General features: G+C 43.9%; 1 protein-coding gene across 5 annotated transcripts; it reads left to right on the forward strand.

The window, feature by feature from the left end:
* The first annotated feature begins 7,566 nt into the window (after positions 1 to 7,566).
* LOC120917435 (nuclear receptor coactivator 5-like) lies at positions 7,567 to 91,730 on the forward strand. 5 transcript variants are annotated; one of them, XM_040328721.1, is made up of 14 exons: positions 7,567 to 7,668; positions 29,272 to 29,341; positions 44,090 to 44,119; positions 45,628 to 45,702; positions 49,479 to 49,561; positions 52,905 to 53,031; positions 66,689 to 66,888; positions 67,020 to 67,121; positions 71,243 to 71,281; positions 73,113 to 73,388; positions 75,688 to 75,879; positions 77,296 to 77,481; positions 82,432 to 82,569; positions 91,377 to 91,730. In XM_040328721.1, the coding sequence occupies exons 2-14, from the start codon at positions 29,283 to 29,285 to the stop codon at positions 91,436 to 91,438; spliced, it is 1,569 nt and encodes a 522-aa protein (XP_040184655.1). In that variant the 5' UTR covers positions 7,567 to 7,668; positions 29,272 to 29,282; the 3' UTR covers positions 91,439 to 91,730. The 5 variants fall into 5 exon arrangements, with proteins under 5 accessions (XP_040184655.1, XP_040184657.1, XP_040184658.1 ...); XM_040328723.1 differs by lacking the exon at positions 71,243 to 71,281 and having other exon boundaries at positions 91,377 to 91,727; XM_040328724.1 differs by lacking the exon at positions 67,020 to 67,121 and having other exon boundaries at positions 91,377 to 91,727.
* Positions 91,731 to 144,179: the final 52,449 nt, after the last annotated feature.

The following is a 144,179-nucleotide window of genomic DNA, read 5'->3' on the forward strand; positions in this document are numbered from 1 at the left end:
TCCATGCTGCACAAATTGCAAATATTCCCAAATATCACACGAAAAAGGGAAATCCCACTTTGGGTAACGATTGAATCAATTGACAGTGACCCAATATCCATACCTAACCTAATATGGTCCACATCCTCTGATCAAAAAATTTATTTTTGCCATATATACATGATATTAATAAGATAAGTGATTAGGGGTGCAACGGATCACAGTTGATCCGTGATCCGAACGGGTCACCCCCTTCGGATCGGAACACACTGTGATCCGCGGATTCCCGCCTTTCCGGAGCTAGGCCGAAGCCGCAGCCTTTCCTAATGTTATGTCCGCGGCTCCGGAGCTAGGCCGAAGCCGCGGTCTTTCCTAACGTTATGGCCGCGGCTTCGGCCTAACAAAGCGGTCTTTAGCTGAAATCATAAATGGGATGTATATCTGCAGCCCCTCAGTCCAATCCTTCTCCGTCAAGTCCGGGATATCCTGTTGATACAAGAGATGCTCAGGGACTGCAGTCTTGATACAAGAGATAAAGAGATGCTCAGGAACTGAAGACATGATACAAGAGATGCTCAGGGACTCCGGGCATGATACAAGAGATGGTCAGGGACTGAACACGTGATACAAAAGATGACCAGGGACTGCAGACATGATACAAGAGATAATCAGAGACGAAGGGCAAGAGAGTCTTTTGGAGATTACCACAGACTGTGAACATGATATAGGAGTGGTTGCAGACTGGGGACATGATATAGGAGCGGTTGCAGACTGGGGATGTGATATAGGAGTGGTTGCAGACTGGGGACATGATATAGGAGTGGTTGCAGACTGGGGACATGATATAGGGGTGGTTGCAGACTGGGGACATGATATAGGGGTGGTTGCAAACTGGGGACATGATATAGGGGTGGTTGCAGACTGGGGACATGATATAAGCGTCGGAACAGGACAGGCAAAGCAAGCAACTGCTTGGGGCCCTAAGCTGGCCTGGGGCCCCAGCAGAACGCCGCGCTGTCGCTTCCTATAAATCAGCCATCACTAAATGCCGCTTCTGCCTGGACCACCAGTATAACCATTAATGTCTGCAGCTGTTTGTTTGCTGGGACCGCGGGTTTCCCTCAGTGACGCTGCGTGTGTACGTGCGCCCGCTCGCTCCCTGCTTCTCACCGCAGATGTAGGGGCGTGAAATCACCTGTGCGACCCGCCCCCCTGCTGCTTGAGATTTCCGGTGTTCTGACGAGAAGACACCTGGTCCTGACTCAGTTCTTGCTAGTAGGGGCGTGACATCACGTGTGCGCCCCGCCCCCTGCTTCTCATGGTTTCCAGGTCCTGGCTCTCCTTATCTTGCAGATTCTGCCCCTTTTGTTGTGCCCTCATTCAAGGTATGTGGCAAGGTAAAAGCTCAGCAGGCCCACGTCAGACAGAGACATAATTGGAGCCTTGGCGTGGCGTTGCTGCTCCCAAGTCCTGCATGGTGGACTTGGGCTAATCCAATGTAATGTGGATGTGGTGTGTGTGAGCTAGGGACCACAGTGGTGTGCATGCGTGCATTCTCCTTGTGCCATGATGAATGTGTGTGTTTAACGTGCAAAGATGCCTACTGTGAGGCATCTCCTGACTGCTGTTCCCTCAGCAGACGGGATAGCCTCGGTTAGGGGGGACTGTGCAGCTCGGGGGTCAGGTCATCATGTATGTCAATCTCCAGGCCCTTTCTCACGGCGAAGTTGTGCAGCATGCAACATGCACCGATGATCTGGCACACAAAATTTGGGGAATACAACAGGGTCCCCCCGGACTTATGCAGGCCAAATGTGCGCTCCACCACTGCACGGGTACGTATGTGTGCAGCATTGTATCTTCTCTCTCGTCTGGTTTCTGGATTCCGGAATGGAGTCATGAGATGGGGCCCAAGTGCATATGCAGAGTCACCTGGAAGGGAAAAGACAGGAGGATGTTAGTCATGCATGTGCCCCTTGTGATGTCTGCATCATGGGGTCGGACAGTCATGCCTGACTCCCATGTCACTCACCAACCAGCCAGCTGTTCCTGTACACGTTCTGTTGAAATTCTGTTGGGATGTTGCTTTGACGGTATATGTAGCTGTCGTGGCTGGCCCCTGGGTGTTTGGCACGGAAGTGCCATATGAGGCATTGGGCATCGGCTATCACCTGTACGTTGATGGAATGCCAATGCTTACGATTAAGGTATATGTGCTCTGTGTCACGGGGGGGGCCGTAGTACCACATGTGTGCAATCAATGGCCCCCACGGTGCGTGGGAATCCGGCAATTCTGAAGAAATCCGCCATTGCCTTCAGCCGCAGATGCTACTGGGTGGGTCTGATGATGTGGTGGGACATGCGTCTGAGGATTGCGGGGACAACCTGGTGCACACATCTGCTCATGGAGGATTGTGCCATCCCAGACACAACTCCACTTGTACGCTGGAACGAGCCACTGGCAAGGAAATGGAGTGTTGCCAGTACCTTGACCAGTTGCTCCACTGCTTGTGAGCGTTCTGTCTGGCTGGTGATGTCATCATGCAGGGTTGTGGCTATTTCCAGGATGGCAGCAGGGCTGAATCTGAAGATGCGATACACCTCCAAATCACCCATGCCAAAGACGTTTATGCGCGGTCAGTATATCCTCTCCCGTGCCCTCCTCCTACGCGCCTGTGAAGCCAGTAGTATAGCTATGACCATGGATGCCCCTGGCATGTTGGCATACAGATTGTTGTCCTGCAAGTGTGGATGCTCAGCTCGTCCGTAACGGTGCTGCTGCAGCTGCTCTCCGGCTGACCTGTGCATGTCTGCTGCTGACTTACCCCTGCTTTATGAGGGGTAACTTTAGGCCGGATGTACAACTTACGAGCGGCGCGCATAGCCGATCGCCGTATCTCCCTCATTTGCATATTTGAATAGGAAATCAATGGGAGCGCCAGATGCGTCCAGCGTATATATGCGCCCATGCTGCGCCGGTGTAGGAAAGTTACGTCGGTCGGAAGAAGCCTATTTTCAGGCGTATCTAGTTCTGTGGATACGGCACATAGTTACGCCGGACATATATACACTTACGCCGCGCATCTCGAGATACGCCGGCGTAAGTGCTTTGTGGATCCGGGCCCTGATCTATGTGTACACTAAACGTACTACTTGTAGGAGGTCTAGAGGTGATGAAGGAAGACCTCTTCATCAGTGGCAGTCATTGGACTTAAATGTAATGGTATTGACTAGGAGAAATTAATTGCAGAGTATCTTATTGGAATGGCAGAAAAATACAGAGAACTGGGCAATTTTTTAAAGATATACAAATTCCTGTCCTGTCTTCAGTCCAGTGCCTCTTCCAATTTGGCACTAAGATTGTACAGGAAAATAACAACCAGCAAAACATTAACACGCATGTTTGGAGAGCCCGAGCACGGAGTCTTGTGACCAGTGGACGGATTTTTGTAGATTAGGTGGATGAACATAAATCAGCTTTGTGAGGAGATCACACAATTTCTAACAAACGCACAATAGCAGCTGCAGGCGAGCAGCCTTTGCATGGGATCACGGTTCATTTAAATGGAACACGCCCACTTCCTTCCTACTTTGAATTACGCCTGTGAATTTACGTTGCACCGGCGCAAGATTGGAAGCAAATGCTCTGAGGATACGGTGCTTGCCTCTCTGAGTTGAGCCGGTGTAGCGGAAATGAGATGCGCTACGCCGGCCTATATATGCGCCGATGTACGTGGATCTGGCCCCAGGAGTTTTTTACAACACATATTCAATTGTTAGTTCTATTAAGCACGGAAGCAAAGGATGTTCTCTTAGAAAATAAGAAATGGCCGTGGGTAGTAAGCCCAGTGTAACTTAAGGGTTGGCTACATGGGATTTTAATGTTAAAAAGAGAAAGTACCTATGGATTGGCCAGGTGCTAAGTTTAGAATGATAAAGGATGAGTGAAACTGGGAGTTTTTACGTCACCAAAATTTCAGTGAAATTTCACTATTCCATGAAATGCATTCAGTCAGTGCAGACAGGCCCGTCGCTACAAGTCAGGCAAACCAAGCAATTGATTGGGACCCCCGAGCTGGCCTTGGGCCCCAAGCAGGGCCCTTGCCGCACTAAGCTTCCTATATGCTGCAGCCGTCTGAGCTCTCTAGAGAGCCTGCAGCACTGCTGCCTCGAGTCGTCACTTCCCCTTCTCTGTAGCGTGGCCGAGCTCCTCTTCCTTCCTCCTGTCAGTTCATACTCCGGCGGGGTACTGCACGGTACAGGAGATTCCGCTTCCTGTTCCCGGCCAGACTGACAGGAAGTGCACACTGAGTGCTCACTTCCTGTCAGTCTGGCCGGGAACAGGAAACAAAGTTAAAAGAATATAGAGAGGGGGAGTAAAAAAAACATGGGGAGGGGGGCTTTGCGTGTGTGCGTGATATTATTGTCCTAAAAAGGGTTTGGGGACCCGGGTCCTGCCCCAGGGTACATGTATCAATGCAAAAAAAGTTTAAAAAACGAACGTTTTTGCAGGAGCAGTGATTTTAATGATGCTTAAAGTGAAAAAATAAAAGTGAAATATTCCTTTAAATATCGTTACTGGGGGGTGTCTATAGTATGCCTGTAAAGTGGCACGTGTTTCCCATGTTTAGAACTGTCCCTGCACAAAATTACATTTCTAAAAGAGGTAAAAGTCATTTAAAACTGCTTGCGGCTTTAATGTAATGTGTGGTCCCTGCAATATGGATGAAAATCATTGAGAAAAAGGGCATGGGTACCCCCCCCCCCCCAGCCCATTACCAGCCCATTTGGGTCTTGTATGGATATTAAGGGGAACCCCGCACACAAATAAAAAAAAGGAAAGGCGTGGGGTCCCCAGGCCATATATACTCTGAACGCTTTTTGAAAAAACATAGGGAAGGGTTATCACCCCTGTAACATTTGTTTTGCTGTCTGTGCACCTGTTCAGAAGATTTAACCTCACTTTCTGTCCCAATGACAATTGGATTTTGTAAATATGGGTTTTTTAGGGAAACAAGGATTGGTGATAAAGCATCAGTGGAGAGGAGACACCTTTTTCCCATATTAACTCTTAGGCCCCGTACTCACGACCAAACATGTCTGCTGAAACTGGTCCGCAGACCAGTTTCAGCAGACATGTTTGGCCGTGTGTTGGCCCGAGCGGACCATTTTGGGACGGATCGGACAGGTTTCCAGCGGACAACTGTTTCCCGGACTTGTTTTAAAACAGTCCGCTGGAAACCTGTCCGCCCGGACATGTACGGTCGTCTGTACAGACCTACCGTACATGTCCTGCCGCCCGCATCCCTCGCATGCGTCGAATGACTTCGACGCATGCGTGGAAGCATTTTTAAGGCGGCCCGCCCACGTCGCCGCGTCATTGTCGCGGCGACACCGCGTCATCGACGCGGCGACACCGCGGACACGCCCCGCGTAATGTTTACGCGCGGGCTTCTGTTCGATGGTGTGTATAGCCATCGAACAGAAGTCCCCGGGCAGTCCCCGGCCAGACATGTCCGATGGAAACGGTCTGCAGACCGTTTTCATCGGACATGTCCTGCCGTGAGTACTCGGCCTTACAGGAGAGAATTTCCCTTCCTAGGGGTAGATTTCCTCTCACTTCCTGTTGTCTCCCTCCGTTTGTAAGTAGGAGTCATTTGAACGTTGGGTGTTTGAAAGTAGGGGCCTGCCCTATTTACTCCGCAGAAATTTGGGCCTTAGGTGTTGGTGTTGCCACAACACTGTAAGCCCTCATGCTTGGTGGGCGCTGGAACACCCTGCTGTGAGCTGTGAACTGTGAGCTTACATCCTGTAAGCCCGGGTACCTGCCCAAAAACCGCTACACCACCAATTTAAGGACGTGATCCAAACAGGGCAGATGGGTCAGCAGATGCGATCTGCTGCACACGTCTGAAAAAAGGCCCACATCAAAGAACTTTTGGAAAAACGTGCAGCAGCGCCCTACAAACGCGCAGCAGCGCCTAGCAAATGCGGAGCTCTGCGGTATAATGCAGTCGGTTTGCTGCCCTTAAGCTGGCCCCTGGAGGGCATTTTGCCTCGTTGGAGATGTGCCTCCTCCTCCTCTCTCCTATCAGACACCCACGTAGAGTCAGTGACCTCATCAACCCCTCCCTCCTCGTCACTGGAGCAAACCTGACAGTATGCTGCAGCTGGGGGAACATGACTGCCAGTCTGTTGTCCTTCTTGGGCACCCCCTCTGTCTGGGCTCACGTTACTGCCTTCCTCAAGCTGGGTACCATCATCGGAGCCTTTAAAATGCTGCGCATCCTCCTGCAGCATGTACCCAACACTGTGGTTGAACAGTTTGGCGAAATCCTCCTTGCATGATGGTGGGGCTAGGGAAGGAGTAACTGATGACCTTGAGCCAATGGAATAGGCCACTTTGCCACCTGCATTGGCAGCCAAGGTAGCCTGGGTGACAGAGGATGAGGACGGCTTGGTCATCCACTCTACCAACTCTTCTGCATGTTGCGGCTCAACACGGCCAGCTGCCGAAAAAATTGACAGTCGTGCCCCGTGGCCATGTGCTGATGAGGATGCACCGTGTCCACGACCAGCGCTGTTGTCTCTAGACACAGAGCCTACTTGCCCTCTTTTATTGGCCTGTGAGTGTCTGCCTTTGTTGGCCTTTCAGACATACTGTATTTGATGTATTGGAATAGGTACACAAGGAATGGCCTGCAGTCAACTTTACCTGCACACTGTGCCCAGTATACAGTCCACTGACTTAAAGCGGAGGTTCACCCAAAAAACAAGTATATAACATTACATTCAGTATACCTCAAACATGTACAGTATGCCATTTTTTTTTTTTTTTTGGGGGGTGTACATACGGTATTATCAGTATTTTCCTCCCGGCTTCCGGGTACTCGCTTTTGCGGGAGTGGGAGTTCCTGTGCAGTGCCGCAATGTCATCTGTGACTTGGCCCATATGATTGACGTGCCTGAGAAAAACTCCCCCCGGCGGATAAGGCAATTCACGACTTTCCGAAAGTAGCCGAACCGCGAGTTGGCTCTACACAACTCCTAGTCGGTGCGCAGGTGCCGTATAGAGCCGCCTCGCGGTTTGGCTACTTTCGGAAAGTCATGACGCACCTTATCCGCCGGGGGGAGTTTTTCTCAGGCACGTCAATCATATGGGCACGAAAGCCCCATAGTGTTCGAAATTCGGCGAACGATCGAACAGCCGATGTTTGAGTCAAACTCATGCTCGACTCGAACTCGAAGCTCATCCTTATCATGCATTATATTAGCCATCTCTTCCTATGGACTGTGATGAAACAAATACCACTACCACTACAGCTCCACTTTTTCTGTTCTAGCATACATACATAAAATGACAGGATCTCTTATAACATTTATCATAAATATTTTTCAATAAAAAAAACATATATAAATAAACATTTACATAATTTTATAAATATTTACATTTAGTTACAACAGTAACATTTTAAGCACCGCGAACCTGTTTTGTGACAAAAGCATAAATTCCAATGGCTCGTCTAATGGCCATGTTTCCTCCCAGCCACCAGGGGTCAGTGTGTTATTTTCGCCAGCTTTCGTTTCTCTCTCCTATCTCCCGGAGATAATTGTGCTGTTGCTCTTGTTTGTTGCTGTGTGTCCGGCTCGTTGTGTTTGTCGGTGCGGTGGAATAGGAGGACTCGTCAGGTAGGTGATTTGTGGTGTACACGTTCAGGCGGTACACTGTTCCCATTTATATGACCTAGGTGTGTGTATCATATTATTGTCTAAGTGGCGCATTTAGAGGTGATATGCCGGTGATGTAGAGCTCGGTGTTGTGACCCTCCATTGTACGACATACTCGGTACACCCCGCCAGTGTAAGGATACAAGCCGTGCTCTGATGTATACAGCGACACACTGACCGTCCTAATAACGTACCTTGTCCCAGCATTAATTAATATTAATATCACGTCTCGTGTCGAGTGATTATTAGTTTGGGAAAGAGATAAATATACCTTTTAAAAAAAAAAATACGTGTTGACCTTTTCTCATCCTTTGTTGCTGATCTCCTGTAGTCTCTTTCCTCCTCCTTCCTGTCCTCATCTCTTCCAGTGATGGGTCACAGCATTTCCATGGAGACTCTTCTGATGAGGACAACAGTGGACCATGTCTGTGTACAACTGTGTGCCAAAGAAGGATCCAATCTCTTCCAGTTCAGCTGAGATTTCATCCATCTGATCGATCTCAATACAGCCAGTCTGTTTGACTTTTTTTTAAAGTGGAGGTCCACCCCAAAAAAAAAAAAATCGATTTTTTTTTTTTTTTTTTATTTACCAGAAATTGTGGGTGCTAGGCGCATCTTCCTAGTCCGTGGCTGGTCTTCATCCTCGCGTTGTCTTCTGGGGAATGGTGCGCGCTGCCTTCTGGGATCTATGTGTATCACAGAGCGCAGCCGCCCATTTATACAGCCCTGCAGTAGGAAACGAGCAGTAAATCCGCAAGGCTCCACTGCCTGTTTCCCTTAGTGAGGATGGCGGCACCTAGGACAGGTAAGTGTTAATAAAAGTCAGAAGCTACAGTGTTTTGTAGCTGCTGACTTTAAAAAGAAAATAAAAAAAATAAGGTGGAACCCTGCTTTAACGTGATTTCTGCCAGCGACTACCATTGTGTTCTCTAGTGCTGGGAACACAATAGCTCTGCGGGAGAGACTTTTTGGAGTTACTCGCTGATACCAATTACAATACCTATCTCATGGGTAAAGTGTGGTTTGGGGGGGGGGGGGGTAGAGCAGTAAGTGAGGGCAGGGTAGTTGGGGGTTGGGTGAAATAAGGATTGAGGGAGAGTTGATCTGTGATCTTTTAGGGGAAGAAAATAGGGATGGTAGGGTCATTGGGAGACATGGGGGGCAGAGGTGATAGCTGGTAGGGGAAGGAGGAGGCAACACAGGGTGGGCACAGTACAGGGCATTAGGAGGGTGTTGGGTACAGACCAGTCTGTAAACTGACACTTTTCGTTATTTAGAGACGTGTGTGTCAATGCTGTATCCTGGCCTAGGGCAGCACTTTGCAGGGGGGCAGCACGGACAGTCTCCCCGCCGGCTTGTGCTACACTGTTAGGCAAATTAGTTTAGCGCCCCCATAAATCGCCTGCACTGCTTCCAGTATGTGGGCGGTTGGCATTCTGCAACTGGGGGGGGGAGACGGCGCTTACATTTTTTTACCATCCCTGTCCCATTGCAGAGATTTCCCTTCATTTCCTGTCCCATATCCAAACAGGAAGTGAGAGGAAATCTATGCAAATTAAGGGAATCCATTGCCCCCTCCCCCCAGGCCATCAGAACTAGTGTCCCCACTTGAAAATTTCATGGTGGGTCTTAAACCGCAAGGGGTGTGGCCTTGACAGGAAGAGGTGGGTCATATTTAAATTAGGGGGTACACGAGTTAGTCAGGCCTAGGGCAGCACAAAACCTAATCACACCCCTGGTGTGTGTGTATAATATGTAAAGACTGGTCTGTGTATAAGCTAGGACTTGCTCCCCTCAATACTAAGTTCTGCTTCCACAGCTGCCTCACACTAGACACACACATGCTGATGCTGTCTTGCCCTTGGCAACCCACCCACTCTGTCGTTGGATAGCAGCCAGCTCGCTGTACACCACCCATCCTCTTCTGGTTTACAGAGGCAGGATAGGATCGCGGCAGTGCTGCATAATGTAAAAAGACAGCCGGGAGCAGGAGTGTCAGTGTGGCCAGCTGTCAGACTCTTCCCACTGTGCTGAGGATTTTCCCGTACCCCCCCTGTCCTGGCGCTGTGATGCGCGTACTGCTTCGATCCCCACTGCTGGAGGAGATGTCCCACCCCCCAGCTGACGTCACTTCCGATATCTGAGCATTTTCACGAGTATCGTTATCCGTATCGTTGCATCGCTAATTGTGTTGGTTCTTATAACAGTGATCATCACTGTTCTAAGCAATAATAGTGTTAACCCCTTGATCTCACCAGGGTGGATCCAGCAAACTTCTTTCCTGGAAGGAATGAAAATTTCATAAACTATGGGCTTCTTAAAGCGTTTGTTACCATATAGAAAAAAAAATGGATCCTGTTCCTTTAAAGCATGAATAACAGCTTGGTGCTGTGCAATTTGGCCCCCTGTATCGCCTGAAATACCTGGCTGATCCTGCCTGGTTCTGCCTTACCCATTGTAAACTGACCATGATTTATCATGGCTGCTGAGCCCTGATATCGTGGTCAGTTTACGTGCCTCCATCATCCGCTGTTTCTCCTGTCCTCCCATCCCGTCAGTTCCGTGTCCGTGCCCAGCCCTTCCCCCTCCTGCTGCTAAAATGACAGTTCGCAATTCGCACTATCCTCTCTGTTTAATAATGTTATCTGCCCCTGTGTCTATGCTTCATTTAAAATAAAAAATAAAAAATACAGCTTTACCCTGATTCCATAGTGGTGCTCATATGACAGTTTGAGAACCACAAGCTGTCAGCGGATCTGTGCCAATACCAGGCATTTGCACAAGTATCGGTACTCGGGCAAATGCTCCGATGCCTAATCCTATACCTCTTGTATCGGACCTGGTGTCCTCAAGCCCAGCAGAGGAGCCAGTCAGCCTCACAGGTGACCGTGGGGGCAGTTGAAAGCACTGATCTCCCTGTAGTTTTTCTGACGGCCGCTTTTCCTCCTTCCGCCTCCGGCTGTCAGTTGCTTTATTAGGTTCTACAGAGAGATTGGTGAATTTGACTATTATGGGTCAGACGGGGGTCGGTCCTATTGGTGGGTGAAATGGGAGAGAGGGCTATGGCAGGTGATAAGAAATTTCACATGTTACAAGCATCCATTGGAAATGGTACTATTTGTAGTAAAAAAAATATGTAACATACGTGCAAAACGTGACAATGAATTTAAGTGTTTGTTCACCAATGCCAGAAGTCTGCCAAGCAAAATGGATGAGTTTGAAGCTCTGGTGCACGAGGAGAACTATGATTTGCTTGGCATTACTGAATCTTGGCTTCATCCTTTATCCTTCACATGACTGGGCTATTTTTATTCCTGGATATGCTTTCTTTCAGAAAGACAGGGTAAAACGGAGGGGTGGTGGTGTCTGTCTCTATGGGAGAAGTGATCCCAAAGCGAGTGTGGAGTGTGTGATGGGTCGGAAGCATTATGGATGGAACTGTATATGGGTGTGTGTACTACAAAGGTTATCATTGGAGTTTGTTATAGACCTCTCAGTGTTAATGAGGAGGTGGAGACTCGGCTCCTTGCACAGATAGAAAGGGCTGGGACAGTGATAATAATGGGGGATTTTAACTACCCGGAAATTGACTGGAGTAATGGCACTGCTGACTGTTAGAGGGCAAAAAATGTTAAACCTTTTAAAAGTAAATTTTATGGTACAGTTTGAGGCCCGACTATAAATGATGCTCTGCTGGACCTGGTCATTTCAAACCATGTAGAGCTTATTACCAATATTCATATAAAAGAACATCTGGTTAGCAGTGACCATAACATAGAGCTGCATGATTCTGGGGAAAATGAGAATTGCAGTTCTTTTGCTTAGAACAAAGATCACTATTCTCTCACGATTCTTTAACCACTTCCCGACCGCTGCATGTATATGTACGTCCACAGAATGGCACGTACAGGCAAATGGGCGTACAGGTACGTCCTTGTCTTGTCGGGGGTCCGATCGGAACCCCCCCCCCCCCCCACTACATGCGGCGGTCGGATTCCCGCGGGGAGCGATCCGGGACGACGGCGCGGCTATTCATTTATAGCCGCTCCGTCGCGATCGCTCCCCGGAGCTGAAGAACTGGGAGAGCCGTATGTAAACACGGCTTCCCCGTGCATCACTGTGGCGGCGCATCGATTGAGTGATCCCTTTTTATAGGGAGACTCGATCGATGACGTCAGTCCTACAGCCACACCCCCCTACAGTTTTAAACGCACACTAGGTGAACCCTAACTCCTACAGCGCCCCCTGTGGTTAACTCCCAAACTGCAACTGTCATTTTAACAATAAACAATGCAATTTAAATGCATTTTTTGCTGTGAAAATGACAATGGTCCCAAAAATGTGTCAAAATTGTCCGAAGTGTCCGCCATAATGCCGCAGTCACGAAAAAAATCGCGGATCGCCGCCATTAATGGTAAAAAAAAAAAAAAAAAAAAAAAACTATCCCCTATTTTGTAAACGCTATAAATTTTGCGCAAACCAATCGATAAACGCTTATTGCGATTTTTTTTTTTTTTTTTTATTTACCAAAAATAGGTATAAGAATACGTATCGGCCTAAACTGAGGGGAAAAAAAAAAATTATATGTTTTTGGGGGATATTTATTAAAGCAAAAAGTATTGCATTTTTTTCAAAATTGTCGCTCTATTTTTGTTTATAGCGCAAAAAATAAAAACCGCAGAGGTGATCAAATACCACCAAAAGAAAGCTCTATTTGTGGGGAAAAAAGGACGCCAATTTTGTTTGGGAGCCACGTCGCCAGAGCGCGCAATTGTCTGTTAAAGCGACGCAGTGCCGAATTGTAAAAACGCCTTTGGGCATTTAGCAGCATATTGGTCCGGGGCTTAAGTGGTTAAAATGGTAAACCTTTATTTATTTATTTATTTATTTTACCTAACTTTATTGCTATCACACAGGAGAAAACAATTTCCTGTGTAATAGCAATTGGATTAGACAGGTTCTCTTTATTGACCCTGTCGCCTCCAAAAACAGGAGTCCTAGCACTGTGCTAGAACTCCTGTCACAGCTGAGATGGGAACAGCATAGCTCACCTCTATCACTGTGAACATAGGCAGCAGGGACAGGAGACAGACTCGGCGGCTGGGGGGGGGTAGGACGGACGGAGACCCGAAGACAGAGCCAAACAGAGAGAAGTATGTGGGGGAGGACGGATGGCTGCACACCTTAACTGTATGTTCCGGCCACTAAAACGGTCTCCGCTATGCTCGCACTCATAGCCCTGCCTCCTCCTAACCCCCACGCTAGACAGAACACATCCCAGCATTGGACCCGCATTCCGTCAATCACAGCGCAGAGGGTAAGGAGGAGGTGGGGCTGTGAGCGCGAACAGAGCGGAGACAGTTTCAATGCGTGTTTTACCGCTCTGACAATCCGTTGCATCACTTGTTACGTGAAACCGGTGGGGGGACACGAAAATCGCGGGTCATCCAGCCTAGAGATCGTGGGGGGTTAATCGAGATAGCGATTTTTATCTTGATTAATCATGCAGCTCTACCATAACATGATTTTATTTAATGTTGACTGTAAGCAACAAACGCATACTGGAAATATAAATCGATTCACTTTGAGAGCAAATGTTCTAAGGATGAGGGGTGCTCTCCAAGACTTATGCTGTGTACACACAAGACCGTTTTTCGGGATGTAAAAAATGACGTTTTTTTGAATGTCATTAAAAACTATCGTGTGTGGGCTCCAGAGCATTTTTCACGACGTAAAAAATGGGCATTAAAAATTTGGAACACGCTCTAATTTTCACATTGTTTTTAACGTCATAAAAAATGGCCGTGTGTGGGCTTTAACGACGTTAAAAAAACGCGCATGGTTAGAAGCAAGTTATGAGACGGGAACGCCCGTTCTGGTAAAACTAGCGTTCGTAAGGGAGATGGCACATTCGTCACGCTGTAACAGACTGAAAAGCACGAAGACTGAAAAGTGCGAATCGTCTCTCATCAAACTTTTACTAACACAAAATCAGCCCCAAGGGTGGTGCCGTCCGAACGGAACTTCCCCTTTATAGTCCCGTCGAACGTGTTGTACATCGCCGCGCTTTGCTAAAGCATTTGTTTTTCACGATCGTGTGTAGGCAAGGGCGGCTTAACAATAATCGGGTTGAAAAAAAACGTCATTTTTTCTAGACCTTTAAAAATGGTCGTGTGAATGCGGCATTAGGCTCCATTCACACTAATGCATTTTTTTAATGCATTTTGCAGAAATGCAGGGAAATACCCCGTCCACCTTTTTAGGCGATCCCTGGAAACGAATTTATTCAGGGAAGCCTATCCTGCAACCAACTGACTGTTCCCGAGCCACCCCCCCATCAAATCATTCTCTGCAGAAATTCCCTTTTGTACCACCACCCCCTCCCTTTAGTATGTAAGCTCTACGAGCAGGGTGCCTGTACCTTCTGTATTGTATTGTAATTGTGTTGTCCCCCCTATACATTGTGAAGCGCTGTGTAAATTGTTGGCGCTATATAAATCGTGTATAATAATCATAGGCTCAATAGTAGTATGCATGCAATACCAAGCTGCGGTTTCCAAAGCGAGCAAAGTTCTTTGAGAGATCATTTTGCCCCTGTACAAATAATTAGTAACACTGCATCTGGAATATGCAGTTGAGTTTTGGGAACCAGTTCTCAAAAAGGATATCTGGGAACTAGAGAGAGTGCAGAGATGGGCAACCAAACTGGCTATGAGGCATGGCGGAACTCGGCTATGAGGAAATATTCAAGGAATTTAATTTTTCTCTTGAGAAGAGGAGTTTAAGGGGGGATATGATCAACATGTATAAATACATAAGTAGTCCATATTTGAGGTCGACCGATATGGGTTTTTCTCTGGCCGATATTTAGAAATCTGGGCGGCCGATGGCCGATATATGATGCCGATTTTTGCGGCCAATATTTTAGGCCGTTTTTTTATTTTATTTTATGGCACTGGCAGGTGGCACTTATTGGCACTGGCAGGTTGCACTGGATGGCACTGATTGGCAGATGGCACTGGTTGACTCTAACGGGTGACTGGCAAGTGGCACTGACTGGCAGGTGGCACTAATTGGCACTGGCAGATGACACTGGGTGGCAATAGTTGGCACTGGTTGGCATTGGCAGGTGGCACTGATGGCTTTAGTTGGCACTGGTAGGTGGCACTGGATCGCACTGGCAGGTGGCACTGGATGGAAGGTGGCACTGGCAGGTGGCATTGGCAGATGGCACTGGGTGGAAGGTGGCACTAATTGGCACTGGATGGTGGCACTGGTATTGCCACTGGCAGATGGCACTGGAATTCTGTACTATACATATGCAAGACAAAAGGTCAATATGGGTTTGCTAAAGAGTGCACAGCAGAAGTCTTTGTTGGTGTGCGAAATTGAAACCTTAGATGGAGCATATGGAGGGGAAGAGAGAGAGAGAGGAGATGGGTCACTGCTGTGGTGCTGTGGCCAATTAGCTTTTGTGTAAATGTCAGCTTGAGCCACATCTGTAAATGTGCGTTTTTATTTTTTTTCCATGTCAAAATTATCTTTATTTGGTGATTGTAAAGTTACATTGTACATGTAGCAAACTTTTGGTATAGTGAACAAAAGGTTGGCATTCCATATTCTCAACAAATTATATCATCTTTAGAATTAAATGCAAAATAAAACAAAGAAGAGTATAACCAAATACTTCTGGCGACAACTGGAGAAGCTTGAGTATTTAGATGTGGAATGCTTACAGTCTGTCCCAGTTGCCTCGTTTCCAAATTAGCCGTACATTAAAGGCTACAAGTTTCTGTTTAACACAACCTTAAACATATTAATTATGAGTTACAAAAGTATGCTACCATCTCTGCGTCGATTGTAGAAAATAAGAGGATATAATCACATACAATAACTAACCGGGGGAAGGGAAAAAGGGGATAGAATTATAGGGTCTGCAGGGATGGGCTTGGCTCTGTTGTCAATATATACCTTATATAACAAATGTGTTTATTGAGCAAGCTACCATGGCATCATTACTCCTTCATTAAAGCGGATGTGCCACTAAAAAAATATATTAAAAGCCAGCAGCTACAAATACTGCAGCTGCTGACTTTTAATATTAGGACACTTACCTGTCCTGGAGTCCAGCGGTGATCGCAGCAGATGACGAGCCGATCGCTCGTCACCCTGCTGCTCCCCCCTCCATCCACGGTGAGGGAACCAGGAAGTGAAGCGCTCCGGCTTCACTGCCCGGTTCCCTACGGCGCATTCGCGCGAGTCGTGCTGCGCCCGCCGATTGGCTCCCGCTGTGTGCTGGGAGCAGAGTGTTCCCAGCATACAACGGGGGACGGACGGGAAACGAGGAAAAAACCCGTCTTTTGCCCGTATCGTAGGGCCGGAAGTGGGTGCAGATACCTGTCTGTAGACAGGTATCTGCACCCCCCTCCCCCCTGAAAGGTGTCAAATGTGACACCGGAGGGGGGAGGGTGCCGATCAGCGGGACTCCACTTTAGAGTGGAGATCCGCTTTAAAGTTTCCTGGTGCTGTGTATTGCGTCCACGGGTACCATATATTTTCAAACCTGGCGGCGTTTTTTTTTTTTTTTTTTTTAAACAAGAATTGAAAAACTCATGCAGTAGATGAATATACAGAATATCATTTAAAGCGGAGTTCCACCCTATTTTTCAACCTGTTTGCATTGTAATTAACACTGCCCCCTTAAATAGAACTGGCATGTTTTTTTTTTTTGTTTGACAAACTCACGGTTTTATTCCTGTGAGTTTGTCTTCCCTTTGCGGCGGATGGCTTCTCCGCCGCATCCAGCGCTGCTATGCCTCCTGGGTGATGTGTGTCATCAATCCCAGGAGGCTGGGCTGAACGAGCGCCGCGCCGTACAGTAGTTGAATCTCGGGGGGGCGGGAGGGAGGACAGTGCCGCCCATAGAGGTGGTGTCCTCTTCCTCCTCTCCAACTCCCCCCTGCTAGCACCGCCCCCCGCCTCCACCACCCGCCCGCCGTCTGTCTCCGGTTTGCGGAGATACAGATCATCAGGATGATAGAGCGCATCTCTGATAGATCTGTGTGTGAGAACACCCGCTCGTAGTACTGCCCCGCCTCCCTGTACATAGAAACAGCGCGCTCTGCACTGTGTGTTACAATTCTAGTGCAGGGAGGCGGGGCAGTACTACGAGCGGGTGTTCTCACATACAGATCTATCAGAGATGCGCTCCTCTGTCATCCTGATGATCTGTAACTCTCCCCACTCTGCACTGGTGTCACAGAGTTAGTGGGAGAGCGAGCTTGCCATCCACTGTGCCCCTCGCTGTGCCCAACGGTGCCCTCACTGTGCCCCTCGCTGTGCCCAACGGTGCCCTCACTGTGCCCAACGCTGCCCTCACTGTGCCCAACACTGTGCCCAACACTGTGCCCGTAACTGTGCCCTAACTGTGCCCAACACTGCCCTGACTGTGCCCTGACTGTGCCCGTAACTGTGCCCAAAGCTGCCTCACTGTGCCCATAACTGTGCCCTCATTGTGCCCGTAACTGTGCCCTCACTGTGCCCAACACTGTGCCCAACGCTGCCTCACTGTGCCCTCACTGTGCCCTAACTGTGCCCAACGCTGTCGTAACTGTGCCCTCACTGCACCCGTAACTGTGCCCGTAACTGTGCCCTCACTGTACCGATGCGGGGTGCTATGCCGGGGCCGATGCGGGGTGCTGGGCCAGGGCCAATGCGGGGTGCCGAGGCCAATGCGGGGTGCCGGGGCCGATGCGGGGTGCCGGGGCCGATGCGGGGTGCCGGGGCCGATGCGGGGTGCCGGGGCCGATGCGGGGTGCCGGGGCCGATGCGGGGTGCCGGGGCCGATGCGGGGTGCCGGGGCCGATGCGGGGTGCCGGGGCCGATGCGGGAGGCCGATGCGGGGTACCGGGGCCGATGCGGGGTGCCGAGGCCGATGTGGGAGGCCGATGCGGGGTGCCGGGGTTGATGCGGGGTGCCGAGGCCGATGCGGGGTGCCGGGGTCGATGCGGGGTGCCGAGGCCGATGCAGGGTGCCGAGGCCGATGCGGGGTGCTGTGCCGGAGACGATGCGGTGGGCAATGTTATGGTGGCAATGTGCTGTGCTGGGGGAAGAAGGAAGCAGGAGGAACTCGGCACAGGGATGGTGGGAACTCCTCATAATGGGGCACAGTGGGTGTACAGACCCGGGAACTCAGCACAGGGATGGTGGGAACTCCTCATAATGGGGCACAGTGGGTGTACAGACCCAGGAACTCAGCACAGGGATGGTGGGAACTCCTCATAATGGGCACAGCAGGGGGTACAGACCTGGGAACTCAGCACAGGGATGGTGGGAACACCTCATAATGGGGCACAGCGGGGGGTACAGACCTGGGAACTCAGCACAAGGATGGTGGGAACCCCTCATAATGGGGCACAGCGGGTGTACAGACCCGGGAACTCAGCACAGGGATGGTGGGAACTCCTCATAATGGGGCACAGCGGGGGGTACAGACCCGGGAACTCAGCACAGGGATGGTGGTAACCCCTCATAATGGGGCACATCGGGTGTACAGACCCGGGAACTCAGCACAGGGGTGGTGGGAAACCCTCATAATGGGGCACAGCAGGGGGTACAGACCCGGGAACTCAGCATAGGGATGATGGTGGGAACCCCTCATAATGGGGCACAGCGGGGGTACAGACCCGGGAACTCAGCACAGGGATGGTGGTAACCCCTCATAATGGGGCACAGCAGGTGTACAGACCCAGGAACTCAGCACAGGGATGGTGGTAACCCCTCATAATGGGGCTCATCGGGTGTACAGACCCGGGAACTCAGCACAGGGATGGTGGGAACCCCTCATAATGGGGCACAGCGGGTGTACAGACCCGGGAACTCAGCAGAGGGATGGTGGAAACCCCTCATAATGGGGCACAGCGGGTGTACAGACCCGGGAACTCAGTGCAGGGATGGTGGAACCCCTCATAATGGGGCACAGCGGGTGTACAGACCCGGGAACTCAGCAGAGGGATGGTGGGAACCCCTCATAATGGGCACAGCGGGGGTACAGACCCGGGAAGTCAGTGCAGGGATGGTGGGAACCTCTCATGAAGGGTTCCCACCATCCCTGTTCTGTGCTGACTTCCTGTGCCTGTACTCCTGCTGTGCCCATTATGAGCGTACGAATCCGAATTGAGTTTCGGGCACAAAATACGAAATAACGGCTAATGCGAAACGGAACTAAACAAAATGAATTTATTGACAGTGCACATGTCTGGTATATGTATACACACCACATATATAACAAGATATATATATATATCATCTTGTTATGTAGATATATCTGCACAGGAACAAATGATTTCTTATATTTACTGGTTCCTGGAAGGAGAAGGGGAGGGGAGGAGAGGTTTGCTTTGCATAGATATGGGGCGGTAACTTCCTCTGGCACTCCCATTGCTATTGAAACCTGATCTGAAACCATTACACTGCTTGTACAGCACTGAGCATGTGCGAGGCTGAAATCCAGAAAGTCATACAGTCTGGCTTCATGATGCCCACACTTAAGATGGCCCCAGTCAATTTCTGTTTTATAAAGTGTCTAAATGCTGTAACAACCTAACAAAACGGACCTTAGTTTACAGACTAACTGTAGTAGAATACATTAAGTTTGTGTATTACAGGGGTTTTCATATTTAAAAAGTTTATATTTTTAATATTGTGGCCGGAACTCCGCTTTAATATTAACCTAACCAAAAGCCTACTTTTAGCAAACAGGTGCTGGATTGTAGGTTAGATCAAACTATTTAACAGAATCAGAAATAGCTGTGCAGAGGGAATATAACTGGGACACAGAGAATTTGGTTGTGTGTGTTTTTTTTTTTATTTTATATCTCAATCTTGCCTACCTGGTCCAAAACAATCTAATTTCACGAGCGCGGGCCCCTCCCCCTCTGTGGGCGTAAACAGAGAGGAGGACCGCCGCGCTGGGTGTACCAAGATAGCCACGGCTCCAGGGCTAGGCCGAAGCCGCGGTCTTTCCTGATGCTGTGACCGCGGCGGCAATCCGCTCCAAAATGGCCAAATATCGGCCGATATATCGGTCGACCTCTAGTCCATATAGTGAATTTAGTGTAGAGTTATTTACATTAACGTCATCAAAGAGGACAAGGGGGTACTATTTACGTCTCGAGGAAACAGGATTTCATCTCTAAATAGGGAAAGGTTTCTTCTCAGTAAGCTGTGGAATAGACCCCCCCCCCCTCCAGAGGTGTTTCTGGCCAGCTCAGTAGTAAAAAAAAAAAAAAAAAATGATTCTTTCCTAAATGTACATAATATAACTGGGTACTGACATTTATAGGTGAAGATGATCGAGGAAAAATCTGATTATCTCTCAGGGGTTCCCCTGCTGTAGCGAATTGGATCATGCTGAGGCCGGCTTCTAGACGCTTGCTACGGGGGCACTTGTACCAGCTCACTCCTGAGTCTGCTGTGTGTTCACTGACACACAGAGCGTGGCTCGGCCCGCCCCTGCTCCCTCCTCTCTGGCTGTGATTGGCAAAGCATGACTTTTGCATTAAAATTCCTACCTGTTTGCCAATTTTTTTATTTATTTTTGAGGTAAAGTTCCTCTTTAAAATCTTTGCTGTGAATACTAAAAATTCATGAGTCATCAATATTGAAAGTTCTAAAGTGATGGGATAAGAATTTTGTCAATTTACTTGGGAGGGTTGGTTTTATTGTGCTCAATGTATAGAACAGAAAAGCGCTGATGGTTTAATACTGCTTTTATTAAAAGCAAATAAAAATGATTGTGTGTTTCCATTGACACGGACAGCGGGACTCGGCCCCACCCGCTCCTGTGTCACACTGCATTTGATTGACAGCAGTGGGAACCAATGGCTCCTTCTCCTATCAATCTATTTAATGAGGACAGAGACAGCCGCTGGATCTACTGGGCTTGTGCACATCGCTGGAACCAACAGGTTCGGGTAAAAAAAAAAAGGGGTGAAAGGTTAAGGTGAAAAACCTGGAGCCTTTACAATACCTATAACAAAGATTGAAAATGTACTTTTAAAATTACATTAACATGTTAAAAGCTTCTATGAAATTTTAGTGATTGGTTTTCCATTAAATTGGAAGTAAATTCCACAAATACTTCTGCCAAAAATCCAATGTCCTTAAGGTCTCTCGGTTTCACCTGCCATCTGCTATTTCTCTACTATGTCCTGTAGTGATGAAGCAGCCAGCAGGCAGAACCACAGCACTCTGTGCATAAAATTATTTTGGTTATTGTCTTATCTTCTATACAGCACTTGATAGAAACAATCTTAGATGTTGTTTTGTGTGCACTAAAACAAATTGTAATTGTTGTTGAAGTAGAAATTTAAGCAAGAAAAAAACATTTTGGGAAATGGGCAGGATTTTAATACAGAAGATGCATACTATGGGGGGAGGTTTGCTAAAACTGGAACGTGAAAAATCTGGCTAAAGGGGTCGTAAAGGTTAGTTTTTTTTTTTTTTCCCCTAAATAGGTTCCTTTTAAAGTGGTTGTAAACCCTTACAGACCACGTTTACCTACAGGTAAGCCTAGATTAAGGCTTACCTGTAGGTACCAGAAATATCTCCTAAACCTACACAGTTTAGGAGATATTTGCAGAAAAGACTGCACTGATGTCTACGGGCGCGTGCGTCCATATGTAACGGTGCAGGCACACTGAGCATGCTGTTGGCGAAGGCAATCAGGTCATCACTGACGGCTCCCGTGCGCATGCGCGGGAGTGACATCATCGAGGCTCCGGCCAATCGCAGTACCTCATAATGAGCTAGTATGCTATGCATACTAGCTCATTATGCCTTTGTCTTGCAGGATTTATTTTTTATTTTTTCAAGAGGCTTTACTTTCTCTTTTTAAGCTAGTGCATTGTTGGTTCACATACCTTTTTCCTTCGATTTCCCTTCTAAATGTTTTTTTTTCTTTTGAATTTCTCACTTCCTGTACCTCCTCACTAAGCTGTTCTGGCTGACTAACCCCCAGCCAGAACAGCTCTGATGGGGGCAAGCTTCCTGAGGAGAAACAGGAAGTGAGAAATTCAGACAAAGGAAAAAAACATTTAGAAGGGAAATCGAATGAAAAGGTAAGTGAACCAACAATGCACTAGCTTAAAGGAACCTATTTAGAAAATAAAAAACAAACCTTAAAACCCCTTTAAGGTTTGCAAAGAAATCAGTCAGCTTCCAGGTTTTATTATCAAAGTGGTAGTAAACCACTGGGTGATTATTATTTATTTTTGACCTGCAAGGTAAAGCCATAATGTGCTGGAATTGCATACTAGCACACTATGTGAAACTTGCCTGTAAACAAAGCCTTCCAGCGATGCACTCTCACCATTGGAGGCCGCTTCCATCTTCATCCATCTTCCTTCCGGGTCCACAGACTCTGGCCAAAGCTGCGATGTCATGACATCTCACGCATGAACGGGGAGCCTCAGTTTATGGCACAGGACTCTGAAGAAATGGCCACGGTGTCCGTTCCTCTAGAGCGAATGCGCTAATGTCATCGACTGCATATGCAGTGAATATCTCCTAAAACAGTGCACTTTTTGGGGGTATTTACAGTACTTATAGGGTTACCTGTAAGCCTATGTTACAACCACTTTAACCCCTTGGCGCCAGCTTTCGTCGCGCCCCCCCCCTTTAAGGGCTTTAGAATGTTGGGAGATAGGGTGGGTTATTTGGCGGTCACATGATCGTAGAACTCCTGATCGCAAGCAGCGATCGGGATGTTTCCGTTAGCCGCCAGGAGTGTGCCCGCTCGGCACAGCTCTATTGGCACTATTGCAAAAATTAATGGGCATTGCCTTCCATTGTGCTGTGACATGCATCCCCTTTTTTTTCCCCTCATACATCATGGGACACAGTGAGGCTAATCATTACCTGCTGGGTTATACTTCCTCATCAGGTGAATGGACACTGGTAGACCAAAGGTTGTTAGACAGGAAGTGATCCCCTATATAACCCCTCCCATACAGGAAACGCATCAGGTTTTTTTATTTTATTTTTACCAATGTCTGCAAGGTGGATGACACAGTAGTTTGAGCTCTCTGAGCTCCAGGTCTCTAGTCCCACAAACGGTTCTTCAATGAATCAAGTGATTGACCTATCGGATCCATTTGACACAGGCTCTATATGCTTAGATAAATGTTACCAAAGCCTTGCAAAGAAGACTCAAGGTCCTGCAAGGTTTTGCCTGTAATGCGGCCTCCAATCGCTGGACCCTGTGGAGTTTTAATCCTGGACACTACAACGCTAAGGCATTTCCTTCAGGGTGCTGTACAGGTCCAAGGGAGTGGCCCCTAAACATGAAAAGGGTACTCAGTCCTTGAAGGTCCAAGTGACAGAAACCCGCCGTGAAGATTTGACTCTTGGTTTCTAAGCTGCCCTGCGCCTGGCCGGGTAAGTGAAACCCCCTTATTTACTTATTGTGGGGTGTTCCAGTGATGGTAATAATCAACCTAGAGGCTGGGCACCTGTGTGCGGTGACCATACAGGGGAGTATTGGGCTAGCTGTGGGTGTTTGCAAAATGTACTTGTACCTGTATGATGCCGCAGAACGGTGCGCCATTTCACCTTTGTTCACCATGCCGCTGTGCACAGCAGTTTGGCGGCCATGGCGCAGCAGTCTTCAGGATTGTCCAGTGGATAATGCACAGGGCCGAGGGACCCTGCTGAAGGGAAACTGGAGTCATTATTAAAGTTAAGTTCTTGTTTAAAGAAGACTGCTGCATCTATGGCTGGCATGCTCCATTTTTTTGTGAACTTTTCATCCATGGGATTTACCTAAAACCTATTAGGAGGAACAAAAATCCTGAAGGGTGGCAAGAAGCGTGACGGATGTCCCTCCCCGGAGCTTCCTGGTCTAGAGCAGGAATGGGTTGAGGATGGGGAAGAGCTAAAAGCTCAGGATTCAGTGGAGTGCCCGGCAGATGAGTCTGCTTCTGAGCTCTTCAGGCCACACAGGCTTTCTCCTTACACCCTCTGTTGGAACAGGCGGTGTATGCTGATTGGGAACAACCCATAACAGGATTTTTGTTCCTCCTAATAGGTTTTAGGTAAATCCCATGGATGAAAAGTTCACAAAAAAATGGAGCATGCCAGCCATAGATGCAGCAGTCTTCTTTAAAAAAGAACTTAACTTGTCCAGTGGATAATGCACAGGGCCTGAAGGACCCTGCTGAAAGGAAACTGGAGTCATTATTTAAGTAATTTTCTTTGGCTAGTTCAGCTATTCAGCCAGCTGTTGCAGCAATTGGTATTTGCCAGTCTGTAAAAGATCAGGCCAAACAACCTAGCCAGGAGGATAATCTGCCTGAAAATAAGGCAGATATTCCTTGAGTGCTGTGTTTTGCTGTTAACGCCTTAAAGGATTCAATACAGCAGGTTTCTCATTTGTGCATATGTACAGACATGAGAGCCAGACTTTTGTGGTTTAAAAACTGGTCAGTCGAGCTTCCTTGTATGAAGTTATTGGCAGGTTTCCCCTTTCATGGGGAACGCTTATTTGGTGATCATCTGGACGAATATATCCCAAAGATTTCTGGAGGGAAGAGTTCTGTACTTCCTGTGAAGAAAAGCACCAGGCGTCCCTCGTTTAAAACTTCCGGGACTGTTTCCTCATATGTCTCAGCGCCAAGGCAGTTCCGCTGCAAACAGGGTGCTAGAGCCAGAGGCAAGGCCAGGACAAGAAAAAGCCCTGGGCCCAAAACTCTTCTAAATCTTTCACCAAGCCCTCCTTTTGAGGAGACCCCCCCCCCCTCACTCTATCGGGTGGGGGGAAAGCTTTCTGCACTTATGGGCATTTGGAGAACAATAGTTCAGGATGAAAGTGAAAAAAATATTGCGCATACCATTTAGACAAAGTGAAACTTAAGGCTCATACACACGGTAGGACATCCAACAAAATTTCCCTTGGATTTTTGTCCTAATTGATTTGTCCGATCACACCCATAGCATACACACGCTCGGACTTTTCTGCAAACTTTTCTAACACTTTCCCAACATCACGTGGTTTTACTTGCTCTTTACCGCCACCCTTTGGTTAACTTCTGCTATTGTTGGTTGAGTTTAACATTGGTTCTGAGCATGCGCATTTGTACTTTGTCCAAAAGTCCGATGGTTTGCTGTACACACGGTCGCACTTTGCACAATCGGACTTTTCGGAACAGAAAGTTGGTCCGTTCACAGACCCAACTTTTTGTCCGATTGAAGCCAAAAAAGTTGGTCCGATGGAACGTACACACGGTCGGACAAATACGAAAAGTGCCGGATTTTGAAGTTGGTTGGGCAAAAGTCCGACCGTGTGTACGGGGCTTTAGAAGCTGCGACTCAAATGTTATACAACATAGAAAAACATAAAGGAGAAAAGGGAGTCGCGCTATGAGTGTACTGTAAGGTATATTGTGAAAATAAAATTATACAGTGATACAGTGAATAAATTGACACTGGATGAGTATCATAAACATATATACAATATATGGTGAACAAAATTGATAAAATTAAGTCCAAGGTAAGCAGAGATAATAGTGTTGCCCAGTTGGTCCACAAAACGGTGCAGTGACAATGACGACAAAGAACCTCCACCATCAAACACTGACCCTTACCAGAGCCTGAGATCTCAAAGAGATCAAACACAGCGAGGATACAAGGAAACATCCATCAGTCAGGATAATAAAACAAATCTTCACCAATGTCTCAATTCTCAGGGAGTGTCAACACTCGGAGATATGCAGAAAGGAAGCAAGGGAGACTCGCATAGTGTAAAAACCTTTGAGGCATTAAATATAAATATAAAAAGATGTGCACTTACATCAATCAGGTTGAGTTAAAGCATAAAATCATAAACCGGCCGGCTGGCAGAGCGTGTACTCATCTCTTCCGGTCCTTAACACGTGATGCGGTGATGTCGGAACGCCGCCTCCCAACGTTTTGTCTCTATTTGGACTTGGTCACGGGATAAGGCAGCGCTCTGCGTCACCGCATATGAGTATAATGGGGGTGGATCCAGCCTTGATGTGAGTCTCGCAGGGCTGTACACACACGCCATCTTAAGTCAGGGAAAACAAAAGGGAAGCTGGAAAATCGCTGACCAAACTTCCTATATACAAAACAGCACAGATTGCAAATGGGCAAAATCATAAGCTAAACTCGGGGATCACAGACAGTGGGCATCTCTATCCCTCATAAGGCTATAAATGCACATTAACCATAACGGAACAATTCACACATACCTCATCGTTTGCAAATGTGTATGAACCATAATACAAAATTATACTAAACAATGTTCAGGAAAGGTAAAAAATCTGAACCACATCTATTAAATATATATAAATAAGGAAATTAATAGAACACGGGCAAAGGGGCAGCCGAGTGGGACTCACCTCAAGTTCACATGTTAAACTATATACCCATGCATATATATATATATTACCTCCCCATGTTTGTGGGTAACATGGGATAAGCCCACAGGGGTGAAACTATAGCTGTCAGAACATGAATTACATATAAAGGCAACCGTGCATTTAAAATTGATAGCATAATTCATTAGAAAATGTCCAAAATTTAATTGGGGATTTATAAAGAATTACAAACAAAAACAGATATAATAAAAAAGAAAAAAGAGGGAAAAGAGGCATAGTTGCACCACTAAGAGTTGTCTATGAAACAGTTGACAACATCTATGTTTAAGCCATAGGGTGTGTAACATTTCAATTTGTGCACCCGCAACATTTCCGATCTGGAAATGCTACGTACTAGATCACTCCCCCTCCAATGTGCATTGAACTTGTCAATGCCCAAAAATATCGTATGATTGGGGTCCTTGCTGTGGGTAGACAGGTAATGTCTAGACACTGAGTGTTTAGTATATCCACTACGTATATTACTAATATTCTCATTTAAGCGAACCTGCAAAGGATGTTTGGTCCTGCCCACATATTGCAGGCCGCACGGGCACTGGAGCATATAAACCACCTCAATGGTGGAACATGTAATAAAGGACTCAATGCTATAATTCCTAGAGGTACAGCTCGAACTGAACGTAGTGGTCCTTTTTAGTTTTGCACCCATTAAGTGAACACACTTGGCATCTGCCACACTTATAAAACCCTGTCAAACGTGCAAGAAACATTGACTCCATTTTTGGAGGATTTAAAATATTGGGTGCTAATTTATCCTTCAATGAGGTTACTCCCCTAAATAGTTCAGGATGAGTGGGTCACCTACTATATCCCACGGTTACAGGCTGGAGTTGCGATGGGTTCCTGAGATCCAGCGTTGTAGAGGTTCCTGTAGGTGATTGTAGAGGTTCCTGTATCCAGAAAAAAAGCACAGGGTTTTACTCCAAACCTGTTTACGGTTCAAAAACCAAACTGGGACACCATGCCAATTTTGGGTACCAAGGTCCATGAACCAGTATCTACTCATCCATTCCTTTTCGGATGGAGTCTGTCCGCTCAGTAGTAGCCTCCATCAAGACTTTCTAGCCTCCATTGATTATAAAAGGATGCATATTTACACATACCTATCTTTCAACCTCATTAGTGGCTCCTGCGATTCGCAATAGAGAAACGTTATTTTCAGTTTGTGGCTCTACCCTTTGGGCTTGCTACAGCTTCCTGGGTGTTCACAGATGCCAGTCTCTCAGGCTGGGGAGCGACCCTAGAGGGGCTCATAGCTTGGGGGAAATGGTCAAGGACAGAATAGGCCCTGCCCATCAACGTTCTGGAATTACGGGCGGTACGACTGGCCCCCTATGGTCATGGACGGTGGATCTTCAGGACTGCCCTATCGGGGATCAGTCCGACAATGCCACTGCAGTGGCCTGTATAAACCACCATGGCTGTACCAGGAGTAGTTCAGCTCTGAAGGAGATAAACCACATACTAGCCTGGGCAGAGGGACATGTGTCAATTCTCTTTTCTACAGGCAGCTGTAGAAATTTGGCTTTCAGTACAAATGGAGGTCAAGTTTCGGCCCTATCAGTATTCTTCCAAACCTTTATGCAGGGGGCAACTCCTTTGCTTCCCGCCCCATTGGGTCACCTATGTGTCCCTGGGACTTGAACTTGGTGCTGTCTGTGTTACAGAAACAAATTTGAACCTATTAAGGAAATTCCATTAGACTTGCTGTCACGCAAGATGGCCTTTCTGATGGCTATCACCTCAGCTAGGAGGGTTTCAGAGTTGGCGGCCCTTTCATGCAGGGAACCGTACTTGATCCTTCACCACGACAGTCGCGTTACGACCTGTTCCATCGTTTTTTTCAAAAGTGGTGTCAGCCTTTCTTTTAAATCAGGACTTTATTTTTGCATTCTTTTTCTCTCTCAGCCTTGTTCAGTGGAAAAGAGAGCCGACGGAGCAGCCTAGAATTCGGCTTTTGGCCGCAGTGTACTGTGAGCTGCTGTATAAAGTTCTGATGGCTACCGTTTAGCAGGGTGTCTCTCCCCCCCCCCCCAAGACTTTTGCTTTGGGATGTCCCAGCAGGTAATGAATATTAGCCTGACTCTGTGTCCCATGATGTACTCAATATGATTTTGCAGGTAAGTATGATGTAAAAATACCAATTTCTTTTTTTTTTGCCTGTTTGTGGAGAGAAGGTGTGAGAGAGACTAATGCATTTTATTGTGTCATAACAGCCGTTAAATGGCGTGTAAACCCTGTTATTGAGACACCTCACTAGCCAGCTTTCCGCTATACACTCTCTACTTCCCATCTAAAATGGCTGCTGTATGGGTCCTTGTAGGGGACAAAATAATAAAAAGCATCTTTTTTCCTCCAAAGACTTGCATTTTGACATGCATTAATGCGTAGCATTTCAATGCAACGCTAGCACTGTAGATGACAACCAGCATTGTGGTGTGAACAGGTCACACAGAAAACAATTTTTGTTTGTGTGTCCATGTATTATCTATTTCTTTAGCTGCCCAAAGATATTTGAGGGGCAGATAGATATGTGTTTACAATCTGACCTGGCTGAAGTAGAAGGATCAGGTGCACAAACATAATTGCTTGGCTTGACTGAGTGTCATGTATGTTGGTGTGCAAGAGGGGTGGGGGGAGAGATGAGCAATGTTGGCAGACATTTAATAGGGGAACAATAACTGTTACAAAAGATTTTCTAAGCCTTATTGACTGTTCCTGCAGATAGTGGCTGGCTATCATTTATGAGGGCTCCTGAAGGCATGAGGGTACTGCCTGATCTGGTTGGAAATGGCTGGATCAGACATCTGATATGTATAAGATTACACTTTGCTTGCAGTTTTTCTTTAGTTTGTTCTAGATAATTAACTTTTTAAGTAGAAAAATAAATAAAATTATTGTATAATTAAATTAATACAATAAATATTGAGTAAAAATAAATGCTAAAACTGTATGGAAAACTATCTGTGTCAAAGATTATCTGGATTTTGTTTAATTCTGCTCAGTTGCCTTTCTTTTTCTAAACAAGTACATTTAAAACATTTTTTTCATACAAATTTAATATGTGCTGTGAATGTATTAACAATGTATTTTTTTTTCCTCTCAGGTGCTTTTACTATGTCATCTTGGGTGAAGGTAACCCGGGGTCAACCACAGAAACCTGTTGTTAATAAGAAGTAAGTACAATGTTTCCCCTTTTTCAATGAGGGAATTTTCTTTGATCACTGTTGCAAACTCTAGAATTGGAACAACCAAGTATAGTTTGGTTAGTGTGCAGGTCAGTGCGTTTTATTTTATAAGTGTACTGTACTGCCTAAAGTACGGTATGTTTCTTTCTCTCTCACCCCCCCCCCCCACAATGTAAATGGATCAATGAATTCTATTGCTTTGTGTTTATTTTTTAAGTAACATCATGTTGGTTATACAATGTAATAGACAAAGCTTGTTCGCATGGGTGCTCAGTCCTATTTGTTTACATTGCTGAGCTGTATGCGGGCAGCCTATAGAAAGTGAATGGGAGTGCATTGAATTTATGGACTTGCCTGCACAGCCAAGTTTTACAGGTATGCAGAGATAGTTTCACCTACCTTGAAGCAACTGCTCTGCGCACCTATCGGAGTTGGCTGTGTAGGTGAGATCATACAGCCAATGTACTTCCATTCACTTTCTGTGGGCTGCCTGCACACAGTTCAGCGGTGGGAGAAAAAGTAAACCACTCTGGCCACAGCATCTGTGTGAATGAGCCCTTACAGTAATCAGTCTTGTTGTTGAAAGCAATGCCCAGTAAGAATTATAGCTGCTTCACACAATGTGTGGTACACCATTAGAAGAAGTATGGCTAAAGTTTATTTTGTCCATGTTGGTACCCACCAAGCTGACAGCTGGCTTTAGGTCTTTGCATGCGGCTGAGAGCTGATACCAGTTACTCCTGCCCCCTCTCCAGTGAGCGCTAGAGGGGCAGAGCCGAGAGTGGCAACTGGCAGTCACTGCACTCCTCTCTTGGCAGTGATCAGTGGCCGTTCGATCGCTTAATTGTTGCTATTAGAACTAGGGGACAGGGCCCAAATTAGTTCCTCTTGCTGGCCCCAATGTCAATACTGTGTCCTGTAAACTATAAATGGGGAAAAAGCAATCTAACAAACCTGTAACTTTCAAATAGCAGTGATGCCAAACTTTTGTCAGGAAAAAATAAGTAAAAATGTAAAGCAGCTATATAATCAATACAAAGACCACCTTCATACACTCCGTATTTGAAACCGTCATTTATGAGAACTAAGAATGTTTCAAGCAATCATACTGTCCTGTGAACATTATGATGATTTGTTTCTCCCCCTCTTGAAAGAGGATTTATTGATAAATGGCCCCTCCGTTATTATGACTTTCCAGTTTACCACCACTCAGGTTAATGACATTTCTACTACTACCCACTGATAGACAGTTGAAGTCCCTTTTAAGGCTTCCGTTTGATGTGATTGGAACAATGCCCGTCCTCTGTTTGCGTTAACCTTGACTTGTGAAACCATGTCACAGTGGATCATATCCTTTAAAGCACCTCTTCAACACAAGGCAAAACGTGTGTGTTCCAGAACTGGTGGATCAAATTGGGGCACGGTCCTTGAGTTATGACCTCTTAGTAGCTTTTAAGTTTGTCTGTATAATATAATATATATATATATATATATATATATATATATATATATATATATATATATATATATATATATATATATATATAAATATTTTGGGGCTGTGGCAATGTAATTTCTTGATTAAATTTTTTTGATGGATCAAAATTTCTTTGATCGGTACTAGTGGTGCAATGGATCGTAAGTGATCCGAACGGGTCACCATATGCGGATCGGCACACCACGTGATCCGTGGAGCTCCGCTGCTGCCTTGGCCATAGGAAATATAGTATATATATATATTCCTGATGCTGTTGCGTTTTGAATGTAAAATACCCTCATGTCTGGAAACCATTTTGAGTACTCCACCTGTAGCTGACTGATGTCTGCCGTCTTACTATGGACATGGTTTGGTTATGTCATTGGTGAAACAGTGATTAATTGCCCTGGTGGTCCTCATGGGACTTATTTGTGTCCTATCTTTTTTTTTTTTTCTCAGACTAATTGTTTAGAAAAGCGGTCATTTATTATAGATATTCGGACAGGTTGAATAGTGCTCATCACACCTCCTGAATCTATAGGTGTGAGTATAAAGGTCTCCTTTTCATACCTGGAATAAAATTCTGCTGCTTTAGCGGGGACTGGCTGAATTTTGATCCTTGTATGGGTGGGCTTGTTGTACAAAAGTCAATCAAAAACTTCAGTTCAATCAGCCAAATTTCCACACGATCAGTGCTTCTGACTATAGTCTTATTTGTGTACTGTATTCTGCCATCGGAGTACATTAGCTCAGTGGCAGTGATTCAACACCCCCCCCCATGACTTTAGATTGCTGCTGAGAGGGGTGTGTTATAGATCTCAAATTTTCCCTGAGGGCTAGGGTTATGGTGGTTGTACTGCAACCTCTAGCTCCTGCTGTTATCAATCTATCCAATGAGGACAGAGGCTGGAGCTGGTGGGCTCGTGCTCGTCGCTGGAACGGACGGGTTCAGGTAAGCAAAAGGAGGGCTCTGGGGGCAGCTGCAGCAAAGAAGATATTTTTTTTTCACTTTTAATGCATTGAGGTGAGAATCCTTGAGACTTTACAACCCCTTTTTAACACTTTCTTAGCGATCTAGTAGAGCAGGGATCCTCAAACTACGGCCCTCCAGCTGTGAAACTACACATCCCATGAGGCATTGTAAAACTCTGACATTCAGACATGACTAGGCATGATGGGAATTGTAGTTACTGAACAACTGGAGGGCCATCGTTTGAAGACCACTGAAGTAGAGCCTGGGGAGAGGCATCTAGAAATGCAAAGACAGCAGAATCCTGGAGTTCTTTAAAGCTAAGTCTGTAAGACAGCTCAGTTGCATATGTTGACATCAAAGGAAACACGGCTCCTCCTTACAGATCAGGGAGCTATCCAGACAGCAGTATGAAAAAGAAACAAAGTATACAAGTGTGCAAGGATTAGATGGATTCACTGAGCTCTGTAAGCCAGGACAGAGAAAGAAAGGGAAAATAAAGAAGAACTCTGTGCTATGAGTGAAAAATTTAATTTTGAAGCTGCTATCTGTTAATACAAAAGTGCAATGTGCATCAATAAAAATTGAAATTCAGGCAGGAGGAGGAGGAGTGACGTTCGATACAGCTAAAGGAGGCAAGTTACAAATGGACAGTGGGGTTACTGGAGTTCTTCTTTAACTTCACTAAGAAGCCACATGCTTGTTAAGCAGAAGTTTTATGCCAGGGTTTGGAAAACCTTTTTTTTCTGCTGATCTTGCTAATTGGAAGTAAATTGATTAGAGTAGTAAAATTCAAAAAAAAAATTGGCTGTGTGTGGAGGTTCCTTATCTCCCCCCTTGACAAAAATTATTTGAGCAAGACTGTTTCATAACCATGAAATAGTTTTTGACGTTTTCTAAGAAACTGGATGCTCGGTGTTGTATGGTAGAGGTTCTCAACCTCCGTCCTCGATTTCCCCCCCCCCCCCCCCCAACAGGCCATGTTTGCAGGTTTTCCTTTTATCTTGCACATGTTTTTATTAACAAATCGGCATGACAATATAGTTCACAATCGACATTCATGTTCTGTAATTACAGTGTCAGTCTGAGATCTATATTTCCAGCTTGCAATATTTCACAAATTCATAAAGCCTTGTTCCTAACATTTTCTCAGTCAGTGAATTTCAAGCATCTTCCTGTCTAATGCCCACCCTCAAGTTCGGAGGAGTATACAAATCGCTATCTTCAAGGGGAACCCCAAGGTACACAAAAATAATGCGCAAGTAAACTCAGTCCTCATCTGGCAGGATCAGGTGGCTCTCAGCGTAGAGATAGGGGGCCACTGACCCCCGGGCCGAGCAAGGGGGAAATTCATCACTCTGTCCCCCCCACCCTGGCCTCACACCCGCTTGCGTCCACCCAAGCCGACCAGACCCTGACGAATTTAGCAGGGCATTGTCTACTCTCGTAAGTTTGTAAAGGGGTAGCACTGAATTCACTGCTTTTTTCCAGGAGTTAAGGGTGGGGGGGGATCAACCGATTTCCAATGCAGCATTATCTCCCTCCTAGCATAAAACAGGGAATAAGTAATGCAGAGCTTACTGTATCTGTCCCCCTCCACCTCTCCCAGGTGGCTGAGAAGGTGGCCCCCTATGTCACTGAGCATATCCGCCACCCCCTCCAAGTATGTTCGGAGTCTTGGGCAGTCCCAAACCATATGCCAAACCTGGGATAGTTCGGGTCTAGATGCGAATTTGAGCTGAATGAACCTATCCTTGGCTGCAATCATGGATGGAATATATGTGGCCACATATTCCTCCCACTCTTCCTCCCCCCAAATTAGGGATGTCCTCTTTCCATTTGTCCATTGAACGGGTGGGTTTAACATCGTGGGTTACAGTTGGGTCTAGGTACAGGGTGGAAAGGGGTTTCCCCATTGCGCTAGAAGTCAGCAGTCATTCTATGGATCCCCTGTTTGGCCCACTGTGAGGGGTCTGGTAGCTCACCAAGGTGGGGCAGAGTGGGATTACCCCATAACGGGGTGTGTGGGGAGATGCAGTTCAGTGTAGCATAAACAACTCGTCAAGGGATGGGGGGCTTTGGGACCCCTATACACTAGATTGGTCAAGGCTGCGTACGATCCCAAGATGGCCGCTTCAAGTCTCACTGCCGGGTTCTGTCTGGGCTGAGAGAACCACCAGCGTACCGTAACCAAGACAGCCGCCCAGTAGTACAACAAAGTTTGGGAGAGCCAAACCTCCACTCCCCAAGGGGTGGCACAGTATCGGTCTCGCCACCCTAGGCGGCTTCCCGGCTCAGATAAATGAGGTTATCACTCCCTCCAGTCGCCTAAAGAAGAGCCTAGGTATATGGGAAGGGGTATTCCGGAAGAAATATAGAAATTTAGGGAGGAACACCATTTTGAGCAGGTTGACCCTGCCAACCGGAGTAAGCGGGAGAGCGCGCCATGCCGTACATTTGACTGCAAGATGGGAGAGGAGAGGTTGCACGTTCTTTTCTATATATTCGTGAGTAGTGCTGCTAATCTTGATGCCTAGATAGGTAAATTCACCCACCCACTGGAGTGGGGTTCCAGTGTCCACCCTTGGGAGCGAGGGGTGAAAAGGAAACAAGACCGACTTGCCCCAGTTTATGCGGAATGCCAGAGAATCGACCAAAGTCTTCAAATAGTTCCAGGGCCTGCTGCAACGACTGTGTGGCATCCGCAAGATAAAGTAGGGTGTCGTCGGCTTATAGGGACACCTTTTCTTCTATTGCACCGACTACTATGCCCCTCACCCCTACCTCCGCCCTCAGCATAATAGCAAGGGGCTCCACCACCAAAGCAAACAGTCCCGGCGATAGAGGGCAACCCTGACTAGTGCCCCTGCACAAGGGAAAGGATTCGGCGAGTGCGCCATTTGTGCACACTCTTGCTCTCGGGCTGGCATAGAGCATCCTCAACCATGTCGTGAATTTAAGCCCAAATCCGAATTTCAAGAGGACCCCCCACAGAAACTCCCGCTCTACCGAATCAAAAGCTTTTTCGGCGTCAAGTGACGCCACAACTCCGGCCATGCCCTGTCCATGTGTGTAAAAAGCCTTCTAATGTTGTCAGTTCCCCTCCCTGGCATGAACCCTGTTTTGGTCTGGATGTACTAAAGCAGTTATGACCGTATTAAGTCTAGTAGCTAACACTTTGGCTAGAAGTTTTGCATCAACATTTATCAGTGAAATGGGGCGATACAAGGAGCACAGGGATGGGTCTTTGCCCAGCTTGGGGATCACTACCACCACTGCCTCACTCAGGGAGCTGGGGAGCTCCTGCAATCTCTGCACCTCAGTGAACATGCTATGTAATTTGTCCGTCAGTTCTTCTTCTGCATATTGTTTGTAAAATTCCACTGGTATGCCGTCAGGGCCCAGAGATTTACCCGATTGGAGAGTTTTAAGAGTTCATCCACAGTTATGGGGGCATCAAGCAACTTGCGGTATTTTGTAGTCAGGACTGGGATGTCAATGGGGTCATCATTGGTGTAGGTAGCCCTGGAACTATATAGGCTTTTGTAAAAGGAGACAAGGCAGTCATTTATCTCGTCTGGGGCGTAGACCAGGTCCCCATCAGATCCCTGTATGCAGGACACCCCCCCCCCCCCCCCCCCCTGCGGATTGTTCCCGTGACAACCAGGCCAACAACTTCACAGATCTTTCCCCCTGTTTGGGCGAGTAGGCGTGTCTGAGTGAGAGAGGTGCGAATGCGAACAACCTCTCCAGTCAGAGACTGAAGCGCGTTCTAGTCTCTAGGGTTTTTTGTTTGAACGAATTGTTCCTCCTGCAGGTCAGCCCTCCCCTCTGCACCGGCCAAGTCAGCCCTTCTCTCCCTACGAACTCCGGCTATAACAGTCTGGTACCACCCCCTAGTGTATGCTTTAAAAGCATCCCACACCGTTGATACGCCGGCTGAGCGGGGATTAACTTCCCAGTATTCCTGCAACGCTCCCCTGAAGTGACCATCCACCGCCCTCTCTGGAGGGCGGTGGAGTCGAGGAGAGTTCCATCGTCAGAAGCGGCGCGTGGTCAGATATGCACCATGGGAGTATTCTTATGTCCGTTACCTTGGGCAGCGCCAGGCCACCCAAATATGCCAAATCGATTCTAGAAAAGGATCTGTGAGATGCAGAGTGACAGGTATATGCCCTGGAGTGAGAGTTCCTCCAGCGCCACACATCAGTCAGTTCATACAGCTCTGCCCACTCCACCAGTCCCGAGCTGGGGTGCCCACTGGCAGACGTCCTATCCATGACTGGGTCGTTGACCATGTTAAAGTCCCCCAGTATGGCCACGTTGTCATTGGCAAATTCTGCTATTTTGGAGGTGATTTGGTTTAGAAGAGAGATTGATGCTGGAGGAGGCACATACACCCCTGCTACAACTGAGGAACTGAACAAAAATGAAAGCGGAGAGACTGAAAATTGGATGTAAAACTGGATGTCCCGTCAGTGAGGAAAGAGGAGAAAAATTAACCTTCGGATAGGATAGTAAATGTAGCAGACAACGTTCTCTGGGCCCCTTAACGTGTGCTGTATCGGCCTTGGTTTACCCAACCAGGGGCACTTTCTTATGTTCCTGGGCTCAACAGGTGCAACGTAAGCTGTCAATTTGAAAAGGAAGAGGGGGGGGGGGGGGTGCACACAATAGTAAGTCTGATCCCAGGACCCAGAGTATGTCAATCGCTGTCAGTAGATACTTGCATATCAAGCTCTGTTGCCAATCTTGGGGCAGCGAGTCAGCCAGGCAGAGGCGAAGGTGAAGAAGCGAGTTGTCTCTCCATCCTGAACCCTCAGGCGGGCCAGAAACGGGACACTGTAGCGAATGCCGCGAGCCCTCAGCGCTGCCTTGATATGGTCAAACTATTTCCTGAGCTTCTGCGTTTCCACTGAATAATCAGGAAAAATCATTTATTTGTTGTTCTGATGCCTCAGACCCCCCCGCTGTTCTGGAAGCACGGAGGATCTCATCCCTATCCCGGAAGTTGAGGAGTCGTAGAATAAATGTTCGAGGGGGGGCCCGGCTTGGGTGGCATCCTGTGCGCCCTCTCCACCGCATAGTGGGGGGACAGGCGGGCGTCGGGGAGAAGGTTGCGCAGCATGTCTTCCACATAACACGTGGGGTTGTTGCCCTCAGCCCCCTCCACCGGACAAACCATACAGAGGTTGTTGCGTCTATTTCTGTTTTTGGCGTCCTCGGCTCTATACTCCAGGGCTTTGACCTTAGTTTGAAGTGAGTGAAGTGCCGCACTGTGTTCCGTAACTGTATCCTCTGTGTTGCTGATCCTCTGCTCCGTTTCTGCCACCCTAGATCTGAGCTTATCCATATCCTGTCTTATAAGGCCCACATCCATTGGTACAGCTTCTGTTTTAGCAGTGAGTGTTGATTGGCATGTGGCTATGGCCGCTATGACCTCCGCCAGCCATGGGGGGGTCTTGTGTCTCCAGCCTCCATTGGGCCTGTCTGCGATGCCCTGTTCTTGCTGCGAGTGGCGCGGGGGTGGATGGGGGATCTCTGGGAGGGTAGGGAATTTAAGATGTTTCCCCTTACCGGCCGCTGCTCCCGACCGGCGGCGCCTCATTCACTTTCCTCCGCTACCACGCTGGAGGCTTCCCACGCCCTCGGGCTCCGCGCCTCCTGAGGGGGGGCAAAGCAGGAGAAGAGAAGGTGACCTGCGGCTGCGAAAGTCCAGGCAAATCCTTGGGCAGTCGGGGCTCCCCCCGCTGGTGCTGAAATGGAGGCTGCGGCTCCGCTTGAGGCCCAGTTAACCCCCACGCAAAAGAAAAAAAAAAGGGAGGAGTTGGCTGGCATCTGCTGTGGGCAAAACAAAACCTGCCTGGTGAATCCCCGTACCCAGGGCTCTCTGCAACGGCTGCAGCCCCCCCCCCCCCCAAGGGCCTAACGCAGTCCTCCCAATGGTTCCTCCATCTGTCCGGGTCTCCCCGCCCTAGTGATGTGGCCGTGGTCCCAGCTCCGCTGGAGGCCGCGTGGGGCACCGGGTGGGAGGATTGCCGCCGCCGTGGGGCGAGACGGATGTCACCGGCTGGGTCCCTGGGCTGTCTGCACTCTGGGCAGTGTCCACCCGCAGATGGGAAGGATAGACGACACAGAGGGTTGGATTTCTGCAGGGATTCCGGCGGAGCTCAGAATAAAGCGTCCGCTCACAGCGCCATCCTGAACACGCCCCCTTGCACAGGTGCTTTAAATCAATGGCTTGGTATGTTGTACAGCTATTTTTTTTTATCTAAGAGAAATTCACAAAACTTGATTTGTTGGGGGGGTACTTGAGGACTGAGGTTGAGAGACCGTTGTAGGGTTCCTAATAGCCATCCTTGCAGCTCTCATTGCCACAATACACTGTACCAGTCTTGGATTACATCAAATTACTTTATTATTCGAAGATATATAAAAAAAAAAATCTTGTTACCCAGGTGGAATCATGTTCAAGCTTACTTACATAATCTTTGGGTAAGCCAAAAGCAAAGGATGGTCCGAGTGCAATCCACTAGGTCCATACCTTCATTGTGAGTGAAGTAAGAATCACAATAGAGTAGATCTGTTAAGAAGCCGCCTTGTGTAGTATGCTCCCCCATCATGTGGATTTGTTTCTAGATCGAGACTTTTTTTATTTATTTATTTTTTATGAAAAGCCATTTGGGTTGTTAAGGAGAGTGAGAGACGAGATCTTGTCTGGAAAAGGGGGGGGAATCACACTCGGACCCCTTTCACATGGGGGCGTTTTTCAGGCTCTTTAGCGTTTAAAAAAAAAAGTGCCTGTAAAGCACCTGAAAGAAGCCTCATCTGCAATCCCAATGTGAAAGCCCGAGTGGTTTTAGGAGCGGTGTATACACCGCTTCTAACGCGCCCTTTCCCATTGAAATCAATGGGAAGCACCTTGGCGGCATCGCTTTTAACCCTTTATTTGGTCACTAGCGGGGGTTAAAAGGGCCCCGCTAGTGCACGAAAAACGCCGGTAAAGCACCTAGTTTAAGTGGCCCTTTTAATAGATAGATATATTTTTTTTTTTTTTTACGCTAAAGCGTTTGAAAAACACCCGAGTGTGAAAGGGATCTCATGCAAAGATCTATTTTATACTTTATTTTCAAGGGTGTAAAAAATAAAATGCATAAAAAGAGAAATATTTTTATGCTAGTTTTGCTTGTTCCTGTGTAATCTAATGCTAAAGCTGGTCATACACGCATCATAGTTCAGCAGGAATTAGCCAAATTTTGATCCATCAATTTCCCATGAAAAGTTCTGCTGGAAAATTTCAGTTTGATCCATACTTGCAGCCAATCGACTGCAGCACTGATAAGTGTATTCTGATGGTAGGCGGTGTCTCTCTTCTGAGTGCCCTATAGCAATGGGTGCATTAATTCATGCTCTCTCCCTCTGTGTGTCTGTTCCCTCCACACTGGCTGTAAATGACAGCTGTGGGAGCCAATGGTTGTGTCTCAGCCAATGAGGGAGAGACACACTTGCTCATCTGGATCGAGATGGGGATCTGAAAGGGGATACTACACACAGGGGTTGTGTGTGTGTGTGTGTGTGTGTGTGTGTGTATGTATGTATATATGTATATATCATTTTCTTTTAGGTAATGTATATTGTCCTACCTAGTTGATTAAAGTACATTTACTATAGTTCTGATATCTTATTGTTAGAATGAAACCTCCCTTTGTAAATAGGCTGATGTTTGTTTATACTGGTATAAGCATTCTCCTAAAAGGGCAATAATATGCAAGTGTTAAAGATTTCACCTAAACCAATCCCCGCTACTGCGTATTTTGACATGTTTCCCCTTACTATTTCATGAAGTGTTCTAAAGGGGTATGACATTTCTAAAACAAAGGTTTACTGCCTGTTTTGGGACAGGTCCTTGCCAAGTCATTAAAGCGGAGCTCAACCCAAAAATTGAGCTTCAGCTTTTTAGAACCCTCGCCCCCTCCAGTGTCCATATTTGGCACCTTTCAGGGGGGGAGGGGGATGCAGATACCTGTCTAATGCTGACCATACACACGAACGAACTTTCGAATAACGAACGTTCGGTCGTGAGTGCAAACAATAGTGCCCTCATGTAATGACCGATAAATCGTTCAGTGGACATAAACCTAGTGCAGAAAGTTCGGACGGGAAACACATTAACCTTCCGATTTATCGTTCGTTTGGCAGAAAATTTCCAAACTTGTCCTTCGTTTTTTTTCGGTTCAAAAACGTCCCAACGATTATCAATTTTGTGCCCATTAACTGTTCGAAAAACGAACGAACTGTCTGAACGACCGATTTTTCGCCCGATATTTCGCTTTGTATACGGCCAGCATAAGACAGGTATTTGCACCCACTTCAGGGAATACTGCGACAGACACTCCGCTACCCACAGCCCCTGCTGTCTTCTGGGAAACACATTATTCCCAGGAGAGAGCAGGGACCAGTGACGGCGCGGCGTGCTACTCTCACATGTGCAGTAGGGAACCGTGCACTAAAGCCGCAACGCTTCACTTCCCGATTCTCTAACCGAGGATGGCGGTGAGTGCAGCCGAGGGATGAGCGATTGCTCGTCCTCGGCTGACTACATCGCGGGTGCGCTGGACAGGTAAGTGTTCGTTTTTTTTTTTTTTTTTTTTTGTAAAGTCAGCAGCTGCAGTAGTTGTTAGCTGCTGGCTTTTTAAACAAAAATGGGCGTAACCTCCGCTTTAAATGCTTATTATTTGCAAACATGAACTAAGCTGTACAGAACAACCTATAACTAATAATTTGTTAGTATAACCATTTTCCTTTGGGATTTGGCTGTTATGGTGGATTTCCACCATGCCAAGTATTTAAGTTGGCGATTCCCATATGGAATGCTTTAATGCTGGCAGTTTCTTATCCAGTGCTTTATATTCTTATTCAAGAAGCTTTGATTATATTTCTTACATTGTATACACATCGGTTTTTATAGGTCTCACATTACGAGTCTTTATCGCTATCTTTGAATTCCTCCCCCCCCCCCATAAGCAGAGAACATATTTGTGCAGGGGGGGGGGACCATTTGCACGGCTCCAGTAGGAAGTCGTTTTGAATAGAAGTTCCCCAGAGATGTTGTCATAGTAACCACAATGCCTACGGCTTCACACACTTCAGGCACCATGGAAACGTACCCTCCGACATATCCAGTTTACCCCGTTACAGTGTGGTTGTCGGACTGTCACAAGTTATGTTCGCTCATAGCCTAGCACATATAATCAACTAGATTTAATTTCTAATCCATAGCCATTACTTTTTTTTTTTTTTTCATCAGAGGCTAGGGTATCTGCTGCTTACGTGTGTCTGTAACATCTGGATACATGTGAAAAATGACCTTGTCAGCCATGTAGGGACACTGCAGGTTCCTTTGCCAAAAAATTATACATTTAAAATGGCTACTATACAAATACCTTTTTACACGGCTCTCTCAGAATCACACGGTCTCTGATCACCACATCCACAGTATTACAGGTTTACAACATAACCTGTCTGATTATAGCTGGGAGTGTTCCTATCCTCCCCCCCTTTTTTTTTTTTCCCCCCCAGTGAAGTTTTTTTTTGTTCCTGTTTCAGACCTACTTATCTATGGTGTGATATCAAGCTGATGTTGACTAGTTACTATGTAAAGGCCATCATTTAACCACTTGCCTACTGGGCACTTTAACCCCCTTTTTCAGCTTTCAGCGCTGTCACACTTTGACAACTTCACGGCATGCAACACTGTACCCATATGACATTTTTTAAATAATTTTCCTTTCTTCACAAATGCAGCTTTCTTTTGTGGTGGTATTTAACCAATTCCATGCTAGGCCTATTCTGGCACTCTACATTTAAAAATCATAATTTGTTTGCTAGAAAATGTATCCAGAACCCCCAAACGTGTGTGTGTGTGTGTGTGTGTGTGTGTGTGTGTGTGTTTTTTTTTTCTTTTTTCCTCTTTTGCACAGACCCTAGGGAATACAATTGCAACTTCTTATGTCACACAAATAACCGTAACATGCTAAATTGCAAGGACTTTAACGGTACCCCCTTCCTGACCAGGCCATCTTTTGCGATACGGCACTGCGTCGCTTTAACTGGCAATTGCGCAGTCGTGTGACGCTGTACCCAAAACAATTTACGTCCTTTTTTTTTTTCTTTCACAAATAGAGCTGTCTTTTCGTGGAATTTGATCACCTCTTGTTTAAAAGCGCAAAAAAAAAACCCCGCTAAAGAGCAACATTTTTGAAAAAAACACTATGCTTTACTTTTTGCTATAATATTTAAATGTTATTTTTAAACATATATTTTTTTCCCTCAGTTTAGGCAGATATGTGTTCTACCATAAATTAGATACACACATTTTTGTTACATTACGTGTTCTACAAATGTTTGGTAAAACGAAATCGCAATAAGCGTATATTTAATGATTTGCGCAAAAGTTATAGCGTCTCTTCCTGGCAAAGAGGTTGATATCCTTTTGTCATACAGTATTTGTGCAGACATTTTTCAAATGCAAAAAAAAAACCCCCACTAAAGTTAGCCCAATTTTTTCGTATAATATGAAAGATATTAAATAGTTACCTAACATGTCACGCTTTAAAGTTGCGCACACTCTTGGCATGGTATTAAACTTTGGTACTAAAAAATATAGACTTGCCTGTTTAGAGTTACATAGGAGGTCTTGGACTAAAATTGTTGCTCTCGCTCTAACGATCGTGGTGATACCTTGCATGTGTGGTTTGAATGTTTTTTACAAATGTGGGTGCGATGTACGTATGCGTCCACTTCAGCATGTTTAGCTGTCGGCGTGAGGAACATAAAAGCCGATTAACTGTCTTGTGTTTACATCTTGTAATCGGCTGTCATTGGCGGGCCGCTGTGATTACCAATCACAGATCACGGGAGAACAACAAAGAAAGCCTGCGCTGTAGGCGTCATTTTAGCTATAGCGTGGGCATGAAGTGGTTCAAATATTATGGCTATATGGTGTTTATGTGGCAGTTATGTAAGTGAGTGACATTTTTAAATGATTTTGTCAGTTATATGTAGAAAGAATAAAACGTATAATTCTGCAGCATGGCTCGGACTCCTGTTCCTTTAGTCCCCATTCACATCTAGGCGTTTTGTCGCCTGTAGTGCGACGCCGCTGCCGCCAGAGGGATGAAAAGACATTGCCCTCTATGGAGATGGTTCACATCTCCACGCCGAACGCCTGCCGCCTGAAAAAAGGTCCCGGACCTTTTTTCAGGCGGCTTTCGGCGTTCGGGAACCATCTCCATAGAGGGGCACATCTAGGCGGACAATCGCTGCGTTTTGTCGCCGCAAATTGTGGTACAAAACGCCGCTATTTGCCGCCGCAATTCGCGGGACAAAACGCCGCGAATTTGTCTGCCTAGATGTGAATGGAGCCTAAGGCCTCATTCTCACTAAATGATTTCACTTGCAGAGACACAAGTTTACATCAGTTTTCATGTACCTATTAGTGAGTTTAAGGCCCCTTTCACACCAGGCGGATCCGTTGCAGCGGAGTCCGCCAGCTCAGTGGGAGATCTCTCCGTGGATCTCCACTGAGTCGGCAGATGACAGGCCTCTCTGCTCACTGAGCAGGGAGGGGCTTATCCAGCGCCGATGTCTCCTATGGAGAGATCTGATAAAAACAGCATGTCCGTTTTCATCAGATCTCACCCGATCTGATCCGCCATGGATGGATGGCGACGTACCACCATCTGTCTGATTTTTATTGGGTCGGATGTCGGCAGACATGTCACCGCTGACATCCGACGCTCCATAGAGAAGATTGGAGCGGTTTTTCAGGTCCGCCAAAAAAACTGACAGGCGTACCTGAACGGTCTGAAAGTGTGAAAGGGGCCTTATACACGTTGCAGATTCGTGCACAGAAAAAAAATCTGCAGGCCCCATTCACACGTCACAAAGAACAGGAATGTGCGTTTTGCTTATGAGTGTTTTGTAGTGCGTTTCTGCATGTTTGCGAATAGGGCAGCCTATTCATTCGTTTGTCTATACACGACAAACCCACCAAAACCGTTCCTGCACTTTTTCAGGTGTGGAGCATGACCTGTTTTGCTTTAATACAAGTGTGGCAAAATCGCATTGCGTTTGGGGTGTCATTAAGAAATAATGGAACCGCAAGTACATTTTGACACACTTCTAAAACGTGTTTTCAGAGGGGTGAAGTGTGAATGGGGGCCTTTTATAATAGGCTTATGTAATGTTGTTTGTTTTTAGCTGATGTGTATTTTATTTTCTTTTTCAGGAAACCAAGTGGAATTCCTCGCCTTCTGGAGTAAGTGTTTTTTTTTGTTTTCATTTTGTAATATATTGGCTTTTTTTATTTTTTTAACCCTGTGATAAAGTATCTAGAAGTCGGATTCTGAAACCTTTTGTTACAGAATTTTGAGAATCTTAAAGCGGGAGTTCCCCCAAAAATAAACTTTCTGCAGTTAGATCCAGCATACTGCTGACATCTGCAGTATGCTGGTCTTTTTTTTCTTTTTCTTTTGGTACTTATCGTTTTAGCAGTATTTCTTCTATGGCTCTGAGCGGGGAATCCTGCGGGGAATGGGCATTCCCGAAGGCAAGCAAGTTGATTGACGGACTTCGATAGCGCGTCACGGCTTCCGAGAATAGCCGAGGTGACACTTGGCTGTTTACGGCGCCTGCCGTGTAGAGCTGACTGCGCAGGCGCCGTAAATTGCCGAGTGTCACTCGTGTGTATTTTCGGAAGCCGTGACGCGCTATCGAAGGCTGTCAATCAACTTGCTTGTCTTCGGGAACGCCTATACCAGGAAGTAATCCCCGCTCGGAGCCATAGAAGAGATACTGCTATAACGATAAGTACCAAAATAAAATAAAAAAAGACCAGCATACTGCAGATGTCAGTAGTATGCTGGATCTAACTGCAGAAAGTTGATTTTTGGGTGAACTCCCTCTTTAAGTGTGTGTGTGTGTGTGTGTGTGTGTGTGTGTGTGTGTTTTTTTTGATCAATGGAACATGTGCTTTTACCAAGTTAAAAATAAATCCGTTATTCTAGGGGTGCTCTAAAGCTCCTCCTTGGCTGTCTTTCTGATACACTGGTTTCATTGCTTTACTTCACTCGGCTGAAATAAGGAAGGTTCCCAAGTCATTATTTTCATATTTATTCTGGGTCAGTCACCCTATTGAAACCAGTGGATTAGCATGACATCTACTCATCTAGCGTACTCGGAGGGTTTATTTTATAAAGGAGGAGTTGGCTTCTGAAATGGACAGATTGACTCGTGTATTGTGTTTTTATTTGTGCCTAACCTCTGGTTTTGATATTGTAAATCAACTATGAAGATTTTTGAACCAAAGGAAAATCAAGGCTTGCTCTACCATTTTGGGGAATTTAAGGGTAAATGGTAAAGACTTGCTTTGCCACACCACAACTTAGATGTTTTTATAGTGAGGTCAAAAACTACACTTTACACCTACCGATTGGCAGTAAAAAACACAAACACATGAGATAATGCTCACCAAAGCTTTGAATTTTTGGGCACTAGCATTGCTACTTTAGTGTAAACGCAGGCACAGCTCGATGACAAGGTATGTTTACCTGTTAGATTTGTCTTTTGTGCCTCCTTGAGGCCCCCCAATCTTGGGAGCACAGTAAAGGGGTTCTCCAGCTTGGAGCTCTGCCACGGATACCCCCATCAGCTGCCAGTAATGGTCTTTGATTTTGTAAGCAGGATGGTGGAGTGTCAAAGTTTCACTATTGTTTGCAGGCAGCCTTGTTGGATTAAGTAAACCAACATTTTGTTTTTCTTTCCCAGCATTAATCCATACAAACCCAGCCAAAAAATCTCTTTCTCTGAGTTGTATCCCCGAGATGTGGAAGACCAAAACAGGTAAGGCTTTTCAGTTTTAAGAGCTGCCTTTTTTAGCAAAAAAATTAATAAAACTCTGGAATCGCCATTTTCACCTAAAAACAAACTGCTTTAGGGCAATTCGTTGCGCCTCACAGGTAAGTGAAATAAAAACAAGGCACACATTCATGCACAGAGATTCCATTGTTGACTTGTTTTGAAAGCTGTCTGCTCCAGGGCCATTACTTATTCTTTCTTTGCTTCCCCAGAGAGACACTGGCCTAGAACAAGCATGCATCCAGTGAATTCTGATGTTTGAACTAGAGCTGCCACCTCAATCTCTTGGAACCAAACACATTACACAGGTTTTGAGGCTAATTTATTGCAGATAAGACACTGAGTTTAAACACCACCTTAATTAGCCACAAAACCTGTGTAATTTTTGGTTTTAATGGGAATGAGGGTGGCAACCCTAGTTTGAACTCCAAACTCGCATGCAGTTCCAATATTTCTAACCCCACAGTTTCATTGTAAGGTGTTTTGTTTCTGTTGACATTTCTTTATACCAAAACAATCTGTGCATGCCCAGGTGAAGGCATTTGTGAACCCCCTGAAATGTGTTGGCTGTACCTTACTTGCGTGTTATCAAGATTATTAAAATTTTCACTGGACCGTTTATAATCGGATCTTGTGCTAAACAACTGCTAAGCCTCTTGTTTTGTGTTTAAGTTGCAGCCATTATTTGCCATTTGGTTTAAAGAGACCCTGTCACAACACAATTTCACCACTTCACATTCCGCCTATTGTAATATGACAGCCACAAGGTGGCTCTGCTATCCTGGCTGGCCACCATATGACGTCCTCGGGCCTCCCAGCCAGCGGCCGCGTCACTTGTGTGCCAATGCGTGTGCCTGTCGGCTGCGATTTCCGCCAGGTACCTGCAATCGGCAGTTACAGAGCCAGGGAGGGGAGACCGATGGTGTGTTCCTTGTACATGGGGAAAACGCTGGGTCACCTCCCCCAGTCAGTCCCCTGCCCTACAGTTAGAATCACTCCCTAGGGAACACATTTAACCCCTTGATCTCCCCTTAGTGTTAACCTCTTCCCTGCCAGTCACATTTATACAGTAATCGGTGCATATTTATAGCACTGCTCGCTGTATAAATGTGAATGGTCCCAAAATAGCGACAAAAGTCTCTGATTTGTCCGCCGCAATATCTGAGTCCTGACAAAAATCAGATGACCGCCATTACTAGTAAAAAAAAAATGACATAAATCTGTCCCCTATTTTGTAGGCGCTATAACTTTTGCGCAAACCAATCACTATACACTCATTGTGTTTTTTTTTTTTTTCAAAAAATATGTAGAAGAATGCATATCGGCCTAAACGGAGAAGATTTATTTTTTATTTTTCTCTATTGTGATTTTTATTACAGCAAAAAAAATAAATAAATATATATATATATATATATATATATATATATATATATATATATATATATATATATATATATATATATATATATATATATATATATATATATATATATATATATATATATTTTATTTATTTATTTTTTTGCTGTAATAAAAATCACAATAGAAAAAAATAAATCTTCTCCGTTTAGGCCGATATGCATTCTTCTTCTACATATTTTTTGGAAAAAAAAAAGATGATCAAATACCACCAAAAGAAAACTCTATTTGCCCGGTATTGAAGTTGTTAAAAAAAAAAAAAAAAAAAAAAAACTTCCCATGGGATTATATGTGCATTTACTTATTTCAGGAATAGTGTTTACACGTAAAAGCATTTTTTTTGTAGTCGTTCAAACCCTGACACTTCTACTGGATGCCGTCATCTTGAACGTGTTGTCAGCAGACTCTGAGCTCTATAGTATACCCTGCAGCTATATTAATGGTTGTGTAGAAAGGTGAATGAAAGTGCAAGGCCTGTACAGGCAATAATTGGATAATGCCAGAAGAGAGGAGGGATATGGCATGCAGGGAGGGAGGGGCTGTGCAAGGGAACTGACTAGTTCAAAGGCATACTGCAAGTTAATGAAAAATCTTTTATGGAAAGGAAAATGCTGCAAGTAAGCATTTAAAGTGGTGGTAAACTGCGGCATTGAAAAAAATATCCCCTGCAAAGGAAATTGCATAATGTGCTAGTATTGAATACTAGCACATTCTAAAATACTTGCCTTGAAATGAAGCACACCAGCGGTGTGCTTGACAGGGCTTCCATCTCCACCAGTCTTTCTTCCTGGTTTGTGGGCTCTGACAGCTTGAATGGCTGAGCAGCAATTGTATCACTTCTGTGCATGCGAGCGGGAGTCACGGGCACAGCACAGTGCTCTGAAGGAGGGGGAGGGGTATGCTGTTCCTTCAGAGCGCATGTGTCGTGACGTCACCGGCTGCCAAAAGAGCGAATCTCCCTAAACGTGCATGTTTAGGAGATATTAATTTTACCTACAGCTAAAAATCACAAAACAGACTTTACTACCGCTTTAACCACTTCCATGCCGGGCCTTTTTTGGCACTTCTCTCCTACATGCACAAATCATAATTTTTTTGCTAGAAAATTACTCAGAACCCCCAAAAACTATGTTTTTTTTAGCAGACACTCTAGGGAATAAAATGCCGGTCATTGTAACTTTTTATCTCGCACGGTATTTGCCCAATAATTTTTCAAACGCCTTTTTTTTGGGAGAAAAAGGGTTTCATGAATTAAAAAATAACAAAACATTAAAGTTTGTCCAATTTTTTTGTATAATGTGAAAGATGAAGTTACGCCAAGTAAATAGATACCGAACATGTCACGCTTTAAAATTGTGCACACTCATGGAATGGCGCCAAACTTCAGTACTTAAAAATCTCCATAGGCGTCGCTTATGTTTTTTTTACAAGTTACGAATTTAGAGTTACAGAGGAGGTCTAGTGCTAGAATTGTTGCTGGCGCTCTAACGCACGCGGCGATACCTCGCGTGTGGTTTTAACGGCGTTTACATATGTGGGCGGGACTTGCCGCTATGATCGTTCTTATGGTACACAGGATCGCCGGCTGAAGAGATGGATATCTGAATGATGCCTGTAGCTGCAGGCATCTTTCAGATATCCCCACTGAAAGTCCAGGACGTCCTATGACGTCCTTGGGCGGGAAGTGGTTAAAATACTGTTAATTTTTTTTTTGCTTTTTTTTTATTTATTTTTTTAGTTGGTGACAGTATCCTTATCGAGCACGCAGATCTAGTAGACTGTATGGTTAATATTAACATAAAGCATATTTTTCATGGATAAAGAAAAGATAAAATATGATTGGCTACTATAATACACGGTAGGGCAGTATAGTGACAGGTTAGGACGGTATGCTTGAACAATGTGCTTAGTCACTTGCAGCATTGCTGGATAAGAACACTCCTGGGGCTGCTGTTGTCTCTCCTCAGCTTGAGTAAATGAGTCTTTGGGAGGAGTGGAGGAGGCAGCCACACTCTATGCTCCGCCCACCAACTTCAGCTGCCTCGGGAGATATTTAAGATCCCAGAGGGACAGACTAACTTGGTTGGAGGACAGGGGAGTTGCAGGCAACCTCCCCGCACTGCTGAGCCACCTGATGGACTTTGGCCAAGATGTAAGGGAACAGAGAAAGTGCAGAGGCCCCCCCATGCAGCTGAGGCCCCTGGGCGGTGCCCAGTCCCTCCATCGATGTGGCCCCACACTCCCCCCTCAGCTTATTTATTTTTCTAATGTGAGCAGACTACTCCTGACGAGTACTGTACCTTAATTGCTCTATGAATAAACACTATACATTCTTTTAACAGCTTTGAAGAACTCTTTGGGAAAAAACATAATTATTCCACTGGTCCTGAGGAATACTGTGAGAGATACCAATTCTCTGAAAACAGTAAGTGAAAAATTCATATTACATTGTGTGTGTGTGTTTGTTTTTCTTTTGTATTCACAAGAGGATGAGCCTTTGCTCCAGTCTGAGGTCCAGAGCGTCCCGGAGCAGGTTTACATCAAGGATGTCTCTGTACATTGCTGCATTCATCTTTCCCTCGATCCTGACTTGTTTCCCAGTCCCTTGCCACTGAAACATCCCCACAGCATAATGCTGCCAACACCATGCTTCACTGTAGGGATTGTATTGGTCAGGTGATGAAGCGGTGCCTGGTTTCTTCTACATATGACGCTTGTCATTCAGGCCAAAGAGTTCAATCTTTGTTTCATCAGACCATAAGATTTGGCTTCTCATGGTGTGAGAGGCCTTCAGGTTCCTTTTGGAAAACTCCAGGTGGGCTGTCATGTGCCTTTTACTGAGGAGTGGCGACTCTACCATACAGACCTGATTGGTGGAGAGCTGCAGAGATGGTTGTTCTTCTGGAAGGTTCTCCTTTTCACAGAGAAATGCTGAAGCTCTGTCAGAGTGACCATCGGGTTCTTGGTCGCCTCCCTGACTAAGACCTTTCTCCCCCGATTGCTCAGCCTGGCCTGGCGACCCGCTCTAGGAAAGGTACTGGTGCTTCCAAACTTGACGGATGATGGAAGCATCTGTGCCTCTGGGACCTTTAATGCTACAGACAATTTTCTGTGCCCTTCCCCAGATCTGTGTCTCGATACAATCCTGTCTTGGAGATCTAAAGACAATTCCTTGGACATCATGGCTTGGTTTGTGCTCCGACATGCACTGTTAACTGTGTGACCTTAGGTATTTTGCCTTTCCAAGTCGTGTCCAACCAAGTTGTAGAAACATCAAGGATGATCAGTGGAAACAGGATGCACCTGAGCTCAATTTTGAGTGTAATGGCGAAGGCTGTGAATACTTATGTACATGTGATTTTTTTTTTTCCGTTTTAATAAATTTGAAAAGATTTTAAACTTTCACAATGTCAATATGGGGTATTGTTTGTAGAATTTTGAGGAAAATAATGAATTGAATCTATTTTGTAATAAGGCTGTAACATAACAAAATGTGGAAAAAGTGAAGCGCTGTGAATACTTCCGGTCGCCCTGTATATAAGTTACTTGACTGAACTTCAGTTTCTTTACATGTTCCTAAATGCTTATTGCACCCTTCAATCTCTCCTCTCTGGTAGATGGAAGCTTGCATGTTATACTTGAACTGAATGTTGTGCTCACGGTTCTCATTCACAGGGCACTGGAGCTCAGTGTTTTTGTGCTTGGGGCTCCAAATACATAGACGTTTTACGCTGGAGCTTTCTGTTACCATATACATTTTCATTTTAAGAGCCTTCAGGGTGCTGAATCTTTAACAAGGAACTGCCATAGTATGGTAATGTGCCAGTCAATTTTAAGGTCTTCTCTCAAGTCTGTGCTCTCTTGCATTTCTACCACTTTTTCACACAAAATGAGCCAAAGTGCATAACCTAACTTTTTGGCAAGTGGATATGTTATTTGCCACCTATCCTCCATTTTATTTACTACATTTACGCAGATTATTGTTAAAGCCCAGCGCACAACTCTCCTGTTATTAAAAGATGTACCTGGCAGGGCTGTTTTTTTCCCTGTTTTTTTTTTATCTGCTCTTGCTAATAAAATTGTTGGGTTCTGTAAAGGACCTACAAATTATTAATTGGGGACCTGCACATTTCTAGCTGCCTAAAATTACCAAACTGATCCTGTTTTCAATGAGCTTTTTCCATTCATTGTTCTGTCTTGAAACACCAACTCCAGTTCCATTGGTTTCACTCTGGTTTTCTTTGATGGTGAACACATCTGAGAGGTCTCAACTAAAGCTGGTGTAGAGCTATCCCCATAGGAGCTGCTGTAATTTTTACTTTTTCCCCCCAATATTAGTGCTAGGGCAGACAGGCAACCGTTTTTTCATCCCAGCTCATTGATCAGTCAATTGTTATTGCTGAACAACATGGAGAGGGTGTGGGGTTATATGAGACACTTTACTATGCCTTCCTGGACAGTATTTATGCAGAAACAAAGGACGATGGCCAGAACTGAGTCCTTCTAAAAGCAATCGTTTAGTTACCACTGGCACATAATAAATATAATGCACAGAGGACTAGGACGCTGAGCTCCGATCAATACCTACAATGTCACAGGTTTACTGGATGCCTTGTTTCAGTATCTACTGAATAGTCTTCAGTGCAGGAGAGGTTAATATGCCCACAATGCCACAGTACAGCCAGATCCTTTCCAACTTCCACCCGGGCACTCTTCAGTGAACTGTCAAGACCCAGTTATGCCACAGCTGGAACCTCGATGAACATCAGCTTGAATAAGTGGAACTGCTGCAGGGGCTGCTCATTTGATTTTCCATCTCACTATGTTATAGAAATATCTATATGCGGGAGGAAAAAAAATCAAGCTTCTAGTCTGTGAGATCCACAACAACCCAAAGCAAGTCAAAAGCTGCTCCAATGAATAAAGAGGAGCCAGAAATAACAACATTTACCTAACATTTTAGCAACCTATCTAGGAGGGTGCCTACGCTGGGTATATACTAGCAGGATTTTTGTTACACTATTTTAGTTGTAAGAATATTTGCGTTTTTTTGTAAAGTCCTCATTAATGGGGGCAAATTGACAATCGTTTTCAACCACAGTAATGAGAAGATTTGAAGGAGCAGGATGCAAATTTATTTTCGAATATGCGGTATACTACTTTGCTTCCAAAATGAAATGTTTTTGTTTTGAAATTCTACTAGTGTATACCCAGCTTAAGTATTCAGGTTGTATCATTGGGTATAACGCACATGCCAACTATTCAGAATCGCAACTATATATAAACAACCCCCCCCCCCCCCCCAGTTTTATAAATCTCCAGTGGTGACCTTCGCTAATGCACAGATTTACTCCTCTCCTACACTCAATGTTTCATGCTTCTGGGCCTGCAACACTTTGAAAATGTTGTCACTTGTGGTGGAGCTTTGTTTTGGTGACCAGCTTCTAGAAAGCTGTTGAATGCTACTCCATTTGGCATACAGTACCTAAGGTAAATTTGGTCTTTTGATGACACACTGTGACACTTGCATGACATACCTAGAATATTTCCTGGACCCTAGATAAACACAGCCTTGTTTTTCAATGCCAGCTCAGCCATGTCAGCATGATATTGATGCTACTATGTGTGTGTGTATATGTCCTAAAAGAGCAGCGATATCGCAGTATTTCATGTAGTGCACTACAGATGAGACCAGAGTTCTTTTTACGGCCTTTTTATGGAGTTTAAAACTCAAGGTAAGGAGGGTATGTTTTTTGTTTTTTTTGTAGGTACACAATATAATTCGGATGATCGCAGAGAGAAGCTTTATTTAAAATTCTACCAGCAAATACAGGATGAATACCACAAAGAGAGGCCGTCAGACTGCACAATTGTGGCTATCAGCAAGGAGCAAATGTAAGTAAGCTTGAAATGTAGTATGCAGACATGGGATCATCTTCTCTGTTCTCTAAATAGATTGTTCTCACAACAGGAAAATGTATCCTTGATTTAAGTTGAATTGCTCTTATAGGAGTAAACTTTAAAGTGGACCCATATTTCTCTGAAAGCTTAACTCAAAAAACAAACATCATCCGAACTGTTGTCAATAAAAGCTATAGAGCGGATTTTTTTTTAAAATCTGCTTGAATACTCAGAGTTTTATGCCGTGTCATGTTACCAATGCTAAAGGGCGACAGTCAACCAGAGCTGGCTTTGCCTGATCATCCCTGATGGCAGAGACCAAATGACTAGTGACTGGGCAGACAGCATGTCATTTTGGTATTCATTTATTTTGTAATTTAGAGGTAAGCTAAACAAATTATCTGTAAATTTCAGATTGCTTTATTTCGGGTAAAAATTTCTTTAGCCTCTTTGTTATGGCCCGTTTACACGTGCATCAATCCCCTTTGCTTAAGCAGACTTTAAGCAGTGTTTTTAAAGCCTATTACTGCCCTTCAATGCCTTCCATGCATATTACATTGGGCACTACAAAGTGCAGCACACATAGGTGTGTTAAAAATTAAATGGCATGTTATTTTTAAGAGGCATTGCGCCCTCTTATTAATTTCAGTAGTAGTGTGCTGTAACTGCACCTTAACCGCATTGGCTAGGCATCTATAAAGTGTTAGCTGGATGCTGGGGGGAGAGGCAGCAGAGGTACCTGTATCCCAGAATGCCCTGGGATAGTACAGAAGGCTAAGGTAGAACATCTCAAGGCTCCTCCTGCTTGTACAGAGCATTCATGTGATAACACTGTTTGTTCTGTGTACAGGTAAATGTATCGAGCCAAGCCAGCAAAACTGACCGTATAGGCAGGAGCAGAGGCATTGAGAATTATTGCCAGTGGCAAAGCTTTTTGTATCAAAGTGTTGGTATGAGTAAGCGACGGTGCCAGGAAGTGCCATAAAAGCTGATAATGTATCAGTACTCATCGAAAATACGGAACAGCACCCAGAATTATATGGCCTAATTATCCTGAGCTATTGTGATGCATACAAAAATAAAAGAAAAAATGATACGTCACCAAGCAGGTGGTATTCTAAGATCCAAGCCAAGTGTCGGAGATTAAAGCGTACAAATCCATCTTGCAGAGAATTTCCGAAAATGTCTGCCATCACACATAACCTAACCATGCTTCAAAGGATATCATTTCCTATACATCACTTCCCTTTTTAGCACTTCCCCTTAAACAAACAAAAAAAAACAATGCTTTTAAGGGCATATAAAGAAGAAATATACCCAAAGCTTGTTTGGCTGTACTTCTATGGATCACAGGAATGCAATTTGTTTTTCATGCCTGTGACCCGTTTTCAGCAGAGAGCGGACCAAAGTCGGCTCACTGCTGACGTAATCGATTCAGTCCAGGCAGCATGTCCTCCCGACCATGGAGTCTGGATCGCTGAGACGGCCACTCCATACCATCCACAGCCCACTACTCCAGTGAGTGAGGGGGGGAGAAGAGCAGAGAGCTGTGACTGACAGTCTGCAGCTCTCTGCTCAAGGAGCTCTGAAAACCTGAGAAATCGGCGGTGTTTGATCGCTTGGTTCTCAATGTAGAGGCACTGGGGGACAGATGCAGCATCAGACCGATGCCGCATCTACTTAGGTAAGTGGCATGTGCAAGAAAAAAATTGAGAGCTGCTCTATTCTTCATAATCAACACAATTTTTAACGACCCTTTAAATTCTACTAAGAAATTTTTGCTTATATGGAACGCCATATATTAACCCCAGCAGTGCTCCCTCAGATCTACCTATGTGATCATACTTGCTGTCAAATGCATTAATATGCTATGGCCCATATTGCTGGTCATTTGATGTGATCTAATGAACAATTATCAATAGCTGTGTACCATGAAGGTTTACCCGATTTTGGATCTAGAACAATTGTTTTGGTAGGCTCTAACACTGGGAGGCTCTTTTTGTTGCTTCAACAGGTGATAACTCCTCTTCATCTGAATTTGTTAACATTGACAAACTGGTCACAATACATATTCTCAGTCTTATGAACGTACAGTAAATGCATCTTGTAGGCCATTTTAGGGACCATTCACATTTGGTGATTTAGGCTCGCAGACAGAATTGATGTGATTCTGCCCATGATTCCAAATCGCGCTGCAATAGTGGCAAAATGCATCACATGTTAGGGTGCTATTAATTTTTAATGGCACCTAAACGCAGTCCATTTTTGCTGCGATTGTCACTTGGCAAATTGAATTCGGTAAAGCATGTCGCCCAAAAGAAGCTCCCGTTCCTTTTTGACCAACAAGCTCTGCACAATGCGGTTTGCCAAGATTTATCATGCAAAAATCACAGCAAAACCACTTCACGTTTAGGTGCAATTAAAAATGAATGACACCCAAACACTGGTGGTTCATTTTTCCACTATTGTAGTGCGATTTGGAGATTCGGGTAGAATCATGGAAATTCTACCCAGAGAATCCCAAATCGCCAGATGTGAACGAGGCCTTTTTGAATTGGTAAATCTAAAGGCAGTCATTTTAGATAATTAAAGAAATTGTGGTGGGAAATTTTTTAGGTGCATAAGAGTGAAAATGAACCACATAATTTTTTTTTTTTTTTAATATTAAAAATGTTACTGAAAACATTATGGCTTACATAAAATACTACATTCCTCATCCTGCAAAGCTAAACCATTCAATAATGGAGTAGAGGCACTATCGGGTCATACAAGATGTCAATATGCTGATAATATATGCTGACTATATGTAGATAATGCGGTTCAATGTAAATCTTCCTCAGATTAGCATCAGATTGGATGATTATCTCGCAAATATAAAAATATTGCGAAGTCCACAAAACAAATTAAAAACAAGGGTCCATGAGAGCCGGTTCACACGGGCAGCACGACTTGCCGAGCGACTCGGCAAGGTGATCTGCACACGACTTCAGAGGTGACTTTCAAAATGACTTCTGTGTTGAAGTCAATGCAAGTCGCCCTGAAGTTGTCCCAAAGTCGTACAGGAGCCTTTTTCTAAGTCGGAGCGACTTGAGTCTCTCCTATTAAAACGGTTCCATAGTACAGAATGGAGAGCGACTTTTCAGGTGGCTAAGGCTCAATTTCAAAACCTATACTGACTCATTTCTAGCTCCGTGCATTCAAAAACGCAAGAAAATAACTACAAACTTGCTGGTACTGAGTGGCCACAGCCTTGGTGCCTCTTTATCCCTCTATCTTGGGTCTTTGCTGAAGAGACTGGACACCGCAAAGACTTTTGGACAGATATCCAAGCCCAGATAAAAAATATATTGTATCCACCTGGATACACTACACCAGTGGTCATCAACCCTGTGCTCAGGGCCCACTAACAGGCCAGGTTTTCAAGATAACAGAAATGCATCACAGGTGATATCATTTGCTGCTCAGTGATTGCAGTATTCTAGTCTGCATCTCCCCAAGGAAATACATAAAACCTGGCCTGTTAGTGGGCCCTGAGGACAGGGTTGATGACCACTGCACTACACCTTCACATCCAGGCAATGTATAGTCTATCCCAGTTTTTTTCTTATTTCTTCCCCAAGGGGAGGTTCGGACAAAACCCAATTCAATCCTCTGCATCTTTGCTTTTATGACTATTAATGGACCACATCGATAGGTTAAAATTGAAACCGAGACTGCAAATATATGTGGAGATATTGGCGTCTGTACACCTTTTTTTTTATCATACCTGCCACCTATTGCGTTTTACATATATGCTAATAAAGGCACTGCTATACCCCAAATTACAATATCAAAGCGGAACAAAATAAACTTATAACGTGTATCACAAATAATACCATAACGTGCATCTAATACATAAACAATTGCAACACTGCAATATAAAGTCCATCGTGTTTGTGATGTACCCAAATATTAAATTATATATTGCAATAGTGGAACTTTTTTTTAAAGTCCAGCGTGATGTATTATCTACCACTCTTGATGATATAGTGCTCCGAAGAGAATGCTTCCATTTTTTTTTTTTTTTTTTGTGTGCCCAGAAAAGCTTATTGTATGCAGAAGGTGAAGAGATTCTGGTAAACTTATAAGTGGTCAAGATAAGTGTGTGTGTGTGTGTGTGTGTGCATCTCCAGGCTTCTCCACTCTTTAGCAATACTCGGGGTAGCCTCAGAGTTCCCACCCAGATAAGATTGCAGGTGTGAATGGTTTTAAAAGAAAAAAGCCTGCAATAGTGTAAAATTCTTAAAAACGGAGCATTAAACAGAAAACTCTAATTGCTCTTTGTCTATGTTGGATACTGGCTGGAACTATTTTCTTAAAGGCTGAGACTTTCTGAACCATGTGACTGCAATTTATTTTGTCAAATGTGTTTTGAAAGCTGAACTCTGTCTCTTCACTAGAACTGAATGAAATAAGTCAGTCCCAACATAGATCATGCTGCTATATCATATTGCCCTGTTATCTGCAGATCCTCTGATATTGTGGGTTTAGTTGAGTCTTTGTGACAGTCTGTATCCTTTGGATGTAGACTGAGGGTCTTGCAACCACTCCCTGATCATTTTTTAGCCTAACCCCCCCCCCCTGTCTTTCAGAGTCTGCAAATTATGTAAATGCCTTCAGAGCTCTCATGGTGGGTTGGATGGAATGCATCCTAATTGGCATTCAATCCCAGCCAGTCACACTTACAGGAAGAGTTCAAACCTCTCAATTCCCACCCCTTCATACACAGCCTGTTCTTATAGCTGTGCTGCTGCTGGCAGGATTGAATGGATCACAATTAGAATTCAAGGCTTCCCAGGTAAATATGCCGAGCAGTGTATGCCATACCATATTGAATATTATTGACATGGCACCCAAAATTTACTGGCATAGCCAAGTTTTAACTGCCATTTCCAAAAGTTACAAAATTACTTTTTTAACCACTTGACCACTGGGCACGAAAACCCCCTTAATCACCAGACCAATTTTCAGCTTTCGGTGCTCTCACAATTTGAATGACAATTACTCCGTCATACAACATTGTACCCGTCTGAAATTTTTGTCCTTTTTTTCACACAAATAGAGCTTTCTTTTGGTGGTATTTGATCACCTCTGCGGTTTTTATTTTTTGCGCTATAAAAGAAAAAAGACTGAAAATTCTGTAAAGATAAAAAAAAATTCTAGTTTCTGTCATATTAGCAGGTTATTTCTCACACACAGCATATGTAAATTACAAATTACACCTCAAAACACATTCTGCTATTACTCCCGAGTATGGCGATACCACATGTGTGAGACTTTTACACAGCGTGGCCACATACAGAGGCCCAAGATGCAGGGAGCACCATCAGGCGTTCTAAAGCACCCAGGCCAATTCTGACATTTAGTCTCCTACATGTAAAAATCATCATTTATTTGCTAAAAAATTACATAGAAACCCAAAACATTATATATGCTTTTTTTTTTCAAAGACCCTAGAGAATACAATGGCGGTTGTTGCAACTTTTTATCTTGCACAGTATTTTCACAGCAATTTTTTGAACGCGTGTTTTTAAAAAAAAAAAAAAAACTGTTTTGTGCTTAAAAAAAAAAAAAACAGTAAGGTTAGCCCAATGTTTTTGCATAGTATGAAAGATGAAGTTACGCCGAGTAAATAGATACCCAACATGTCACCCTTCAAAATTGCACACGCTCGTGGAATGGCGCCAAACTTTGCTACTTAAAAATCCCCATAGGCGACGTATTGCAGAGTATGGGGGGGGGGGGGGGGGGGTATTGCAGAGTATGGGGGGGGGGTATTGCAGAGTATTGTGCAGGGAGGGATGGCTGGATCTGTGACTGCAATTGTCACAGATCCAGCCCACAGTGCTGCTGCTGCCACCCGCTCCCCCCCCCTCTCCTCTCACACTGTACCGAACGGACCGTAGAGAGAGGAGAGGGAGGAACCGGCGTCATTACATGGCGCAATCACGTGGTAAGGAGCCGCTTCCATTGGCTCCTTACTGCGATCCTTGTTGCTGCGGGTCCCGTGGACCCGGCGAGCGACGGTGATCGCGCCCGCTCGGGCGCGCGAATCTGATTCTGCGGGAGGACGTATATTGACGCCCTCCCAGAGTAAGGGAACCGCCTTGTAGCCGTATTTCGGCTATAGGGCGGTTACCAAGTGGTTAAGTGCACATTTTAGCATTTGGGCTACAAACAAGAACAATTTGCAACTAGCAATGTGATTTTTTTTTTTTTAAAGGTAGATATTAAGGCAAAAAACATTTATTTAATTTTCAATATAGTAAGTAAGTGGCTTGGGTGGCACACACATAAAATTGACTCTCACTGTGACACTGACAGCAGTGTGCAGCAGCACAGATCACTGGCACGTCCCCTCCTGAGTCACAGTGACAGTCTCTCTCCATGCCAGGTGGTCTTTAGTCCCCTCCAGTCCAAACAGCACTGACCATCCCGCTCCCAGCTTGCCTTGCTTCCGTCCTGCAGACCCGCACACAAGGCTCTGGCCGCTCCACTCCCTTGCACCATGACACGCCTCTGCAAAACCCATCCCCCACCAGTACCACCCAAACACACTATAGCAGGCACTTGGATGGTCTCGGCCGGCTCCGGACCCAAGCTTTGCATGCACAGTTCTGAGCCAAGTGTCGTAGCCATTTTTTTTACTGGCAAACTTTTCCTCTTACTGGCAGGAGTAAAGTGCCTGTTTTTTACTGGCTGCCAGTAAAAATACTGATGACTGGCAACACTCACAGGGAGAGTCCCACCCCTCAGATCCTGCCCTCCCGGAGCCCTGCTCTCTGTGAAAGCGGTTAATTTAAATGCAAAGAAAACCTCTACATAACCTCTCACAGCCCTTCCTCTGTAGTTTTGCAGTAAGCCATTATTCTTTGGCATGCTGCAGGACAGGATACATTTACACCTGCTTTGCAGACTGAAGAGTGATCTGTATTTTTGGACCCATCCACCTCAACTCCCAGAACTGCTACAAGGGAGTCCCATATTCTGCTCTGAAACTACAGAGGCTCAAAGCATGATAGGACATCCTAGACACAAACTTGCTTTTTACAGCTATCTAAGGTAAGATGCAGATAAAATGACAGTGGGGTTCGGATTTAATTTACATGCACAATGCTTCTGTTTTGGGGAGAAAAAGCTTGAGTTGTGCTTTAAGGGTTTTACAGTATTGCTGGCTTTTTTCTTTTTATTAAAACACAACTGCTAAACTTATCTGGGTGTGGAATCCTACTCTTTGGAGCGCTATCATTTTATTTATTACAGGTACTTGTTTATCATTTCAAGACTGCTGGGTATTATGCTAGAATTTTATATTGCAATATTGGAACTATGTATTGGGTGTCTTAAGGCACACTTTTTATTGTAGTCTATGTACACCACTAACATGTCGGACTTTATATTGCAGTCGTTTGTGTGTTAGATGCACTTTCCTATTGTATTTTCTGTGATGTATGAGTTTATTTTGTTTCACTTTGACATTTAATTGGGGGTGCAGCGCTGCCTTTATTAGAATATTTTATGTATGTTTGTAATACCCAAACATTGGGCCAACTGCTTTAGCACCCCCTACTTTATTTTTTTTTTTAAAGTGGACTATGTCCATATTTACCAAAAGATGCAGAAAGCTTTTATTTATGTTGCATTACTTTTATTGTAGTATGCTTTCTATTCATGGTACTTTTAGAACTTTGGAGTTCTCAGTGCTGTCGCTGAGTGCACAATGTGAAGTGTCTTTTGATGTGTCCGTTGTGTAACTCTACATTTGCATCTTTTCGATGGTCAAGTCTGTCTTTTATCTTGTAAACTATGGAAACAGAAAGATTATGTTAAAAAAATTAAATTAAAAAAATAAATTTGAATTCCAGCAAGTCTAACTTAAGCCAACACAGAATGGGGGTGGCACAAGGATTGCTGGAGATGCTCCCTGATAGGGCATTTGCTATACATTAGTATGTAATATTGCTATACATAGACTGAAGAGATATAACACAAATTCTAAAACCCACATGTGGTGGGGGTTTAAGTAGAAGCTCCTAAAGATGTCCCCAGGCGGAAAGCCCTTTATATAGCTCAATCTTAAGCAGTAGCATAAAAAAACTGGGCAAGTGGGGTTTGATGAAAATTTGTGTTTTTGTCAAACCAGATCTGTCAGTTTACTTTACATGGGCTTGTTGACTACTACTGCTGCTTCATGTGGATTATTGTGTGGTAAGATTGAGGATGAGGGATGTAGCATTTTATGCCATCCCTTGTTTTTTTAAGTAAAACTTTTTTTAATTTTAATAAGAAACACATTTGTATTTCCTTATGACAGTTGTCCACTCTTTGCCCAAAAAGTCCCCACCATAATGTTTTTTTAATTTTCTGTCCATTTAGGGATGTTGGCAAATAACGGCATTGAATAATCCTCCAATTGTTCTAATTATTATTTTAGTGTGTGTTTTTTTTTTTTTTTTAACACACACTACATAGAATCCGAACTATGGAATTGGAGATTTCAATCACTTTCTAAAGTGTGAGAATTCTGCATGTTTTATATTAAAGCGGATGTGCCATGGGGAAAAAATATTAAAAGCCAGCAGCTACAAATACTGCAGCTGCTGACTTTTAATATTAGGACACTTACCTGTCCTGGAGTCCAGCGCTGATCGCAGCAGAGCACGAGCGATCGCTCGTCTCTCTGCTGCTCCCCCCGCCATCCACGCTGAGGGAACCAGGAAGTGAAGCGCTGCGGCTTCACTGCCCGGTTCCCTACGGCGCATGCGCGAGTCGCGCTGCGCCCGCCGATTGGCTCACACGCTGTGTGCTGGGAGCCGAGTGTTCCCAGCACACAACGGGCGACAGACGGGAAGTTAGAAAAACCCGTCTTTTGCCCGTAGCGTGTGGGTGCAAATACCTGTCTTTAGACAGGTATCTGCACCCCCCTCCCCCCTGAAAGGTGTCAAATGTGACACCGGAAGGGGGGGGTTCCGATCAGCGGGACTCCACTTTAGGGTGGAGAACCGCTTTAAGCGGGTGTTCCTTTTTTTTTAATGATAATGGAAAGCTGTGACCCTTTTAGATCTATGTGTATAAAACTCGGTTTTGACCGAAGCATGATGTTATTGATTCAAATCACGTTGGTTTTTATTTGATCTCTTAAAGCAGAGTTACTCATTGGCTTTTTACTTACCTCAGTAGAAGTTTTGTTTTCACTGTACATGCAGCCACTGCAGGGCTCTGGGTATTTTGAATGCTGGTGACTTTCTTTTCTCACTGGGGCGGGAGCAGTATAGCGCCGCTAAAAAGAGCGGCGCTATACCACCGGATTTGCCGCGGGATTCGGCCGCTAGCGGTGCGGTATTAACCCCCTATAGCGGATAATGGGTTAATACCGCCCGCAATGCGCCTCTGCAGATGCGCATTGCGGGCGGTATTGCCGTGGTTTCCCATTGTTTTAAATGTGAAGGAGCGGTATACATACCGCACCGCTCCAAAGATGCTGCTGACAGGAGATTTTTTTCTCTCCTGCCAGCGCATCGCCTCAGTGTGAAAGCCCTCCGGTTTTCATATTGAGGTTGCTGGGCAGGAGTTTTTCAGGCGGTATAGCAGCGCTATCTTTAGCGATGTACCGCCTGAAAAACTCTGCCGTGTGAAAGGGGTCTAAGGATGCTGGAACTTGCTATCAATAACACTGGGGTTGCTGCCGCCAAAGCTGGAGAGTGCAAAATTTATTAAATATTATTATTGTACAGGATTTACACTTTAATACAGTAGGAATCAGAGGGCCCTGCTTGTTGGAGCTTACAATCTGGTGCAGCTGTGTGTGGTAGCCAATCCGCTTCTAACTTCAATTTGTTCAATTAGGCTTTGGCAATAAGCTGATTTGGTTTCTATGCAGAGCTGCACCAGGTTTTGCGTTCTCCAGTTTTAGTAAGTAAACCCCACTGTTTGGACTCTGATCATATGACTAATGCAATTGCAAAGAGAATGCAAAGAACATGTGTTTTTTTTATTTTTTTATTTTAAGACTTTACTAGATGATACTTAAATTTCAGTAATGTACAATACAGTAAGTATTGTGCATACAACTATAAAGTTCTTCCTGTGCTTTTGGTTTAACTTTTCAATTAAATCTCAAAAGTATCTTCATGTAAACAAAAAACACCTAGCATTTGAACTCGGCGGACATGTATAATTTTCCTGTTAGGCTTGATTCGCACCTTTGCATGTTGCTTTTGAGCGTTTTTGCGGTGCTTGCCTCGTTTTTTGACACCCGTTTTTATCGCGATTTGCGTTTTTTTTTTTTTTTTTTTTTATATATTTTTTACATTTTCTTAAACAACCAGCTATAAACAGGTTTAAAAAAAAAACACAAATCGCGGTACTTGAGTTTTGGATATGGGTCCATTGAATTCTATTACATCCAAAACACTGCTTTTTGCGGGGGGAAAAAAGACCCTGACCCTTTCCAAAAACGCAGAGGCACAAAAAAAGCATTGATGTGAACATATTCCATAGGAAACCATGTTAAAAAAAAATTCCTGCATTTCTGCAAAATGCATAAAAAAACGCATTAGTGTGAATGGAGCCTAACTGTCCCCCTCGCCAACCTCTATTGCTCTTTGTATACAGCCTTTATTAGTACTCATGCGCTGGTGTGCTTTAAATAGTACTTTTATCTATATTATATAAAACATGTTTTAAACGTTCCATACAACTCAGACAGTTTCCAATGCGATAACTTTGTTTAGTTACAAAAACAATTATTTTAAAAGCAAAACTTTTTTTTTTATTTTTTGATTAAAATTTTCTCTGTTGCCCACTGTCACTAATTTAAAACCTGCATTGCCAAACAAATTGGTGGCTCTAGCAAATTCCAGAATTGTTTTAAAACAAATCATAAATAAAATATCACTGCAGATTTGCAAGAGACTAGTGTAAAGGGCGTCCCTCAAAATACACTGCAATAATGACCTGTATCATATGTGGACATTTTAGGTATGAATTCTCTTCCCCAAACATCCATTTTAGGACCATTTCGCAGAGCAACATATACAAGCTTCCACTTTTATCAACCAATTACTACAACACATTTTCATGCAACAGAATACATTGTTCTTGAGTAGTCTTTTTATAAAAAAAAAAAAAAAAAACATAATGCGTTTTAAAGTCTTAAGTAATACACACAACTTATGTACAGATATAACATCTGTTAGCATAAAAAATGTATGGTTAATGGTATTACCATAAGCAAGATATGTGAGTTTAAATCCGCTAAGTAGATTCTATGTGCATCAAAACAGAAGGTGTAGAAAAGCCTGTCCCCTGTCAGCATGCTGCAGAGTAGGATCCTTGCCCCCAGCATGCAAACAATGATTTGTACGGCTCCCCTGCTGCTGAGTATGGCTAGCAATACACACATAGATTTCTCTCGTAGGCTGAACCAGCATAATCGAATGGGTTCCTCCATTCAACCTAAATGGCGCGGATGAAGGAATACTTGCTGCTGTTCTATTCAGAGCCACACCACCCACAGTTGCTTGAATACCTGAATCTGATAGAATACAGTCACTGCTTGGCTGACAATTTTCCACCTGGCTCTTTTGATTTTGAGTCTGGTGGTCGCTCATTGATTGCAGAACTATAGGTCTGACTCAGGAGGGGTGCATATAAAGACCACTGCTTCCCCACAGAGGGCAAGGGTTGTACTTTGCTGATACTAGCAGGGGGCTGGCTTTTCTGTTTAGCCCGTGGCTGCTTTAGGCCCCTTTCACACGGATGGCTGTTTTGCAGCAGTTAAAAGCATGTAAAATGTTTTGTAAAATTCAAGGCTCCAGGCACTGCGATTAGCTGCATTTGTACATTGCGATTTCATGCGTTTATGTGCAGTTACATGCGGCCGCGTTTAGCTGCCGTAGTCCTTCCCATAGCAACCCTTTTTTATTTTTTTGATTATGATGTGCTTCCTGTTTTTTTTTTTTTTTTTTTTAAGCTGCTATCCGCAGTTGACAAAGACTTGCGATTATGTGTATATAGCTGCGCTACATCGCACCTGGATGCATTCAATTCTATTTTTTCTATTCGCACCAAACCGTATGTAACAAAATCGCAGCTAAATGTTGTGTGTGAATGGGGCCATAGGAAAGCGTTGTGTGCTTTTTAGCTGCGGTAGAAAAATAGAAAATCCGCAGCTAAAAGCACCATTCTATCCGTCCGTGTGAACGGGGCCTTCGACAGCAAACTGAAAGACCTTGAAAATTGGTTTGATGCACCTGGAATTCAGTTGATTTGAACTTTTGGATCAGTTTAGCTTTAATTTTAATTCATATTTTTTTACATCTTGTTGAAAATTTTCATACTGTCTGTTGAATCTTATTTTCACCATTTATCATACTGGTAATTATGTGATTGGCAATACACTACAAAAAAGGAGGTTCATTGGGCAGATAGAAAATGGTAAGGGACAAGTCATTTCACCAGTTGACATTGGGTACCAGGGAAGGTCCAGAACTTTTTTTTTTTTTTTTGCGTCCTTCAGCTTGGCATCTTAGCATGAGATGGTTTTAAAAACATTATGTGCAGACTGAAAAATGGTGTGTATTGTTTCTTTTTTAAATTGGTGTGTGAGATACAGTATAGTGAGTTGGTGTATTTCTGAGGAGGCTAAACTGTAGGGAATTACAATTAATCCAAGCTGGTTTGTTGGAGCTAGGAAATCTAGAATCCAGTGTCTCAAGAGGGGATTTTTAATTACACAGGTAAAGAAAAGTTTTTGAAAATGATCTATTACATTTGATCACAATTGGCAAAACGCACACACACACAGTAAATTATATTCTATTTTATCTTATATTTTTAATGTACTGGTGCAGCCCAACTGCAGGCCAGGATTTCTAAAAAAAAAAAAAAATTCTACCTCCATTTCCTCTAGCCTTCTTTTCTCCCTCCCCATCTATCTTTTTCTTTCTCCCCCCTTCTCTTTCATTTTCTCTCTTCCACCCCCCTCCTTTTTTTTATTTATTTTTTTTACTCGCTCTAGAGGACAAAAATATATTTTTTACACACTCAACAGCACACAGTGGGTGGGACCAGAATCTGCCCCCTGGAAGTCTAGCAGGGTTAATTGTTGAAGATTTAACTACATTACAATGCTGAAGAATCTGTGTAATTTATGCTGTTTGAATATATTTTGCGTTTTTTTTTCTTCTTCATAAGGTCCTCTTCTTTTTTTTTTTCATATAAAATTTCACTTATTTGCCAAAGCATTTAGCAGATCTATTTTTCTTTTGTGTTACTACATGTATAATGCAAGTTTAAACAGTCCATGGGTGCATCATAACATTTGCGATGTAAGATCTTCATGCATCTTAAACGGTAAATCGCACCACATACATTATTATTTTTTATTTTTTTTTATGTAGTTTTAATTCCTTTCATTGTTTTTACATCTTTACCCAACATTAAAATGCAATCTACAACACTTTTGCACATCACAGTTATGCTTAAATTTTGATCACCTCACATTAATTTATTTTTTTGTCCCATGTGCTAGAACAAAACATCACAGTCTCAGTGTTTAAAATCGTGTCGTCTGTCACTTGCCAATAACCCTCATTTTCTCTTTTTAAAGGGAGTACGCCACTGCCATAGGCCATCGATTGCAGGATCATGGCCTAGTGGTGGAGATGATTTACTTGACAACAGAAACTGGTCTTACACGCGCCCTCCAGGAGGTTAAAAATGACGGCTCCCCGTTTTGCATACTAGTTGAGCAATCAAATGTAGCCCTCTCCTCTTGCACTGCAATCATTCTTCACGATTCTATCAAAAGTAAGTGTAGAGGTACACAAACTCCCTTCCCAGACCCAAACACTACAGAAACTTTTCCATTCTAAACTTTATAGTAAACACACATAAAATGCTAATGCAGGTACAAAAGGAGACCTAAACATTTATTTCAGATGGACAGTCCTTACTTATGAAGTTGGAGACAAACTGCACTTACAATAGGCAAATACCAAACCGAGCCACCCCTGATAAACTGTGCTCACTCGACTGCATAGGTAATGTGGTTGACAAAACGTATATTGTATCTGCACTATCCATAGATCAGAATAGGTAGGACCTTTTTACGCAGCATAAATGTGATTTACACCCTCACTGAGAGGTTGCTTACTAACCTCAAACCTAAACGGTCTTTTGCAAATATGTGCATGTGCTGATTTTTGTGAAATTTTAAAGCTCTGCTCTCTCTTCCTAATGTGGAAGCAGAAGGGGGTTGCACTGACAGAATGTGGAAAATTGTAGAAACGTTTGCTTATAAAACATTGAATGGGCGCCACACTTACTGATGCTATCTAGGTAGTAATTTTTTGGGGGATTTCTTGACTGCTTACTAGTTTCAAGGCAGTAAAACTAAACTGCCCATAACAACTATACAACCTATAAGTCAAAGGATGGCATCTCACCCTTAGACTTGGTGAATAATTTTGGACCTATACCAGTATTTCTGGACAAACGATCTGCTGTACAGCTGGGAGCTTACCAACTAGCCAAACCTCCCTGTAACTGGAAGTGGAAAATTCCAAGTTCTATTGTCATTACCAACAATAATGGCAAATCAACCTAGAACATAAAATATAACATCACTATTAAACCAATTTAGCAATTGTTTATATATTTATGGATTCCAATTAACTTTGCAGATTTGAACTATTACCTCTACCTTTTTTCTTTCTATGTGTTTTGAGCATGGTCAATCATATACCCAAGCCAGAATAAACATTGCATTGTTTACAAGCTGCAACTGAAGACCAGTGTTGAGAACAAGGAATACATCTGCTCTGCAGGCCTGTAGTTTAATGTTTTCCTTGCTAAGAGCTTTACATCTTTAAATTTAGAATTTTATATGCACATTATTGCAGTAATGCCAGACAGCCAATTGTGCTAAGCAAAGTACATATCTACTTGGAGCCCCGATGCCTACCTTGTACTCTATGCTGCTTGGAAAGTGGTACAGGTAGAATCTGCCAGCTATTTTCACCCCACCCCTGTATAGCTTTTGCATAAACTACCGGTAGGTAGGTTTTCTGGGCCACCCTTTCAAGTTTTGCAGTGTTGTGAGGTTGTATCACTCTGCGGGTGATCTCAATGTGTGGCTGCCCTCTGTAGACTTTAAAAAAGCTAACAAACAGAAAAAAACACTCAATGTGAAGTAAACCTATTTTCAGAATGAATGCAAGATTTTTCAAAAATGTATTAACACTTCCCACTAGATATTCTAAATTGACATTTGCTGTATGAGTCGCTATGCATATACATTTTTTAGGGCTAATTCTTTCAAGCGTCTGCACTGTGCCTAGAGCTATTTTATTGGTTCTGCTTTTTCCAATGTTGGACACATTGGTCTCCAGCATCTCAAAGTATTTACAGCACTTCACTTCTTCCAAATTTTGATATGTTACATCCTTATTCCAAAATGGATTAAATGAATGTCCTCTTAATTCTACAATAAATACCTCATAATGACAATGTGAATTTTTTTTTTTTTAATCTTTGTAAATTTATTATAAATAAAAAATAAAATAAATCACATGTACATAAGTATTCACAGCCTTTGCTCAATACTTTGTTAAAACACCTTTAGCACCAATTACAGGCTGAAATATTATTAAGTATGATGCTGCTACAAGCTTGGTACACATTTTTGGGCAGTTTCTCCCATTCTTCTTTGCAGGCCCTCTCAAGCTCCATCAGGTTGAATGGGGAGCATCGGTGCACAGCCATTTTCAGATCTCTTCAATCGGGTTCAAGTATGGGCTCTGGCTGGGCCACTCAAGGACATTCAGAAGTCGTCTTGTAGCCACTCCTTTGTTAATGTGTACTTGATATTATTGTCCTGTTGGAAGATGAGCCTTTGTCCCAGTCTGAGGTCCAGAGCGCTTTGGAGCCTGTTTTCATCAAGGATATCTATGTATGTTGCTGCATTCATCTTTCCATCGATCATGAATAGTTTCTCAGTTCCTGATGCTGAAAAACATCCCCACAGCATGATGCTGCCACCACCATGCTTCACTGTAGGGGTGGTTTCATCCAGATGATGAGCGGTGCCTGGTTTCCTCCAAACATGATGCTTGCCATTCAGGGAAAAGTTCAATCTTTGTTTCATCAGTCCAGAGAATTTTGTTTCTCGTGTTCGGACTGTCATTTGGGTGCCTTTTTGAAAACTCCAGGCAGGCTGTCTGTCATGTGTTTTTTTCTGCTGAGCAATGGCCCCTGTCAAGCCACTGTACCATACAGGCCTTATTGTTGGAGTGCTGCAGAGGTGGTATTTCTTCTTGAAGGCTCTTCTCTCTCCACAGAGAAACGCTCTGTCAGAGTGACCATCGGGTTATTGGTCACCTCCCTGACTATGGCCTATCCCCCCCCCTCCTGATGGCTCAGTTTGGCTAGGCGGCCTGCTTTAGAAAGAATCCTGGTGGTTCCAAACTTCTTCCCTTTACGGATGATGGAGCCCACTGTGCTCATTGAGACATTTACTGTACCCTTCCCCAGATCTGTGCCTCGGTGCAATTCTGTCTCTTGGACTATATGGCTTGGTTTGTACTCTGACGTGCACTGTTAACTTTGGGACCTTTTATATAGGTGTGTGCCTTTACAAATCATGTCCGCTCAACTAAATTTACCACACATAGACTCCAATCAAGTTGTGGAAACCACCTCAAGAATGATCAGTGGAAACAGGATGCACCTGAGTTCAATTATGAGTGTCATGCATGGCAAAGGCTGTGAATACTTATGTACATTTTTTTTTTTTTTTTGCAGAGATCTCAAACACATGTCTTTCATGCTGTCATTATGGGGTATGGTTTGTAGATTTTTTTTTTTTTAAGGAAATTAATTAATTTAATCCATAATGGAAAGGGACTGGAACACAAAAAAAATGTGGAAAAAAAATTAAGCGCTGTGAATACTTTCCAGATGCACTGTAGGATGCATCTCTTCTCCATTAGAGTGGAGGTGTGTTCAGCAGTCCTTAAACTGCACTGTCGCCTACTTCCACTAGTAACCCACATTTCTTCTTTATTTTGTTGCATCACATTAAAAAAACCTTCTTGGGGTTAAAATATTTGCATGAAAAAAGTAGTTTCACAGTTTATTACAAATCGCTAATTATTGCCACTAGCATACTGCAACAAACTGTTTGAATATACCGTAGTTGAGATCCACACAACCATTAAAAAGTTCCCTAACTATGTTAATCTTTTGGGACCCTGTTGATATTGAATTTGGGTACAGAATCTAAAAGTTGTTTTTTTGGCAAATTTTATAAAAAAAATGTTAATCGTACCATGGTAAACTTTCTTAGGTGTGGCATTCCAGCAATGTTTTGAGGATTTGGTCTTTTATTTAGCTCATCAGGACTGATAAAACTCAAGCAGAATTACCTTCTATATTACAGCAGATGTGTTTTTATATTCAGAGGAGGGAACTATGAAAGAGAACAGACCTGGAGAATTATAGTATTGCTCTTAATAAAAAGAACCAGTCACTAATGGGCTTTTTTGTAGTATTCAATATCTTCACAATTGAATCGTTCGAACAGTGCAGACTTACTTTTTATTACTTTTCCCAGCAAGTGCACAAGCTTTTTTTTACATTACAGTAAGTCGGACATTTTATGCTGCGGATCACCAAAACCAACCCCCCCCCCCGGAGGTTGGGTACTTATTATGCACTCTTTGTCTTGACCCCTGCATTTGTGTGATATATATATATACAACTGACCCCCCCAGTCTTTGCAGTACACACTTCTGACCCCCTGTGCTCAATTTGTTACTTATCTTGACCCAGAGCAGGGTGAGCTCATTATTTACCTATATCCTTTTAAGCCCCTCTCACTGTTGGCAAAGTTTGGCCATGCTCATTGTGATGTGTATCATGCCACATCCTTTCTCTCCTCGGGATTCATAAGGGTGTCTTTTTACAATCCCGGCAACACCTCTGATTTACTCCCACTGATTATAAAAAAATTATGGTTTGGTCAAATAAAGTTGAAGCCAACTCCAGGCAAATGTTAAATTTATTTCTTGCAGTGGAACTACACAGGTACTGCAAGGGTTATTTACTATTTGTTTGCCTAGTAAAGAGGTGAAACCCTTTTTTTACTTCCTGTTCTTTTCAGCTCCTAGAATGCTGTGTGGGGGAGAAGAGTCTGCGGAAGGTGTGTTTTTATTTTTTTTGTATGGAGCAGGTTTATTGAGAGCTTCGACAGTACAGAAATAGCAGCCGAATACAATATTCAATGTTTGCCAATGCATCAAAGACCTGATTACATTCCAGGGTAAACCTGATACCACTAGAGTCATGGGACATAAGGAAGTAGAAGCAAAATATCAGTTCAGGTTTGTAAAACAACATAAGTCAAAGCTGATATAGATAAAAAATTTAGACTACAAAGAGGGACTAGCAGATGAAGTCACCGCTAAAAGAGGGGGAGGGGCAGAAAAGTATAGGGGGAACAATATTGAAAAGACTATATGGTAGGGAGACCAAGACTGTGATTGGAGATTGAGCATGTTCAGCTGTAATCAATACAGTAGAGAACGGTGCACATACAACCGTTTTTGTATGAGATCAGCTGGAGGAGCCCCATGAATCGATCCAAGTGGTCCAAATTTTTCCCAAAAAATTTTGGGCAATTAATTGCAGCACGCCATGAAGTAAATGTGGGAGCATAGGGTGACTTCCAATTTAAAAAAATTTCTCTACAGGCATAGAAAGTAACATAAAATATTAACAGGATAACGCCCCAAGGCAACATCAAAAATACCCAATAACTGCACTTTAGAGTCCAATCCAAAGGTTAGATCATGGGTAGGGAGCTGCATGTGAATTGCATGGTGCAGCTGCAAGTATCTAAAGAACATCCAGTTGGGGAGGCAAAAATTCCATTATTTCCCACCTGATAAGGGCCACTATGCCTCGGGTTGCCCAGAGCTGAGGGTCTAGACTACTTTTTTTTAAGTGAGGGAGAGTTGGGTTTCCTCACAAGTGTGTGCAGGGGTGCCATGTTAAGATGGCAGTTTTCGTCAAACGTGATCTTAATTTAGTTTTTAGAGGGCCTCAATTTTACACTTGGGGCTGCATAGGAGCTTACATTAGCTGCCTCCAGAGCAGGGGCTTTAAATGTTCTTTATCAAAATAATTGGAAGTAAACAACCAACTGAACACATACATTGTGTAGGATTTGGGCATTTATATATTTTTTAGATCGTTTGCACTTTAACCCACAGAGCAATTTTTTTATTTTGGTGAAACCTCTCAAATGATGGCCTACATCGATTGATTTTACAATATGTTGAAAAACTCATTTGACTGTTCTTTCCTTATTTTTGTGATCTGTGGTAATTTTTGTAGAATTCTGCAATGTGGTTTGTGCGAAGTATTCACACAACATACAGTATATTGTAGCTCCCTATAGCACATACAGTAGCTTTGATTTAGCCTTAAACATTAAGGGACTAAAGTAGGAAAAGTGTGCAAAAAAAGTCAATAGAATCCCTGTTTAATTTTTAAACCATAAACTATAGAAAACTTTTTTGCTTTGGGCAACAAGAAATATTGTATAGCACACTTCTCTTGCATGATCTTTTTCAGGTCCATTGTGTTTCAATTTACGTAGATTGTTTTTCATTCCATACTATTGGATTCAAAGCTTGGATAAGGTATATATGCTTGAGTTTTATCAGTGCATCTTAAATGAGCAAAGTAATTATTTTGAAGTTTTGCTGGGCTGCTGGATCACACTAACTTTTTACACAAGCAGCCATTTGTCTTGATTTCAATCACTTGGGGGAGAAAAAAAATAATTAAGAACAGTGCTGTCCAAAATGTATTTGATCTTGTAAGCACATGCTTGGCTCATTAACCCTTTGAAAATATACTTCTGCTAAAAAACTTGACATTGCGTTCACACTTCACGTTTTTTTTAATATGATTTTAAAAGATGTGAGCTAAAAACTGACAAAGCAAGTTATGTCTCTCCTCTGTAGTACATCGTAATATGCCCATGGAGGATGCCCTGGCTCTGGTAGTTAAGGCATTTGGGAAAGTTTTTGGCGAGCGTGAACAACAAGAGCGTAATGAAATTTCACACAAAGCGGCGGATCTGGCAGACGACTACCTGGAGAGGGAACTCTATGAATCTTACACTGTCCCTCTGGACGTTAGGCACCTTCTCTTCCTCTTAAGTGATGGCAAATATTTATATGCCGAAGAGCTGAAAGCAGTCAGTGACTACCTGAAGACCAGGATAACTGAGCTGGAAGGTATACTTAACATTTCCCATTTTGTCCCCGGTGCACACACACACGACCAGAACCCCTTTTACCCTTAACATCTACCACTGTTACTTCTTGTTCAGTGACTGTGTTCTATACAAGTATTATATTGGAATCACTGGTAAAATTAAACTAGACCTGTTTCTCAAATTTTTTTTTTGTTTTATTAAACCATTTTTTTCAATTTTTTACATCCTGAAACTTTTCTCCGCATAGCCCCCAGTCACACTGGTGTGACTTGTCATGCGATTTGATAAGTTCAAATCGCATGACAAGTCGCACCCTGTTGTCCTCAATGGAAGTGGTCAAATTGGCGTGATTCAGAGTCGCGCCGTTTTTTTTTTTTTTAAAGTAGTTTGTGCATGTAATCGGATGTCTTCCAAGTAGCACCTGAAGTAGCGCTACTTTGAAATTGTGCAAGTGAAGTAGCACAATTTCAATGTCGTGTTCGGTTGTGACCGGGTGGGGGGGAGTGGGCTAGGTTTGGGGGGACATGGAACTCATCAATCTTCTAAGTCTTTCTAGTCTAAATACAAGGGTACCATATACACATCAGGACACATTAATATTCCTACTTTTCCTTTAGCTGTGGTCTCAGTGTTGCTGCCAGCTCATGCTGAGTGCCCCATGTTTAAATAACCACTGTACACATTTTTAGGGTCAATTCAAATGTTAAATGCACCCAAATCTACATTGGTGTTTTTCAGTCAAACTGAATTTCATATTCTACATCAAAGACTGATTTAAAAAAAGGTTCCATTCTGTTTAAATATTAAAACTAATTTTAAAAATTTAAATAAATAGATGAAAATCTTTAAACTCCATTTTGATGCAGTTGTACTTCACTTTGGGATTACTTTATTAAATATAATCAGTTATTCATAATTTTATTTCCTCAAATGGTTTTCAACGTCGACTGCTTTGCATTCTTGTACTTCCAGTTTGCAGCCTCTGATTAAAAATATACACAAACATTAAATACTAATATTCATTCATAGAATGCCGTTTTACCCTGTATACTGTTTAAATACCAACATAATTGATTTTTTTTATTTTGTTCTAGTATTTGAATGAAAAAAAAATAATCTACAAGAAGTTTAAAGTGAAACTCCGGCTTTGTTTGAAAACAAGCTACATATGAGATTTGCATAAATATTTCAAGGATTTAAAAAAAAACTATTTTGCTTTTTTTCTTTTTTTTTTTCCCTTCTCTGGTCTGTATTTTGTCAGAATTGAAGGTAGTGCACAAGAGCCGTGTTCAAGCTATCAGATGTATACTTCATTAAAGGAAAAAACGACTTTTGTGGAATGACTAGTGTAGGATTTGTAGGCCAACTATAGATGCAGTCTGTAAAAGGCTGATTATTAGATTTTTGCCCAGTTTGTTGTTGAACTAGAATCCTGATACTGGTTTTCACTATTCCTTACTCCGTCCAAAATGAAACTTTTTCTGGTTAACTGCAACAATCTGCCACCAATGATTTTAGTCCCTTCCCAGTTTTGATTTGCCAGATAATTGAAAATTGCAGCCAAAACATATATTCGATTTCTTTTGGTTGCCATTGCAGTAGTTTTCTCTGTCCTTGTTTCTTTTTAAAGTGGGAAACAAGTGCAATTATTGGTTACATATTGCTGTATTTTGAAATCTGATACAAAGCCGCACATGTTGCCTCCCCCCAAAATATATTCTTGATTTAGAAGCCCCCGATACTGTACAGTGGACTCGCTACAGTTATCAATGGGAAGTGAGGTATTGTTGTAACAAACCAACGATGGCGAGTACAATGTTTGATTTGGATAGCATTCCCTTAGACTCTAAATTATGACAATTTATGAACTTTCAGTGAATCCGGAGTTGCACTTTAAATAAAATCCATTTTAAATGAGCATTATTGATTTTGGTGCAACTGAACAACATGTTCTGTGTACATTATGATGTATTTTTTAGCAGTTATTTTTAACTATGGTTATTAACTCTTCATGTCCGATATGTGAGTTGCTGATTGGGCGGCAATATTAAAGTAGAAGTAAACCCTCTTCTCGTTTTCAGCCAAGGAAGCTGCCATCTTGGCCTCTGTTTAATCAACTGCCATGATGCTGCACATGTGATCAATTATGACACATGCCATTGGATGGCTTGACAGTTTGGTTGAGCACACAACCAATGTGACAGTAACTTTTTTAGTTAAAAAAAAAAGGTTTACTTCCACTTTAAAGCTTCCAGTTGCAATAGTATGGGATGTTTTTTCTTCTTTCTCTCCTTGTCTAACTTTTTTTCTAACTTTAGGCTTTGAAGAAGCGGACACTACTGAACAGGCTAATCCTGCATTTGATAGTCACACCAACAGTAAAACGCATCTTTTGGAGAAGCCTCCTCCACTTCTTCCCACTCCTGCCAGGAATTCCTTTGGTGGGATGGCTAAGCCTTCCTTGCTAGGTGACAGGCCATCAGCTGGTATCGGTCTTCTTTCCAATCAAGGTAAAAGGGCCATTCTTTAATCGTTTGCTTTTCACACTTCATAATTGTGGTGTAGTGTTCATTGCTATGCTAGCTTGAGGTGCCCTACCACTTGCCGACCACTCACAGTATATGTACTTTGGTGTTAAATGCTGTTGTTATGGCACCTGCTAGGTGCCATAACCCTGGTATCTTTTTATTCTGTGGGCGATTCTACATCTGTCTGATGCGTTATGACTGTATTAATTTTTTCTTTTTTAGGCTTGCTTCTATTTTCATCTGGTGATTCAGCCAATATGTCTGTCAATTTTTTAAACTAACAAGCTTTCCAGCAGAATAGCAGGAAGACAAACCACTAAAAACTGGCAAAGGTGCTGACAATGATCAGCTTTATTTATACAAGGCTCTTTTTCCAAAAGGGAAAAAAAGTTTGCTGTCACTGATTATAAAGTATTAGCTGGAGTTTGGCTTCAATTTGTTAATGGTTTTTAAATCTGCTAGTACGTCTTAACACTCCCCTCCACCCAGACTGACAATTCTGCTGTCCAAATATGCACCTGTACTCATTGTTCCAGAATGGGGGCACTCTAATACAGGAGAAATGTTACAGGCCAGATCCCCAGGTGAAAATATGTTTAAGACAAGAACACTGATGCAACCACTGCATCTAAAAATTGGTAAGCTGCAATATGTTACATTTTTGGGTTTAATACCGCTACAGGAGCCTGGGGAAGATTTAAGACTCCTCTGCAATTATGTAGTGGCCAACATAAGCAACTTTTGTGCAGTTAAGTCTATACCTTTTTTGTTTATCTCTTAGAACAGGGGTCTCCAAACTTTCTAAACAAAGGGCCAGTTTAATATCCTCCAGACTTTAGGAGGGCCGAACTGTGATCATCAGAAGTAAAAATTATCCTGGCATCAGTGGGAGTAAACAATGCATCTTTGTTGTTAGGGGGGTGAAATAGTGCCCTAATGCTGGTGTCAGAGGAAGGAATAGTGCATCATTATTGGTGTCAGAGGGATTAATAGTGCCCCATTGTTGGTGTCAGTTTGAGGAATAGAGCCATATCATTCTTGTCAATGAGAGGAAAAGTCAGTGGGATTAATAGTGCCCCATGATTGGCCGCAATTGACAAAATAATGCCCCATTATTGGTATCGGTGGAAGGAAAAGATCTCCAAGGGCCGGATAAAGGCAAGCAAAGGGCCACATTTGGACCCAGGGCCGCAGTTTGGAGACCCCTGTCTTGGAAGAACAAAACCATTGAGTTCCTTTTAAATCTAGCAAGTTTGCCTTGAAGACTATTTTGTTTTTGCAATCCGCTACGTAACTGTCCTATGCATCAGTGTTTCAGACTGGAGTTTTTTTTGTGACCGGTAGTTATGAAAGTAAGGCTCTCTACATGCATTTTTAATAACCTGTTTGTTTTTTTAGGTTTTAAGAATATCGAACTCGATGATGCAGCTAATTCCATTTATAAAACACTCCCCAGTGTTTCATCAGATGCCCTGGCGAAGCCTCCACCTCTTCTTCCTACTCCTGTCCGGACCCCATTAATGTCTGTAGGGAAACCACCTCTTCTATCTGAACGATCCTCAGGAGGACTTCTTCCTACGCCAGGTGACTTTTCATTTTTTTTTTTTTACGTTGTGTCTAAAGCTGGTTCATGAGGTAATACTTATTTTTTTTTATCCATATGCCCAGTGTGGTGAACATAAGCTGCCTACTACCATGCTTTGTTTAGAGAAGTATGGGTTCTTAAGTATAAAAATATGAGTCTTTAAACAGATGCTGCATCTGTCCCCTGCTGCTTCTTAAAGGAGTTATAAAGTAACAAAATGCTGCCAGACACCCCCCCCCCCCGAGCCCCCGTTATACTTACCTGACCCCTCGAAAGTCCCACTCTCGGTCCCGAGATCCTCTTCGCCGCTCAGCCTGGCTGCTGATTGGCTAGAGCGGATGGATTGAGAGCAGCGCAGCCATTGGCTGGCACTACTGTCAATCGCATCCAGTGACGCGGCGCGCCGAGGGGCGGGCCGGGTGATACAGTGAGCGGCTATGGCCGCTCGCTGTATCAAAGGAGCGCGCCCGCAATTACTCACCACCATGCGAGCTCTCTCGCATGACTGTGGTCAGTACTTGCGGGAAGGGCCAGAGACAGCCGCCGAGGGATCCCAGAAGACGTGGATCGGGGCCACTCTGTGCAAAACGAACTGCACAGTGGAGGCAAGTATGACATGTTTGTTATTTTAAAGGAACATTTTTTTTTTCCTTTACTAACCCTTTATACTGAGAACGAAGCCATCAAAGGCTGCTGACTGCTTTTTTTCAGTCACTGGCTTTGCTTGGCCCCTCCGGGCACTCACTGGAGTGCTGGGCTGTGGAGGGGGCAGGAGTGGCAGGCTTGGTCTCCCAGCAGGCGTACAGGCATCTGTGGATACTGCTGTCAGCTGAAAATGGCTCGCAGGAGTGCAAAACGATATGCACTCCTGTTATCCATAGTAGAAGTACGGCAACAAATCTTTGGCCATACTTCTCCTTTAACACATCTATAAACTGATGCTGGGTCTCAAACAATGAGCTCCACTCCGCCGGGAGACCTGGTCCGTCAGTGGAGCTTCAGTGAACATTCTTTTTGGTGACCGCAAGCACTCGCACAGGTAAATGGCAACAGCCCAGCCCCAAACGGCCAATCAACTTGGAGAAGGGCAGTGACTTGTATGGGCTGTTTGCATACACGTTCAGCACTATCCCAGCCTGGAACATGCACTCAAGGGTGTATCCAAAAAAAAAAACTTCTGGGGAAAGAAGACTCTTGAACTGAAATAGGGAAGAAGTTGGGTAAAATTTTCATTAGCAAGTTAAATTTATTAAAAATGGTGTCATTTGGCATCACTTAAAAAGTGAAAATAAAGGTTTGCTAAGGGGGTGTTTTTTTTTAAATAGTGGTGTGTCATGGTGTGCAGTTTCTGAACTTCAGCAATGCTTAGAGTAATTCTAAACCTGTGTTCTTTGGCAAAATTTTGAGTGCGCCCATTTCCTTGAATGAGAAGTAACCCCACACATAATGGGTTTCAGGATGCTTTACTGTTGGCATGACACAGGACTGATGGTAGCGCTCACCTTTTCTTCTCCGGACAAGGTTTTTTTCAGTTGCCCCAGACAATCAGAAAGGGCATTTATCAGAGAAAATGACTTTACCTCCAGTCCTCAGCAGTCCAATCTCTACCTTTTGCAGAATATAAGTCTGTCCCTGATGTTTTCCTGGACAGAAGTGGCTTCTTTGCTGCCCTTCATGAGACCAGGCCACCCCCCAAAAGTCTTTGCACTCGCACCTGCCTGCTGCCATTCCTGAGCAAGTTCTGCTGTGGTGGTGCCCCAATCCTGCAGCTGAATCAACTGTAGGAGGCAGTGGAAACGTGGGTTTTTTTTTTGGAATTTTTTTTCATGGTAAAAAGGGACTTTGCAAATAATTACAATTCATCTAATTATTCTTCATAACATTCTGGAGTATATGCAAATTACCACCATAAAAACTGACAGCGCTGACTTTGTGAAAATTTAACATTTGTGTCATTCTCAAAACTTTTGGCCACGGCTGTAGAACAAAATGTCGAACTGGTACAAATTAAGCTTTATGTTCCTACTCCTGTTTGGAGGTGGAGCAACTTTTATCTAAAAAATATTAACATATTTATCAAACAATACTGAGCCTGTAATAAAAGAAGGGCAGAATGTAATGTGGGGAGTTGAGCGACAATATTTCATAAGCTGATCATAAAAGAGTGGACTAGAGCATGGGTTATATTTGTGTGATGTCTTGCAGAGTACCAACAATATTCTTACCCTTTTTAAAGTAGAAACTGTTGTAAAAAAAGGGGTGCCCTTTAGGGCAGATGCATACCTGCAAACGTACCCTCATGTGTACACAGAAGCACACGCATACTGTATGGCTGTTAGGAATATTCCATAGCTTACAAGGGCTTTCGTATTGAGAGAAGGCTAGATCAGGTTTCAATTGGCTGAGACAAAATACAACTGTGCCTAGTGTTCCCATGAGACTGTTAAAGCAAAGGTAATTTTAAAAGTAAACTCTTCATGTATATAAAATACAAAATGGACTCTCTAAAGCCTGACTCTGTGAAGCTCAATCCCCCCCCCCCTTTTTTTTTGTCCCATTCTGGAAAACTATTGCTCCAAGGCACTTTTTCGGTGAGCGTACTGTTCAAGCGCACCCATGTCCGGGGAGCTTCATTACCATGAAGCAGTTTTTTATTCTAAGCAAAATAGCCATGAAATTGAGCATCTCTACTGCGTGAAAATATGCCACCAAAGACGTCTACAAAACTTGCACCCGTCACCAGCAATACGCCTAGCCTTGAAGACCAGAAACTACTTTTCTGCGTGTTTTGGGTTTTTACTGAAAATGGGAATGATTGGTTTATTCTACAAACTGACAGATGGGGTGTCATTCAGGAAGGATGTGGTAGTCACTGATGCTGCCATAAGGGGAATCCTCAATGTACTAGGGTGCAATTTGCTACAAATCCAGCCTTGCCTATCGCCAGACTTCTATGCATATCTGTATTTGAGCTGCAAAAAAAGCATCTTTTCAGCTATTGACCTCCTAAACTATATCACGTTGTTTTGGGTCAGGCTGACCTTTTTAATGTCCAGATCCTGCCCTGCATCTGATTTTACACAGATTCTGCATGATCCATTTGCATCCCTCATGAATGTGTATACAAGCAAATGAACTATAGCAGAGAACAATAAAATAAAGTTTACGGTCTCTTTGAAAACTCATCCCTGGGATTAATGGCAATCATTTTGCAATCTTTTTACAGTGACTAACATGTACACAGGTAGATTTCCCTTCAAGCTTGACTGCTACGTCTATCCAGGTTTCCAAATTAAGACTAGGTTTTTAGGCTGTGAGTTCCTGTAACAGAGGAAGGATTTGGAATGGAAGCGATTTAGCTTGTGGGTGTCCTCCAATTTCCTGTGGAGGCTTTGCACATAAAGTGTTTGTTTTTTTTTTTTTTTTTTTTAAGAACAGGCATTTGTTGAGCAAAGGAACATCCTAGCTGTTCTCCCAAAAAGTATCTCTCGTAGGGAGAAAGTCCTGTCTTTACCCTTTTGGGGTGGTTCTGATGATTAACACTCGCACACTCCTCCAAATTTTCAGTTTTTCCTTTGTCATACCAGGCCGGAGCATGTGAGGGAGAAGAAACAGGAATGTGGCGTCTCCCTTTTGTGGGACAGAGCTGGTGATTAAACAGCTTGGGTGTAGGTCAGAGGGGTCCCTGCAGTGCCTCCTGTAGGGGTCCTGGGATCAGGCAGCCTCTGTTATTTAGGGGATGGCCTAGGCATGGGAGAGGCCAGGGTATGTGTGCCGGAAGGGACCGGAAAGTCCGCGGAGCAGTTTGAGGACCTGGGGGCTCAAGGGCTCTCCCCACAGATGCATCAATCAAAGGTCACCCGCATCAGGCGTGGAAAGGCATTGGTGCATTGAGTGTATGGCAAGGGGGCATGGGCAGATGATGCGACTCAAACAACGCATGGCTCATTCTCAGGGGAAGGCAGCCAGGGGAAAGAGACTCGCTGCTCCTGCAGATGTCTGCAGCCGTTGGCTCTCCGGTGCCGGCAGGCAGGGAGAGGTTTGTGGGAGCCCAAACCAGCTCATGGTGCAGGGAGGGCAGCCGCTGAGAGGAGCCTGAAGTTGAGGCATTCCGACGCCATCTTGTCCAGTTTGCCCGGCGGTATGTCATCCGTGGTAAAGTGGCTGTGGAGGCTGATGGAGGAGCCTGGCAGGGGTTGAAAGCACTCTTGGGCTTTAGTGGAGTGGGTGGTCCTAGATCTGCCCATGTAGTGGTGAAGTAAAGTCCATTAGAGTTCCTTTTGGCAGCGGGCTGTGAGAGCTCAACTCGAAGGGTCCATTCAGGTCGGCTTCTGGACACCAGCGTGCCCCCCCCCCCCCCCCCGAATTTACTTTTACTTGCAAGTAGAGTTGGTGCATTTGATTATTGGTGGTTTGTTAAATGTAAGGTATCTCCCTGCTTTAGCTACCTCACTATTTTCTAATGAAGCAGATCCTACTTTATGAATCCTCACTTCCTGTTCTAATGTCTGTAACTCCACACAGTAATGCAAGGCTTTCTCCCTGGTGTGCAGTGTTTTGTGCTCGCCCACTCCCTTGGACTACAGGAGAGTCAGGATGCCCACTAATACACAGCTCCTTTCTCTATCTGCAACGTAGAAAGCGTCCTGACTCTCCTGTAGTCCAAGGGAGGGGACCAGAGAGAGAGCCTCACATTACTGTGTGGAGTTGCAGACAGAACAGGAAGTGAGGATTTCTCAGAAGAGATAAGGACATTTTAAAAGCAAAATGGAAGGATAAGGTAAGTGAAGGTGGACTGCACTAAGGTAAAGGAAGCCATTTAGGGGAAAAATGTACCTTTACAACCCCTTTTAAACATGTTGAGTGCCTTGTTTTCATGGTATGGCATTTGTCCTAAGATTTGTTTACTTAAACCCAAACATGTTAAAGTAAATCTTCTGTTTCTTTAGGATTATCGGCTCCGCAAGGCAAACCTCCGCCCCTTTTGGCAATGCCAACAAAAAGACCTCCTCTGCTTGGCTATCCACAAATTTCTCCTGCAAAAAGACCACTACTTGGTGAAAAACCTGGTCTTCTCCCTACTCCTGGTAAGTGGTTTTTTTTTTTTTTTTTTTTTTTTTTTTAGTAAGACCTTGTTATCCACTTCAGCACTAACACCTGTGGTCTGACTCTATTACCACTTCTGCTATTGGTCTGTTTATTGGGCAACAATTTGTCATTACTTAAGATGACAATGTAATGACAGGTCTTGTGAAATTTTGTTTCCGAATTCTTCATTAAAGTGGAGTTTCCATCCCAAAAAATTTTTTCTTCATTATTGTGCTCATTAGACCTGAAAAAAAACAAACTTTTTTTTTTTTTTTTTTTTACTCATCTGGAAATGCCTGTTGCTATGTGGTCCAACGAAATCTGCCTTTGAAACCACCTAGGATTCTGACATCTCCCTCTAATGCTCCTGGGGAATGTGTGTCATCATTTCCCAGGATGCAGTGCGCTGTCCAATTATCACTCCCCATCCAAGACTTCCAGGAAGTAAGTGCCTGTAGGCTTCACAATGCCCACAAGCAAAATGACAACGGTGTAGACATAGTTTTATAAACTATCTTTTTTGAATAACTATGCGGATCGGCGGCGGATTGTAAAATAGTAAGTGACCGGATTTATATTCTAAAAACGCAGGATGAAAGGACATACATTTAAAAAAATGCTAATTGTGGTTGGAACTCCGCTTTAAGGGACATGGGGGTCCAAAGGAATTCTCATATGCATAGGAATATATTAAGCACACCACAAAAACAGTATGTACTGCAGCAGTACTCTTTTAGATTTAAAAATATTTCATACAATCTCCAGAAAAGGTATACTCCATGGAACGTGTCAGAGGCACAATACAGCATAGCCATACACAGAAAAAAACACGTGCAAACATCATTACATGTTGCGCAGAAATAACATCCCAAAAAAAAAAAAAAAAATGCATTATCAACACTGTGGGGAAAAAGAGGAGAATCCTGAATGGGCAACATTTTGAGTGAGAAACCACCTTTGATAAGCCTGTTTCCACCTGATGGTGGTACATAAAGTCCTTTTTAGGGGATAAAACTCAAGCACACGGCTAAGCAACATGAAAATTGCATCTTTATGAGATTGTTTTAAGCGTGTGAACCCCATATGAACACTGTTATACTGCCATCTACAGGAGAATTGGGCATGGGCAGCAAAAAAAATAAAAAAATGTTGAATGGGCAGCATATCCTTTTCCACGCAGGTCCAGCCTGTAATGTACCTTAGGGCACTAGTCTGATGTTGGTCCTTTCTAGGCACCTGTTTTAGACTGGCCATACACTGACTTCAAAAATGTGGTGAAGCCGGTCGGTGTGCAGTATGTAGTGGGGAGGACTGGGAGTGTAAGACCCGGTTCACACTGGCGCGACTCGTCAGGCGACACAGCCGCCTGACAAGTCGCGTCCCATTGTAGTGAATAGAACCGTTCTAATAGGAGCGACGCAAGTCGCTCCGACTTAGAAAAAGGTTCTTGTACTACTTCGGGGGCGACTCGGGGCGATTTGCATTGACTTCTATACAGAAGTCATTTTGCAAATCGCCTTGGAAGTCGTTTTCAGGTCGCCTGGCCGAGTCGCCCCCGAAGTCGTTGCGCCCCTGTGTGAACCGGCTCTAAGGGTTGAAGTAGCACAGATAAACTACTCCCGATCAGCCACTTACCACATGGCTGGAAGCGGAGGACTCCCAGGCTGCCATCTCTGCTCCGCCTCCTTCCCAGTTTTAGCTGCTCATACAGCCATATGTGAGGGTGTAGAAGGGAGATTTTGGCCCCACCAGCTCTTCAGCTTGAGGATATTGCACAGCTTAGAGTCCTGTACGGGACACTAGAGAAATGCTGCATTGGGGGAGAAAGTCAAAGGTAGACCTTAGTGACCCGATGATAGAGATGGGGGTGAACCCAATCAACCCCCAGGACCTTACCCTGGATAGGGGTGTGCCCATGCCTATGATGTAGTGTGTACGGAAAGTATTCAGACCCCCTTCAATTTTTCACTCTTTGTTATATTGCAGCCATTTGCTAAAATCATTTTTCATTTTTTTCCCTCAATGTACACACAGCACCCCATATTGACAGAAAAACACAGAATTGTTGACATTTTTGCAGATTTATTAAAGAAAAACTGAAATATTACATGGTCCTAAGTATTCAGACCCTTTGCTGTGACACTCGTATATTTAACTCAGGTGCTGTCCATTTCTTCTGATTATCCTTGAGATGGTTCTACACCTTCATTTGAGTCCAGCTCTGTTTGATTATACTGATTGGACTTGACTAGGAAAGCCACACACCTGTCTATATAAGACCTTACAGCTCACAGTGCATGTCAGAGCAAATGAGAATCATGAGGTCAAAGGAACTGCCTGAAGAGCTCAGAGACAGAATTGTGGCAAGGCACAGATCTGGCCGAGGTTACAAAAAAATTCTGCTGCACTTAAGGTTCCTAAGAGCACAATGGCCTCCATAATTCTTAAAGGGGTTGTAAAGGTAAAACATTTTCCCCCTAAATAGCTTCCTTTTCCTTAGTGCAGTCCTCCCTCACTTACCTCATCCTTTGCTTTTAAATGTCCTTATTTCTTCTGAGAAATCCTCACTTCCTGTTCTTCTGTCTGTAACTCCACACAGTAATGCAAGGCTTTCTCCCTGGTGTGGAGTGTCGTGCTTGCCCCTCTACGTTGCAGATAAAGGAGCTGTGTGTTAGTGGGCGTCCTGACTTTCCTGCTCGCCCCCTCTCCCGTCAAGGGAAGGGGCGAGCACGACACTCCACACCAGGGAGAAAGCCTTGCATTACTGTGTGGAGTTAGACAGAAGAACAGGAAGTGAGGAATTCTCAGAAGAAATTGGGACATTTTTAAAAGCAAAATCCAAGGATGAGGTAAGTGAAGGACTGCACTAAGGTAAAGGAAGCTGTTTAGGGGAAAATGTTTAAACCTTTACAACCCCTTTAAATGGAAGATGTTTGGGATGACCAGAACCCTTCCTAGAGCTGGCCGTCCGGCCAAACTGAGCTATCTGGGGGAGAAGAGCCTTGGTGCGAGAGGTAAAGAAGAACCCAAAGATCACTGTGGCTGAGCTCCAGAGGAAAGAGATTACCACTCCAGGTGGGTATGCTGAACAAGCAGTGGCTGCTCAGGAGGCCAGGAGTGCCGGCAATGCACGAGGCAAAATGTAGAAGATAAAAGGATGGACAGCTGCACCTCCAAAAAAAAGCTTGGGTTGTCTTTATTTTTAAAAAACAGTGGATGGAAAATGCACTACAAATAACAGAAAAGGGTGGGAGGCAGCCTACGCGTTTCGCACTGCGATCAGTGCTTAGTCATGGCTGAGCTCCAGAGATGCAGTCGGGAGACAGGAGAAAGTTGTAGAAAGTCAACCATCACTGCAGTCCTCCACCAGTTGGGGCTTTATGGCAGAGTGGCCTGACGGAAGCCTCTGCTCAGTGCAAGACACATGAAAGCCTGAGTTTGCTAAAAAAAAACACATGAAGTACTCCAAGATGGTGAGAAATAAGTCTATGGTCTGATGAGACCAAGATAGAACTTTTTGGCCTAAATTCTAAGCCGTATGTGTGGAGAAAACCAGTCACTGCTCATCACCTGTCCATTACAGTCCCAACAGTGAAGCATGGTGGTGGCAGCATCATGCTGTGGGGTGTTTTTCATCTGCAGGGACAGGACGATGGTTGCAATCGAGGGAAAGATGAATGCGGCCAAGTACAGGGATATCCTGGACGAAAACCTTCTCCAGAGTGCTCAGGACCTCCGACTAGGCTGAAGGTTTACCTTCCAACAAGACAATGACCCTAAGCACACAGCTAAAAAAAACAAAGCAGTGGCTTCACAATAACTCCGTGACTGTTCTTGAATTGCCCAGCCAGAGCCCTGACTTAAACCCAATTGAGCATCTCTGGAGAGACCTAAAAATAGCTGTCCACCAACGTTTACCATCCAACCTGACAGAACTGGAGAGGATCTGCAAGGAGGAACGGCAGAGAAGCCTCAAATCCAGGTGTGAAAAACTTGTTGCATCTTTCCCAAAAAGACTCATGGCTGTATTAGATCAAAAGGGGCTTCTACTAAATACTAGTATATGGGATTTGTGGAGAAAGAAAAATGGACTTTGTAGGCACTGGTTGAAAAAGTAAAAAAATATTTTTAATAAGACAAATATACAGTTTCAAGACCAGATGCTAGTGCATCAATAAATACATAATATTTAAAACATGTTATAGGAATATAGAACCAGATAAATAGACCACAGGTAGTGATTGTTGTCGTTGCCACTAGAAACCATTAATTTAGCCTGGGTCCACACTGTTCAATTCTTGACATGCATTCGAGAAGTTCCACGGATTGCTCTACTAGTTTCGCGGGACGTACCCGCTTCCTCGGGAGCTTGGGAACTAGAGAAAATATCAAATAATAAACTGTAATAGTATGGAAAACCAGATGCCAGACAGCATCATCCCATCCGGGATACTGGTTCCGCATATAGATTTACATAGCGTGTACTCAACTCTACTAAATACTAAGCAAAGGGTCTGAATACTTGGGACCATGTGATATTTTATTTTTTAATAAATCTGCAAAAATGTCAACAATTCTGTGTTTTTCTGTCAATATGGTGTGCGGTGTGCACATTGATAAGGAAAAAAGTTGAACTTAAATGATTTTAGCAAATGGCTGCAATATAACAGAGTGAAAAATTTTAAGGGGGTCTGAATACTTTCCGTACCCACTGTATACCAAGGATCTCAAAACTTTTTAAACAAAGGGGCAGTTTATTGTCCTTCACACTCTAGGTGGGGGCAGACTGTGGCCAATGGGAGTGGAAATTTTCCTAGCATCAGTGTGAGTAAACCTTGTCTAATTTGGTATTAATTGGAAAGAATAGTGCCCCATACACTCAAGATGACTTCACAAGAGCACATACAGAGGGTTCTCCACAAGGTGCAAACCATTCATAAGCCTGAAGAATAGAAAAGCCAGACCAGTTCTGGAAAAGCATTCTTTAGACAGATGAAACTAAGGGCCCTTTCACACTGGTGCGTTTTCCCCGGTAAAAATAGCGCTATTAAAACGCTCCCCATGCCCCTCTCCATTGTAATGAATTAAAAACACGGTAAAATCGCAGTGTTTTACCGTGATTTTAACGCCATGTTTTTACAGCGGTTTTTTATTCATTTCAATGGAGGGGGCATGGGGAACGTTTTATGGGCGTTTTAATAGCGCTATTTTTACCGCAAAAACACGGGAAAAACGCACCAGTGTGAAAGGGCCCTAAGATTAATCTGTACCAGAATTTCAGGAAGAAAAGGTGTGGAGAGGGCTTGGAACCACTCCTAATCCAAAGCGCACAACGTCATCTGTAAAAGGTGGTGAGGCATTGTGATGGTGTGGGACTGGGTCATCTGTGTTTATTGATGTGACCAAAGCAGCCGGATGAATTCTGCAGTGTTTAGAGAGATATTGTCAGCCCAGATTCAGCCAAATGCTTGTACGGTGCTTCACAGTACAGACGGACAATGATCCAAAACGCACCCCAGGAGCTTTTAAAGGAAAAGTGGAATATTTTGCAATGACAAAGTCAATCGCATACTGTTCACTTGCTGAAGGCAAAAACTAAAGGCAGAAAGACCCACAAAGAAAGAACTGAAGAGAACTGCAGTTCGCTACTTCTCTGGACAACTTTAACCACTTGCTGCCCGCCGTCAAATGACGGCTTTGCGGTGCGGCTCCCATTTTGGGTGGACGTCATATGATGGCTTCCCAGAATGACCGCTGTCGCGTTACCCGAGGCGATCGTGGCCGCGATGTGTTGCTAGGACACGGCGTGACCCTGATCTCTGTAAAGAGCTGCTGCTCTGTAACCATGTGTTTGGCTGTGTCCAATCACAGCCGGTCAAATGTAAACACGGAGATGGCAGTAATCGGTTATCCTCACCTCACACTGACAGTGTGAGGAGAGGAGAGCCGATCGTGATATCTCCTCACAGGGGGACAGCTAGGTATGTAATCGGGGCACTGATCATCAGTGCCCTGATTACAATTAAGTGCCACCAATCGGTACCACCCAGTGCTCACAATTGCCAGCAATCGGTGGCCATTAGTGACACGAGTCAGTGCTGGTTATCACTGCCGCCTCATCAGCGAAGGGGAAAAATTACTTATTTACAAAATTTACTGACAAACTTTTTTTGAGGGGGGGGGGGGACCCTCGGGCTTTCACACTGAAGTGAATGAAGCCGCAGTTTGCAGGCACTATGGCGCCTGAAATGCACCTCAGTGTGAAAGGGGTTTTAGGGGTGTACCCCCTTTTGTTGCCAGCGGTTTAGACATGAATGGCTGTATGTTGTGTTAGTTTGAGGGGAACAGTGTTGCACTGTTTTACAAGCTCTACGCTCACTACTTTACATTGTAGCAAAGTGTAATTTCTTCAGTGTTGTCACATGAAAAGAAGATATACCATATCTACAAAAATGTGAGTGGTGTACTCACTTTTATGAAATACTGTATATATTTGTGAGGGAAATACTATAGACTGTTTTTTGAAGGATAGCTCTGAGTCTGCTGGGGCTGCTGATCAAGGTTAGTGCCATACAGTTCTGAAGTCAGACAGCCTGGCATCTAGCAATCTTAGGAGGTCGTCCTGTGTTTTGTTTCTCTCAGTAGTTGTCCAGCACATTGCTAGAGTTGAGAGATACCCAGCTGCCAGTCCTAGTAAAGGTATCAGATTTTGAAAGTTGCAAAAAAAAAAAAAAAAGGTTTCTTTCCACATGGGAAGTGATTTCTCAAATTTCCACAGGGGCAAATTGTCAGTCTTGGAGCTAGTAATACCAATGTCCTGGGTTCATCACTGTGTACCCTAATCAGCCATTACGCCTCTCCAGTGGTGGATGACCGATATAAGACTCCTCTAAGAGCCTGTGTCGATTTGGCCTTTGTCTGCTTTATAGGATTACTTGTTTGCATTTTCTCTTTTTGATAGCAGCCTTGGTAAATTCAGTTCTTAGATGGATTGCAGTACAATACTACACAGCAGAAGCTTGTAAAATCACAGTAAGAGCAGACGTTTATAATTTGGCAAATATATTTGAATGTCAGCCCAGCACTTTTGGTAAGCTTCCTACTCCTCCAAACTGTAAGGCCCCTTTCACACTGGGGCGGGAGGCGCGGTGGCGGTATAGCGCCGCTAAAAATAGCGGTGCTATACCGTCGAAATTGCAGTGGAATTTGGACGCTAGCGGTGTGGTATTAATCCCCGCTAGTGGCCAATAAAGGGTTAATACCACCCACAATGCGCCTCTGCAGAGTTGTTTCAAATGTGAAGGAGCGGTATACATACCGCTCCGCTCACCCCTCCAAAGATACTGCTTGCAGGAGATTTTTTTCTCTCCTGCCAGTGCATCGCCTCGGTGTGAAAGCCCTCTGGCTTTCACATTGAGAAGGCTGGGCAGGAGTTTTTCAGGCGGTATAGCAGCGCTATTATTGGCTCTGTAACGCCTGAAAAACTCCTCAGTATGAAAGGGGCCTAAGTGTACAGTCATTTAGTAAACAAAGCAGATTTATTAGGCAGAATCGCTTTCAGCTCACTTAAAATAAAATGCCCTTCCTTGTATACCATACCTACATGTGCTAGTTTACAACTAGGGTTGTACCGATACCGAGCATTTTCCCTTGTACTCGGGGGGCAAAAATGCTCCAATGCTTCACCTGATATCTGGGCAGTCAGGGATGGTTGGTGCGCCGGGGGGGAGATACAAGCACTGATCTCCTGGTTTAGATTTCAATACAGCCTGACCCCTTCTCCACCCCCCCCCCTTTTTTTTTCAGCGGTTGTAGTGAAATCTATACAGCAGTGATCTGTGCGGCTTTGGGGGGAAGTTACAAACACCGCTGTCGCTGACTGTCTCTGTATCCTCCTCCAGTTCCCCCCTCTGTGCTGCTGCTGCCCTACTCCGTTCTTCTGCTCTCCCCCTCCGCGTCCCCCCGCCGTGCTGCTGCTCTCCCCCTTCGCGCTCCGTGTCCCCCCTCTGTGCTGCTGCTGTCACCCTCCGTTCTTCTGCTCTCCCCCTCCGTGCTCCCTGTCCCCCCTCCCTGCTGCTGCTCTCCCCCCTCCGCGCTCGGTGTCGCCCTCCATGGCCCCCTCCGCGCTCGGTGTCGCCCTCCATGGCCCCCTCCGCGCTCGGTGTCGCCCTCCATGGCCCCCTCCGCGCTCGGTGTCGCCCTCCATGGCCCCCTCCGCGCTCGGTGTCGCCCTCCATGGCCCCCTCCGCGCTCGGTGTCGCCCTCCATGGCCCCCTCCGCGCTCGGTGTCGCCCTCCATGGCCCCCTCCGCGCTCGGTGTCGCCCTCCATGGCCCCCTCCGCCCCCTCTGTCAGAACGGAAAGCGGAGCTAAACCCGGCTCCTACCTTTTCCGAATGAACAGTCAGTGATCATGGACTCTGTCCATTCATATAACTGAAACATCGTAACCTGTGTTTACGATGCTTCAGTTTATGGGGGGGAGAAGTATCGGGAATTGGACTCGGTCTTAAAGTGGTATCAGGACAACCCTATTTACTACGCTATTAAATTATGGATTTGAGTCTTGGTTTTCCTATGACAACATCCAAAAGTTAATTCTGGTTAATACTAGTCAGACTTGGTGCGAGTAGTAATAGTAGCTGTAACCAATAAATTATTGAGGAAAACACAGAAGGATCTGGAGCTTAGAGCTTGTGCTATAACCCTGGCGTTCTCATGTATGATTTGGTACTGTAAAACTCGAAGACATGTTTACTGTGATATCCTACTGCTGTAATAACTTTTTTTTTTTTTTTCTCTTGACAGCTCTGTCTGGGAATAACACTTCACACCTCTGGCCAGTAAAACCTAAACCTTTACTCCAGTAAATACAGAAGATCAAGTCCTGCCAGTGACTATTGTATGCCCAGTTGTACTTGTAATTCAGTATTAGAGCAGTGCAGCAGTAACGTGTGAATGTCCCTACATTCCTATAGGAGTATTTTTTTTTCCCCCCCCTTAATGACACGGTTACATTTTTATGATCTGGACAGTGACACTTTCATTTTCTGTGCAATGCAACCATGTCAGGTAGCCAGCAAATTATCTTTGTTTTGTTTATATAACATTTTGATTCTTTTGTCTGTCTCTTCAGAGATTAAAGTACAAAGTTTTACATAATATCTTGTCTGACCTTTTTGTGTGAGAAAATGATCTGTAAAGACTGTAACATTTTAAACATTTGCTGGTGCACCAGTTACATTTGATCTTCAAGGGCAAACGGGAGCCAATCCAATTGAAAAATCGTACACTTTTTAAAGAGCTCTGTGAGAAATATAGGCGATTGCACATTCATAAACAAGTCAGCAGCAGCAGAAAAGTTAAGGACCACCATCTATACTGCATGCCAAATCCTTGACCCAGAACAACATAAGTGCTTCTGTGACCGCTGTGGTCTCAAGTTCCACTGCTGCCATTAGAATATGACAATTGCACATCCAGGCCCACCCTGTAGAGGTATTGCTCCAGCTTGCAGGACAATCTAATCGCCAACAGACTAGAGCCAGTACACACGGCTAGTTTTTTTTCTGTTCAGCCTAGTGGGCTGAACAAAAAAAACTGACCGCTCAGGTTGGTGCCGCTGTACTAAAAATCTGATGTTAGTACAGCAATCTCCCCTGCTGTTCTATTGTGTTCTGCCAAAACACTTCGTGCTGAATAAATCCTTTTTGGTAATGCCCCTTCAAGAGAAGCTAGCTGAACAGCTTTGGCTCGTGTGTACGGTCTTGAGGCTGACCATACTAATTTTCATTTACCATTTTCCTTTTACATTTATCAAAACATGAGGTTAAACCTAAACACTTTATCGATTTGTATGAAATCAGGCATGCCCTTGCACTACAGAGTTGAAGGTAAATTTAAAGGAAATTTTATAAGAAAATTGTATAATGTATGGCCAGCCTAACGCTGGCTACACATTATACAATTTTTATTGTTTGCCTTTAGATTTACCTTCAACCATGTAGTGCAAGGGCCTGCCTGATTTCATACAAATTGAAAGTGTGTTTAGGTTGGACCTCATTATATAAGTTTTGGTAAATCTAAAGGAAAGTTGTACAAGAAAATGTGTCTAATATGTGGTTGGCCAAAGAGTGATTGTTACTGGGGTCAGTTAACTCCTTTTTCCACAGTAAATTATAGCTGCCACCATTCACAATATCTGCTATAATAATTTCCACCTTAAAGTAAAGTTTTAACACTTGCTGTCATGCCAGAAAAGCTGACCCACTTGTATTAGATCACTTCCAAGCTGACCCAAATGAACTATGTCCACAATATTGCAGAAGTTCTGTGCGCTGTAATGTACTGTAGAGTAGCATTACCTACATATACAGTAAGCAGTGCTGTGGTCTGTCAGCAGTACGGGCAACCTTCCAAATTCAGGATAAGCCATTTATTATTTTTATCAATAATTACAAGGCCTCCTTTTGATTAGTGAAGGTGGATATTTTGGTGCCATCTGCACCTTAGCAAAGCCTTGTATTCAATGATAAAATTTCCTCAATAGCGCAGAAGCATGCAGAGGCTAACTTTTACCTTGACAACTGACAGGAAGTTGCCTGTACTGCTGCAAAACACAGCACTGCTTGATGTATGTAGCTAATGCTACTACAGTACATTGAGCCACAGACACCAGCCACATCAATGCCTGGTTGAAATGGTTGCTAAATTAATGGGCTCAAAATGCACTGCACTGAGTTGAACAGCAATGTGGTGCAGTTCCTGTGCGATTCAAGTGTGAACCAAGCCTATCTTGTGTATACATCATATCTTATAAATGTTACAAAGCTAAATACTGAATAGACCAGAAATTCATGTCGCTCGAGTACATTAACAAGCCTAGTACTAAAACAATTATATACAAGGCAGACATATACGGAAACCGACTCCTAGCAAGTTAAAACGGAAACCATTCCTATATAAACGGCATTAAAGGAATTTTAACTGAAAAATTTCCTTCAACACCGGTACTATGTATTCTTCCTAAGATGCACTAAGATCTTGTTACCCTACCAGGAGAATGCCCTACCATTTAGTGCCGTTGGCTAACTGGGAATGTTGGGTTAACGCTGTCCCGCGTGCACTGCACATGCTGTGGTGAGTCCTGCCTAGAGCTGATTTTAATACACCACAACATTAAAGGATAAGTTCACCTTTTTTAAAATGTTACTTATATTTGGGATGCAACATGGTACAAATGCAAAGGGCCCCTGATCCCCCTCACATTCACAGCGAGCTGAGAATCTTCTCTGTGAATGTGAAAACTACAAATACCTACAGCCTTTTATGCTGATGGCTTGTAATTCTCAATGAACTACCAGGGCACTGTTGAGCGCTCTAGGTAGTTCATTGAGTCTGCCTGTCAAAGTGTAACTGCCTGCCCATAACAGAGGTACGGGTAGACAGCTACACAGTCTGAGGACCATGGCATTACACCCACAATCTGCTATATTTTTTTTAAAAAGGTCACATTATAGGTCATTGAAAAGGCCGCTGCACTTTTTTTGATATATTGGCAAAATTCTTCAACTAAGTTCATCAAACCACTTAATAGTATATGTACAAAAAATTTCAATAATAACATGGCCAATAGCTCAGTTTTGAGAACTTGAGCTTTAAATTTAACAGCAATTACAACAACGCTCCACCAGCTGGAGCTTGTTCAAAGAACAAGTCTGGCCTACCCCGACCCTGCAGCCCTTTTAATGCAGGTCTATAAGCCCAAATTAGATGTCTAGGCCAACATCGGATAAATTAATCCTATCTTGGCGATAAAAACCTGCTAATCCTCCTTCTAAATCCACATGCTTGTAGCAAAAGTAATTTCCTCCTAAATGTACTATTAAAATAGATGGAGGAGGCCAGGTTTGAATTTTTTTTTTAGATAATGTAAAATAAAACTGGCGCCACTGCAAACCTCTAATGTACCTTCATAATACATTGAAAGATGACTGATAAATTCTCTGAATAATTCCAATGAGCTGCTCTTATATAAAATCAAAATAAAGGTTTGCGCTAGTATTGCCACCTAGTGAAGTGTGTAATTATTCCATAAATATGTGACTACACAATTAAATTCCTAGAGGAAGAAAAAAGTATGCAAAAATAAATAAGTGAATAAATAAATATAGATGTCAATGTCCTAATCGGGCCAAGGCTGGCACACCTGGAATAATTGCTAAATACAATGACTGGAGGCAGTTCCCAGTAAATCACTTGGTAGTGTAAGTCAGTCCTCACACAGTAGAAAAAGAGGAAAGGGAGGTTGCGCTAATAGCACATAAATCTGTGACTAGGCCAAAGAATATATAATTAATATGTAAATGTAAATAAATTAAATATAAATATATATATAACAATCCTGTTTGAACAGGATCAATATCACACCAAAAGCGTTTACCATGTGCAACCGTGTGAAAGCAGTCCGCAATAAAAATGAGACATCGGGTAAATCACCATAGTAAGCAAAGTGACGTGTTTTAAAAAATAGTAATTAAAGGACGTCTGTGAATCAGATGAGAAGTCCCAAGAACCACATATGTGGTGGAAAAACATCAAAGTCCCGATCCAACTGACATCCACTGTAGCAGGACGATTAGCAGAAGTTGGAATCCACCACCAATTAGAATTAAAGTTGGTATAGGAGGAAGAAAGGAATCCCAAAGATCACACCAGCAGGACAAAGGTAAGTATATGCTCTTACCAGATCACCATGAATTTTAGGCGTATCGATCCACCGATCGGATGTACCAGGAACTGTAAACTCCCACGCTTCCAGCTGCTTCTTGCAAGGTAACCAAACACCACCTCTCTCCGCTCCACTCAAGGTCTCAACTCACAGGCTCCATCTTCCAATGGGGTACCCAGGAGGAAAAAATGAGGGCTTGAGATTGTGAGGTACAGTTAGGCAATTTTTATTAAAAAATTTGTAGCCAAAAACACACTACATGCATTTAAAATTGCCGGCATAAAACATATAAAACAGAACAAAAATAGAACAAAATCGTACGCCCGTGCTTCCGGGTCACGTACAGCGCGGTGACGTCAGTGCGTAGCTCCGCTCTGATGTGTTTTGATGTTAAAGTTGTTATCAAAGGTGCCCTTTGATAACGACTTTTACGTCAAAACATTTGTTTTTTTGTTCTTTTACATGTATATCACGTGTTTGTAGATGTTGCAGCTGGAGTTATTGATTTAACACAATTTATCATAATTTCTGTATCAATTTAAATACTTTTTTCCCTTAGCGCAATTATTTGCCTTGTTTCTTTTTGCTCTCTTATGTGCCCAAAATATGAGTGTCCGACGATCCAAATACAGCAAAACGCACCTTAGAAATTGAAGAAAAGGTTAAGAACAATGTATAACTGAAAGGTTTTGGCTTCCCACTTACCTAAAAGCGTTGATGTGATCCTCTGGTATACCCCTTCAGGCAGCTTCTGATGCGGCTCCAATTCTAAAAGAATGTGGGATAAATTTTAAATTTTTCTGTAAACCTAAGCAAAAATCAAATGGATATTTATAAGGGGTGACCCATCGGTTTGAATAAGTGATAGTATGAAAGGTCGGCAAGAAAGCTGTTGCTGAACTGTCTTAACTGGACAAATACTGCCATTTTCATTCAGTGTCAGTAAAAATCATCGACCTTTTACCTAGTTGGTACATCTTTTGGTCTTTTTTTTTTTTCAATTTCTTTATTTTCATTTTTTCCAACAGTTTTCACATCATCTTTACAGAGCCTGTATATTGTCATTAATAATAAAATAATTCAATATCCAAAGGGTCGGTACAAGATTGAATATATTTTCCCACCATCTTATTCTTTACGTACCCTTCAAACAGGCAAACAATGGTTAGGGTCAGAGGTTTCTATGCATCACACCTTGTGAATTCCCATTCTCTGAGGAATAAAAAAAAAAAACTAAAAAACGGAGAAAGAAAAAAGAGTAGAAGAGGAGAACCCGGGATGCAGAAGGGCACATAAAAAGCATCTCTTCACCATCATATGCCCTCCCAATGTCCCGTCATGGGGCGACGCTTCCCCAGACCCGACCTCTACATCCCTGGCTCCCACCACTCCATCTCCCCTCTCTTTACCTCTGATTCCTACCTATCTCACTTCCTACCTCTGTACCTCCCTTCTTCCCTCCCCCCCCCCAAAAAAAAAAAAAAAAAAAAAACCCCTACCCCTCCGCCCCCACCCACCCCCCGCCACCCCCTCCCGCTCCCCCTCCCACCACCCCCTCCCGCTCCCCCTCCCACCACCCCCTCCGACCGGACCAAATCATTCCATGGTGACCATATTTTAATATATCTTTCTCTATTCTTCCTGCTTGTCCATATTAATTCCTCCATTCTGTTTACCTCTTCGACCTTCCTAAACCACATATTCAAAGTGGGGGGTTGTGATTGTTTCCATTTAAGTGGGATGCACGCTTTAGCAGCGTTCAGCAAATGATGTATTAATGGATTCCCTTTTATTCCCCCCGGTATATTTGACAGATGTAGAAGGAAGAATGCCGGGTCATTTGGTATATCTGACTTGGTAAATTTTTGAACTACTTCCCGGATTTCACCCCAATATTTTTGAATTTTTGAGCAGTTCCAGAAGATATGCACCATCGAGCCTTCTTCTACCCGACATCTCCAACATACATTTTTAATATTTGGGAAGTATCTATGCAGCTTCTCTGGAGTCCTGTACCATTGTGAAATTACTTTATAATTATTTTCTTGCATTTTAGTGCAGGTTGCTGTTGTAAATATAGCCTGTATCATTCTAGTTTTTTGAGTTTCTGCAAAGACTCTTCCCAAATCTTTTTCCCATTTTTGAATAAAGGGCAACTGGAAATTCTCAGCTTGATTATTCAATAACGTATACATCTTTGATATAGTGTGTGTACTTAATTCTTTTCTCATACACAGCTCCTCAAATACTGTTAATTTACGTTCCACAAAGAATGGTATCACTTTACTTTTTAAAAAATTTATCAATTGCGCTCCTTGCCAAAAATCTAATTTATAAGGTCCACTTTTATCTACCAGATCACGCAATGTAGCCCAATTGCCCCTCTTCTTAAAATGAGAAGTCTGGTATATACCTTTCTCGATTAATATGCTAAAAGGGCCTTTTTGCATACCTGGTATAAAACGTGGATTTCCCAATATAGGTGTTAAAGGTGAATCATACTTCGATATTTGTTCTTTTTGGAAGAGGTCATGACAAATCCGCAACGTAGTTCCAATTGTTGGGTGTTTTTTTATGTCCGTTGATATTTCTCTATAGCACCACGGGGACCTAGATAGTAATTCTCTACACTGTGCTTGTTCTATATTTGGCCATATCTTTGTTTCCTTATGCCTACACCAATCTATCACCCTTCCTAAGTGGACTGCCTGATAATATTTAAAAATGTCTGGGATGGCCAATCCCCCATGCTGCTTGGGCAATGATAGAAGAGACCTTTTAATTCTTGATTGTTTACCTGCCCAAATAAACTTAGTAACAAGTGTTTGTAAATTCCTAAAAAATGTTCTCGGTAGGGAAATTGGAATTGTCTGAAGGAGATATAGGATCTTTGGTAGTACGTTCATTTTAATTATATTACTTCTACCAAACCAAGAGAACATGCCCTTGTTCCATTTTTCTAATAATCCACGAATTTTGTTTAGTAGAGGTAAAAAATTCAATTCAAACATTTTCGCTGGGCTAGTGGCTATGTTTGTCCCTAGATATTTCAAACTTTGGTCTGTCCATTTAAATTTATAGCTCGAAATCATTGCTTTTGACATTTCTCTTGGGATTGCTACCATCAGGGCCTCTGATTTACTGCAATTCATTTTGAAATTTGAAAGTCTTCCATATGTACCCATTTCTTTAATCAAATTAGGTAGTACTACCACTGGGTTTGTGATTGAGAACAGCATATCATCAGCATATGCAGTTATTTTATGCTGTCTGTCTCCTATCTGAATACCCTTAATGTCTTTATTGAGTCGTATTTTACACAAAAAGGGTTCTAAAGTAAGTGCAAATATCAAGGGTGAAAGTGGGCAGCCCTGTCTTGTCCCATTGTTGATCTTAAAAGCAGATGATATTACCCCATTTGCCTTAACTTGGGCAGTCGGATTCCTATACATGCTAACAATCCACCTTGTCATTCTCTCCCCTAAATTTATGTGTCGCAAGACAGAGAACAGGAATTCCCACCCCACCCGGTCAAAAGCCTTTTCGGCATCGGTTCCAAGAAAAACACAAGGAGTTCCCACTGTACTTGCTATATGTAACAGATTTATGGCCTTGATAGTATCGTCTCTTGCTTCTCTTGTCGGTATAAAGCCTGCTTGGTCTTGGTGAATTAAGGAGGGGAGGTGTGTTTGTAATCTGAGCGCTAGTATCTTACTAAAGATTTTAAGATCTACATTCAGTAACGAAATTGGCCTATAACTACCACAGGCCTTTGGGTCTTTACCCTCTTTAGGGATTACTGTTATTATTGCCTTAACTGTTTCAGAATGAAAGAAAGTTTTATCTCCTATCTCATTAAACAGTTTAACTAGAAAAGGTATCAGTTCTGGACCCAGTGACTTGTAATAATACGCTGTAAACCCATCTGGGCCTGGCGCTTTCCCATTTTCCAGTAAACTTATTGCATTTCTTATTTCTTCTGGTGTTATTGGTGATTCCAACTCCTCGCCCACCACATCCGGCAAGCTGGGCATTCCACTTAGTACCAGATATTCCTCTATTTCTACTCGGTCCGGTGTCCCCAGTTCCAAATTATAGAGCGAGGAGTAGAAATCACCAAATGTTTCTGCAATCTGGTCCGGCAACTGTACCTCCGATCCATCATTTCTCTTAATTGAGGGTATATATGTTTTAGTTTGTATTTCCCTTAATGCCCTGGCCAGTTGCCTGCCACATTTATTTCCTGATTCGTACGTACATTTACGTCCAATCTGCAATGCCATTTTTGCTCTGTATTGTAATAACTTAGTTACCTAGGACCTTACTTTAAATAGTTCTTGTTCATCTTCAATTGTCTGAGCATGTTTATGCCTTGCCTCTAAGATATGGATCTTTGTTAGTAATTCTGTTAATTTAGCCTCCCTTATCTTCTTAATTCTTGAACCATGCTTAATCAGAATCCCTCGAATAACAGCTTTGTGTGTTTCCCATATTGTCCCTTTGGTGCATTCTAAATTATCATTTGTTTGAAAAAAAAAAGACAGCTCTTTCTGAATGTCCTCTAACACCTCAGGTTCTTGAAGAAGACTCTCATTTAATTTCCAAGTTGTTGGTGTAGAGCGGGATCTCTCTGTTAATTTATATTTTAAAAATATTGGTGCGTGGTCAGACCAAGTAATTATACCGATCGAGGTTTCTTTAACTGAGTGTAATTGTTTGTGTGGTATTAAGAATATGTCGATTCGTGAGTATAACCTATGGGGGTTGGAAAAGTAAGAAAAATCTTTTTCCCTTGGGTGTTGTAATCTCCATATATCTATTATCTGTGCCTCCACCATTGCTCTTGAGATCCCCTTTCTTACTTTAGCTGGTATAGATGATGTCCCTCCTGAAGTGTCTTCGCTAGGTATTAGTGGGACATTCGCGTCTCCTCCTAAGATTAGATGCCCCTCGGAAAAATCCATAAGTTTACCCAACATTTTTTTAAAGAAAATATCTTGTTGTGTATTCGGCGCATAATAACTTGCAAATGTTGTCATGACCCCTCCTATTTTCCCTTTGATGAACAAATATCTTCCTCCTACATCTATCATGGCTTCCCTATATTCCCACGCCACTCTATTTGAAATCATAATAGCAACTCCCTTGGTCTTAGCTTCTGGATTGGTTGAGTGGTATACTATTGGGTAATCCCCGCTCTTAAGTAAGAACAGGTTTTCCCCCTTAAAATGGGTTTCTTGAATAAAGGCTATATCCACCTGATTCCGCTTAAGATCCTGTATTAACATTCGGCGCTTTTCTGGGATATTAAGTCCCCGGACATTTAATGACATGATCTTTAATGTTTCCATTCTGCCTTACTCAAATTTGTGCCAATTCTGAAAGAGATCAGGGAGGTCACACAGAGGAGGTCCGGGGGGAGGAGGAGAGGGCAACAGGAGAGAGCAGCGGAAAAAAAAAAAAAAAAAAAAAAAATTATAGTTATAATGTGTAACTTAACCACTTAAGACCCGGACCATTATGCAGGTTAAGGACCTTGCCCCTTTTTGCGATTCGGCACTGCGTCGCTTTAACTGAAAATTGCGCGGTCGTGCGACTTGGCTCCCAAACAAAATTGGCGTCCTTTTTTTTCCCAGTAATAGAGCTTTCTTTTGGTGGTATTTGATTACCCCTGCGTTTTTTATTTTTTGCGCTTTAAACAAAAATAGAGTGACAATTTTGAAAAAAATTCAATATTTTTAACTTTTTGCTATAATATCCCCCAAAAATATATAATTTTTTTTCCCTCAGTTTAGGCCGATACGTATGCTTCTACCTATTTTTGGTAAAAAAAAAAAAAATCGCAATAAGCGTTTATCGATTGGTTTGCGCAAAATTTATAGCGTTTGCAAAATAAATTTTACTACTAATGGCGATCGGCGATTTTTTTTTTCATGACTCGACGGCACATCGGACAATTTTGACACATTTTTGGGACCATTGTCATTTTCACAGCAAAAAGTGCTATAAAAATGCATTGTTTACTGTGAAAATGGCAATTGCAATTTAGGAGTTAACCACTAGGGGGTGCTTTAGGGGTTAAGTGTGACCTCATATGTGTTTCTAACTGTAGGGGGGCGGTGCTGGACGTGTGACGTCATTGATCGTCTTTCCCTATATCGGGAACAGACAATCAATGACACTGCCACAACGAAGAACAGGGAAGGTGTGTTTACACACACACCTCTCCCCGTTCTTCAGCTCTGTTGACCGATCGCGGGACACCAGCGGCGATCGGGTCCGCGGGTCCCGCAGGTGCAGTCACGGAGCTTCGGACCGGGTTGTGAAATGCTGCTCTCCGATGGATTCTCGGGGGGGGGGGGGGGGACTCCCATTCCTAGAGAAGGAGACCCATAAAGACCCATTTTCCAGAAAGTGAATAGGCCACCCAAGTATGCAGGGCACCCGAATCCTTAATGGACTGAAAAAACAACATCAGATTTAACAAGTGTTCTGGGCATGCATGACTGTTTGTATCTGCATTGAAAAGGAGATGATGGAAAAAGGGATCTGCAAATGAGATGCGTCCGCCAAGGTATTGGTTTTCTAAGTAATGGTTTGCTTTCAACCAAATGTTACATTTTAAACACAAATACTAAGTAATGTAATGCTGAGTGATAAACCATTCACTGTGAATAGCATACCTATTATTGGTATGCAAAAGAATACGCCTGTTGGCAAAACTTGATGCTCATAACTCAAGAGCCACTACCAACATAAAACAATGTTTTTTTGTAGCTTTTTAAAGAAACCAGTGATTAGGCCAGCACCAATGGGTTTCGGAACAGCTCATTGGTTCCTGGCTGAAGAAGGAACCAATGAGCTGTTCCGAAACACGTCCCGCCTCTATGACACACTTCCTGCCCTCTTCCTGTTTGTGTTCCATGCTGGTTTTTGTCTCCCTTCCTCTGACATCATCCCCAGGCTCCATCACCATTGTGTTCCCTAAACACTCACAGCACAAATTGGCTGTTATCCTGTGGACTTCCCTGGAAGCTTTATCATCAGACTGGGACTGCCCTGCCACTGGAACGTCTTCTGGACACACTTCCAAGATGGTGGATGAAGCAGGCATGTAGCAGGTAAGTGTTTTTAACCCCTTTAGGGGATATTAAAAGTTTTATATTTCTGCACTTAGAGGCGCCTTGTTTATTTTTCTGTTCCCATAAGGGGTCAAGTAAGTATAACGGGGGGACCGGTATTGTCGGATGTTTTTTCACCTTAATGCATAGAATGCATTAAGGTGAAAAAACGTTTACCTTTACAACCCCTTTAAGTAAGCAAGCCTAATATGGGAGAAAGGCGATTTCAGTCCAGCTGTTGCCATATGAAGCCACCTAGAAAAAAAACTCCCAACTGAAATAATCCTGCAGGTAAAAGCTAAAAGACCCATCAAAGATTGCATCTCCATTAATGTGACTTTCTTACACCTTAGAAAAAACAGATTTGGGGGTGTGTCCGGCGGCGAAAGGAGGAGGACGTGCTGTGATTGAGCTCCGCCGACCCAGATTAAATCCTCAGCCATCCTGTGCCATTGTTTTGGATTTTGGCCACCAAACCATCTATCTCTATCTCTGGATTCCCCCTAAGCCATTCCCAATCTGAATCAGGATCCCTGTCAGGCTGCATTCCAGCCCTCGGCCGTCTCCATACACTGCCGACCAGCCGCCATCTTGAGGCCTACGAGGCCTTCAGATCCTCCAGGATCAGCGGCCCCTCCTGATCCTAACAGGCAGCTTCACCGGACCAAGAGGACTGCACAAAGGAGACCTGAGAGCTGTTGGGGGCACCCAGTAGGGATTGGCGCTCCGTTTGTCGAGGTGAGCAGCGGCCATCTTGCTACACCCTGGGCCCTGCAGTGGCTTCCTCGTCCCCCCTGAGTTGGAGCGAAGCCCCACGAAACTGTGTAAGCGTCTCATCTGCGGGTGGGTCGACCCAGGCTATGGATTGGAGAGTCTCTCCTGCTGGGAGATGGTCATGTCCTTGCACTCTGGTGTAGCAGCCATCTTGCTACTCATAACGGCAGTGTGGCTGGGGCTGTTCAGACCCTTGTAACACAAGTCATAACTGACAATTGCAGAGACACTGGTACTGCCTAACTATTAATACTGCATCCTTTAATTCTCACCTAAGAGCCCCCTCTCTGCTTTTGGAGGTACTACTCTCTGCAACGCAATTAAGTTCAGCTATCTTGTTACACCTTTCAAATGTTTTCTCTAAATATCCTATGCACTTGGGATAAAGGTGACAGGATGAGCTAAAAGACACATTCTCATCTAAGGGGGGGGGGGGGGGGCACATGCGAGGCGTTATGCAGGACAGCAGCTCTATGTAACAGTTCCGCAGGTGGCAGGTCGGCTCTGCTGCGCAAAATCACGTAATACAACTACTCTCCAAAGACATGCTGGTAGGTTAATTAGATCCTGTCCAAATTGGCCCAGTATTATATATGTGTGTACGACTGTGTGTCCCAAGCGTGTCAAGATCCTACGGGGTAAGTGACCGCACTAGCCAGGAAGACACTAGCTGCAAAAAGCGCCCAGAGGCGATTCAGTTTGCATGTGTAGCGCTATATAAGTCACTCAATTCATTCATTCAGAAAAAGCCCTTAGATCAGGGATATGCAATTAGCGGACCTCCAGCTGTTGCAAAACTACAAGTTCCATCATGCCTCTGCCTCTGGGTGTCATGCTTGTGGCTGTCAGAGTCTTGCTATGCCTCATGGGACTTGTAGTTCAGCAACAGCTGGAGGTCCGCTAATTGCATATCCCTGCCTTAGATGGTCCAAGGCAAGATTCTTATACAGTAACCCCTCGTCCACTATGTTTGCCAGAAAACTGAACCAGTCTGTGAAACCTCACCATACCTATAAACTAAGAAACGCTGCAGGCAACTTCCCATCCTAAAGGAGTTATGTAAATTTTCTTGCGCGCGCCCCCGCCGCATTGCTCGGGACCCGTTGCGTGTGCCCGCCAGCCGCGATGTCCGCCGGGCACCCGCGATTGCCTGCAATCACGGCAGGACCATGGATCTGTGTGTGTAAACACACAGATCCATGTCCTGTCAGCGGTGAGGAGACAGATGTGTGTTCCCAGCACAGAGGAACACACATCAGTCTCCTCCCCTTGTGAGTCCCCCTACCCCTACAGTAAGAACACACTTTAGGGAACATATTTAACCCCCTTCAGCGCCCCCTAGTGTTAATCCCTTCCCTGCCAGTCACATTTACACAGTAATTAGTGCAGTTTTATAGCACTAATCGCTGTGTAAATGTGAATGGTCCCAAAAACTTGTCAAACGTTTTCAATGTGTCCACCGCAATGTCACGGTCATGATAAAAAAAATCGCAGATCGCCGCCATTACTAGTAAAAAAAAATTAAAATAAATAAAAATGCCATAATTCTATTCCTTATTTTGTAGATGCTAGAATTTTTGCGCAAACCGATCAAATACGCTTATTGCATATTTTTTTTTTTTTGCCAAAAATATGTAGAAGAATACGTATCGGTCTAAACTGAGGAAAACATTTTTATTTATTTTTTTAAATTATGACATTTATTAAATCAAAAAGTAAAAGATATTGTGTTTTCAAAATTGTCGCTCTTTTGTTTATAGCGCAAAAAAAAAAAAAACGAAGATCTGATCAAATACCACCAAAAGAAAGATCTATTTGTGGGAAAAAAAGGGCGTCAATTTTGTTTGGGAGCCACGTCGCACGACTGCGCAATTGTCATTCAAAGTGTGACACTGCTAAAAACTAAAAATTGGTCTGGGCAGGAAGGGGGTGAAAATGCCCAGTATGGAAGTGGTTAAAGACCTTCACAGCCCCAGGTCCAGATGGCTTTTCAACATCATACTACAAAAAATTTGCTTAAATTTTAATTCCCCACCTTGTTAAACTATTCAACCATATCCTACAAGGCAACCAATTCCCTTCCGAAATGCTCCTAGCTAATATGTCCCTATTACCCAAACAAAGACCACTCCAACCCACAGAACTTTACGCCTGATCTCAGTTATAGATAATGACCTCAATTTTTGGTAAGATGTTATCGGATAGATTGGCCTCAGTCATCCCACCTTTAATCCACCCGGATCAATCAGGTTTTTATCCCAGACAGGCAAATTACAGCCAATATAAGATTAGCAACAAATATCATCCAAGACTCCAACCTACATGCTCATATCAAACTCCCCAGCCATAATTTAGAGTTTTTCCCATTAAGCAAAGGCACAAGAGAGGGCTGCCCTTTATCCCCTCTCCTATTTGCTCCCGCTATTGAACCCCTTGCATGCGCCAGCCGCAATAATATTAACATCAAAGGGTACACAAAAGGTTTGAAATAATTTCTATTAAGTCTGTATACAGATGACGTCCTCTTGTTTCTCACTGGACCATTAATTTAACTACCAAACCTTATCAAAACGTTAGATACATTCCATGACCTCTCAGGTTTAAGCATAAACTTATCTAAATGTTCAGCCCTTCCAATCATCAGCCCCCCTGTTTTGACTGCTATATTAAAAGACAAATTTTATTTTCAATGGTGTTCAGATTCCTTTAGATATCCATATCATCCTATCTTACAAGACCCTTTACCACACTAATTACCCTAGATTACTCCAAATAATCAGAGACTTACTCAAATCATGGCCAACATACCATATTTTGTTTATAGGTAGGATAGTTGCTACAAAAATGGTTATACTACCAAAATGACTTTTCTTCTTTAGAGCACTTCCTCTCTTGGTACCTAAAAACACCCTAGATTCTATACAGAGAGAGATAAACAAGTTCATGTGGCAAAATAAAAAATCTAGATTTGGATATGCATTGATGTTCAGACCTCAATCGAAGGGAGGGCTGAGTATACCCAACCTATGGCTATACTATCTTTCAGCTAGATATACACAACTCGCATAATGGTATGCACCTTCCAGCCATATACCTTGGCTATTATTTGAGGAACAATCTGTCCTACCGCACCATCTTCAAGGCCTTCTATGGTCCAAATCCATCAAAACTCAAAAAATGGGCCACCTCAACAAAGTAGTACACCAAGATCTACTATTATGGCACAGACAAATGCATAAATTAAACATCTCTTCAGAGATTCCTCCCCTAGCCTCTTTCATAGGGGACCCTGTTTTTACCCCCCCCCCGACCTAAACTCAAATCAATATACTATATGGCAACTCCTCAAACTATCTTACCTAAAATCACTCACAAAAAATAATACATTTCGTACATTCTCAGATTTGCGACAGAATATAAACTTACAGGTACTGAACTCTCCGACTACAACAACATCAAGCTTTTCTACCCAAAATACTTTTCACTCACCCTCCAAACCCCTTTCACAATATTTGAACAAATTTGTCTTACTTCACCTTGTGATAGGGGCTTAATATCCAGAATGTATAAAAGCCTAAATGAACACAACACACCAGACAAAACACGTCAAATGTCACAATGGGAATCGGATATAAATGAATCCTTCTCTATAGAACAATGGGACATTATGATTAACAATTTACAAAAATGCACCAAGACAGCCTACATCAGAGAATCTACCATCAAACTCCAGTACAGGTGGTACCTCACCCCAGACCGAATCAACTCATTCTATCCAACAACCTCTCCCTAGAGGATGCCCAGTACAGGGTTCCCTCATACACACTTTCTGGGATTGTACACACCTTACAACTACATGGCAACAAGCTAAAAACAAAATAGAGCAAATAATAGGTAGAAGAATTGAACTGACATCTAAAATGTGCCTCCTTTTCTATCCTATTCCAGATATTCCTATAGCTCACACTAGACTAATACACACATTGCTCAGCTCAATACACTGGGCTATAGCTCTTAACTGGCATCCCTCTACTGTGCCATGGTCTCAAATTATGAATCGCATGCTGGCCATCAAGCTATCAGAACATATTTATCACACTTTATTCGATAGTATGGACACATACGATAAAAAATGGAAACCTTGGGACCTATCTCTGTTGATTCATTGAACTACAATATGATACTGTTGACTTTTTTTATCATTAAACAAATCCACAAGGTCTTTATACCTCTATAATATTTTATCAATGATTCTATTATACATCCCATGGTTTGTTTCCCTCCCTTTTATATCACTGCTACTTATATATTATGCTGATGTTTACTACTCCCATCTATATGTATGTACTTCTTACCAATGTACGCTTAAACTGTATTGAGACTTATTTTTCAATAAACTATTTGTAAAAAAAAAAAAAAGGTAAATTAAATTCCATTAATGATGTGTTTATTAGAATCCCCAAGATTCCCAACTAAACTATCTGGAATAGGTTCTTTTCAGATACTAGTGGAACCCCCAAAAAACTTAGTATTGTCACAGAATAATTAAAGCAAGAAAGAACATTGATTTGAATCCAAAGAACCTATGAATAAAAAGTCATCCAGGTAATGAATCGCATCATTGCAACCAGATTCAAAACATATTGCCCAATTTAGAAAAGATGAAAGATCTTTAAAGTAAGAGCAGGATAATGCACAGCCCATAGGTTTTTATTTTTTCGAAAACTGCTTGCCTAAGGAGTTGAAAGTTACTGGGTCTACAGGCAGAAGCCTAAAGGCTGTCTATCAGCTTTAGCCAACAAAGCCCATGGGTTAACTGATCTAATTCTCCAAATGACATCCTCAAAAGTGGAATAAGGTACCGAACATAACAAATAATCTATGTCATCATTCAAAGATTTCCATTTTGGAAACGAAAGGTAATGGATTAATCTAAAGTAATTGGGTTCCTTTTTTGGTAAATACAAAAATGCTCAAATGGAGGGGATGTTAAAGGACCAGCAACCCTATCCTCTACAATTTCCCAAATGTTTTTCTCTAACTACCTGGGGAAAACGAGAAATTGATTTAAAGCAGATTTTGTTTATTAACCCCTTCCCGACCAGCCGCAGTTTTACTGCGGCAACATTGCAAGGGCAGGCGAATTGACGTTGTGTTACGGTGGCCGCGGCGATCAAATTCATTTTAGAACCGATCAGTTTCCAGGCCTGGGCCAATGATTTTTGGCCTGGACCTGGTGATCGGTCCTAACAAATGAAATGCTTCCCCTGCCTAGGTAAGTGGTAGGGGAAGTGATGTCATCTCTCCTCGTGGAGCCTTTTCGTTCCAGAGAGAGGAGAGATAGCATATAACCGTGAGTTGCACCAACACTACATTAACACCAGTACACATAGGCAAATATATCCCCCCCCCCAATTAACCCCTGCACCCCCTGTCATTGTGTCACCCAGTGCAATGTTCATATTTTGATCACTTTACTGGTGTCATTAGTGACAAAAATCGGTTTAAGGGTACTTAGTGGTAGCCCCAGATAGATTTAGGGACCCCCTAACCCACCTAATAAAGGTTTAACCCCTTGATCACGCCCGGTCACCAGTGATCATCATATTAATGTCACGGGTGATGCTAGTTAGCTAGATATTTTTTTATAGCATCAAGGCACCCCCGCCGTATATTACCTAATAAAGGTTTATCCCCCTGATCACCCGGCGGGCTTTAGGGTCAGATGGGGTCTGCGTCGCCCCAGGCAGTGTCAGATTAGTGCCAGTAGCGCTACCCACGCGTGCACCATATGCCTCCCTTAGTGGTATAGTTTCTGAACGGATCAATATCTGATCTGATCAGATTCATACTAGCGTGCCCAATAGTTTAGGGCTCCCAAAAACACAGCGTTGACGGGATCAGCCCAGGTACCTACTAGCACCTGCGTTCAGCCCCTCCGCCCAGCCCACCCAAGTGCAGTATTAATTGATCACTGTCACTTACAAAACACATAACTGAGTCAGGCCTGATCCCTGCGATCACTAACAGTTTTTTTTTGTAATGTTTGAATCAGTCGCTGACAGTCAGGAGCTTTTATTCCTGTGAATCTCACTACTGTACCAGTATATTTAGAGGCCAAATTTTCAAAACGAAGGTACAGTAGTGAAGAGGCCTACACATTTATGAGCATAACATATAGTGAAGAGAAAGAAAACCATCTGTCAGATTCAGGCTCAGAGTATGAACCAGTACACCGCAGCGGCACCCTGACAGATAGCTCTGATGACAGAGTAGTAGTCCCTGCCAAGGTCAGGCATACCAGACCCCGTTCTGCTGTTGTTGAGATGCAAGAACCACAGGGCTCTCGTATGGAGCAGAGAGCTAGTACTAGTGCCGCTTATCCTTCTGGTGAACTGGCAAGCACCAGCGGCTTAATACATCCTGGTTGTACATCCAGCACTGCAGTATCACTTGGTCATGTGGCGAGTCCTAAAGGTGCAGTTAAAGCTGGCGAGAAGGCTACTACGAGTAGTGTCCCGCTGCCACCAAGAAGAAGACAAACACGGCCCGTCGAGCCCATAGTGCCCTTCCTGCTGCATTTGCAAATCTGAATTGGGAGCCCACCACCTCTGCAACACCTGTACTTCCCCCATTCACTGGCTAACCCAGAATTAAGGTGGAAACAGTTGATTTTACGTCACTTGATTTTCATTCGCTGTTTTTCACGGAAGATCTTGTGGTTCATGCATTTCAATAACAATGAACTCTGTCGTCCTCTGGGTGACCCTGGATTTGATTGGCTCTACAAAATTTGGCCCCTCATAAACCACTTCAACCAACGTTTTGCAGCCTTGTATACTCCCAATCAAGTTGTCTGTGTTGATGAGTCCCCGATTATGTTTTCTGGCCGCTTGTCATTCAAACAGTATCTTCCCAGCAATCGTGCCAGATATGGGGTCAAGATGTATAAGCTCTGTGACAGGGCAACAGGCTATACATGTAGTTTTAGGGTTTATGAGGGAAGAGATAGTTACGTAGAGCCGGAGAACTTGCCAGATTACTTAGGGAGCACTGGCAAGATTGCGTGGGACTTGGTGTCACCCTTATTCAGAAAGGGGTACCACTTATATGTGGACAATTGTTACACAAGCGTGCCACTTTTTAGTTACTTGTTTAATCGTGGAATTGGCGCATGTGGCACGTGTGATCTAATCACCGGGGCTTACCCCATCAGCTTGTAGATTCCCGTCTTAGGCTGGGGGAGAGAGCCTGTTTGAAGTTTAATAATTTGCTCGCTGTGAAGTGGAGGGATAATAAGAATGTTTTCGTTCTGTCCTCTCTTCACACAGACATGATGGTCCAAATTCCTACGGCGACTGGTGTTGTGGAGAAACCCCTCTGTGTCCATGAATATAACCTTAATTTGGGAGGGGTGGACATCAACGACCTGTTGTTGGCGGCGTACCTAATTGCCCGTGAGGCCAAATGCTGATATAAAAAAAGTGTCTATATACTTATTCCAATTGGCTCTGCTGAATGCTTATGAGTTATACAAAGCTTCTGGACGAACTGGATCCTTCCTTAAATTCCAGGAAGAGATCAACACAGCCCTTCTATTTTCAGATAGTGCTGTGGCCCAACTGCCCAATCCAAATGCAGTAAGCTGGCTGCATGGGAGGCATTTTCCGCATGTCTTCCCTGGTACCCCTACTCAAAGAAATCCCCAAAGAAGATGTGTCTGTAGAAAGCGCGGATTTAGGCGTGACACTGTCTTTTATTGTCCCTCCTGTCCTGACCAATCTGGTCTTTGCATTGGTGACTGTTTTGAACGCTACCGCACACTAGTGGAGTATTAGCGAAGGGTACAGCACTAAATAGTCCTAGGCACACTTACACAGGGTCTCGAAAGATGAGATGGCCATCACATTTTGAGAGACCATAATCTGCAACGTTTACAGTTCATATAAAAATGCAATAAATAAAAAACACAAAAAAAGGCAAAATGGTGGTTTTATTTTTCTTCTCTCTATTGTTCTCTCTCTTTTGTTCGCTCTTTATTGTCTTCTCTATTGTTCGCTCTCTATTGTTCTATATCTATTGTTCTCTCTCTTTTGTTGTTTTTTTTTTAGAACTGTAACGTTTTATTTTTAGCAAGTTTTATTGTATTTGCTTGCAAGTATGGTATGTATAACTGTTGCAATGCTACTTTGTTATATTGTTAACTATCATTTGCTTAGCGGGTACACCATTTGGCTGCAGCATGGGTTCATTTACTCTGACAGCAACAGCGTTTGCTCCCACTATACGTAAAGCTGTGCCTCCGGCGCTGTAGGAGGTGATTTCACCACCACAGTTAAAAAAAAGAGCCTATATGCAGAAGCATGGGGGCAGGGGTGGAGGGGTGATTTGCTCCAAACATTAGGGGGGGATTGCCCCCATGCTTCGGCATATATGTATTTTAGGCTCAGATTGCGTTAAAAAAATTTTTTTTACTGTTATACTGTAATGTTACTTTGTTTTATTGTTGACCATCATTTGCTTAACAGGGACTCCATTCAGTTGCAGCACTGATTTATTTTGACAGCAACAGCATTTGCTCCCACGATATGTAAATCAGCGACTCCAGCTCTGATTTTTAGCCAGAGGTCGGCTTTCATGTAAAAGCAATCCTAGCGGCTAATTAGCCTCTAGACTGCTTTTACAAGCAGTGGGAGGGAACGTCCCCTCCCACTGTCTTCCATTGTTTTCTCTGGCTCTCCTGTCCCAAAAGAGAACCTGAGAATGCAGCCCGTGATTCCGCCAGCTGACCATAGTGCTGATCAGAGACCAGAAGGGCTCCAATCATCTCTATGACGTAAGAAACCGGAAGCTACGAGCATTTCATGACTTAGATTTCACCAGATATAAACAGCGCCAGTGGGAAATTGGGAAAGCATTTTATCACACCGATCTTGGTGAGTGAGTGAGTGAGTAACTTGTATAGCGCAGCAAATGCGAACTTAATCGCCTCAAGGCGCTTGGCATCCAGAGTTGTACAGGTCTTCAGAAGAGGTGGGTCTTTAGCTTTTTCCTGAATGCCCGATGGTTTTCTTCCAAGCGGATGGTCGTGGGTAGAGCATTCCAGAGCCGTGGTCCTTGGACCGAGAATCTTCGTTCTCCTTTCGATTTGTAGCGGGATTTAGGAATTTGGAGAAGGTTTTGGTTGGTTGACCGGAGCACACGCTTGGTGACGTACGGTTTTATTTTCTCGCTTAAGTATTGAGGAGCTTTTCCCTGTGTACATTTGTGGGTGAGGCAGAGTGTCTTGAATGTCACCCGGTCCTGTACGGACAGCCAGTGGAGGGACCTCAAGACTGGGGAGACTGATTGGTGTGGTCAGATACTTTGAGGGCAGAGGGAGAGGTCTAAGAAAAACCCAATTTAAAAAAAAAAAAGAGTACCTGTCACTAGAGGTCGACCGATATGAGTTTTTCTCTGGTCGATGCCGATATTTAGAAATTGCAGCGGCCGATGGCCGATATATAATGCCAATTCTTTTGGGCCGATATGTTAGGCCGGTTTAAAAAAAAAAAGTCCCCTTCATCTCATAAAATCTAACAGTTGGACCCCTTTCACACTGGGGTGTTTTTGGGCTAAAAATAGCACCTGTAAAGTGCCTGCAAAACGGCTCCCTTGCAGTCTCAGTGTGAACGCCCGAGTGCTTTCACACTGAGGCGGTGCACTGGCAGGACGTTAAAAAAAGTCCTACAAGCAGCATTTTGGAGCGGTGTATACTGCTCCGCCACCACTCCTGCTCATCGAAATGAATGGGCAGTGCTGCCAAAGCGCCTGCAAAGTGCTTCTGCATCAGTGCTACATGGGCACATTTAACCTCTTCATCGGCCGAATAGTGCCTGCCTGCTCTAGTGTGAAAGCAGCAGAGTTCCGCCGAAAAAAAAATATTAAAAGTCAGCAGCTACAAATACTGCAGCTGCTGATTTTTAATATATGGACACTTGCCTGTTCTGGGTGCCTGCAATGTCGGCACCCAAAGCCAATCTCTCCCTCGGCTCTCGGGTGCTGCCCCGGCCATCTTCGGTAAGGGAATCAGGAAGCAGGCACAAAAACAGGTAATCAAAACTTTTGGACGAAGAAAAAAAATAAATGGGCTAACTTTACTGTTTAGTTTTTTTTTTATTCATTAAAGTGTATTTTTTTCCCCAAAAATTGCGTTTGAAAGACCGCTGCGCAAATACTGTGTGACATAAAATATTGCAACAACCGCTATTTTTTCCCTAGGGCGTCTCTGCTAAAAATATATATATATATATATAATGTTTGGGGGTTCTAAGTGATTTTCTAGCAGAAAATACAGGATTTTTACTTGTAAGCAATAAGTGTCAGAAAAGATTTAGGCCCGGATTCACAAAGCACTTACGCCGACGTATCCACAGATATGCAGCGTAAGTGCAAATATGCGCCGTTGTATCTATGCGCCGGACTCAGAAACCAAGATACGCCAGAAAATAGGCTTCATCCGACCGACGTAACTTGCCTACACCGGCGTATCGTGGGCGCATATTTACGCTGGACGTATTTGGCGCTCCCATTGATTTTCTATTCACATATGCAAATGAGGGAGATGCGGCGATTCACGAACGAACATGCGCCCGACGCAGGCTACGTGATGTGCGCGCAAGCTGTACGTCCGGCCTAAAGTTATTCCTCATAAAGCAGGTGTAACTCAGCAACAGACGTGCACAGGTCAGCTGGAGAGCAGCTGCAGCAGCACCGTTACGGACGAGCTGAGCAACCACACTTGCAGGACAACACATCTGTATGCCAACATGCCAGGGGCAGCCATTGTCATAGCACTACTGCGTCCACAGGCACGGAGGAGAGCACGGGAGAGGATATACCGAACAAGCATGAACGTCTTTGGCATGGGGGAATCGGAGGTGTATCGCATCTTCAGATTCAGCCCTGATGCCATCCTGGAATTAGCCACAGCCCTGCATGATGAAATCACCAGCCAGACACAACGCTCACATGCAGTGCAGTCACTAGTCAAGGTACAGGCAACACTGCATTTCCTTGCCAGTGGATCGTTCCAATGTACAAGTGGAGTCGTGTCTGGGATGTCACAATCCACCATGAGCAGATGCGTGGACCAGGTTGTCCCCGCAATCCTCACACGCATGTCCCACCACATTATCAAACCCACCCATGAGCATCTGCGGCAGAAGGCAATGCAGGATTTCTACAGAATTGCCGGATTCCCACGCACCGTGGGGGCCATTGATTGCACACATGTGGCACTAAGGCCCCCCCATGCCACAGAGCACATATACCGCAATCGTAAGCAGTGGCATTCCATCAACGTACAGGTGATAGCCGATGCCCAATGCCTCATATGGCATGTCCGTGCCAAACACCCAGGGGCCAGCCACGACAGCTACATATACCGTCAAAGCAACATCCCAACGGAATTCGAACGTGTACAGGGACAGCTGGCTGGTTAGTGAGTGACATGGGAGTCAGGCATGACTGTCCGACCCCATGATGCAGACATCACGAGGGGCACATGCACGACTAACATCCTCCTGTCTTTTCCCTTCCAGGTGACTCTGCATATGCACTTGGGCCCCATCTCCTGACTCCATACCGGAATCCCCAAACCAGAGGCCAGAAAAGATACAATGCTGCACACATACGTACCCGTGCATTGGTGGAGCGCATCAGGACGAGGTTCATCCCCTGGTCTGATGGCAGATGAAGCCTGCATGCCCTCCAACGCTACGGCAATGCGGCTGAGAAACAAGTTATTATCCGCCTGCATCCGCAGCTGGTGGGTGGTGGTCTGCCGCTGGAGTCGCCTGTTGTGCCGACCCTCTGCCTGGATGGCAGCAGTGTTTGCCTGGATAACCTCCCCCAGGCTCTTCACCTCCGCCACAAGGCCTGCTGCTGTGGCCTGCAGCTCCCCAATGGCCAGGGTATGTCACTCCAGGCCGGCCTGCACAACCGTGCCATGGTCCCCAGATGGTGAGGGACCCCCTGCCACCATGTGTTGCCGCATGGCCTCAAGGGTCTCGGTTTGGTCACCCAGAATTGTGACCATGGCTGCGCAGTTAGCACTCACCTCCTGCAGGCAGTCCGACATCGAGCTGGTATGGTCAGCCTGCTGAGTGAGGCATTGCTGCATAGTGGCTGCGGTGCCCTGCACAGCCACTGTGCATTCAGCCTGGGTCTTGGCCGAGGAGACCAGGCTGTCAGCCACACGGCGCAGGTCACAGGCTAGATCACCCATGTGGCGTGTCTGCCTTGCCTGCTCCCTCTGCAGCCCTTCTTGGAGGGATCCAGCTACACCCCTGGTCTTTCTTAAAGCCTTCCTGGGGGATGGAGAGGCTTGTGCCTGTCCGGACGGGGTAGCCCTGGAGGGGGTAGCCCTGGAGGGGGTTCCCCTGGATGGGGTAGCCCTGAAGGGGGTTCCCCTGGATGGGTAGCCCTGGAGGGGGTTCCCCCTGGATGGGTAGCCCTGGAGGGGGTTCCCCCTGGATGGGGTAGCCCGGGAGGGGGTTCCCCTGGATGAGGTAGCCCGGGAGGGGGTTCCCCTGATGGGCGGGGAGGTTTCTGAGGGTCCGGGGAAGGTGGAAGCCTCCTCAAAATAGAGGCATTCCTCCTGGTGGAGATCCACCGGCTCCTCCTCAACTATCTCTAGAGGACAGGTGTGGGCACTCCCCTCCACAGATATTACCAGGCTTCCCAGGGGGTCAGGCTGAGGCAGAGGATGTTCCGGGGATGGCATGGATCGGACACCGATAGACGACGGCTCAGCTCCCTCCAGCACATCTGTGGATGACACAAAACATTCACATGTTGGTGGACCCACACACTTGTCACATGTTCCCTTGCACCCCCTCACATGCTACACACAGAATGGGGGATAAAACACACTTACCTCTCCTCAAGTCCTGGTCACTGGAGTCAAAGCCCTCCATGCCCTCCACCTGCTCCCACCCCAGACAGCTGGCGATCACCTCCTCCTCCGGTGTCAACCTCAGAGATGAAGCTGGTCCTTCTCCCGTGCCCCTGAGGTGCCTTCTCATGCTGGCCAGCTTATCCCGGACCCGACGTCTCATATCGTTGATTTTCTTCTGAATATCGTCGGAGGTCCTGGTCTCATGCCCAAGAGCATTGACCTCCAGGGTGATCTTCTCATAGATCTCCCTCTTCCGTGCTTTGCTGGTCTTGGCACTCTGTGCACCATGGAGATAGACATCATACTGGCCTATTGCAGAGGTCAGGATAGCCCTCTCTTCCATGGAGACATTTTTCTTCCTCCTCTCCTTATCCATCTTAGCAGCTGCCATGGCTCCACAAAAGTACTGTGCTCCAGGGGGGAAACAAGCAAACGGGTGTACTTTTTCGCTGGACGGGCGTATGGTTGGGCGTATTTATGCGCTCAGCGTAAGCCGGTAGGCCGGCGTATCTCAGGAAGTTGCGCCGGCGTAGTTGTGAGCATGCGCACAGGGGTGCTGGGCAGGCGTCAGCGTCACTGCACATGCGCCCTTCATGATATCCCAGGTGGAAAACACTGCACCACGCTCGAACCATCATTTGCATGGGGTCACACCCACTTCCACCTACGCCGGCTTACGCCTTCGAAATCTAAGCCACGCTGACGCAGCTTTGGGAGCACTGGCTTCCTGAATTCCATGCTTGCCTCTCTGCGCTGCGTCGGCGTAGTGTAAAGGAGATACGCTACTGCGGCATAAATATGCGCCGATGTATGTGAATCCGGGCCATTTTATCTTTTCTCACACTTGGCAGGCTTCTTCTTCTGTATCATAGAAGTCAATGCAAGTCGTGCTGAAGTAAATCTGCTTTTTTTTTTAAAACAATCAGCCGATGCCGATTAATTAAAAAGTGACAAAAATCGGCCTATATATCGGCCGGCCGATATATCGTTCGACCTCTACCTGTCACGACCTATTGCTGTTATAGGGGATATTTACATTCCCTGAGATAACAATAAAAATGATTAAAAAAAATTGAAGGAACAGTTTAAAAATAAAATAAAAAAGCAAAATAAATAATAATAAAAAAAAAGCACCCCTGTCCCCTCGTGCAAAGGCGAACACAAGCGTTGGTCTGGCATCATATGTAAACAGCAATTGCACCATGCATGTGAGGGATAACCACGAAGGTCAGATCGAGAGCAGTAATTTTAGCAGTAGACCTCCTCTGTAAATCTAAAGTGGTAACCTGTAAAGCCTTTAAAAATGTATGTAGTTTGTCGCCGATGCATGTTTGTGCGCAATTTTAAAGCATGTCGTGCTTGGTATCCATGTACTCGGGAAAGATGACACCTAAGCTATTTGCTGAGAGGCATGTTGAGTCCATGGAATATTTTATATTTTGCCACGTGTTTCTAGAGTTTTTTTTATTTTTATTTTACAGAAAGTTGTCAATTATAAACTATATATTGCTCAAACATGTCATGTGCATATGTGGAATTACACCCCAAAATACATTCTGTTGCTTCTCCTGAGTAAGGTTGATACCACATGTGTGAGACTTTTTGGGAGCCTAACCGCGTACAGGACCCCAAAAAACAAGCACCGCCTTCAGGTTTTCTAAGGGTATACATTTTTGATTTCACTCCTCACAGTTTCGGAGGCCATGGAATGCCCAGATAGCACAAAACCCCGCCAAATGACCCCATTTTGGAAAGTAGACACCCCAAGCTATTTGCTGAGAGGCATGTTGAGTATTTTGCAGATCTCGCTTTTTGTCACAAAGTTCTGAAAATTAAAAAAAACACAATTCTACACCCTTAGAAGTCCTGAAGATGGTGCTTGGATTTCAGGGTCCTGTATGCGGCTAGGCTCCCAAAAAGTCCCACACGTGTGGTATCCCCACACTCAGGAGAAGCAGCAGAATGTATTTTGGGGTGTTATTCCACGTATGCCCATGGCATGTTTGAGAAATATATAATTTAGTGACAACTTTGTGCAAAAAAATAAGTGTTATTTTCCCGAAAATTGTGGCAAAATATAAAATATTTAATGGACTCAAAATGCCCCTCAGCAATTAGCTTGGGGTGTTTACCTTTCAAAATGGGGTCATTCGGGGGGGGGGGGTGCTATCTTGGCATTTTATGGCCTTCAAAACTGTGATAGGTATTGAGGAGTGAAATCGGGGTCCCGTACACAGCTAGACGCCCAAAAGTCCCACACATGTAGTATCCCCGTACTCAGGAGAAGCAGCAGAATGTATTTTGGGGTGTAATTCCACATATAACCATGGCATGTGTGAGCAATATATCATTTAGTGACAACTTTGTGTACGTTTTTTATTTTATTATATTTTTTGTCATTTTTCAATCACTTGGGACAAAAAATAAAATATTCAATGGGCTCAACATGCCTCTTAGCAATTTCCTTGGGGTGTCTACTTTCCAAAATTGGGTAATTTGGGGGGGGGGGGGGTTGTGCTGCCATGCCATTTTAGAAGATTGCAGCGAGGGAGGGGGAGAGGAGTCCTTAAAGCATAACTTTCACTTTTGGGTGGAATTCCGCTTTAAGATTGGGGACCACTTTGCAACCAGAACCTAATAACTGGAAAAGAAAACAAACAAATGTGAAACCATTAATTATTTAATTGGGGAACTGCTCCTACCATGGATGCATTCTTGGAAGCTTCACCACTGGAATGCAGGCTTTTTTGGAAAAATATCACCCTGTAACTATTCTTTTTATAATATTTCACCACCTGATGGCCTCCAGCACAAAAGGAGAGCACTTAAGCCTATAACTGCATGATGTAATTCACTTGTACTGGGACTCATTATATGCAAAGCACATGCCTCTCCTATGTTTGAGAATTAGTGGCAAATTTAATAGCCAGAGATTTTTGTGGCAAAATAAAATTGTGCCATAGCCCAACATCCTTCTTCCCCCCATTTCAGGAATGAATGAATTGCTAGTTTCTGCCTGAATGACTCCCGAATCCCAAATCCACCAACATTTTTGTAATGCATTCAGCACATGGTCAACATGCTGAAAGAATCCACTGCGTAGGGCAAGGAGCATCCACTATCCTGTACAGGTGGGCCCAAAGTGTTGTGCCCCTCTTTTATATTCTTCAGACATTCCAAAATGACCTGTACTGATTCGTTAATACCCCTAGAAAAGATAAAATGAATTGGATTATAGAGATATTCCAAATTGTTTTCTGTAATTAGTATCGCACAAATCTTCAATATTGTAATCAGTCAGCCTATTTAAGTGGTGAAAGGTAGTCAGTCTCCTGTTTGGTATAATTTTGTGTACCACTGCCTACTGTGAAATATGGACGAGGCTTGCTTATGTTTTAGGGCTGGCTTTGCTGCATCTGGGATAGGCTACCTTGAATCTGTGAAAATTACAATCAAATCTCAATATTGTTATGTATTTCTGGAGTGAAATGTACTGGCCATTGTCCAAAAGCTGTGTTTGGTCAAAAGTCATAGTTCCCTTCAAAAGGGATAGTGACCCAAAGAACACCACGCAAAAACAGAAAAGAACAAAATACAGTATTTGACTATTTTTAAGTGGAGTTATGAATCCTGTCAAATACCTATGGAAAGAACTGAAACATGAAATCTGGAGAAGGCATCCTTCAAACCTGAGACAGCTGGAACAGTTTTGCAACTGGTAGTTGAGCCAAATTACCTGTTGGCTGGTCCCATTGAGAGCTACACGAATCACGTTGCAGTGATTTGCCTCCAAAGATTGTGCAATAAAATTAGGTGAATGGCAACATATTTTTTTTATTCTTCCATGTTGATCTCATTTGTTACCTAAAAATGTTTTTTTTAATCAAAAGCAAAGACTGATTTTCATTAAATATGGAATAGACAGCGATTAATGTCCAAGTCTCTGGGTTAGAGCTAACCTAATGCCGCGTACATACGGTCGTTTTTCCGGCATGAAAAAAAAACGTCGTTTAAAATCATTGTGTGTGGGCTTCACATCGTTTTTTCGGCTTTTGAAAAACGAAATTTTTTTTTTTCGAACATGCTGCATTTTTTAACATCGTTTTTTAAAATGTAGTTTTTCGGGTTGTAAAAAATGATCGTGTGTGGGCTAAAACGGTGCCGTCGTACGTGTTGTACATCACCACGCTTTGTTCATCATCGTTTTTAATGATGAAGTTGGAAAAACTTCGTTTTTTGGACATGCTGAAAAATTTAGTTTTTTTCATGCCAAAAAATTACCGTGTGTAATGTTGAAAGAAGTACTTTAAGCTTAAATGATTTTATAGAGAAAACCACAAGAGGGAGCATTGCCAAATCAATATATAAAATTCAAAGGTGTACCTACTGAAAGTGCATTATATTTCCATTTAAAAACACCTTTTTTTTTTTTTTATAAATAAATTGAAATGTATCATGTTTCAATGTCTTAAACATTTTTATCCTCACTAATTCTTTTTGTTCCTTTTAGGAAATGGAAAAACACTCTTTACATAGTTATTGATGATACCTGTTTGGTGCATTAGGCAGTTAGGTGCATTGTTTACCAAATCAGGCCCATTTGGCCCCAAAGCAAGGTGAAAAAGGGGGGGCCTTGTTAGAAACAGGGCTTGGGTCACACTACTGCGACCTGAAAGTGTGACTTGAGTATTAACACAAAAAAACATAGTATCAAGCGCACTCCCTATAGATATCTCTGTAGACGATAAACAAAAGGTAAAAGATGGGAACAATAGAACTCCAAACGAATTTTGTGAGTATCAAAAAGTGAAAAATATAGTGCTCATATGGAATTACTATAGTCCATCAATAAAATGTCCACAGCACTAAATAACCAAACGATGCCTTGCTTAGATGGCTGCCAGCTGACAGATGAAGCAATCTGTGAAACAACAAGAAAGGAGACACAAAGCAGCGCCTTCTGAGCGTAGCAAGTGTATTAAATATTGGAAATGTATTAAAACATGTAGGTCACCTACTCACATGTCTGATGTAGGTAAAAGCATAATCAATTATACAGGGTTCATCCGCGGGGGTCCCGGAGAAGACGAGATGTCCTTATGCTGGCATGCAGTGTCCTGGTCCGTACTGCAGCGGCGATGGGAACCAAAAGCGCCCTCGGAACTGAAGTGCGCGGAACAGGTCTCCACTGTGTGCTGCTGTTGCTGCCGACTTCACATCCGGGCGCGGGAGGTGCACGCGTTCGAGGCTTTCAAGTCTCTTCTTCAGGCATAGTGGTGGCCATCTTTCCGGAGCGCAATATAAATGAAGGAAAGACCGCCCTGAATACTCCAATTGGCCAGATCTTAATTACGGAACATCTAATGCCCCCCACGAGACTTATATACAGAAATACCGTTAAAAAATGGAATAAAATACATTTATATAAAAATATCAATTAATTAAAACAACAAGCAGCGGGGGTTTGCCTGAATAATCATAAAGATGGAAGCTCTATAGGCATACAGTATTAATGTCTAATAAAATCAACTCAATGGCAAAAAAATATACCCAAGAAAGGGTTATGGGTAGATAATATTACTAAAATGTAATAATAAACATAAGAAAAAACAAAAGAAAAAACAAAATTGCTGCACAAAAAACTACCGCTGTATTAACCTCCCTCATACACACAGCATATAGGGATATGACGTATATACTGCCTGAATAAGGACTACATATAGTAATTTATATATATATATAGGAGGAAAAAATTACTAAGAAATATTAAAATATTATTAAACCTCAATATCAGTATCAGAAAATATTAAAAATATTATTCAAAAATATTAAAAAATGTATATTTTACAAAAAACATTTCCAATATATTAAATAATATGTGTTGTTACAAATTGGGGGGAAGGGGGGGGGGGAGGTACTAAGGCGTTGACGTCACCTATAGTCACTGTTAAAACCATATCTGAATCAAGTATATTCTGATGGACTGTATGTATTACCAGCTATATTATATTAATAGAGAACTATAATCACACTCTAGATTAGAAAGTATAAGAATAGAGGCATAGATACATATGCAATACAACTATCCTATACCAAGGGACTATTGTATCTTGTTTCAATCACAAAATTTAAAACACAGAGGGGTGGGAGAATTGTGTTCGTATTATACTACACCAGCAAGATATATTCATAATAGAATATTGATCTCTATACCCTCGTTTAGGCCTCCGGGCGAAAGGCTGTCGAGGGTAAATATCCAAAAATTCTCCCTCTCACATAGACGCTTATAGCGTTCAGCTGGGGTAAGGAGTCTGGATATTGCCTCAAGGACCCATACACTGAGTCCCTCAGGAGATTGTTCATGATGCTCCTTAAAATGGCGGGCTACACTGTACTTATCCAAGCCTTTTTCTACAGTGTTTCTATGTTCACCAAACCTCTTTCGTAGGGTCCGTATAGTACGTCCTACATAGAACAGCCCACAAGGGCAAGTTAGACAATATATAACGAATTCTGAGCCACAGTTGAAGAATTCTGGTATAATATATATTTTACCTTTACATGTAAATTGTTTTTGTCTATGGTTGACAAATTGACATGTGAGGCACCGTGGTTTTTTACACTGGTACATCCCTTTGATTTGGAAGAACGTCAGTGAGGCACTAGCTTGGGGTTTTTGATTTTTCGTTGTTTTGCTCGGGGCTATCAATGTCTTAATGTTCCTGGCTCGTCTATAGCTCACCAAAGGTCTATCGGAAATGGTAGATTTTAAATGGGGGTCTTCCCTTAAAATGGGCCAGTGCTTCCGTAAAATCTGTTCCATTCTACGGTATTGGTTATGAAATTGAGTGGTAAATCTCACTGGTTGTTGTTGATTATTATGCTTTTTGTCACGTTTTTGTAGAACTTCTGTGTGCAGATATTTCTGGAAAGCTTCTTCAACTAGGGGTTCCGGATAGTCCTTGTCCACAAATTTGTTTTTGAGAAGGCACCCATGTGTAATATAGTCCTCCGTACGAGTACAATTATGTTTCAGCCTACAAAATTGACTCTTGGGGATGTTGTTTACCCAACTCGGGTGATGACAACTTCGATAGTGCAAGTAAGAATTACCTGCCATAGGTTTGATGTAATTTTGAGAGTGAATAACATGATTGGAGTCATGGGACAGTTTAGTTTAGTGTTTCTTGACCTAGAACTGTCCCATGACTCCAATCATGTTATTCACTCTCAAAATTACATCAAACCTATGGCAGGTAATTCTTACTTGCACTATCGAAGTTGTCATCACCCGAGTTGGGTAAACAACATCCCCAAGAGTCAATTTTGTAGGCTGAAACATAATTGTACTCGTACGGAGGACTATATTACACATGGGTGCCTTCTCAAAAACAAATTTGTGGACAAGGACTATCCGGAACCCCTAGTTGAAGAAGCTTTCCAGAAATATCTGCACACAGAAGTTCTACAAAAACGTGACAAAAAGCATAATAATCAACAACAACCAGTGAGATTTACCACTCAATTTCATAACCAATACCGTAGAATGGAACAGATTTTACGGAAGCACTGGCCCATTTTTAGGGAAGACCCCCATTTAAAATCTACCATTTCCGATAGACCTTTGGTGAGCTATAGACGAGCCAGGAACATTAAGACATTGATAGCCCCGAGCAAAACAACGAAAAATCAAAAACCCCAAGCTAGTGCCTCACTGACGTTCTTCCAAATCAAAGGGATGTACCAGTGTAAAAAACCACGGTGCCTCACATGTCAATTTGTCAACCATAGACAAAAACAATTTACATGTAAAGGTAAAATATATACTATACCAGAATTCTTCAACTGTGGCTCAGAATTCGTTATATATTGTCTAACTTGCCCTTGTGGGCTGTTCTATGTAGGACGTACTATACGGACCCTACGAAAGAGGTTTGGTGAACATAGAAACACTGTAGAAAAAGGCTTGGATAAGTACAGTGTAGCCCGCCATTTTAAGGAGCATCATGAACAATCTCCTGAGGGACTCCGTGTATGGGTCCTTGAGGCAATATCCAGACTCCTCCCCCCAGCTGAACGCTATAAGCGTCTATGTGAGAGGGAGAATTTTTGGATATTTACCCTCGACAGCCTTTCGCCCGGAGGCCTAAACGAGGGTATAGAGATCAATATTCTATTATGAATATATCTTGCTGGTGTAGTATAATACGAACACAATTCTCCCACCCCTCTGTGTTTTAAATTTTGTGATTGAAACAAGATACAATAGTCCCTTGGTATAGGATAGTTGTATTGCATATGTATCTATGCCTCTATTCTTATACTTTCTAATCTAGAGTGTGATTATAGTTCTCTATTAATATAATATAGCTGGTAATACATACAGTCCATCAGAATATACTTGATTCAGATATGGTTTTAACAGTGACTATAGGTGACGTCAACGCCTTAGTACCTTTCCCCCCCCCCCCTTCCCCCAATTTGTAACAACACATATTATTTAATATATTGGAAATGTTTTTTGTAAAATATACATTTTTTAATATTTTTGAATAATATTTTTAATATTTTCTGATACTGATATTGAGGTTTAATAATATTTTAATATTTCTTAGTAATTTTTTCCTCCTATATATATATAAATTACTATATGTAGTCCTTATTCAGGCAGTATATACGTCATATCCCTATATGCTGTGTGTATGAGGGAGGTTAATACAGCGGTAGTTTTTTGTGCAGCAATTTTGTTTTTTCTTTTGTTTTTTCTTATGTTTATTATTACATTTTAGTAATATTATCTACCCATAACCCTTTCTTGGGAATATTTATTTGCCATTGAGTTGATTTTATTAGACATTAATACTGTATGCCTATAGAGCTTCCATCTTTATGATTATTCAGTCAAACCCCCGCTGCTTGTTGTTTTAATTAATTGATATTTTTATATAAATGTATTTTATTCAATTTTTTAACGGTATTTCTGTATATAAGTCTCGTGGGGGGCATTAGATGTTCCGTAATTAAGATCTGGCCAATTGGAGTATTCAGGGCGGTCTTTCCTTCATTTATATTGCGCTCCGGAAAGATGGCCACCACTATGCCTGAAGAAGAGACTTGAAAGCCTCGAACGCGTGCACCTCCCGCGCCCGGATGTGAAGTCGGCAGCAACAGCAGCACACAGTGGAGACCTGTTCCGCGCACTTCAGTTCCGAGGGCGCTTTTGGTTCCCATCGCCGCTGCAGTACGGACCAGGACACTGCATGCCAGGACATCTCGTCTTCTCCGGGACCCCCGCGGATGAACCCTGTATAATTGATTATGCTTTTACCTACATCAGACATGTGAGTAGGTGACCTACATGTTTTAATACATTTCCAATATTTAATACACTTGCTACGCTCAGAAGGCGCTGCTTTGTGTCTCCTTTCTTGACTTGAGTATTACTTTGTATTACTTTGATGCGAGGCAGAGGCTACACTACAGTGAATGCCTGGGTAATCTTTCTGTAATGTGGGATCCAAATCACATCCGACTTGGAGGTGACTTCTAATAAAGTCTATGGGCACAAGTCGGATAGAAGTCGCCTTGAAGTAGTACAGAAACCTTTTCTAAAATCCGAGTGACTTCAGTAGTGCTAATTAAAACAGCCATCATTGACTAACATGGGATTTCACATGTCATGCAACTTGGGGTTTCAGATCCCAAGTCCTGACAGTGTAAACCGAGCCTAACAGGCACATACTATGTATCTTTGTACATTGAGGATCTTTTCAATTTATTAGCAATGTTATGATTATTTTTCTATTTTTTACTCTTGCTAAATATGAATGGACTATCAGCTATCAACAAGGAGCACATATACAGTGCCTTGCGAAAGTATTCGGCCCCCTTGAACTTTGCGACCTTTTGCCACATTTCAGGCTTCAAACATAAAGATATAAAACTGTCATTTTTTTGGAAGAATCAACAACAAGTGGGACACAATCATGAAGTGGAACGAAATTTATTGGATATTTTAAATTTTTTTAACAAATAAAAAACTGAAAAATTGGGCGTGCAAAATTATTCAGCCCCTTTACTTTCAGTGCAGCAAACTCTCTCCAGAAGTTCAGTGAGGATCTCTGAATGATCCAATGTTGACCTAAATGACTAATGATGATAAATAGAATCCACCTGTGTGTAATCAAGTCTCTGTATAAATGCACCGGCACTGTGATAGTCTCAGAGGTCCGTTTAAAGTGCAGAGAGCATCATGAAGAACAAGGAACACACCAGGTAGGTCCAAGATACTGTTGTGGAGAAGTTTAAAGCCGGATTTGGATACAAAAAGATTTCCCAAGCTTTAAACATCCCAAGGAGCACTGTGCAAGCGATAATATTGAAATGGAAGGAGTATCAGACTACTGCAAATCTACAAAGACCTGGCCGTCCCTCTAAACTTTCATCTCATACAAGGAGAAGACTGATCAGAGATGCAGCCAAGAGGCCCATGATCACTCTGGATGAACTACAGAGATCTACATCTGAGGTGGGAGACTCTGTCCATAGGACAACAATCAGTCGTATACTGCACAAATCTGGCCTTTATGGAAGAGTGGCAAGAAGAAAGCCATTTCTTAAAAATATCCATAAGAAGTGTCGTTTAAAGTTTGCCACAAGCCACCTGGGAGTCACACCAAACATGTGGAAGAAGGTGCTCTGGTCAGATGAAACCAAAATCGAACTTTTTGACAACAATGCAAAACGTTATGTTTGGCTTAAAAGCAACACAGCTCATCACCCTGAACACACCATCCCCACTGTCAAACATGGTGGTGGCAGCATCCTGGTTTGGGCCTGCTTTTCTTCAGCAGGGACAGGGAAGATGGTTAAAATTGATGCAAAGATGGATGGAGCCAAATACAGGACCATTCTGGAAGAAAACCTGATGGAGTCTGCAAAAGACCTGAGACTGGGACGGAGATTTGTCTTCCAACAAGACAATGATCCAAAACATAAAGCAAAATCTACAATGGAATGGTTCACAAATAAACATATCCAGGTGTTAGAATGGCCAAGTCAAAGTCCAGACCTGAATCCAATCGAGAATCTGTGGAAAGAACTGAAAACTGCTGTTCACAAAACGCTCTCCATCCAACCTCACTGAGCTCGAGCTGTTTTGCAAGGAGGAATGGGCAAAAATTTCAGTCTCTCAAAGTGCAAAACTGATAGAGACATACCCCAAGCGACTTACAGCTGTAATCGCAGCAAAAGGTGGCGCTATAAAGTATTAACTTAAGGGGGCTGAATAATTTTGCACGCCCAATTTTTCAGTTTTTTATTTGTTAAAAAAGATTGAAACATCCAATAAATTTCGTTCCACTTCATGATTGTGTCCCATTTGTTGTTGATTCTTCCAAAAAAATTACAGTTTTATATCTTTATGTTTGAAGCCTGAAATGTGGCAAAAGGTCGCAAAGTTCAAGGGGGCCGAATACTTTCGCAAGGCACTGTACATCTGAAACAAACTTCTTAGGCAGTTTTTAACATTTTCTTGTGGTCATTTGTCTTTTCATATTCTAACTGGTCCTGCAGAGTCAAAAAAACAATTCTCCTTAACTTAATAGTACATGCATGTCCTCCAAACTATACAATGTTAAATAATGGGCCATCTGTATTTCTTTGTCAGAAAGAAAGACCATTACAACACGGGTTGCTTCCAATATCAGTAACAACCACCAGAAAATAAAAATGCTTAGTACATCAGTGGTGGAAAAACTCAGCATCAAGCTATAAAGAATGTACATTTGTATTTTAATATGGATTGTCTGAACACTACTATAAACAAAAAAAATGTTTTTGCATTTGTTTTTACATTTCACTTGTTTTGGGGTAATTGTAATGTAGTACATAGACCAGAAAGCCATGCATTGAAGAAGTGAAGAATATAATGTGACATGTTAAAAAATATGAATTAAAATTGATCTCAATTTGTTAAGTTGCAATTTATTACAGGTATGTGAAAAACGTAATATATATATATGATTATATATAAATATGTCCTATAAAGTGTACCATTCAAAACATAATAATGTCAAAGCATAAACACATATGGTGATTTACAAGGTGCAGTCCATTATACTGGTGTGTGACTGGAAGTGATGCAAGAGACTGGCAAGTCACTGTATCTACACTTAATAGAGCATTTTTTAACTGTTATGCCGCGTACACACGACCATTTTTCATGACGAGAAAAATGTCATTTTTTAAATTGGTCGTGAAAAACGGTCGTAAGTAGTCTCCAGCGCATTTTTCGCAACGAAAAAAATGGGCAATAAAAATGTAGAATCTGCTTTATTTTTTCTCGTGGTGAAAACCGGTCGTGTATAGGCTTTAACGACGGGGAAAAAAAGGCGCATACTCAGAATCAAGTTATGAGAAGGAAAATTTGCATAATCAGCCCAAAGGGTGGTGGCATTTGAATGGAACTTCCCCTTTATAGTGCCGTCGTACGTCACCACGCTTTGCTCAAGCATTTTTTATCACGATCGTGTGTATGCAAGGCAGGCTTGAGAGGAATCATGTCGAGAAAAACTTCATTTTTTTCCATGACATGAATAACGGTCGTGTGTACGCGGCATAAGAGTTGATATTTTAATAAATTACTGTTACTTTTAATTACTACACTATGAAGTAATACTTTTGTTTACCCTAAACATATGGAGTGAGTGTGGGAGATTGAAACATTAAAGGGACCATTACCTAGGATCACCTGGAGATTCCTGATATACCTGGAATAAAGCTAATACAGATCATCCCATATACTACAAATATAAGGCTTTATTGTTGCCCTTTTAAGGTGAGAATTCTGTCACGAGAAGGTGAAAGCGCACCATTTTATTTCCATGTATGCACAAAAACAGCACTTTATTAGGAGATCATCGTATTTGATATATATCGTCGTTGGAAGCAGGCTTGGACTGGCCATATGCCATTGGTGGGCCGGGGCCACCAATCCTTGCAGGGCAAGGCAACTGGGCTGCTCTTTGAGCCCACGCCGCTAACCAAACCTCTATGCGGCCGCCCGGCTGCCAGTTTAGCTGTCTGCGACGGGGACCCGGAAATATGAAGAGGGGAGGAGCTAGAGGAGTCACTTTCTGCCTCCCCACAGCCGCCATTATATTTCAGCCAGTGGGCGTGGCCAAGAAAGGGGAGGGACTAGAAGAGATACCTGCTGCAGACACCATGGAGCCAGATCAGAGAGAACAAGGGTGTGGCCCCCTGTAACCTGGATAGGAGGAGCAGTGGGGGTGGCTGTATATAGAAGAATTATTCTCTCCATTCCTTCTTCAGCTTCTGAATGCCTGCGAGAGGAAGAGGAGGAGAAGCGGGTATTCAAAGGCTGCAGGAGGAATGTAGAGAATGATTCTTCTATATGCAGCCCCCCTCACCGCTCCTCCTATCCTTCTTTCTGTTGCTCCCCCTCAGTGCTCTCCAGCCCCCCCCAGTGCTCTCCAGTCTCTCCTGTGCTCTCTGCCTCCCCCCAGTTCTTTTGAACCCCCTAGTGCTCTCCATCTCCTCCCCCTGTGCTCTCCGCCTCCCCCCCAGTGCTTTTGTCTCCCCCCTGTGATCTCTGCCTCCCCCTGTGCTCACCGCCTCCCCCTGTGCTCACCGCCTCCCCCAGTGCTCTCCAGCCCCCCAGTGCTCTCCACCTCCCCCTGTACTCTCCACCCCACCCAGTGTTCTTGCTTCCCCCTGTGCTCTCTGACCCCCCCCCCCAGTGCTCTGTAGAACCCCCCAGTGCTATGCAGAACCCATGGGTTCTTTAGCCACCCCTGCTCTCAGGCCCCTAGTGCTCTCTGCCCCCCATGCACTCTGCTACCCTCCCAGTGCACTCTGCCCCACCCCCTGTTCTCCGGCTTCCTCCCTGTGCTCTCTGCCCCCCATTCTTTTTACCAGCCCCCGCACCTCTCCTGGTTTTTCTCCACCCCTCTACCGGGGGATCCATCAGGATGGAGAGTAGGTAAGGGGACAGTTAACATGTCATGGGCTGCTCAGTCCAAAATGCCCGGGCCAAATATTTGTCCCAGCCCGGACTGGCTGGAAGAATTTACTTTTTTTTTTTGATCACACGTCTGTATAATGGTAATGGACTGCATGTTGTTAATCATCATATGTGTTTATGCTTTGACATTTTTATGTTTTGAATGGTACACTTTATAGGACACAATATGTGACATAATTATTGAGTCTGTGCGACACCAATTTACGCTTTATATATATTGCTTTATTTGTGGGAACACAATAGGTGGATGCAGCAGTCTGCTATTAATTGTTTGTACACTACTAGTTTACTTTGTACATTATTATTTTTGGTTTCATTCACATTTGGGTAGCGCAGAGGTATACATTATAATATGTGAAAAAAGTGCCAGCAATTTATACAGCACCTTACATACTACTCATTCACCATCAGTCCCTGCCCTCAAGGAACTCACACTCTAAGGATGAATTCACACTATCCGGACAACTGTGGTAGGAGGCAGTGTGGTGTGCGATTTAGTGCATCACATGGCTTTTTTTGTTTGGTTTACAATCTTTGTGAAGTGTATAAAACGTACACTTCATTCATGGCAAATGTACAGCAATGCAATGTGCTGCGCTACTACTGTACAGTGCCACTTTCCGCACCACTCCTGACTGAGTGGGTTTAGCGCACCCGGACAGGCCTCTCTCACTAGCCTGGCAGCCGGAGTATCATTTGAACTCTTGTTAGGACAAAGTCTCTGCCACAGACCCTCCTAATGCCCTTTATACACGATCGGTCATTCCGATGAGAACGGTCTGATGGAATTTTCCATCAGTTAACCGATGAAGCTGACTGATGGTCAGTCGTGCCTACACACCATCCGTTAAAAAACCGATCGTGTCAAAACGCGGTGATGTAAAACACAACGACGTGCTGAAAAAAACGAAGTTCAATGCTTCCAAGAATGCGTCGACTTGATTCTGAGCATGTGTGGATTTTTAACCGATGGACGTGCCTACAAGCGATCGTTTTTTTCCTTTCGGTTAGGTATCCATCGGTTAATTTTAAAACAAGTTTCACATTTTTTAACCGATGGATAAATAACCGATGGGGCCCACACACGATCGGTTTGGTCTGATGAAAACGGTGCATCAGACCGTTCTCATCGGATTGACCGATCGTGTGTACGCGCCATTAGAATGAACTTGTACTTGAGTCATTAGCACTCTGATCACCCTCTAAATTTCAATAGCACTTTTACTGTCAAAAAAAAATAATTTCAATAGCACTGGTACTTGGAAGTAACCAGGCGCTACACACTCCCCCCATCTGAAAAGACACTGTCCTCAGTGTCCCAACAAAAAGGTATTCAAGCCTGAATACCTGACCTGTATCTGCATTACATTATAAAGAAAAGTAGGAAAAAAAATTGAAAATTACTAATATTTGAAAACATATATTTGTGCACCTATGTACAGTGATACATAGTAAAGCCTACACACTCCTAACTATCTATCCTGCCCCATTCTCCGACAGTTTTTGATAGTTGGTCAACCACCTGCAAAACAAAATTTGGAAAAGAGAAACATATACAAATATACATTAATTATGCATGTACAGTCACTGAGGTTGGAACTGAAGCTGCACTCTTCCCAGTAAAGGCGAAACCTCTTTTCCTTCCAAAGGGACACATTTAAAGTGAGTGCTGAGATAAATATATTTTTCAAACTGCAAGGCTGAGGCCCCGTACACACGACCAAACATGTATGCTGAAACTGGTCCGCGGGCCAGTTTCAGCATACATGTTTGGTCGTGTGTGGGCGCGAGCGGGCCGAATTCCAGCAAACATTTGCCCGCCGGGCCTTTTCCCAGCGGACAAATATTCCTGGACGTGTTTTAAAACCGTCCGCTGGAATCCTGCCCGCTCGGACATGTACGGTCGTCAGTACAGACCTACCGTACATGTCCAGGCACCCGCCGTCCCTCGCATGCGTCAAATGACTTCGACGCATGCGTGGAAGCCTTTAAATGGCAGGCCCGCCCACGTCTCCGCGTCATCGCCGCGTCATCGTCGCGGCGACGACGCGGACACGCCCCGCGTAATGTTTACGCGCGGACTTCTGTACGATGGTGTGTACAACCATCGTACAGAAGCCCTCTGGCAGACATGTACGGTGAAAACGGTCCGACGGACCGCTTTCACCGTACATGTTTGTTCGTGAGTACCCGGCCTAAGAAGAAATACTATGTACAATTATCTCTCTGCCCTGGTAGATGTTGCAGAACACTAACCCTAGCGGTCAGCCACTGGTACTACCAGGATAAGGCAGTCCACACTCAATCAAAGTAAACAGGAGAAGAAAAAAACGTTCTCTCTTCTTTTCTTTTTCTTCCTGCTAATGATGAAGTCGTTGGGACCCTATCCTTAGTAACTATTATCCCCCCAAAGTTCTGAACATGTGTTTCAAATGTGGATCCGGCAAGGATAAAAACAAAACTGGAAAGGGTGGCTCACCCCTCGGGACTTCTTCAAAGCAGGAGCTGACAACAAATAGCACTTGTAGACAAATGTCCTACTTGTAGAACCTTGGGTCAGGCAAAGTGATGATGTCCCCTTTCTTGTTTGTGGTGGTAATGGAGAAAACTTGATCCACCTTTCCGGGACATTTAAGAACAACTTTGTTACTGAAAATGTACCGACCGGGACTCCAGTCTTTTAAACAGCCTTCAAACCGATGGCTCAAGTAAATAAACGTGTAGTCCTTGTCACGGGCAGCCCTTTGCACATTCAAACATTTCCAAATTGCGTCCTTGTACCAGTCCTCTCTCTTTTCTTCAATTATGGGCATGAGGACTGAAGGCACATAGGGATATTCCCACCCGTAGTCAATGGCCACCTTTTTCACAAGAATGCGGTGCAAGCGGGCCAATCTCGGCAAGGTACGGGGGTCTCCAAGTCCTAACAGGACAATAGCATCAGGCGCTCTCTTCAGCACAGATAAGGCAGCGGGTATGGGGTTAACAACACTGGTACTTGACACCTCAACTCCCCATGTCAGCTGCAAGACATCCGCATGTGGTGCTGCATCCCTGGAGTGCCTCTTGGGTCTGCATGGTTTGGCAGCACGGGAGGTTTTACCCCGCTGTGACTCATGAAACTCCGGCTCGAACCACTTATCTCCAGCATCGGATAATGAGTCCAGGTCAGAAGTGTCATACTCCTCAGCAGGCAAACACACACGTTCTCCAGCAAAGGTACTGACCTTGTCATGTTTGCAGAAGGGCAGGCCTCCACCACAGCCGTGGAAGACCTTGACGGGGCTCATCTTTCCAATAGCGTGCCAAACAGAGACCACATTGGCAACCGCTGTCTCAGATACGACATCCACTTCTACAACAGGCACACACTTTCTGTCTTCAGCATCGCTTACCTCCGATGACATGATCAGGGTAGCAGCCGATGGCAAAGTCAATGTAGATGAGAAAGTCACTATCTCCGGATCAGCGATCGGGGCAATAGAAGAGGGTTCCGGCCATGGGGCCTCTTCCTCCGGGATCACTGTCCCAGTGATCCAATCCACCTTGTACTCCCTGGGGGATTCAGTCGGTGGCTCCACTTGGAACAAGTAGTCCCGGCATTTCTTGCACCTGGCAAAGGGCAAAATCCGGATGGCCAGTTCTGAACAGCGGGGGCAGGACTGTCCGAGGGCCTCCACGCTACCGCTGGAAGACGAACTTCCCCTGGGTCCGCATTCGAATTCCGGTTTCTGTCAGGGGGACTCCAGCAGTAGCAGCCATCGCGTTGATTTCCGGCATAGACATCGGGGGTGGCGGCCTTTCAAATGGCGTTGATGGCACAGACATGCCTGCACGTCTCTCTCTCGTGGGCGGGCAATCACTCTGTCCTTTGGCGCCAAACTCGCCCTACGTCTCACGCAGGGGTGGGTAACTCCTCCCATTCTGAGTTCTTTTCTTTTTCTCACTTGTTGTGGGTACGCGTCACCTCGCTGCACGTGCACCCAAACTTCAATGGCGACGTTAACTCTTTCCTTTGTGGCACGGTTTTAACACCACGACATGGAGACTTGCTTGATTGTTTTGGGTGGCACATTGACCTCGTGGCTCTTCCGAATTCCTAGGGGTGAATAGTGCATATAGCGATAGTAAAGGAATGTCCACAACAAGTGTCTTTTCTGTGCTCTTTATTACCCACCTGGGTAAAAACAATGAACTCGTGATGAAAGGATAGAGTTTGGAAGAAGGAGAACAGCAGATTCAGGCATAGTATTGGGAACAGTCCTGCTCCCAAATGTAACACTTTCCTCACCACTCCTGACTGAGTGGGCTTAGTGTACCTGGACAGGCCTCTCTCACTGACCTGGCAGCCAAGGTATCACTCAAACTATTGTTAGGACAAAGTCTCTGCCACAGACCCACCATAGAATGAACTTGAACTTGAGGAAAAATCTCTGCCACAGACCCTCCTTAGAATGAACTTCAGGGAGACACCTCTGCCACAGGCCCTCTCTGGCTGTAGATACGGAGGCAACCCTCCTTAAGGAATTACGCCTGGATCTCCTTCTTAACGTTGCCCAGGTACCGACTGACAGGTGTTCAATCCTTCATTGTTCGGCTACCTTGATCCCTGGTGGTTTGTCGAAATCCTTTTGGACCGCCAGCCTCTAAATGGCACTCCTCAGACAGACTCCACACCGAACAGCTCTACCACTTGGGATCTTCAAAAGTGGGAGCCCAGTTGATCACTGGGACCCGCCGTTGCTCAAACGTTCCGGACCAACATGGTCCCGGAACCAGGAACACCGCGTGGCACGCACGCCCCGGACAGGTAGGCCATACCGCCGGGGCGCCGTGATGTGGTCACCCTAAAGGTGGGTGCCACACTGGAAGAAGACCCAGACTCAATGGCGTCTGTCCCATTAGTACCCTCTCCCAACATGTCCAGCGAGGACACTCCCTCCTATTTGGCTGCTGGAAAAGAACACCCAAGTCTCTCAAGATGTCTTGATTTTTTGCTTCACTGATTGAGTAATTTTTTTCTGTGTTTTCGAATATCCTAGTAGTCCAGGGTCTCTGAAATCTCAGAGAATACCATGGAAAAACTGCCCATTTTTTTTTAACAAATAAATATCTGAAAGTGTGGCATGCATTTATATTCAGCCCCCTTTACTCTGATACTCCTAACTGAAATCTAGTGGAACCAATTGCCTTCAGAGGTCACCTAAATAGTAACTAGAGTCCACCTGTGTGTAATTTAATCTCAGTATAAATACAGATGTTCTGTGAAGCCCACAGAGGTTTGATAGAAAACCTTAGTGAACAAACCGCATCATGAAGGCCAAGAAATGCACTAAACAGCTATGGGATACAGTTGTGGAGAAGTTTAAAGCAGAGTTAGGTTATAAAAAAATATCTCAGGCCCCGTACACATGACCGGATCTGTCCGTTGGGATTTATCCGCAGATCAGTTCCAGCAGACAAATCCGGTCGTGTGTACGGCCTAGAGGACATTTTTCGGCGGACATTTGTCCAGCCGACCGGTTTTCAAGCGGATAAAAATTTCTTAGCATGCTAAGAAATCTATCCGCTGGAAACCTGTCCGTCGGACGTGTTCGGTCGTCTGTACAGACTCACCGGACACGTCCGACTGTCCGCCATCCCTCGCATGCGTCGTACTGATTCGACGCATGCGTGGAAGCTTTGAACTTCCAGGGCCGCCCCGCGTATTGTTTACGAGCTGATTTCTGTCTGATGGTGTGTACAACCATCAGACAGAAATCTCCGGGCGGACATATCTGCTGAAAACGGTCCGGCGGACCGTTTTCAGCGGATTATGCGCCCGTGTGTACAGGGGGCCTTAAGCTTTGAACATCTCACAGAGCACTGTTCAATCCATCATCCGAAAATGGAAAGAGTATGGCACAACTGCAAACCTAGCAAAATATGGCTGTCCACCTAAACTGAAAGGCTGGGCAATGAGAGCATTCATCAGAGAAGCAGCCAAGAGGCCCATGGTAACGCTGGAGGAGCTGCAGAGATGCACAGCTCAGGTGAGAGAATCTGTCCATAGGGCAACTATTAGTCTTGCACTCCACAAATCTAGCCTTTATGGAAGAGTGAGGCCGGGTACACACGGACAAACATGTATGGTGAAAGCGGTCCGTCGGACCGTTTTCACCATACATGTCTGCCAGAGGGCTTCTGTACGATGGTTGTACACACCATCGTACAGAAGTCCGCGCGTAAACAATACGCGGGGCGTGTCCGCGGTGTCGCCGCGTCGATGACGCGGTGTCGCCGCGACAATGACGCGGCGACGTGGGCGGCCCGCCTTTAAAATGCTTCCACGCATGCGTCGAAGTCATTCGACGCATGCGAGGGACGGCGGGCGCCTGGACATGTACGGTAGGTCTGTACTGACGACCGTACATGTCCGAGCGGGCTGAATTCCAGCGGGCTGTTTTAAAACAAGTCCAGGAATATTTGCCCGCTGGGAAAAGGCCCGGCGGGCAAATGTTTGCTGGAATTCGGCCCGCTCGCGCCCACACACGACCAAACATGTCTGCTGAAACTGGCCTGCGGGCCAGTTTCAGCAGACATGTTTGGTCGTGAGTATGGGGCCTGACAAGAAGAAAGCCATTGTTTAACCGCTTGCCGACCGACAGGTTGGCTCGGCTGTGCAAAATCACGTAATATAACGTGATTTCGCTTTGCGGCCACTAGTAGTGCGCGCCCCCTGCCTGCCCCTAGTGCCAGTGTGAGTGCCCTGCGGACGTGATCACCGCCCAACACCCACGATCGCTCGTAAACACACAGCTGCCGGTTCTTTCAGGGGGAGAAATTACTGATCGTCTGTTCATACAATGTATGAACAGCGATCTGTCATTTTCCCTAGTCAGTCCCACCCCCCCTTCCGTTAGAACACAATGAGGGTTGATCGCCCCCTAGTGTTAACCCCTTCCCTGCCAGTGACATTTTTACAGTAATCAATGCATTTTTATAGCACTGATCGCTATAAAAATGCCAATGGTCCCAAAAATGTGTCAAAAGTGTCCGATGTGGTCGCCATAAGGTCGCAGTACCGATAAAAATCGCAGATCGCCCCGCAATTACTAGTAAAAAAAAAATATTAATAAAAATTCCATAAAACTATCCCCTATTTTGTAGACGTTAAAACTTTTGCGCAAACCAATCAATAACTGCTTATTGCGATTTTTTTTTACGAGAAATATGTAGAAGAATACGTATCAGCCTAAAATGTATATATATATTTTTTTCAAAATTGTCGCTCTATTTTTGTCTATAGCGCAAGAAATAAAAACCGCAGAGGTGATCAAATGCCACCAAAAGAAAGCTCTATTTGTGGGGAAAAAAGGACGTTAATTTTGTTTGTGAGCCACGTCACACAACAGCACAATTGTCAGTTAAAGCAACGCAGTGCCGAATCGCAAAAAGTGGCCCGATCATTGACCAGCAAAATGGTCTGGGGCTGAAGTGGTTAAAGAAAACCCTAAGAAGTCCCATTTGCAATTGGCAAGAATCCATGTGAGGGACACAGCAAACATGTAGAACAAGGCGCTATGGCCAGATGAGACCAAAATTTTACTTTTTGACCTATAAACAATATGCTATGTGTCGTGGAAAACTAACATTGCACATCACCCTGAACACACCATCCCCACTGTGAAACATGGTGGTGGCAGCTACATTGTGGGGATGCTTTTCATCAGCAGGGACAGGTAAGCTGGTCAGAGTTGATGAGAAGATGGATGGGGCCAAATACAGGGTAATCTTAGAAGAAAACCTGTAAAGCCCTGTACACACAATCGGATATCTGATGTAATCTAATCCGATGTTTATTTAGTCGGATATCTGATGAAGCTGACTTTCATCAGTTTTGCCTACACACCATCGGTCAAAAATCCAACCGCGTCCAAACGCGGTGACGTAAAACACTACGACGTGCTGAGAAAAACGAAGTTCAATGCTTCCGAGCACACGTCGACTTGATTCTGAGCATGCATGGATTTTTGACCGATGGACTTCCACACAGACGATCGTTTTTTTCTACCGTTTCTTTATCCGTAGGAACATTTTAAAACATGTTCTATTTTTTTTCACCGATGGAAAACAAACCGATGGGGCCCACACACGGTCCATCGGTCCATTTTTTTATCAGACAAACCAATTGTGCATACAAGGCTTTATGGAGTCTGCAAAAGACTTGAGACTGGGGTGGAGGTTCACCTTCCAGAAGGACAACGACCATAAACATACAGCCAAAGCTACAATGGAATGGTTTAGATCAAAGCATATTCATGTTTTAGAATGGCCCAGTCAAAGTCCAGACCTAAATTCAATTGAAAATCTGTAGCAAGACTTGAAAATCGCTGTTCAGATGCTCTCCATCCAATCTGACAAAGCTTTCAGCTTTAATTGCAGCAAAAGGTGGTTCTAAAAAAGTATGAATACAAATGCACGACACACTTTTCACATATTTGTTTGTAAAAAAAATTTAAATCATTTATCATTTTCCCTCCACTTTACAATTACCGTATATACGCGAGTATAAGCCGACCTCAATATAAGCCGAGGCATCTAATTTTACCACAAAAAACTGGGAAAACATATTGACTTGCGTACAAGCCTAGGGTGTCCATCTGCATGCCTCACCGTGCCTCACTTTGCCTCACTGTGTCCATGTGCATGTCTCACTGTGTCCATGCCTTACTGTGTCCATGCCTCTCTGTGCCCATGCCTCACTGTGTCCATGCCTCACTGTGTCCATGCCTAGACTGACGTTTAACATGGGAGTCTATGGAAGGGGTGCCTGGCTGGGGCTACATGGGTGCCAAGTTTGGGGTCCAGGGGACCTACGTACCGGGTCCCCAAAGTCCGGGAGATCAGGTGCAAAAAGGTGACTCGAGTATAAGCAGAGGGGGGCATTTTCAGCACGAAAAAATGTACCACTTTGTTTTGGTCTATCACATAAAACCCCAATAAAATACTTACGTTCTTGGTTGTAACATATCAAAATGTGGAAAATTTCAAGGGGTATGAATACTTTTTTTTAAGGCACTGTATGGTAGATGTACTAGCAAGGAAAAACCTTGACAAACCTAGCTACCTCTGTATCTAGCAGAAGTGTATAAAGTCAAAGAAAGAATGTTTGTATCAGTCGACTGACTCCCGATCAGCGCTCTCAGCCAATGGCCATCCCTCTGTCAGAATAAAACAGCTCAGCAGGGGAGATCGCTGAACTAACCTTGCATGGTTAATACAGTGGCTGTCAGTTTTTTTTTCTGGAAACAAAACTGTAGTGTGTACCCAGCTTAAAGCGGAGGTCCACCCAAAGACAGGTATTTGTACCCACTTCCGGGGATTCCTCTCTGCGGGGACTACGTCACTTCCCGCCCCCACCCGTTGTGTTCTGGGAAACACTCGGCTCCCAGAACACAAAGGGAACCAGTGAGGACGGCGCTGAGCGACCCGCGCATGAGCCGTAGGGAATCGGGCAGTGAAGCCGGAGCGCTTCACTTCCTGATTCCCTCACCGAGGATGGCTGTGGGGGCAGCAGGGTGACGAGTGATCGCTCGCCCTCTGCTGCCGACGTCGCTGGACTCCAGGACAGGTAAGTGCCCTAATATTAAAAGTCAGCAGCTGCAGTATTTGTAGCTGCTGGCTTTTAATATTTTTTTTTACGGCAGAGATCCTCTTTAAGACCTCCTTTACATGGATGTACTACAACGTACACATGTACAAGGGCAGTAGCAGTGTCATCTTAAGAGCATTATAGGCCCCCGGGCAATACAGTGCACTGGGGCCCTGTCTACACAATCACGCACGAGAATTACTGACAAAAATCATAACATTTACTGGCAGAACCACATTTTTTACTGCCACTGCAAAAAAAGTACCTAAAATTACAGTTTTCAGTGCCCAACAATGCAAATGTCAGTATTTAAACTATAAACATATAGCTAGTGCTATTAGAAATGTGTTTAAGTTAAACAAAAGTAAAAAAAAAAAAATGTCTTCATTGACATGAAGGTCAGGTTACTATAACCCAGCCAGCACAGAGTTTCCTCTCAGACTCAGAGTCTGCAGGATTCCCCCTTACAGTGAAAGGGAACTCTTATGTAAAGGGGAACGCTGCAGATCATGATCTAAGGGGGGAACTCTGATGTGGAGGGGGGCTATGGTGACCAGAGACAACCTTATATCAGAGTCCACTGCTTTCTCTTTCCCACTTACATCAGGGTCCGCAGACTGAGTTCCCCCTTGCATTGTAAGGGGGAATCCTGCAGACTCTGATGTGGGGGGTACTCTGGTGACCAGAGACCACCTTCCTTAGATTAAATACACTAAGGTAAGGGGGGTCACTAATATAGGAGGGGGAACCTTTATATCAGTGCACCCTTACATTTTTGCATTCACTCCCCCCTTACATCAGCAACCCCCCGCACTCGTGGAGGACCGGATCTTCTCTGTGATTTCCGCGAACTGGGCATGGGCAGTTCTAACCCGTCACTCTCCATAATTTTTTACTGGGGTTGCTGGGCAGCCGGTGGGGCCCCCAGGCAAGCGGGGCCCCCGGGCAACTTCCCAGCGTGCCCAATGGAAAAGATGGCCCTGGGCAGTAATTGTCTGCACAGGCATGTACAGGTTTTCCATGCTACCCCATGCATGCAGTCCCATTCATGTCAGTTTGGGATGCAGCAACTGCATGGATACAGTTGTGTGTGTGCCTTGCCCTAAACTGTACAACAGGGCCATTTGCCCACATGGCTGTCAAATTGGGAGCAGCAACTGCTCAGGAATGCACAGACCATTCCATGTGTGGACTAACACGGGTGTACACTGTAGTATGCCGGTGTGCACAAGGCCATTAAAATGTTGTAAGGAAGTAATAATACAACAAAAGCTAAAACAGAAAAATAAATCTCATCAACAGCAGCTGTGAAAAATGTATTTTTTATTTTTACTGTATACATACATCAAAACAAATAAAGGAAGAGGAACAATAATCAATATAATTAGATTAAGAGCCGGTTCACACTAGGGCGATCCGACTTCCAGCGCGACTTCCAGAGGCGATTCCAACACGACTTGAATGTGAACCACAGGGCGATCTGGGGAGATTTACAACACGACTTGAAGTCGTCTCCAGGACAGGAGACATTCCAGTGGCCAATAAAACAACAATCAGCTCTGGGAGAGGGAGGGGGAGGGAGGGGTTTGCCTGAGAAATGTATGTTATCTTCCTAGAAAGTAGCTTCAGATAAGACAGTGATCCGACTTCTGAGGCGACTTCCATTGAAATCAATGGGCACCAGGGGCGGACTGACCATTGAGTCACTCGGGCACTGCCCGAGGGCCCCATGCCACTAGGGGGCCCCATCCGGGTTGCCAGGCTCAGTAAAACCAGGGACAGTATGTAAAAATCTGTGTTTTTTTTACATCTGTCCCTGATATGTCCGAAAATGACATGCTTTTAATGTGAATATCCCAAGATTTTAGCTGCCCGCCTCTGCACTACCTCCTGGCGTGGTGGTCATCTGTAAGCCAGAGGGGCCCCATAATCTTCTATTGCCCAGGGGCCCCATGAGTTGTCAGTCCGCCCCTGATGGGCACAAATCGCCTACAAGTCGGATTGAAGTCGTACAGGAACCTTTTCTGAAGTCGGATCGCCTTGAGTCGTGTGTATTAACACTGCTCCCATTCACTTCCATTGTTTTTCTCTACAGCACGACTTGGGACGACTTGAGGCGACATGAAGTCGGATCGCAAGTCGCCCCAGTGTGAACCGGCTCTAAGGCTTTGTTTAAACTAGTGTGATTTCATATGCGACTTGAATCGCATGGCAACTCGTGACACAATTTTGGAAAAAGTTCCTGTACTACTTGTGATTCCTGCACAATTTTGGCCCCATAGAATATGAAAACCACTTTGCACTGAAAGTTGGATCAAAATTAGACAGCAGCAATGTGAACATTGCCCAAATGCATTTGGATCAGCTATTGTAAATAGTATGTTTGACAGAAATTATGTAATTCTATTAATTTTATAGTGCATATGTGGGAGCCATCTTACCTGTCAAGTGATTTGATTTTTTGTCCTTCCACATTTGAGATGTACACAGTGGCAAACCGTCCATTAGGGGCGCACCCCCCCCCCCCATTCATGTATGCGGCCCACTTCATGCATCCCCCATCCATGCATCCCACATGCGGGACGCATGGATTCCAATGGGAGTTTTTTTTTCTAAATCACGTGGTTAGAGTCCGGGGCTGTAATAGGCTTCAAACAAGGGTGGGCTTGGGGTGCAGCCCACCCAGTTGTGTGACAATAGCCTATTAATATTTGCTATTGTCACACTGATTCTTCTCTCGGCCAATCAGGAAGCGTGTCGTGAGACCCGTTTTACTAATTGGCCAAAAAGAGAGGTGATTCTATTGGCCACCTAGGAGAAGCTGAGGAAAGAGGAGATGCCACCTGGAGTACCAATAGACCTGGGGGGAGCGGACAGCTTGCCACTCCCCCCCCCTCAAGAAATATACCACCAGCCGCTACTGGATTTACAGTGTTCATAGTTGTACCACACGGAATGATCGACCTGACTTAGCTGCTGTTTGGCAAATCGGGTAGGTTACCTCCATGTCCTCAGCCTTAATTGGATAGTGAAGCAGCAGCAACTGGCTGGTGAGTTAATTTCTTTGGTCTCTCAAGACACCTGATTAGTGTCCTACCACTGTGCGGGGGGTTAAAAGTGGCTGAAAGCCATCTTTGCAGGACATCAGATGCATCCATTTGTATGTAGATTTTATTACTGATTACACACAGTTAGGCTAGGTTCACATCAGTGGAGCTCTGTCAGCCCTTTTGCAAGGGTACGGTAGCCCATTCATTTGAATGGGCTGCTGTGCTAACATTTTAATGGAAGAAAAGGTTCCTGCATAACTATTGCCTCCTGCAACAAAGTATAAATGTTAAATCTAAACATAAAGCACTTAGCAAGTTATTAGCAGTTGAATTGAAACCCTGCACAATGGCAAAATTTTCTCTATTTATTAAAGTATGAAAGAACCTTGCTGATGAAGGAGTTTACACTTACATACATAAAATGCAAGTGTTCTGAAAGCTTCCTGACGGAACTTATTGTTGCCAGAAGAGGGGGTATGATGACTTCATAAAAAGGTCAGCGAGCAAGTCACGGAATAAATAGGCCTGCTATTGTTTTCACACTACGATAGTAGAATTATTTAAATGAAACCTGTTCTGAGAGAAAATATGAAGCTGCCACTGCTGATCTGCTTGTGAATATACTAGTTGCTGATCTTTTAGCTAAATCACTGACCCCAGAGATAGTATGCATAAAATTATATTATATATTTTGATCTGCATACTTGCTTCAGGCTGGTAGCTCATATTAATAAAGCCATTGGATCACCACAACACTCAGCAAACATATCAAGCAAAAACATAGAGGCTGAATTTCTTGACTTCCTTTGTACATGCTAGCTGTCATGCAGTGCATGAACTGGAGCCTGACAAAGGGATGGGAGAACAATGTCCTAGTTAAAGGATAAATTCACTTTTGGAACATTTTACATATTCCAGTATCTGCAGCCTCTCCCCCTCCTCCTCCATATTTGAAAACAGCACGGCCATGTGGGGCTCCATCCACAGGGCGGCATCAATCATTCACAGTTTCCTGTGAATGAATGCCTACAAGAACTATCAGCCGCTGCGGCTGATGTAGGGTTGCCACCCATCCAGGATTCACCCGGACAGTCCAGGTTTTGAATGGTGTGTCCGGGTTTCAGACCACCTGAAACCTGGACACAATATTCAGAATGGACTATGGCTCCCCAAGTACCACAACCTCACCGCCTACCCCTCTGTCTGCCAACCCACACTGCAATCCCTGGCAATCTGTGCCTTAGCAAAGGCATGTGTGGGCTGGAAGTTTAAAGCTCAGCAACCGGCAGGTACTTCGTGGATGAAAGGTGTCGATGAC

The sequence above is a fragment of the Rana temporaria genome, chromosome 11 (assembly GCF_905171775.1).
Source record: "Rana temporaria chromosome 11, aRanTem1.1, whole genome shotgun sequence".
Classification (NCBI taxonomy): Eukaryota; Metazoa; Chordata; class Amphibia; order Anura; family Ranidae; genus Rana; species Rana temporaria.

Excerpts from the sequence above, each read along its gene's own strand:
- LOC120917435 (XM_040328721.1), top strand. The coding sequence starts at position 29,283 with ATGTCATCTTGGGTGAAGGTAACCCGGGGTCAACCACAGAAACCTGTT. Across the intron at positions 66,889-67,019 it reads TCTTCACGATTCTATCAAAA|ATGGACAGTCCTTACTTATG; the intron begins GTAAGTGTAGAG and ends CATTTATTTCAG. Across the intron at positions 67,122-71,242 it reads GTGCTCACTCGACTGCATAG|CTCCTAGAATGCTGTGTGGG; the intron begins GTAATGTGGTTG and ends TGTTCTTTTCAG.